The 144179-nt window shown below is 41.1% G+C and overlaps 1 protein-coding gene across 1 annotated transcript; it reads left to right on the top strand.

Annotated features, from left to right (window-relative positions):
• The first annotated feature begins 23731 nt into the window (after positions 1–23731).
• BCAS1 (brain enriched myelin associated protein 1) lies at positions 23732–124544 on the top strand. The gene is made up of 13 exons (XM_050918240.1): positions 23732–23907; positions 32019–32100; positions 32980–33064; positions 53919–54508; positions 65815–65958; positions 66775–66819; positions 76695–76835; positions 81213–81248; positions 81610–81825; positions 96820–96987; positions 108630–108695; positions 116224–116475; positions 123567–124544. Exons 2-13 carry the CDS (start codon positions 32029–32031, stop codon positions 123639–123641), a joined length of 1890 nt encoding a protein of 629 aa, XP_050774197.1. The 5' UTR covers positions 23732–23907; positions 32019–32028; the 3' UTR covers positions 123642–124544.
• Positions 124545–144179: the final 19635 nt, after the last annotated feature.

Here is a 144179-nt window from a genome sequence, read left to right as displayed (position 1 = left end):
TGCCCATGGGAACATGTGGCACTTATGAGGCAGCAGACAACAGCCAGAGAGAGCTTAAGATCATCAGAGAAGAGAAAGAGGTAGAGAACCATCCAGAGGCCAACCCAACAGGGAGGAAGGAGATCTGACACAGAAAGTTTTCAGAGATGGGACAGTGAGAGAGAGAAATGGGGGGAAGAGAGGTCATCCTATGTGTAGTCATCTGTTCAGATTTGTAAAATAGGGAAGATATGATCAGTGAAACTCGAGTCAGAAGGCCAATGTTCCCCAGATGGACAGATATTGAGGGGACACCAATGGAACAGGGAAAATTAAAGCTAAGAGCAACTCAGCCACATGAATAGAGTAATCCACAGGGTTTATAAAGTTCCATTTGTTCAACTTAGCCTGCATTCAGTTTCAGGCTTTTTGTCACAGCTTGCGGGGAAGGGGATGATAGGTGACCCATTACTCCCTTGACCAGGCTACCTGGGTTTCATTCACAATCTGACCCAGAATGCTACACAGACATTATAGAGATATTAACAATCCAACATATATCTATTTAAAAAAATAGAAATAGGCCCAAACTGCATAGCTGGGATCTAGTTCTGTGCTTTCCTGCAAACTGGGGCCAATGCAACTGGGAAGTATGGAAGGACAGTGATTCAATAAGCAAGCAATAAATAAGATGCCAGTAATTTTAAAACAGCTTGTCTTAGATCCCTTCTGTTATTTTTTAATGTTGCACAATGATGACATGGTTAGTGCTGTAGACAAGAATGCTGCTGTTCACCATGCAAGTAACTAGCAGTGGGCATAGTTGCTGTCTGGATAAACAGCATGTGTCAGCCATGCTACACCAGAGGAAATGAGCTGAATAGTAGCTCTATGTGGGACAAGGCAGTGGGGAAAAACTGGGATGAGAGAAGAGGAAAATACGTATATGATTTCAGAATGCTGCATGTTTGACTGACATGTTTACTTCAAAAGTGAAGTGAGATAACAGAAAGTGAGGATTTGCCTCGTGATCCATTTCCAAAGGCAAAGTTCTGAGCTGATTCAGCAAGTCTGGTCATTCTACTTTAAATAATGATTTGTAGAACAGTTTTTCTACACTTATGCTATGCTTCTACTCTCACTTACACTGGCTTTCATGTAAGTGCAGTTATTCCTGACTTATGCTGACATGGGGACAGAATCACGTATCTGTGAAAACTTTTCCAAACTGGAGTGAGACACAGGCCACAAAAGATACATATAATAGCTAAATTGGGAAAGGCATTCCCTGCTCTAACAAATTGAACATCTTTTCTCATGATTAGGTAAATATAGGCCAATATTTGTCCCCACTACGGTGAGAATTTCCCCAGTGAGCTCTACACCAGTGGTTCTCAAACTAGGGCAGCCACTTGTTCAGGGAAAGCCCCTGGAGGGCTGGTTTGTTTATCTGCCCCATCCACAGGTTCGGCAGATTGCAACTGCCACTGGCCATGGTTCACCGCTCCAGGTCAATGGGAGCTGCAGGAAGTGGCGTGGGCTGATGAACATATTGGCTGCCGCTTCCCACAGCCCCCACTGGCCTGGAGTGGCAAACTGCGGCCACTGGGAGCTGCAATTGGCCGAACCTGCGGACACGGCAAGTAAACAAACCAGCCCAGCCTGCCAGAAGCTTTCCCTGAACAAGCAGCATCCCTCGTTTGAGAACCACTGCTCTACACAGCCCCCTTGAAGTCCTCCACATAGGAAGTATAGCTTGGGGAAAGGACCATACTCCAACTATCGTAGCTCACGTAATGTGCCCTTGGGGGATATGGCAGCTGGTCAACTGGTTCTCTTAACTAGGATGTGGAGGAGTGTTGTTAGAATGTGTTAGCTAACGTGGTCTCAAACTTTAATACCATCTACTAAGATGGTTGAGGTGAAGCCCAATGCTTGTACATGTTAACTAACTCCACATCTTAAACTGTAGTCAAGGCAAATCCACAAAGGTGGTTTAGAACCACCTTTCCCCTCCTCACCCCTACTACCCCAGCTGCACCAGTGTAGATCAGAGCAGCCCTCAGGCTGTTCTCGTCAACAGTGGGAGACTAACCCAGTGCTGAGACACCTGAGGATCAGGAAGCTGTAAAAGTGGCCAAAAGCCCCTTTGCTCCCAACCATCCCCTCCTCCTCCAATCCTGAGTCAACTAAAGCTCTAGCAGATCAGAGAATCTGGTTGTTAGTATACTAGTATATTTAAGTTACTCATTTGTTATGTGTAAAAACAGGACTCTATCTGGGTGCTGTTTTCAGAGGGGCAGCCATGTTAGTCTGTGTCAGCAAAAACAATGAGGAGTCCTTGTGGCACCTTAAAGACTAACAAATTTATTTGGGCATAAGCTTTTGTGGGCTATAACCCACTTCATCAGATGCACAGAGTGAAAAAAAAGTAGGCAGGTATAAATATACAGCACATGAAAAGATGGGAGTTGTCTTACCAAATGGGGGGTCAGTGCTAACAAGGCCAGTTCAATCATGGTGGAAGTGACCCATTCCCAACAGTTGACAGGAAGGTGTGAGTATCAACAGAGGGAAAATTATTTTTTGTAGTGACCCAGCCACTCCCAGTCTTTATTCAGGCCTAATTTGATGGTGTCAAGTTTGCAAATTAATTCCAGTTCTGCAATTTCTTGGTGAAGTCTGTTTTTGAATTTTTGTTTTTGAAGAATGGCCACTTTTAAGAAGAGTGTCCAGGGAGATTGAAGTGATAGAATCTTGAACCCTAGAGTCTTAAACCCTTCTGATAAAGAAACTGAACATGCAAAGACAGTTTCACCTAAAGTTGGCTGAGATAGTTACCTTAGGATTCTTTCACCATGGCAACACGGAGCTTGCTTGGTATCTCTACTCTACCCTCCATTGAGTACTCTGATGTGGGGGTCATGGCAGAGGGAAAGAAGGTATAATCACAACATCCTGGCTGGTGGAATGAGACCTTTGAGCTATAGGGAGCCACATGCAGTTTAGAGCAGCAGCTCACATTGGAGATGAAGTCTGGTGGGGAGCCCAGCTTATAGAGGAGAATGGGGACAAGAGGTAGCTGAACAACTCCCAAGAGGCACATCTCAAAAATATTTCCATTTGGAAATACTGCAGTTTTGGGAAATTTTGAATTTATGGGCGTTAATTTTTTTTGATGAAAAATAGAAATTTTCCACAGGAAGCAGACACTTTTCATGAACAACTTTTAATTTTATCAAAGCTCCGATTTTCTACCGAAAAACAGTTTTGGCAAAAAATTTTACCATCCCTATTCTTTACACATAAACCCGTGCTTCCCCCTCCTGACCTCCGCAATATAATCCTAGTAGACAGCTAAATTATCTTTTTATACACACACTATATTTTTCTCCTTTTATTTATTTCTGTAGTAACATTTGTGGGAGACCACTTACGAGAATTATTTGCAAGCTGGCCCCAAACGGTGACTAACATATTTCCAGTTTAAATGGTCGCTAAAAAGTCACATTGTCCAAACAGAAAACTGAAGTGTCACATAGTGACTGCCCCAAAATTGCATTAGATCGTCGCCTGGTTTACATATTGCACAAACAAGCGGTGCGTGTATTCACTTTGCACTGGTGTTTGTTTCCTAGGAAGTAGGCAGCTATAAATAACTCTTGAAAGGACAGTGAGCAAATACAAGACCAATATTCCAGAATATATTAATATACAATAGCCAAACCCACTAATGCCTGTTTACTAAAGGAGTGCGCTGTATTTCCAGCCTAGACTTGACTGGAAACATTCAGCCTTCAATGGAAGTGTTGCCCAATTTTAGACTATTAATGTTTTTCTAAGGAAGTCTCCCTGAGATGTTAATGGTTACCTTCAGGTCATATAGCATCTGTGCCCACACATTGCCTATCCCTGTGTGGTAGCTCTTATTACTCAGCATTGCAACCTCACTTTTCTCTGTAGACCAGAAACCCAACTGTCACTCACATTGACAAGTTTTCAGGGGTAGTGTTTTGTGTGAGAGATTATCCACCATCACCTGTACACAATGTGAATTCAGGATTGCAGTTATTTGGAGGTTTCTCAAACAAATTGGCTGTTTTACTGGAAAGAAAAAAATAAGTGTTACATATCTATTGGCAACATTCAGTGGCTTCTGTCCATCTGAGGTCTCTACAGGGCTGGCGCTACCATTTAGGCGACCTAGGCAATGGCCTAGGGCGCCAGAATTTGGGGGGGGGCTATTTTGCTGGGGGGGCAGCAAGCGGGTCCAGTGGACCTACCGCAGTCATGCCAGCGGATGGTCCGCTGCTGGAAAGGCTCCGGTGGAGCTGCTGCAGTCATTTCAGTGGATAGTGCGCTGGTCTAAAGGCTCCGGCAGACCTACCACAGTCATGCCTGCGGCAGGTCCACCAGAGCCTTTAGACCAGTGGACCGCCCGCCGGCATCACTGCGGCAGCTCCACCAGAGCCTCTCAAGCAGCGGACCGTCCACCGGCATGACTAGGGCATCAGAAACCCTGGCGCCGCTCCTGGGTCTTTAGTCTATGACCTTACTTACAAAAACAAGAAAGGAAAATATTATGTAAGGCATTCAATAAAATCCAAATGACTCCTGTGGAACTATTGTACTGTCTGTCTCTCTCTGCCAGCATGGCCTGATTTTAGGTTTCTTCACATGCAAAGTGTGCGCGTAGTTCGATGATGTTCTTATTTAAATTGGCTACACTTCTGCATGCACAGTAAACGCCTTTTTTTCAAAGCTCACTGAAGTCAATGGGAGCCTTCCATTGACTTCAAAGGACCTAGGATCAGGCCTGAAATGATTCCAACATTTGAACTCAGTGACACTTGTCCCCTGGTACACAAACCCATTTTCTTATCACTAATTACACACCCTCACCCTCTCATTGAAGTCACACTTTAACTATAACTACAGTAACTACTCTGTCCTCTTTAAACCCAGGCCACAGGCTAGAGTATATAGGGCAGTGCAGTATTTTTCTGATAAGCGATAGATAATCATTTTACACAACTGGCAATAATACTAAAGACAATTGGAAGAGGTATCATGAAAAACATACTGCTTTCCTTTTAGAACCTTTTTTGCACTCTGAGCACACCATTCTAATGCAGTGATAAGAAAGCTGTGTGAGTCATCTGTCAGATCCACTATGACATTGTGGTGAGTTAACACTGACATATGAGTCGTATTAAATAATTAACTTCAGCTGAGACCTCCAACATGCACCTTATGACCCCATAGCTGGAACTCCTAGAAAACAAGTTTTAACAGCAATACATTTTTTTATTATTTGTTTTTAAAGGCAGCTTATCATAGAATGAGACTTCTGGTGCACAAAACCAAATCTTATTATTAAAACAACAACAATATAAAAGGGTCAGCTTGTAATCTTGTATACATTGATGTTGTTCTAGTGAAGTCAGTGGAGTAGCACCACTTTACATCAGGTCAGGATCTGGCCCTATATCTGTAGTAAAAATGTACAGCCCAGATTCTCTAGTGCATGATGATTAGTTTGTGCCACTTGGCTGGTGCAAAGGGATCATAGGGCTAGTTTAACTGGGAAGGTGAGACTAGCCAATTCTAGCTTCTATTCCCTAACTCTTCTGTTTAACATAAAACAATTAATAATAATGCACATGCTAGAACTAGAAGCTGACGTGAAGCTGCCTTCAGCCTAAAAAAAAAAAAAAGAGTATTTAATAAGGTGACTATTTCTCCATAGTCTGAAGACAATTAAATAACAAAAATACCACTTTCAATTTGGTTTTTCTATTTGTATCATATTCTATTGTCTCTGTCTCTCTTCCCCATCCCCTACACACACACACATTGTTTTGCAGCTTAGCACTACTGTTCCTAGTTTAAACCAGCTGAGGAGACAAAACTCTTTCCCAAGAGGGCTGGGGATATCCCTGGACTAGTCTGAAAACATACTCAGAAGTCAGCTACAGAGAGTAGAAAGCCAGAGTATCCCATCTCCAATTGCCAAAAAAAAAAAAAAAAAAGGCCCCTTGCTTACTGCAGGCTGCCACAGGTGAGAAAAGGCACAAATATTTTTGTAGTAGGGCAGAGGCTTTCTTGTCTGGCAATAGTTGCAGGACAGGAATGTTAGAAGAAGAGTTGTAGAACACTTGTCCTGAGGCTCAAACACTTGCCTGCTTCTAGGATTCATTACAAACCTTAATTAAGGCCAGGTTAGACGAGTTTCAGGTAAGTGTAGGCCAGGTGTCCACTATACATAGGCCAAGCTTCAAGGTAACATACATAAGCCAATTTTCCAGCTACCCTAGATTGCATTTCTAATAATCCTGGGGCTGAGTTTCAGGCAACCTGGGGCAAAGCTTGACGTTAGCCTGTAGCTAACTGATAGCTTCAGGTGAAAAACTGCAAAACTATGCTTTTGGACTGATTCCAAGAAAAACTCAGTACTTTCGGCTGAATTTCTCTTGAGGTTTTCAGTTCTTTCTAATCTGAATTACATAAACTAACTCTCCAAAAAACTTATACAAAGGTCAACATTCTGAACTGCAAATGAAACTAAACATGTTTTGATGGCTCTATTCAAAAGCCTTTCCTGTAGAGTCAGATGCATGGGCTAAGCATAGTTCGAAAGTCCATTTGCACAGAATAAAGTCAGTTTACTCCACTATTTGCAGTTTAATAGCGCTATAGTTACTAGAACTGAGTGAATAGGTAAGCAAAACAAAAAAAACCTCCACAGATTCATAAGTGACAGAATAGCATTTTCTCAGGATATTATACTGTACTTTTGATGGAAATACTATGGAAGCAAAGGTAGAATGTTAATGTGTTCCTTTGCCTGTCAATATATAGAACGTTCTTACAGTTCAGTTATCAAAGGCGCAATCTGAATTCTCAGAACAACCAAAACATAGGAACATAAGAATTGCTGTAGTGGATCAGACATATGGTTCATCGAGTCCAATGTCCTGTTTCAAATATTGGTCAGTAACAGATTCTTCAGAGGAAGGTTCAAAAAACCTTGCATTAGGTAGACGTGGGATAATGTGTTCCTCACATTGTCTCCTCCTAATCCTTAGCTGAAAATTGTTTTAAACCCCGAAGCCTGAGGTTTAATTGGTTAAAAATTGGTTAACAAGAATATCCAGAGTTACAATAGTTAGTTATCCATATAGATGTCCAGTGCCTATTGGAATATTGCTAAATTATTGGCCTCAATGGAATCATGGTTCAGGCTATGTTTGTGTGATGGGTGCTATCTTGGCCAACTGGGTTTTGAAACAAGGAACCTCCAGAACTAAAAGCACAGTATGAGCTAAAACACCCTAGCTGGGTCCCTAACAGACTGATAACATCACTGGATTGGGCACCCCCTGACCAGTGGGTTACACTTGCCTTAGGGTGTGATTGCAGTTCAGGTAGACATATCTGCACTAGATGTATCCATACTAACATGGCTAAAAATAGCACTGTAGATGCAGCAGTGTGGGCTTTGATGTGGGCTTACACACCTATTGGGGACCCTGGGTATGTACTAGTATTGCTAGCTCATGCTGAAGCCTGTGCCTCTCCATCTACATCTCTATTTTTAGCAGCCAGCATGGGCATATCTACCTAAGCTGCAATCACCTTGGATTGCAATGAAGACATACACTTTGTCAAAACCTGTAACAGTGTACTTAGACTCATTGAAGATGACTGTTGGAAGGGACCTCAGGAGGTCATCTAGTCCAATCCCCTGCTCAAAGCAGGACCAACACCAACTAAATCATCCCAGTCAGGGCTTTGTCAAGCCGGACTTTCAAAATCTCTAAGGATGGAGATTCCACTACCTCTCTAGGTAACCCATTCCAGTGCTTCGTTGCCCTTCTAGTAAAATAGTGTTTCTTAATATCCAAGCTAGACCTTCCACACTGCAACTTGAGGTCATTGCTTCTTGTTCTGTCATCTGCCACCACTGAGAACTGCTGAGCTCCATCCTCTTTGGAACCCCCTTTCAGATAGTTGAAGGCTGCTATCAAATCCCCCCTCACTCTTCTCTTCTGCAGACTAAATAACCCCAGTTCCCTCAGCCTCTCCTCATAAGTCATGTGCCCCAGCTCCCTAATCATTTTGATTGCCCTCTGCTTGACTCTCTCCAATTTGTCCACATCCCTTCTGTAGTGGGGAGGACCAAAACTGGACACAATACTCCAGGTGTGGCCTCACCAATGCCAAATAGAGAGGAATAATCACTTCCCTCTATCTGCTGCCAGTGCTCCTACTCATACAGCCCAATATGCTGTTGGCCTTCTTGGCAACAAAGGCACACTTCTATAATCCAAGAGCTCAGAGCACTTCACAAACATTAGCTATGAAGGAAGTCTCACACCTTACTATAGCCCAGGGATCAGCAACCTTTCAGAAGTGGTGTTTGAGTCTTCATTTATTCATTCTAATTTAAGGTTTCACGTGCTGGTAATACATGTTAACGTTTTTAGAAGGTCTCTTTCTATAAGTCTATAATATGTAACCAAACTATTGTTGTATGTAAACTAAATAAGGATTTTAAAATGTTTAAGAAGCTTCATTTAAAATTAAATTAAAATGCAGAGCCCTCCGGATCGGTGGCCAGGACCAGCGTGAGTACCACTGAACATCAGCTCACGTGCCGCCTTCGGCACATGTGCCATAGGTTGCCTACCCTTGCTATTGCCAGTTACCAATGGAGGCTAGGAGCAGAAAGTATAATAATTGACTTGGCCAGAGTCATACTCTTAAAAGCTAAGAGAAAGCTTTCTCCTTCCAGCCATCTGACCCATTGATTTTGTAGCTAATGAGGCACACATTTTCCCAGTTCCATTTGCAGAATCCTCATAAGTGACAGTTCATAAAGGGGCTGCCAAATGAAAGGCCTCTGTTGATTTATTAGTACATTTACTGTAAGTGCAAACCAATGCAAGAGGTATGGGGAATTGTTATCACAAAAATGGTATTTCTGGCTGAACAGCCCTTGTAGTAATATACAGGGTGTTCCTTCCTCCCACAGAATGTTTGTTTAGCATCTGTGTTGTAGGGCATGGGTCCAGACACAAGGATGAGCAGAAACAACCAAAATTATATGTGTATATACACAGAGTGTGGATGTCATAGTATTCTGTCCAAACAGCACTCTGTCTTGAGTTTATGTGCCTGACGCTTGGGGGAGAGAGTGGGGGGTATGCACACACAATCATTAACCTAGTTGGGGGTGAAAATTTTCAAAAATGGAGAGTACCTTGCTTAAATGCATGTGGAAGGATTATCTCTATTCATGAGATGCTGAATGTTGCCCAAGGTCCCATAGTGAGTCTGGCAGAGTTGTGAAAAGAATGCAGGATTCCTGATAGTCTCCCATTCCAATGCCCTATTCACTGGATCTGAGGGCATGCCCACTGCCTGAGGGCATGTTGTACATTTTCTAGATCTAGGGGATATATTTGACTTTCCAAAGAAGTAGAGAGAGACCTGAGTTCCCAAATTCAGACACATATCAGGGGGTTGAATTCTGAACCCCAAAGTTCAGGCGTGTTCTGGATCACTGGATTAGATACAGCCCCTTATACAGATCAGGGGCAGCACTGAAATTCAAATCTGAATCTGAGTTCAGATACCAGCCTTCCCAAGTGTCAGGGTGTTCAAATCCAGGGTCTTCGTTTAGGTCTGTCTCTACAACACTATTTTTGGTTCAGAAATTCTTACTAGGCCACCAGTGCACATAAAATTAATGATTCAGCACTGCCATCTTCTGACTGGTTGCATAGTGACAATAATTCTGAACTCTCTCATGGTTCACACAAGGTATGACACAGAACAATAATCTGCTTGCCAGAATCTCCTTTGCCATCCCATCTCCCTTCTCTTGCAATCATATTAAAGAAAAACATTTCCACTGGGGTGCTTCAGTCCCCATTTTCACTTTTTAAGTGGTAAGGCTTAAACGTCTTTTAACTCACTCATTTTTTCCAGGATCTTATTCATTTGAGACTTACTCAGCCTGAGACCCAGATAAAACTTTTGATTATAGGCCTTCCAGATAAAACCTATAGAGTTAGCTAACCTTTTTCTACAAGCCCAACAATGACTTTAGTTATAGAAACCTAAGTTGTGTATTTTCACCATTTAATAACAAAGTTGCTCCTCAAATCTCTTTTAAAAATGCTGTTTATTATTTGTAATGAACTAGTACCCATTGTGCTAACCACTGTACAAACAGGACCAAAAAACTGTCTTTGCTCCAAACAGTTTATAATCTAACTATAAAACAAAAGATAGGTGGATGTGACAGACAGGGGAGCACAAAGTAACCGTGTGACCATAGACATTTTGTCAATATAAAACACGACACACCTAGGTGTGACAGGATATATTAGCCTAGTTGGCAGGGAGAAAGATAACATTCACATTATTGCTGGCCCTAAATGGAGGCATTGCTAATGTACAGAGTATTTAGTGAAATGGAGTTGGGTCCAGCTTAAATGAGTTAACTAATACCTTAACGAGGTAGGTGTTCTTGGGAGTTTGGTAGCTAATGTGTTCTTTTCTAGACACTAGAATCTTCCTAGCAGTAGAGAATGTATTTTTTTCTTGCCTATTTGTTAGGGCAACCGTTTTTCATTTGCGGACCCCTAACATTTTTCAAATGGAAGTGCAGACCCATTTGGAAATCTTAGAAAGTCTGCGGACTCCCAGGAGCCTGTGGGTCACAGGTTGAAATCCACTGCGTTAGCGTGAACTTTGGGGGAAGTGGTGGAAGCCCATTACTCAGACATTTAAGTCTAACTGGGTAAATCAGGTAGTTATTACCAGAGGTACCCATAGCAATGATGACTCATTGTGCTGGGTTCTGTACACACACACATGAAAAGAGACATTTCCTGCCCCAAAGAGCTTAGAACAAGACTCTGAGTGTATCAAACAAGATGTTAATAGTGGTAATGAGATTAAACCACACCATGTTAGAATAGTTAGGTGTGATTTACTTCTCTACTGAGGTAGAGAAGTTAGATGACATTTTCAAGGCCACACAGGAAGTTGGTGGCAGAGGTAGATTAGAATTCAAACTCCTCATTTCCAACAGTGGTCCCAGCCCAACACACATTTATACATGGGAGTAGTCTCATTCACTTCAGTGGGAATACTCTCTAATGTTAAAACATAGGCATAAGTTTTTGTACTATTGGGACCATTGTCCTCAGTTTTCCTCCAGACCATGCTGACTGAAATGTGTATTTTAGAATGTCCATCCCTAATCTTGTATTGAAGTTTGCTGGAGTAAGAGTGTATCACTATATCACTGAGGCCATCCCTTAAACAAGAGGTAAAATCTTGGCCCCATTGAACTCTGTGGAGATAGGATTTTACCCAAGCTGTGAATCTGTGGGGTGAGAAGTTTAATTTAAGAGTGGGGGTGCAAAACATGCTTCATTACATTCAGAAAATGGTAATTGTGAAAACTCACCTTCCTCTGAACAAGTAGTTATAAAGACACAAAGAAACTTTTTTTTCCTTTTAAAAATGCTAGTAAGCAGTATTATTGTTTCTAAGCAGTTAAATCTTTGCCTATCCTCAATTTGCTGATATAAGCATTTAAGCTCAGATTGATAGACATGCTCACCAGTGGGTAGAGGGATGTGCTCTCCTAAGCATAAACTTGCTGATTCATTAGCTTTTTCTGGAATAAATGGTGTTTGCAGACCCAGGTATTCAAGCCACTTCCTATTATTGGGAGTGTCTACTGCCAAGGGAGCCTGGATTTGTGTGGATTTCATTACAATATTTAAAACCCTGTTTCACGCTTGTAACCGTTAAGTGACTGTAATAATGCATCTCATTTTCAGTCCAGTGCAGCCAACAAGTGTCTAGAAGGAAGCAGCTGTGACTATGTTACAAAAGTATTTTGCTGTAATTTGGGATGTGTCAATGCTTCAGTTACACCTAATATAATTGCTGGGGTTTAAATTCATTCAGTACTAAAATATTTGGGGGTATCTACAGAACGCGTTCAATCCAAGCCATAACTGAGGTCAGCTGTATAATGTGTTTTTCTACCTCCAGTCTGTACATCTATAATGCACTCAGTTTGGGGCATTCTTGAAGACAGAGTGCACCTAAGAAGGCTAATGTGAGCCTATAACTCCCATGTTCTCTGCTCTTTACCCAATCCACATTCACTTCTATGTGCTAATCGAGGTGTGGGTTACCTAGCTGATTTGGGACCCAGGTTTCACTGACAGCACCTCCCCAGGGCTCTGGATAAGCAGTCACAATCAGCTGGATTGCCGTAGCTGTATGTCTTCAGAGTTGAACTCTTGGGGAAATATATAGCATTGGGATGCATGTCAGTGGTGAGGCCGGACTTTAGGGTCTGGGAGTTATACTACAACAAGCAAAGCTCTGGGGTAGGAGAGAATTTGCTCTTAATCACTCAGCTAGATTTTTAAAGGTATTTAGGCACCTGTGCATGCCTAGGTGTTTTTGAAAATCCCACTAGGCATTTATCTGCATCTCTAGGTACCTACATTTCTTTAAAAATCTGGCCCTCATTTCCTCTGTAGCAGATAACCGTGCTCTTTTCTCCTACCTTTCTCTATTTATATTGTTCTTGGCAGGCAGATAGTCTCTTACTGTATGCATGTACAGTGCCTTGCACAATGAGAGGGAGTACTGACCAATTTCTGTAGGTGCCACTGTCATACAAATGGCTTTGCTGAAATGGGAAAACTCACTCTCCAGCATCCATGTCTTCAGTGGAGGGCGGTGTTGCAGGAGGCCCATGTTACAGTACAGGCAGCACATTATTGGTGTAGATGGTGAGGGAGAAAATGACTGGGGCCCAGATCCTCAAAGATAGTTTGGTGTTGCTCTGCTCGTGTTGTCTGCCTCCTAGTGGAATCTTCGGCCCTAAGCTAGATGCCCAGGCTCCCCATGAGAGCATAGGGAGAGTTAGGTGCGTAAGAAAGAGATCCTTAGATGGCAGCAATCTAAGCTAGCCATAAATGAAAAGCTGAGGAGAGGGGCTTAGGTGCCTAAGCTGCTGACCCTGGTGTGCCCAGCTGACAGGCCAGAGATAGGCATTCCCTCTCTACTGAGGCTCCTTAGCTACAGCCCCCCTCCGGAATTAGTCACCTAATCTAGGTGAGCTGCTGAGGTGCCCATTTCCAAAAGTATTGTGGCCACATTGGCTCACACTAGCCACCCAAATATATACCCTGTGGGTTGGGAGGGTCTATCTGTGCTGGCAGGCACTGGCCCAGCTGCTACATACATATACCCTATCTCCACACTCAGTACTCTCTCCCCCTTGCTGTGTTTGTCTGTGCCCCAGGCTGTCTTTTGTGCAGGTGTTGTGGCCTGTATCCAACCCTCCTGCGGTGGGGTCTGACAAGTATCCGATTCTAGGCATGTTTGGAGCATGCCCACCAGATCATGCTCAGCTGGTAAGATAGCTTTCCCACATCTAGGCTGAGATGCCACTAGAGAGACTCCCACACTTTGGTGTGAGCTAGAGCTCTGAGTTGCTTGTTAGCTGAGGGTGGTGTCAGGGCTTAGGTGGCTCTGCACATACCTATAAACAGAAATGTAGACACTTAAGGGACTTGGGTGCCTTCAGGGTTACATGGCACCTGAGTGCTGGTTCTGAAAATATTAGTGGTGCCTAAATGGTGGACATAAGACCCTAGAGAGACAGATTGGCACCTAAATACCTTTGGGAATTTGGGCTTGAATCTCTGAGGCATATCACCAGCCCATAGGTGGGGCTTGATCAGAATTTCTCTTTACTTCAGCTCTGACTCATGGGTGTATCCAGTTGGTTTTGTGGGAGTGGAAAGTTTTGCTGTCTGTGGAATCAATAAAGAAAAGGCTTTTCACTTGAGAAATTACCACCCTTGATGCTATCTATCCTAAAAGAAAATGGGACTGGAGGCTCTTCCTGTGTTAGTTTAAGTATAAGTATCCAGGATATAATAGTAGAGGGTAGTAGGTAGGATCAAGGACCCTCTTGGGTTGTGAAGCTTTCTGACTTTCAGTGTTGCTGTTTCAACACAATCACCACAAGAAACAGGACCAAACATATGGAAACCTTGGTAATGCCATTTCACTCAGGCTTCAATATCATACATGATAAATTCTGGCTCTTCCAGACAGGTTGCCAAAAGGATAGTGTGTAAAATGAAAAATTAAATTAGCTCCTGTCCAAAACAGAAACTTCAACTGCTCGTTTGTGGCACAGTAACCCAGTAAGTACAGAGAAGATAAGGTTTAGACAACCCAGGTAAAATGAAGGAAAGAGAAAAGCTATGAGGTTCTTAGTTTTCAGAAAATACAACCGGCTGTGCTGCATTAGAAAAGATCCGGTGAATAACATTGCAGCATCAAATCCAGCTGCAGTTCTCCCCTGGACTATATTGATATTCAGTCAGCATTTGAATTGAAACAACTACTGCTATGCTGAAGGAGAGAGATTCAGCTTCAAAGCACAACATTTGACACTTGACTCATCATCTCAGTGCAAAAAGTCATTTCAGTGAATTTCATTTAAAAGCTAAATCTGTAGGCCAGGAGACTGTTTTTGTTTTTGTTTCTACTAGCTTTGCAAAGCTCTAGTTCAACTGTCAGTTTAGGTCAGAAATGAAAATCAGCTTGGTAGCTTTTTTCATCTCTGCCCCAACTGGAAATTGGCCCATATTGCAAATGTATCAGTGCACCATTGAGCACAGCTCTGCATACTGTAGGACAGTGCTTCTCAAAGTGGTGGTCCACGGACCAGTGCGGGTCCAAGCCATCGGCTGCCGGTCTGCGGCGAGTTTCCTCATAAGAGCTTTGAATAAGATAACAACATGTCACTGGTCCCTGGCACATTGGGAAAAAAAATTGCCAGTCCCCCTCATCAGATAGCTTGAGAAGCACTGCTGTAGGACGCAGCAGAAATGCTGCACTGGTAGGTTAGAGCTAAGCTGTGTCAGCGCTGCGTGTGAAGTCTGTGCCAATACTGTTCCTACTGGCAGGTAGAGGTAATAGTAGCCAATGTTATTACCTCACAGCCCTAAATACTAAAATCATTCATAAAATGTATATTAAAAAGCAATTGTATCCCCTACAAAAATGACATTTATGTCAAATATTGGTGAATTTATAGTGAGCTATAGCCATTAGGTGTGCCCTTTTGCTCATTAATTGCAATATAATCTTGGATTAATGTGAGAATATTATGGTTCCTTTTTATGTCACTTTTGTACATTGGCAAGTTTTTTTCCCCTTTTTAATTTTTTTTTTTTTTTAAAGAAAATGTCAGAGGGGAAAATAACTAAATAAAAATATATCTATGATGCATTTAAAACTGCAAAAGGGTAGAGTAAGCCTAGTCAGCTACATGTATCCTGGATTTTATACAGTACTTGTGTCATGTCCCTTGGGATGTGAAAACAACAGTTTCTGGAATTGGGAAGTCTAGCAGAAAACTTTCTCGTCCCAGTTGTAAGTCCTCCCTTATTCCTCCCAACTCACTATTTATGATTATGTCTCAATGTTGGGCCAAATCCTCAGCTGGAACAATTCAGCATAGTTCCATTGACTTCTAAGGGGTGTCAGAAATAGATAAACTAAAATCCCAAATCCTAACAATAGTAGCAAAGTTATCTTCCTGCTTATAAAGCACTTTGTATCCATTAACTGAAAAAATATTCAAGTAATCAGTAATAAAGCTTTCACCTGGCCAGTGCACTACAGCTACAGTTGTCTTGTTTGTGTATACTGTCTTGTACTTTTCATTAGCTTTAACTTACTACACCAATATTTGAAGGGAAAAAATGGTTCCAGCAGCCTTGTCCTTCAGTGACAGTTCTCCACTCTGGTAGAAGAGAGATCCATAAATTAAATAACTATAGTATCATTTGACTGTATTAGCTCACTCTGCAAAGTATTCTGTGATAGTTTGTGCAAACTGCTTTCCTGGAGATTTTCAAAGCCTTTTGTAAGCATGAACTGTTCATCACTAGATCTTTCAGAGGCAGGTAAGTATTATCCCTTTGTGTAAAATGGGGGTAATTTTACAGAAGGGGAAACAAACTGACTTGCCGAAAGCGATGCAAGAAGTTAGTTGAAAAGCCCAGGTTAGAAGTCAGGACCTTGAAGCTGATAGTCTGGTGGTGCCTGTATGCACAGAACTCTCTTAGGTGTTATGTGCTTGTAGGCAGAAGACCCAAGTTGCGGAGTTGAGAAAGTAATGCTGCTCCAATGACACCATACTCCTACATTCTTGTACATCCCATACTATACTTGCACATCCTAAACTTCACAGACCTGGTCTTTTTTCAATGTTTCTTTAGCTTGCGTGCCTATGAGCCATGCATACCAATGCAGTTATGATCTTTATAATCACCCACCCTTCTTGTTAATATTGCTGCTGCATTGCTCAATAGGAACTATTTGCCAAAAAGCTAGGTTCTCAGCAAAGTGCAGATTGATATACTGCAGCCTAGACATTAGTAAGCCATTTTTTCAGAAATTGGGTCTTTCATGTGTCATTCTGAGGGGGATGATGGAAGATGTGAAAAAGAACGCTGTCGTCATGAAGCTTCAAAAGCACTGACACCTGGTGAAAATAATTATTTGGGCTTTGCAGAAGCTGTATTAATGAAGTGAAATGTTTAACATTGTACTGTTATCGTCAGTGCATATTTGGTGGGAACATAAAATGCTCATACAGGAGAATGATTGTGGTTACAAATGCCTGTTCCACCCACTAAACAACTGTACATACAATGACTCCCTGTTTCGGTTCTGACACAGTAACCTATTATCTGTTCTGGAAGCTCCCACGTGAAGAAATAGCTGGTTTATATTTTGTAACGCTCTTTTAAAAACAGAAAAAAACTTTTTCTCCTGGGGCGGAAGAGGAAAACAACCTATTTCCCATTTAACAGGAGAAATGATTAATTCTTACATGAAATTGTAACATCACACTCCAAACTGTCTGTTAAAGAACATTAGCAAATGATTTTTATTTTCAGCCATGTTTCAACTGAAATATCTAGGCCAAATTGTGCTCTTACCCCCAAAGTAAACCTGAAAAGACTTCCTTGAGGTCAGTGAAGTTACTTAGATCAGTGAGATCTAAACAGTTTGGCTCTCGGTTCCCACAGAGAAATAGTGGCAGTATGGCAATAATTACTGATGAATCTGGTTTCCTAGAGCTTCCTATGCTGAAGCAACTATTCTCTGCTTTTCATTACCTATTTAAATGGCAGAATTTAAATAAAATACATCATTAACAATGATTATGGTGTCTATTAAAAAAAAATCAACTGGTTGCTGAAAGCTGAAATTCCTCTGGTTATCATCAGGGATCACTAAGCATAAAAGCTATGGCAACTTTATCCATTGCATTTCATTTGGGTATCTAGAAGACAGTCCCAGGGTGGGTTAAGTACTAAGTAAGGGACGTATGTTCAACTGACAAAATTGTCTGACCCTGGGAGTTCCCAGTCTCACTCTCCTAGCAACAATGTTACAGCTGGGAAAAAGACAGGCCATTGTTTCTTACAATATAATTTGTAGGGGTTTATCAAGTTTAGATGTAAATGTTAGCAAGGATGGTGCCTCTACCACTTCTATTGCAAGACCAGGCAACAGCCCTCAAGGTGAAAGTGTTCTTTTCCCCCCTGATATTCAGTATAAAATTTCCTAGCTTTCTTAATCCTATGGGGCCAAATCCTAATGCCTTTAGTAGGAAAAAGTCTCACAGAGATATTCAAATACCTAGGCATTAAATGTGGCGTAGAAAGACTACATAGAAGTGAGTGGGGACATTGCTGAGTGAGTTCCACTAGCTTTAGCCCACTATGACTAGTGATGCCTCCTTATTCACCCCTTTTTTTCCTTTAGCCCTACACTCCAGTCAGATACTTGTAGATAGTGACACTGGAATCACCTAATATGTAAGTAAAGCTGCTCAGGAATTTTTTGATGATTTTTTAATTGAAATACCAAAACTTTTCTTGGGAATATATGTTTGAATAAACTCTCAGAGAGAAGGTTTCTCACGTCCAGGAGAGAATCCCTGGTCTAAGAGAGTGACCCACCCCCAGAATAGTCAATAGCCCAGTGACCAGGACATTCAACTTAAACCTGGCTCTCCCACATTCCTAGTATGTGCTCTGATCACTGAGTTAGAGAGACATTTTCTGTATAAGTAATTAAATATTCATTGGTCCAGAGAGATTTGCTCCATATCCCTGTGGCTAGAGCACTGACATGGGATGTGGGGGATCCAGATTCAAGTTGAGTGCTCTAACCACAGGGCTATTAATTATTCTGGGGCTGTCTCTTTCATATCTTCTTGTGGAAAAATTCCAAATGGGGTTGGTTTCATTCCAACAGGAAAGAGTACAAATTTTGTAACTTCAACTTTTTGTGAAACAGAATTATTGTCCTCTTGCCGGACTATTTGTAACTATATCAGATTCATCCCAGTTAAGTTACTCTTGAGGAGTTTTGGGAATTTTAACTGGTTTTCTCGAGATGCGCCTAAAGGTGTCAGAAATGCCTACAGATTGCCCCATTCAAGCATCTTGGGTGATAATGCACTTGAACTCAGTGAACCTGGAATTTTTCATTGTGGAAATCTTTTTATTTTGTAATGCCCATTAGTAATTGTGAATTAAACAAGCATCAGTAGGGAGCTGACTCAGACTTCATAGCTGAACTCATGAGTCATGCCACAATAAACTTAGAGATCTATCAAGGGACCAACGAATGTTGATTCTTCTCTCAATTCACGGTCAGTGACTTTGCTTAGAGAAGATGGAAGGCTTTCAGCACCACAGGATCCTGTCCTTTGGGGTCCCTATGCAGATTGGAAAACACAAGGGTTAACTCAACCTTAGCCCTACTGACAGAAGGGGAGAAGGTGAGATGCTCATGACCCCAGCCTATCCCTCTGCCAGTTGGACTGAAGGGAGAAGGACAATTTATAGCCCGTGTTGCACTTTGGTTGAAATAAGCCATTAGTCAATAAGGATTAAACTGAATCACAGCTCCACCTTGTTTTTCTCCACCATTCTCCCCTGGATTCCTTACTTAGCTCCCCCTAGTGTTGGTATGTATGTATTGTTACCTACTTACTCTTGTTCATTCAATCAGCTTTAAATAGAATAGCCTGTTAACAATTCCTACCCCCATACCAAATCAATGGGCCAGCCCTGTTACAGGATCACAGACAATTCAGGCAACAAAATGGGTGCACAAATGGACTAACTTTTTAAACCTCTTTTCAGTTATAAACATTTGGTTTCTGCCTCCGTAAATTTTGGCCCTGAATAAATGAAAATGACTAGGTAGTTGATTAAAGGTCCAGCACCCTTTTACAATGTAACAGGAAGGTTTATGAAGCTGTCAGATGCACAAGTTTGAGCTGCTCTGGGAAGCACCTCCTAGACAAGATATCAATAGCGACAGTCTTATTAAAAATTCCAAATAGAAAATACAGCACTTTTGATTGCTGGGAGATAATTGAAGCTATTGTGCCAGGACAGTACACAGTTTCCTTTCCTCAAGATGGAATTCTCTCTGGCACTTACCTTCCTCCCCCCAGACCCTCTATTGAGGGTAAATAACTGAATAATTAGGAGCATTGTGCAGGAACCACTATCAAAACCAGGATAATAGACTAGATGGGCCATTGGTATGTACTGGATATCAGCTCCTATCTCTTTCAGTGTATGAATATTTAGAATATCTTTGAATTGGATATAAAAGGGACAATAAAAGTGGTACTGAAATATTTCTCAGAAGCAGCTATGGTCTGGCAGTGGGTAATGGTATGTTAAGAGATGTCTGTGAAAAATAAAACCCTTTTAACAAGAATAAGAGTAGATTTTGCTCTCAATTATGCGAGTGGGAATTCCACTAATTTCATAAAGGTTGCTTTGAATTTACAAGAAGTGAATCTGGGCCCTCACCAAGGTAGATTCATCCCTGGTGTAACTTCATTGACTTCAGTGTATATAGGACCTGAGCACCTTGTAGGATTAGGATGATCTAATAGCAAGAGAAAATAAAAGATAAAAGACAGCAAGTCTGAAAAATTGGGATGAGGGTGAAGGGTAATGGATGGCTATATAAGAAAGAGCCCTGAATACCGGGAGTCTCCCTATAAAATTGGGACATCTGGTCACCCTATGTAGGATCAGTTTGTTTGTGAACATGCTGGGAATCTGAGAGAGATCCAAACTCCATCTTCTGCTTCCAAGATGAGATGAATTCGGATTAGTTTGATAAGGGAAGCAGATTTAACCACTGCCTCATGCCGCTGATGTCTGCAGAGAAGCAGAAAATGAACAAGCATTTAGATTAAAATGTTATACGAGTTCCACCCAGATCAAACCAAATCCAGTGACACAGTGAGGAAAAATGCCTGGATAAGTAACGGTGAAAAGAAAATCCTTTGGTAAATAAAGAAAGCAAACAGCCTATAGTGTAAATACCATGGGTTAGAGGCTGAATGCGAAGAATGTCCTGCTTATTGACAAAGAGACAGGGACTGTTTTTGTCTCAGTGTGCTATACATGATGATGCAGATGACAGTCAACATTATTTTTTGGATAACATATAGTGAATTCTGAAAAAGACTGTGGTGTGGAAATCCAGGGTACTTGCTCTGCTTCACCTCAGTGCTTACTCAGACAATCTATTAACTGAGACTTGCCTGAGTCAAGACAGAGTAAAAAGTAGACTTAAAAACTAAGAAAATCATTGCAAGGTAAGATCCTAGATCCGGGTGGGAAAACTACAACCCAGGGGCCGCATCCGGCCCTCCAGACGTTTTAATTCATCCCTCAAGCTCCCGCTGGGGAGAAGGGTCTGGGGCTTGCCCTACTCTGGCGCTCCAGCCAGGGAGAGGGGTCAGGAGCTTGCCCTATTCCTTGCAGCTCCTGGAATAAGTGGCATGTCCCCCCTCTGGCTCCTATGTGTAGGGGCAGCCAGGGGGCTCCAGATTCTGCCCTTGCCCCAAGCGTTGCCCCCGCAGCTCCCATTGGCTGGGAACCATGGCCAATGGAAGCTGCAGGGAAGGCACCTGTGGACAGGGCAGTGCGCAGAACCGCCTAGCTGTGCCTCCGCATAAGAACCGGAGAAGGGACATGCCACTGCTTCTGGGAGCTGCCTGAGGTAAGCGCCACCTAGAGTCTGCACCCCTGACACCTGCCCATGCCCCAACCCCCTGCCCCAGCCCTGATCCCCCTCTGTCCCAGCCTGGAATACCCTTCCACACACTGAACACCTCATTTCTGATCCCACCCCAGAGCCCGCACCCTCTCCTGCACCCCAACTCCCAATTTTGTGAGCATTCATGGCCTGCCATACAATTTCCATACCTGGATGTAGCCTTTAGGCCAAAAGGTTTGCCCACTCCTGTCCTAGATTTTAAATCAGGGAATAAATGTTAGTGTTGCTCAGAAATTTTCTGACAACATTTTTCCATCACACTGCCAATTTGCCAAAAGCAAAACACTTTGTGGAAATGTCAATTTTGATGTGTTTTTTCCCCCATTTTAGAAAAAAAATCATGAACTATTTTAATATCAAAACATTCAGTTTCAACATTTTTGGAACAGAAGTTTTGTTTTTCATTTCAAAACAGCTTTTTTTGTTTAAAAAATTTGTATTATAAAAATGACACATGTCCAAGTGGAGCAAAGCATTTTAATTTTATTGGAAAAAACATTTCATTTTTTTCCCAGAATTGTTTTATGGGAAATGTCAAAATGTTTGTCTTCATTCTGTTTCAGAACAGAGAAAACAAATCCAACTTGTGGCATTTCTCCCAGAACGGACAATATGCTTCCTTCTCAACTTAATAAATGTTAAGTTATACCTAGTGGCTCTTTGATAATATAGGGCAAGTACAGAGAGCCATACAGCACATGCTAATTGAAAATTTTCAGTTATAATCATAGACTTTAAGATCAGAAGGGACCATTATGATGATCTAGTCTGACCTCCTGCACAAAGCAGGCCACAGAATCTCTCCCACCCTCTCCTGTATCAAACCTACGTCTGAACCATTGAAGTCCTCAAATCATGCTTTAAAGACTTCAAGATGCAGAGAATCTTCCAGCAAGTGACCCGTGCCCCACACTGCAGAGTAATGCGAAAACCCCCCAGGATCTCTGGGGGTTCAAGCTTCCCAGCTAGGTTTCATAAGTAGCCAGGTTCCTGGTCTAATGGTCATCCTACTAAAGCCAATGGAGACCAAGTGAAACAAACAGAGATTGACAGGTTATAATGGATGTAACTAGAATTTGGCAGTTGGTTTATACTGTAACTCTGTATTCAATTTACCATTCACTTTTGAATAAGCAGTTTCCAAATTGCTGTCCAGTGAAAACCTTTCTTTTGACACAACAATCAAATTATGCTCTCTATAGGGTTGTAAACCCAGGGTGCACAGTGTTATTTGGGCAAATAGCTTAGTAAGGTTATAAAAAGCTTTAAAAAATTGTTGTTTTTTAATAAAAACAGCACCTGAAGTGACATTAGCTGTGGTGAAATGACAATCCGAATGCTTCATTGTATGGGTTGATCACCAGCAGGGATCAGGATGTGTTCCTATCCACTCCCATAGACCTGGGCCAAGGGTATATTACACAGTTATGTGCGATTTTTACTTGTGTGGTTTTCTGGTGGATGAAGCCTCTGGCATTGACACTCTTGGGGACAGCATACCAGAGAAGTTAAACCAGGGGTCTCTTCTTGTATCAAGAATAATAATAAAAGGGAAATGAGCAAGAAGGGACATGGAAAGAAATGTATGTCATGCATTAGCTTTCTAATTCAGCTGAGTTCTGAAATCGGGTATTGCACAGACACTGCAGTGCTAGAAGCAAGCTGATTAATAGAGTTGAACACTTGAAATTGATAGGTTATCTGTGCCATCCTGACAGAGCTGCAGAGGGAGTGTGAAAGAGAACCTCTGGGAATGCTCCCCCATGATACTCCAGTAATAACTTAAAATAATTTTCACATTGTATGTCACACCACTACTTTTTGAAGAACCATCCAGCTCCTGGTTTTATACTGTTGCTTAAGTGAAGCAACATGGTTTAATACTCTATGTGTGGGGCCAAGAAACTGAAACCTCTGAGTTCTAATCTCAGCTCTGAAATTGTTTTGCTGTGTGTCCTTGTGTGAATCTTTTCACTCCTGGGTGTTCCACTTTCCCCATCTGTAAAACAGGAAATACTTATTTTGTATTGTGGGAGTACCACAGAGCCTCAGTCATGCTCCTGTACTCCATTGTGCTCAGCCCTGTACAAACCCAGAACAAAAAGACAGTCCCTGTCCAAAAGTCTTTGTATGAAAAGGAATACTTACCTAAGAGCATCATCAGGATTAAATAGTTAATATTTCACAACGCTCTAAATTGCTAAATATGATTGCACTTTCCAGATGGAAATTTAAGATCCATCTCATCTACCCTGAACAGAAAAGCAGTGAATAATTTTCACTTGCCCTATTTTGCCAATGTGAGGGAGAATTGTGCTTTTTTAAACAGTGTTCAGCAAACAGTTGTTATTCCCAGAAGGAGAGAGAATTTATTGTTGCTGGGACAGCCCAGTGTAAGAACTCATCAGGGGAAAAAATGAAGCAAATGGATGTAACTGAACAGGTTTGCGTGTCCCTAAAGTCCAGGAACAGAAAATAGTTTGACAGGGCTGGTGGAGTAGCGCACTCCACCCCTCTGTATATTTGCACCTAGTGTTAGTGAACATTCTGACAGCAGATTACTAAAGGCACAAGCCACTCCTGGCAGCTGTTTGCTAAGGGACTGCAGCACCTCCACCTGAACAGCTCCAGGTTGGCTCAGTGGTCGTGGGACTCTTTGACAAGAACCTGTACAAGGTAACTTACACTGTTATGATTTCTCCTGTATCTTGGGCTGTGCTGTTGTTTTCATAGTGTACCATTTTTACCCCAGGATTCAGCCTAGATCTGTCTGTTCTCACGTGAACTTCTGCCAAGTATGCAGCTGCAAAGAAAGCTGTGTGTTGGCTTGTTTATTCTTCAACGTGGCTGTGGCTGGTGTACGTTTTTTTATTTCTGTGTATCAGCATTTTCTACCTGATGCTTAATGCAAATTGACAGAAAGACAAAAGGAAACAGACTTCCCAAGAGAGATTCTTACCAAATTGCATGGGACTATTAAACCCTTCTTCATACTTGTTGATTTGTCATTTCCCTGGTAAGATTTGCCATGAGAGCCTGAGGTGTGACTGTAAATGCCAGTCTTAGCTAGTTTACCGTTCTCGTTTGATTAATGCATGTCTTGCAATGCACTCCTGTTTTGTAAAGATTGAATGTGAAACCTTAAGAACTTTAATTTTGCACTTTCTGAAGTTGTTGTTTGAATTGTTCTAGGGTGGTTCCTGTTTGTTCAGAGTGAGTAACTTCACTCCTCCCTTGTCCCCTCCCATCCCTTCCGTTCCCTGTAAGGTGGATAAACTCTCCTTCCTTAGCTGAAGTTCAAGAGTCCTGTTTCCCTTCCCCCCTTAGAACCCAACTCCTGTCCCAGATATCTTCTGCAAAGGGTGACTGAGAGCTGGATGACTTCTGTGAAGATAGGAGGGGGGTTTCTGAAGCCCCTGCCCCAGCCCTAGTCTTTCCTTGGTTGCATATGACTCAGATCAGCAGAAAAACTTGCTGTTCCTTAGGCACAGAACATAATTAAAAAAGAGAACTGAGCCTGATTGATTGTAAAGAGATTTTAAGCAAAACATATGGGTTGCTTCACTGCTGTATTAACTGAATGCCTGGCTCACTGTGTACTTTCCTGTATTATGGAATGCTATATGATGCAGCTTGCTGTAATAATCTTAGATTGGTCAATAAAGGGCATTTATTTAGAGGGTCAGTTTCAGACTGGTTTCACATAGCATGGGCAAGAGATCACTTTTTATTTATTGCTTTCTCAATCTTTACTTTGCAAAACCACATATACACACAGCAGAACCAAACCTATGATTTTTGGATGGTGGGGGAAGGGAGGGTGATATTCACCCTTACATAGAGAGCCACACAAGGACTGAATTTCTCCCTTGTGGAAAATGCTATGGTTAAAAGAAAAAAAGATATTTCTTTTGGGATTTCTTTTCCTTGTTCCCAGTAGAAGAGGTGAAAAACAGTTCAGAAGAGGAACTGTTTATGAGTTGTGTCTGACTTGGATGTTAATAGCGTGCTTTCCTTTTAAATCCGGTTTGACTACATTCCTATCCTCCAGGTTTGATTGATCCTCCTGCAAGGCTACAGTTGCAACTTGATATAAAAATCTGTATCCTCTTAAAAGAAACCTCCAGTCTGATGGCAAATTTACCTTTATACTCCCTCCACAGTATGGCAAGGACTTTATTCTACAACTTTATTCCCATGATGGTGTGTGTCTCTACAAAAAATCAACAGTCACCCCCACAACAACCTAGGTCTGGGAGAAGTTTGCTAGCAAATCTCATGTGGAACCATGCTTTGCCTGCATGCCTGTATCTAAAAGGTGCAAGCTCTTTGGGGCAGGGACTATCTTTTTGTTCTGTATTTGTACAGTACCTAGCACAACGTGGTCCTAGTCCATGACTGGAGGGTCTTAGGTGCTACCACAGTAGAAATAACTATAATATATAATAAATAGAAAGTGATGCACCTGTAAAATGTGAAATCTGATTGAAGACATGAGGAGAACCCAACTGGGAGCTCTGAGAGAAAAAGTGTCCATAGTTAGAGAACAGCTCTCAGACAGCGACTGACAAGATCAGATTCTGCTTAAAAGAAAACTTACAGATAATCATAGAAGTTAAAGTAAAGTTCATCTGCGGGTTCAGGCATTCAGTTAGTTCAGCACCAAAACCTCGCCTATACTCTGCCTAAAGTCCCTGACTAGTACTGAGCACTTTCAATTCACTTAAATCACTGTGAATTGCAGCTGCTCAGCACCTTTGAAAGTCATGCATTTAGATGACTCTTTTATGTAGGTGTCTAAATGGATTCTGGAGCCTATCTTTAGGCAACCCAAGTTAAAAAACACTGGTCTAAGTAAGTTTGCTGGTGCTGAAAGGAGCTGGCATGACAGCCTTGGAGAGTAAAGTCCGGAGAACAAATATAGCAAAGAATGCAGCCGTGCACACATCCTCCACCCAGCAACCCATCAAATCACCATACCACTGGGCTGGAGAAAGAGGGGTTCCACTTTAATGTCTTTATTTGGGATTGTACTGTGATTTTAGGTAATGTGCTGCAATACCAGACTGGCCCAACTGCTTATTACATGGTGTTCAGCAGACAGGCTCAGCCTATCCTGAGGGAAGCAAGTATTCATAATGCTCCTAATTGCCATTATGAGGTTTTCCCTCTTAGGCACATGTAAACTAGTGTGTGCATTTTCATGCCTAATTTGTGCATTTACTGAAATTGCATGTGCAAATAACTTATTTGCATGCACAAATGGCCGCTTGGACTGCTAACCAGCCAAGTCGGTAGTCAGTCACGGTTTGCACCAATCACCTGTGCACATATTATGCACTCACATTTTGTTAATGGAGCTGGGGGCTCTTTTGCTAACCAGCCTTAAGAATGAGAGGGTCTGCCTTAAACTGAGTTCTGTATCTGTCATCTGAGCTGAAATAGCCTCCTGGGAAGATGTTATCCATTCTGACTAGATGTGTGCAAAAAGATCCTGCCAAACAAGCGCTTTCCTTGGGAAATAGGTTAGGAGAAGAGAAATGGTACCTAAATGGGGCCCTGAGCCTAGTCGCCCTGCACCTGGAGAAATTCAGCTTTGGTTTGAATTGCATAGCTGACTTAACTATTTTGATAATAGACCTAACCAACCTCCTGGAGGCAATTTACCCTGCCAGGTGATGGAAATATTTGGATATCTGAAAAAATACAGCAGCTCTTTGTGAAACCTTAAGTTTGACAAAATGCATGTTGGGGCCGTAGCATCTTCTGAGGCTGGCAACCTAGTTGTATGCTACTGTTTGGCAATCTAGAGTGAAGTCAGTGGGCAGTATGTATGCTTGCAAAGGCTTCAAAGCTGGACAAGTAGGTTTGCTATGATGAACAAAAGTCCTAAAAATGGGAGCTCTGGATGCTGAGCACTTCTGAGAAAAAAAACCCAAAACAACATGGCCATTTCATTTTGAAAATCTGGCTCCAAATGTGGGTGCTGAAAATCTGTCATATCAATCTTTGCTGCAGTGATATCTAAACATAATGGCAAGATTACAGGAGAGAGGCAACCACAAGTCTGTACCAGACTGTTGTGGCAAATGTAAGTGATGCTGGTTTAGCATAGTTATATGCATATGTGTTAACATAATCATTTCTACTGATGCTTAGCGTTGTCTAGAGGTGGCAGTGACCTTTCGCTTGAATATCACTTTTTCTTGAATATCAGCAACATGTATGTTTGGTTGGGAGGATGGGGGCAGGTTAAAGCAATATTGGAGAATCAGAGTCATGTCCTGACTCCAGGCAATGTCATTTTGTACCCAGATAGTAATTGCAAGAGACTCATTACTTAATTTTTTCAGTAACCACATTTCCGTTTAGATTGTAGAGCAGCCATTGGTAATACATAATAATGACCAATTGTTGTGACCTGAGATAAGTCTGAATGGATAATATCACAAACACTCACATGATGGAATTTTCTCTGGCTTTTTGTGTGAGTATTTTCAACATCATCCAAGCCAATAAGGTAACAAGTTAATCCCAGCCTTTTGTCAAAAGCAGCTTTCAAATGAGCTTTTACCTCTTTTGGGTTTCCATGAGATAGACAGCTGTGAATTTCAGTGTGAACGTTATTTTGCTTGCCTGTCACAACGGGGCCCCATTTTGGGTTGGCCCTGAGGCTCTAAAGTAATATACATGATTAATAACAAAAGATGTTTTATTTCAGCTGGAATTATATTTTTTCAATTAAATTTATAAATTTAATTCTATGTAGGAACGTAAACTTCTGAGACCAGATTCTGATCTCAGTAATATACCACTCAGATGCAATTGAAATCATTAGAGTTGTACTGATATCAAACTTATGCAAGTGAGATTACAGTCAGACTCCAGACTCTTGTGAAAATAACTAGATACTATGTTCTTTTTCTTTGAAATGCACGTTACACCTAACATATAGGAGGGAAGTGACACACACAGTTTGCAACTATTGCTTACACTGTATAAATTGTATCGTCTGCTTGTGTGAGCAGGTAAGCCTGGTAACATTGTGCATGGATAACAGAAATAAATTCTTCAGATTCAACTAGACCCTGAATTTCCCCACTAAGATTAAGCAGTAGGATTTTAAACCACTTTTTATCTCCAGATAGCATGCTACTTTGTTGCTAGGCAACAGAACTACCCAACAAGGACAAGGGGCCATTATACATCCATGTGGAAATGTTGGCTGTTTTCCGCAATAAGTCAAAAGTTCTGCTATTAGTTGAAATATCAGCTGAAAAGATAAACCTCTTGTAAAACTTCTCTGCAGTCTGAAGTCAGGGCTCAGTGCTACTCACAAAGGTACTCTTACTGAAGTAAATATATCAGCTATGTTTATGGACTGAAATCAGTGGGATGGATTATTTCAATGTTCACTTCAGCCCAGTATCAGGCCCAGGGCCGTCCTTAGGATTTATGGGGCCCTACGCAGTATTATTAAACTGGTGCCCCTATGCCGGATGGCAGCCCAAGCTCACAGCCTGGTGGGGGAGGGGGAGGAGGGACTTGACAGCAAAGGATAATGAGATGCCCAGCCTGCCTCATGGTGGCGGAGAGTCACAGTTCCCCGCAGAGACTTCCATGCACTCTCCCTCATGCAGAATGGACATGAAGAAAGTACCTAATTAAAAGCACTAAAATTTGGGAATAAAAATGTCAGTCACAGGTTTTTTGATATGCCCTGAAGTTTGTCAGAGATTTATTTGCAAAAACTTCATAGTAAGGGTGAGTCAGCTGTCCTGCTGAATACAACATTACATATAATGGAATACATGATGCAGCTCTTCTCTGTTCTACATTTTCTTCATCAGTATTTCTAAGTTGAATTTATATTTTAAATGTACTCAAATCTTAAGCCAGCATTCCAGATTACTACATATTTAACTCACTGAAACAAAGACATTCTTTTAAATTAATCAGAGAGTGTGTTCATAACAATGTTCATTGCTTTTAGAAAAAGGGAACAGTAATTTACTTTGTGTGATCTCCATAACAAGAGACATGGTTATGAAATTTCACCAACTTTAAAAAAATATGTTTCCAAAGATTTTAGGTATAACAAGGATTTTGTCTTACTAAGGTACTGATTTTGCTGGAGGGTTCTTTTAAAACTAGTTTGTCGGATAGTCAGAAGTAAAGAAAGGGAACTCTTTGTCCAGCTATCTGGAAGGGAAGGACTGTTGTCCCTTTAAGGGCTCTCTTCAGTGAGGAGTGGGGGGAGAGGTGGTGAAGGGATGGACAGAAAGGACAGGAAGACTTGGAAGCACTTTTTTTTTAACTATAGTAATTAAAATGTGTATTTTAGATAAGGGAGGTCTTTTGAAGGATTTATTTAAAAAACTATGTGTGAAGATACACATTTAAGGCTAAAGATGATTGTGCATCTAAAACTCTATGCAAGCATTTTTTAGAAATGTGATTTTATAATCTTCACCAGCTCACTAATGAAATATTTTAAAGCAAATTTTAAACTAAGGTCCTGTAGACTGACATGTTCTGTGTAAATATTACATTAATGCACAACTGTTTTTGTCAGTAAAGTCAGAAACTGACAGTATAAAAATTTATTTTGGCATAAGCTTTCGTGGACATCTGATGAAATGGGTTCTAGTCCACAAAAGCTTATGCCCAAATAATTTGTTAGTCTTTGAGGTGACACAAGGACTCGTCCTTGTTTTTGCTGACACAGACTAACAGGACTACCACTCTGAAACCTGTCAGTATATACCTTGGGGTTGGCAAATGCCTGTTAAATGGCTTTATTACCCCTTGAATGTCTCTTTAACAGTGTCAATGTTGTGCTAATAGGTCTGGCAGGCTGGAGGTTTTTTCACTTTTAACTACTAGATTCCCTCCCAAGGAAGACTCACCAGGCTAGAGCAGTCATCTGTGGGAGCCTGCAGGAAGGGTCAGAACAGGGATAGGAAAACAAGAGGATGGACACTAAGACCCAGTGGTGCCCCAAATTTTCAGGTGCCCTACGCAGCTGCCTATGTTGCCTATGCCTAAGGACGGCCCTGATCAGGCCTTTAACAAAACACAGTAACCAAGGAAGCTCAGCCATAATCTCACCAAATTTAGGAGTTTGCATACAAAAGGAACCAGTTGTGAACTATCCCTGGGGAAAAAACCTTACTTGATGAGGTTTAGCAAAACTACCCTGGTTTTGGCTTCTCTAAGCAGAATTTGGGACCTAACTGTAACCAATTATTTGAACCTCCAGCCTTGGTGGCTTCAGCTACAGTGAGACCTTTTTCTGAACAAGTTCTGCAGAACCAAAGGCTGACCAACAAAGTTTAACAACTCTGGATTTCCTCCCTCTTGAATACTGAATGATGGTCTAATTAAAACACCTAGAAAAATCTCTCCTCAGACATATATCTGTGCAACATGACCAGGGTCATGTGGGAGTAAGTGAGAGCAACATTTGGTTCTTACTGCCTAACTAAAATAATAAACTGGATCCCACATTTTCAAAGAGGGAAACATGGAACTGCCTGCACTGTTTGACAATTTGGGCCTAAGATTGCTTTGTTTACTTCTGTGCGGCACTTAGATACCATCATTTAATAGATGGAATGGGATAAAGTGGAATGAACTACGAAGTTGGCCAATGACTGTAGAACTGAACAGTCCCAAAATACTTGAGTTTCCTGTTTTAAGGTCTGGTCCAGACTCTTTCCTTTTTCTTTATTTAGCATGGGCAGCATATAGGCCCTGACTCCAAGCCCATGAAAGGCAATAGGAACCTTTCTATTGATTTCAGTGGGTTTTGTTTTAGGCCCAATGTGCTAAGCAAGCTGCTCTGAATAGCTTACAGTCTAAAGACCTGGAGAGTTCAGATGATATACTGCAGTCAAAGAGAGACCTCGCTGATTAACTCAAACTTATTGCCTATGCCTAACCCACTCACCTAAGGCCTGACCTAAAGCCCAGTGAAGTCAATAGGAGTCTCTTCATTGACTTCTATAGATGTTGGGTCAGGTCCTTAATGAATTAAACTTATTACCTAACTAAAATACCCCACCTGGACATGACCCCCACATTTGGAGCTGCAAGTGGGTCTACACTGCTCTTGTGCCAGGGGAATTCTCTCCTTGACACGTCTGGTGCCTTTATACTCTCTATATGCCATTAGCAAGGCATGTGAGGCTGTCCGGGAGGAATAGGGGAAGAACATCTCCTGTAGGATTTGCATACTGCACACACCATTCCTCTGGCAAGAGCCAGATTCTCAAAATGCCTAGATGCATGCTTTTTTCCTCTTTTAATAGGCCATTGTGTGAAAGCTGTTGGGATAGTTTCTCCCACCCCCTGGTTGTTTCAGTACTAGTGTACTCTGGTGTTTTGCCTTCTGTCTTAATAGTGAGCAATTCCCTGCATGCCTTATGCCTTCTTTCCAGCTAGCAGACACAGGCTCTGTGCTCTTGTTTCACACATCTTAACAGTTCATATAGTCTTAACAAGCAACCCAGGTGTCGGCTGCAACTAAACTTTGTGAAGAAGCCAGAAATGTATGTGAATCTTCCCCTTTTTTGGTGAGCAGTTGTCAGTAGGGGCAGCTGTATCCAAGTAATGAGTCCTGTAGCATCAAAGAGACAGTGATGTAATAAAGAAGCAACTTTCTGCAAAGCAGATGGGACTTTCTAGGAATTCTAAGGTGCCTGTGAAAACCTGTGGTCAGTTGCCTTCTCTTAATTTCACAGGCATGCATCAGCTTTGTATTAATAAACTGTTTTTCTCCATAGCACAGCAAATATGGGAAATAATTTGACTGTTCAAGAAGAAGCCGAAGACCAAGATAATGTGTGCACAACGGAGAATTATCAGGTAACCAAGAAATCTTCAGTCTAATGTTCCTTGGCTACTGTTACCTTAATAAGAATGGACAAGAATTTGGGTGCCTAACTCCCTTTTCTGCTTTTGAAAATCCCATCATTTTTGTATACAACCTTCCTATATTAAGGGCTGGATTCTGGATTCCCTGTTCTCATGTGTATAGTGTGGGAGGAAAGGCTGCACGGACACCAGAATCTTGAAGTGCAATCTTGTCCCCATTGATGTTAATAGGGAAACCCCTATTGACATCATTGAGACCAGAATTTCACTCCTGTCCCCTTTGATGGGAACAACAAAGCAATACATTCCATTGATTTAAGTGCCTAAATGCCTTAAGATCGGGGCCTTAGGCATGAAAACCCAGATTTCTAAAGATATTTGCTCCACTCAGTTTCTAAGGTTCTAAGTCAATTTGAAAATGGGACGGCTTCGAAGTCACTTAAACGCTTTAAACATTTTTACCAGGTATCTTGTGCTACACTGGTGTGTGCAAATTATGCAAATGTTTATTCTAAGGCAGGGGTCGGCAAGCTTTCAGAAGTGGTGTGCCGAGTCTTCATTTATTCACTCTAATTTAAGGTTTCACGTGCCAGTCATACATTTTAACATTTTTAGAAGGTCTCTTTCTATAAGTCTATAATATATAACTAAACTATAGTTGTATGTAAAGTAAATAAGGTTTTTTAAATGTTTAAGAAGCTTCATTTAAAATTAAATTAAAATGCAGAGCTCCTCAGACCAGTGGCCAGACCTGGGCAGTGCGAGTGCCACTGAAAATCAGCTGGTGTGCTGCCTTCGGCACCCATGCCAGAGGTTGCCTACCCCTGTTCTAAGGCATGCAGCTGAATAATAGATTATTTGATGTTTCAGGTTGTGTCTGAACCTCCTACTGGTGCTAAAAATGGACCTGCCACAATTCAGGTTGCACAGACTGTTTCTTCTGAAAACGACAAAGGTATGTACTGTCACATCCACTCTGCTTTTGCTAGCAGCTAGGAAGATACAAAGTTAAAGCTGATGCAATAAGAAGCAATGTTTAGTGTCAGATGAAAAGATTAACTCATGTGTGAGCTCAGACTTGTGAACCAGCACTTGTGGTTTTCAAAGCTTAGACCTTTCACAAAGATTAGATAGCAAAGAGAGCAGCTAATTCAAATACTATCATTAAGCTGTTTGTTTAATCAGATTAGGTGTTCGCAGCTGCAAATTCCACCTAAACTATAAAGAGCTGTATGGTAGACTGAATATTTAGGACCTGATTAATCATTGTCCTAGGCTAGTACAAAGGGGTTAAGCATGAGTGTAAAGACCTGGCACAGGGACATTCTATGTCTCTGCCTGAGCCCAGGGTGCAGGAGGTGTTCGGGGGTGGACTGAGGATGGACTGGAGTTGGTGTAAGTGGAGAAGACAAGGAAGGAAATGAATTAGGGGTGGGAAGCAGTGTGGTTGGGACATCTTACTTCCCAAGTATTTTGTGCCCCTGCATAGCCCCATAAGAGTCACGGCAGCAAGAGGCACAAGTGAGGGCAGCCCCGAAGGCCCCACCAACCCTTGCAAGCTCTGGAAGAGAGGCCCAAACTGCCTTTTCTCTATGCCAGTGCTTGCACCCAGGCCAGTGAAGGGATGAATCCACCCCTTAGAGATGCTCTGAGATTGCGGGTACATGATGGGAAGATGTGTCACCAAATGGAACGGAAGAGAACATGTAACATGTTGATGGGAGCAAAAGCTTCCTGCAAGCAACAGTCAGCAGCAGCAACAGTGACACCCAGTGTAGAGTTACCAAGTGATTTCATTGTGCTCTTATGCCATGTGGGGAATGCACAGGTCACTGTCATAGAAACTGATCATTAGAAAGGGGAGGCAGGAGAATAAACGGTAGATAGTGTCAGGAGGTTTACTACTCACTGCTGGAGTGCCTCCTAGGGACCCATCAGGGGACTAGCTCTCAACAAGTCTAATGCCTTCTCCTTTGGTTGCTTGCCATACGGTGTGTGTCTCTCACTTTCCAGACTAGATTGCTCCTGCTTCATGGCTTGGCCCTCCTGCTAAGTCACTATAGCTCTCTCTTTCCAAAGTCTCAGTGTCCCCCTGGACAATCAGCAGTCTTCCGTTCTACTGCTTAGAATGTGTCACTTCCCCACTAGCTGGTAGGGGAACTGGTCCTATCCTTCACACCAGGTTCCATCTCAGGGATCCTATGTTGAGCAACCACAATGTATGCACTTTCCCTGGGCTCCATCCTACCTTTCTTCAGCCCCTCACGCTACTATTGGAGCTCTCTCTACTCTCTGTGGCTAGAGAGTCTGCATTCACAGGCAGGATGCCAGGGCTTACATTCTCTAGGACTCCTCCCTCCTCTTCTCTTTCCAACTCCCCTTCTCTCCAGAGTTCCTCCCTACAGTCTTCTCCCACTACCAACTTCCTCTTTGTACTTAGCCCAGCTCAGCTTCTTCAGCCATTAGGCCTTATCAGTCCGGACTCTCCTCGAGGTGCAGCCTATCATGGAGTTAACCGGCCCTTTTTTTCTACTCAGGCCCTTGTGTGGGGTAGACACCCCCACCCCAGCTGGGTTGGAAGAATGGGGATTGCATGGGTTAGAAACATGTTAAGGCATTTGAAGTGCTCCTATCCCACCATTTCTAATAGAATCAGACCTACCGGAAATAAAATGTTTGCCTAATCTGTGTCTCTGTGAATCTCTGCCAAAAGTATTCTTCAGTGGAGGTTGCAGGTGCTCAGGGCTGCTCAAGAATTGGCTCATAACACATTTACAGTCATTGTAACATACACATAAAGATATATTATATATATGTTACAATGACTGTAAATGTATGATGAGCCATTTTTTTATAAATAAAAACTATGCCAATAAAATGCCCTGAATTTAAAAGTTTATTCTAAAATTGCCAGCTGAACTCTAATGGCAGTATCAACATCAGTGTGGCAAAATCATGTAAAACCTTGAAAGTTAGGATGCACTTGATATTGATAAAAGCAGCAAAGAGTCCTGTGGCACCTTATAGACTAACAGAGGTATTGGAACACGAGCTTTCATGGGTGAATATCCACTTTGTTGGATGCATGTGATATTGATAGAGGCCAGTGAAATGAGCTGAAAAAATATGGCAGCCCTGTGACAATATTGACTTGTTTGCTAATGAGTTATACAGGTTGATTATTTTGATCTTCATTCAGAGTGTATGTAAGATCAAGGCAAAGAAATCAGATGGGGGAAGGGCAAAGTTTCATGCCAGATCTTCAGCTAGTATAAATCAACCTAGTTTCAGTGATCTGGATCTTATTCTGCTCAGAATGACTATATTCTGGTCTACCAACATCCACACACATTATTAAAGTTTCAGGATTTAAGACATATTTCTAGATTGCTAACAAGACTGGGATGTAAGGGAGGGCAAGGTGCATGGTATTGCACAGCTACCAAAACATGAGGTTATTAGTATATATAAATGATTTAGGTCTGTAACAAGGCCTATGCTTGACTTAAACATCAAATCAGCCAGAGAACTCTTCTGAGTGCAATCACCAGTGCTTTTTATTTTCGGTGTCAGTTTCCACCACCTTCTATTTACAGTCCACACCAAACCAGCAACCTGGGGGATACACAGCATTTAGCTTCTCCAGTCTTTTCCCCTCTCAACTTCCTTCCTGCAGCCCTATATAGTCCTTGGCTAATGAGGCCTGCAGGTCCTTCCTTTCTAGCAATTAGGCATGGCATACTCAGCCAGCCCCAATTAATGCATCTTAATTGGAGCTGGGCTCAGGGGCCTGGCTCAGGACCTCCTGGCCAGAACCCTATTACAAGGTCCCAAAATAAAGTGGTGTTAAATGAAAGGAAAGTTTAGAAACCATATGACTGTTCCTTAGGGATTTCAGTAAAAAAAACGTAAACATTCTCTTTTATCATCTCCTCTCAACTTTTGGCTAAAATCAAGTACAATCTCACATGTTGGATGAGTTTTTTGTCTGGAACACAAAAGTCAGAGCTCCAGAAGCTAATAAAATTTTTACTTAATTGGAGAAAAATCAGCACACTGATTGCAAAAAAAATCACCTTGCTGACACTAAAATACAAGGGGTGGGAATGTGCAAACTCAGGCTTAGAAGTGAGCTTCCAGAGCCCTGACTTCTTTGTTCCAGACAGAAAACACATCCAATATGCATTTTTATTAATCTATGTCTCTGGCTTGATCTATAACAATTTTAGTGAGTGTCATACTAAGAATGTTGCATATGCTCATATCCTACTGAACATTCATGACTCATTTTCTGATTCCTGATTATGTTCTTGGTTATTCTTGGGATATTGTTTTGACTAGAAAAATTATTAGTTATTTGTGTGTAGAAAAAACTATTAGAACCTCCTTTCTTTTACATTTGTATATTAGTACAAGCAATAAGTTGAGGCAAGATGTTTACAAGTCCTAACACCCTTAACACAGGAGATGTTAGTGGGTAAAAGACCAGTAAACTAGTAAATTGATGTTTTTGATGCTATCTACAGTACAGACACAGAATGTGTTGGGGAAAGTAGTAATAACATGACTGTCCCCCAGACCTGATTAAGACATGGATCTATTTTGCCACGTAGAGGTCACCTAACTATGATCCTGAATTGTGCCACTGACTGGCACTTTAACAGTGTTTTTTATTTACAGAGATCACCCATACACTTAGTTATTAAATAAAGTAAATTCTCCAGGAGAACACAGTTTGTGTCTTTCCTCTGTAACAGGCTGCTCCTGAGCACAACATAAAATGGCAGCAGCTTTCATTAGACGTCTAGAAATTTAAAGGTACAGTACACAGAAGTGAATCATAATTTACATAGCTACGTGTGTGAGAGACCAGGTGGGGGGAGGCAATATATTTTGAGTTGGTCTAATAAAAGATATTACCTCATCCACCTTGTTTCTCTAATATCCTGGAACAGACACAGTTACAACAACATAGTATAGCTACAACTGTGACCATCAGGACTGTAGCATGGTTTGAAAATATGGTTAACCAAGGATTCAGTCACACCTACACTGCAAGACCAAAGCCTGTTTACATAGAATCATGGAATATTAGGGTTGAAAGAGACCTCAGGAGGTTGTCTAGTCCAATCCTCTGCTCAAAGCAAGACCAACACCAACTAAATCATTTTATCTGTGTGTGGGGCCTATCATAATGTAATTCAGCCCCCTGACCTGTTTGACTGTAATAGTCTGCCCTGGATATGAGTTTACTATTTTGTGTATAACTACAGTACATAGGTGGAGCCTTTTTTGTACATAGAACATATGTCAATATCATATATAAATTGTGGGTGTTAGCTCAATACTTGTATGATTAACACTATTTGACTTGGTTCAGCTCACATACAGCTGCCTTTTCCTTCCTGTTTTCCAAACTATGTGTGAGAAAAAGAGAGAGGAGAGAGAGAGAGAGATGCACATGTATATGTTGAGGGATGGGGAGGGAACCCACTGGTCAGTGTGTGCTACCCATATACCTTCATGACCAGTCCACAAAGACTCCTGTCCATGGGGCTCAACAGTAGAGCAAAAGCAGAGCCACCTGCCTTTATGACCTTGTCTCCTACATGTTCTCTGAAGCCTGCAGATTAAGTCAATAGACTTACTCCACAGAGGTTCAAATCCCCAGTGCAAGAATGTCAAAAACTTGGCTGGTTTCCTCTCCCTTATGTGAGTTATAGCCAGGGAGGGGGAAATGGAGCTTTGTTTAGTTACTGATACATGCATGGACTGTTTTCAAAATTGCATATGTGCACCTCTCTTTTGCTAAGAAAGCTAGATCCCCACTGGTGTAAATATGAATTGACTTTGTTTATGGATCTCTCTCTCTCTCACACACACACACATGCACACACCTCCCATTGTTACCAACATGCAGCTTTTCTTCAAATATGTCTGGGTGATGAGCTGGCAGGCAGTTAGTTAAGGTATCAGCCAAAGGTGTGGTGAAATTTATGAAGCACGGAATTGTACTTATAATCAGACGTTATTTTTCCAGAGCAAGGGAAGATTACTCCATGATTTTGAATTTCATGATTTCCCGTATTTTTTTTTATTTTTGATTCTTGGTGAGTTAATATATGAGTGTAGTAATGTGCCTACAAACTCTGTGGGTTTTTTAAAAAATAACCTAATATAAAACTTTTGCTCTGAGCCTGACTGATGTTTTATGTAAGTTTTACATCCCTCCTCCCCCCAAAATTTCATTAAACTTGCAATTTCAACAAAATGGTTATTTTAGTACCAAAAACATGCTTTTTTCTTAGATTTTCAATGTAGGAATATGGTTACACACATGCTCAATCACATCTATACTGCAAGATCAAGACTTATTTAACTGAAGACAACCAGCATGTAACCCAGCCCCCTGACCTGTCTATATTGTTTAGTTTTAATTTTCAGATTAATCACTCAAAGAAAAGGGCCCATTTTCACTTAGAAACAAGACTGATTTTACTGTCTCACTTTTGCTCCATAGAATCAACTACCAGAGGTAATACGTAAATCTTGATGTGCAGGTAGTTTTGCATTTCATCATGTCTCTCTGATACATCTTTAGTGTATATCTATGAGACACAGAGAAAACAAATGACAAATGAAATAGTGACTGTATACTCCTAATTGTCCCTGAAGGCCCAAATCCTGCAATGAATCTCATCTAGATGGATCCCTGAACTGACATAGAGCCCCACTGATGTCAGGGATCTATCTAGAGACCATTGCAAGGCAGTAGCCTAAATGTCTGATGCATTAGAAAAATTAGAAGTATGGTATGATTTAAGGCAGGGATTTTTCAGAGCTGCCTTGATGATCTGGATATTCAGTTCCCATTAATTCTAATAGGAATTGGACATCCAGAATCCTTAGGCAGCTTTGTAAATATCAGCCTGAAAAGAACCCAGCAATACGTGTGTGGTGGTAACGTGCATTTTCTCAAAAAGAAGCCATTTAGGGTCAATTTTACTCACGGTAATGAACAGGAGCGGCGACAGGGTTTTTGGCGACGCAGGTGCAGGGCCGGCTCACCGGTCCCGTGGCTCCAGTGGACCTCCCTGCGGAGCTGCGAGCCCAGGAATGCCTGCGGGAGGTCCACCGGAGCAGTCTGCCGCCCTCCCAAATCCTGACACCCTAGGCGGTCGCCAAATGGAAGTGCCGGCTCTGGTAATGAGAGCTTTCCATCAATTTCAACAGGTGAAGGATCAGACCCTTTGACTTCTAAAGAATCCCAGTAAAGATGAGTAAAGCCACAATTTTCAGAAGTGCTCAGCACCAACAACAGGGAACAGATTTTCAAAAGAGATCAGCATGTTGCAGGGGGGGCATGCTGGGTGCTGCGCTCTTTTGAAAATCTGTCTGTAAAGATCACAGTGGCACCTTATGAGTGCTGAGCACTGTCATAAGTTAGCCCTTATTTAGATGCCTAAATGAGAGCTGATCTTGTTTGAAAGTTTGGCCCCAGTTCTGGGTGCAGAACGTTTGAAAATTTGGCTATGAGCTGTTTTGAAACTTTGACTGCAAGTGCTCAGGAACAGTTGTTCCATGCTGCCAACCACAGCTTTTAAATGTCTCTTTGCTTTCCTTTTGGGAACTGTTTAATTTCTCTTCCCACCTGTTATTTTTGAAGCCTTGTCAAGCATCCTGCTACGTGCTGAGAAAGCCCTGGTTGGTAGCCTTATTGTTTCAATTCATATCTTATACAGATACAGCAGAGTGAATGTTACTAATGTTTCTCCTGCCTGGGACATTACACATATCAGCTATTAAATGTTGTTTCCAGTCTTATCTAGAACTTTATTAGTAAGTGAAAACTACCAGTACGTTATAGCCAATAGAAATATCTGGCCTTTGAATGGTTTTCTAGAACAGTAAGAGAATGTTCAGCTGCATTATGGTGCAGAGCCTCAATTCCATACTGTTTAGCTGTAATAAATCTTAAATAGCCTGTTAACCCTGCTGCATACCACCAGAACTTTTCAATTGCACCCTCACCAACAATTATACATCATCTCTACCAGGTCTAAATCTTTATCTTGTTAATTTCTTACTGTGCTTTCCAACAACATCCTTACCACATGAGAGTTGTTTGTATTTAACAGTATATTTGGTAAATAGGTAGACTTCACACACCCATCTGCTAATATAACAAAAGTAATCCAGATAGTTAAACTACCCCCGTGATATAACCAAAGGGAATAACATTATTTGGAAGGCTCCATTGCCATCTGCTACTCATCAGTGTGGGTGGATCAGTGACTGCCTCCCTAGGTATACTGCTCCGGTAGCTGGAGGCAGAGGTAAAGTTACAGTATAGTTCTATTGGATTGTAAAGCTTTTCTGCATGAACATATTGATCTAGTTTAACAGGGACTGTTGGAAAAACAAAAGGAAAGTAACACAATGGTGCTCAATAAGCAACCTCCCAACAAACATTTCAGGGGAAATTGCAGGTCAGTGGCCTAGATCCAGGCTTCAGCCCAAAGGGCTTGTCTACATCAGAAAGTTGCAGCGCTGGTGAGGGAGTTACAGCGCTGCAACTTTGAAGGTGTACACATCTGCAGGGCACCACCAGCGCTGCAACTCCCTGTTTGCAGCGCTGGCCGTACTCCCGTTTTGTCTCGGGTGTAGAGGATCCAGCGCTGGTGATCCAGCGCTGGTAATCCAATGTAGACACTTACCAGCGCTTTTCTTGACCTCCGTGGAAGGAGGAAGCCTCTGGTAATCAAGCTGGTCTCCTTCCCTGCGGTTTGCTGGGTGGCTCCGGGAACGAGAGAGCAAACCGCGGCGAAGCGGGTCTCCTTTCCCGGTTTGCTCTCTCGTTCCCAGAGCCCAGAGCAAGCAGATCTCCTTCCCTGCGGTTTGCTGGGTGGCTCCGGGAACGCGAGAGCAAACCGCGGCGAAGCGGGTCTCCTTTCCCGGTTTGCTCTCTCGTTCCCGGAGCCCAGAGCAAGCAGATCTCCTTCCCTGCGGTTTGCTGGGTGGCTCCGGGAACGCGAGAGCAAACCGCGGCGAAGCGGGTCTCCTTTCCCGGTTTGCTCTCTCGTTCCCGGAGCCCAGAGCAAGAAGATCTCCTTCCCTGCGGTTTGCTGGGTGGCTCCGGGAACGCGAGAGCAAACCGCGGCGAAGCGGGTCTCCTTTCCCGGTTTGCTCTCTCGTTCCCGGAGCCCAGAGCAAGCAGATCTCCTTCCCTGCGGTTTGCTGGGTGGCTCCGGGAACGAGAGAGCAAACCGCGGCGAAGCTGGTCTCCTTCTCCGGTTTGCTCTCTCGTTCCCCGAACCCCCGAGCAAGCAGGTCTCCTTCCCTGCGGTTTGCAGGGTGGTTCGGGAACGCGAGAGCAAACCGGGAAAGGAGACCAGCTTCGCCGCGGTTTGCTCTCGCGTTCCCCGAACCACCCTGCAAACCGCGGGGAAGGAGACCTGCTTGCTCGGGGGTTCGGGGAACGAGAGAGCAAACCGGAGAAGGAGACCAGCTTCGCCGCGGTTTGCTCTCGCGTTCCCCGAACCTCCCTTGAAGCCGCCCAACAGCGCTGCAGTGTGGCCACATCTAACACCACTTGCAGCGCTGGTTGCTGTAAGTGTGGCCACTCTGCAGCGCTGGCCCTATACAGCTGTACTAATACAGCTGTAACAACCAGCGCTGTAAAATTTTAGATGTAGACATGGCCAAAGTTACACAGCTGTTTTCCAAGTCTAGAGAGCAAAGAGACACTAAACAATTAAGTGATTTGACTCCTGGATGGGGTGATCAAAAGACTGAGCAGCTGTAAAGACCTCTCCCTCATGCAGACTGAGTGAACTGGTTAGTGACTTAAAGAAACAGATTATGCAACCCAGACCCAAGCAGTCTCAGGGGCGTGGGGCAGGGGCAGTCTATGGGAAGTTTAGACTTACCAGGAAGATGATTGGTTCAGTATTTTAAAATCTCTGAAATGCTTTTGTTCTAAATACTTTGTTTTAAGAAGGCTGCCTTGCGACTGTCATTTCTACTGGAGAGAACAGAACTGCATGTTCTGAACCTAATTCAGATCTGCTGAAGTAACCACAGTTCATATACAGGCCACTGCCACCAAGGACTGGTCTGAGATTAGGAGAAACATACAGTTCTTCCTTCCCTTCCCCCATCCAAGAAGTAACAGTTCAAGGCCTGACACCTGAGGGGGTACATTCAATGAGACCAGGAGGGGATCAGAAGTACAATTAGCTTGGTAACTATAACAAATGGCAGTCTTCTCTGCTTGTCCTGTAAAATGCAGCTGCTGAGTGGTCAAATAGTTATAACATTGCAACCCAAAAATGGTTACATATCAAGAGTGCTGCTTGCATATAGTCAGTAAAGAGCACTGCGTTTGGGGTGGGGCAGGATGAAAGCAGCTCATTCGTTAAATTCATGAAAACAAGAAAATTAAATAAAAAACCTCAGGTGTACATTGTAAGGAAGCAAGTTTTGATTTGGCTAGTTAATTCTAAAGTAAGTAACAGTCATGGAGCAAAGTCATCCAGCCACCACCAGCTTGAAACTTTGCCATATAACAGTGATTCCCAAACTTGTTCCACTGCTCGTACAGGGAAAGCGCCTGGCGGGCCAGGCCGGTTTGTTTACCTGCTGTGTCTACAGGTTTGACCGATCCTGGCTCTGAGTAGCCGTGGTTCGCTGCTCCAGGCCAATCGGAGCTGCTGGAAGCGGCGCAGGCCGAGGGACGTGCTGGCCACCACTTCCAGCAGCTCCCATTGGCCTGGAGCAGTGAACTGCGGCCAGTGGGAGCCACAATCGGCCAGACCTGTGAACGAGGCAGGTAAACAAACCAGCCCGGCCCGCCAGGGGCTTTCCCAGCGCAAGTGGTGAAACAAGTTTGGGAAACACTGCCCAATAACATAGATTTCTCAACGAGAATTTAATGCTTTAAAGAAAAAACAATGAGGAGTCTTGTGGCACCTTAAATTTAAGGTACCACAAAGCTCCTCCTTGTTTTTGCTGAAACAGACTAACACGGCTAGCCCTCTGAAATGCTTTAAAGAATATTAGTTTTAAAAAGGAGAAAACAAATTTACTATGCTCATAAGTGAGGCTCTAATACCTTTGAAAATAGATGATCTTTTAGTCAGATCATAACTTCTCTTTGCAAACAATTGGGGTGTGCCATGTAAATACAAACAAAGTGGGTGAGGTAATATCTTTATTGGACCAATTTCTGTTGGTGAGAGAGGCAAGTTTTCAAGCTTACACAGAGCTCTTCTGCAGGTTTATGAAAGCTTGTTCCTCACAACAGAAATTGGTCCAATAAAAGATATTACTTCATCCACCTTATCTCCCTAATACCTTGGGACCAACAACTCTGCATATGTAAATACATACAGCAGTGGGGGACTCTTAAATGTATAGCAATTTTAATACAATAACAATGACATTTTAAATATCTGTGAGAAGAAATTCACACACACTTAGATACACTGAAAATTAATGAAAAGGTGAAAATTTAAAATAGAAAAAATCCTTCTTGTATGACTACATATTTGGAGTCCTTTAAAATGTGTATTATTCACCAGAAACACTGTAGTGACTCATTCAAGGCTATTACAGCCCATCATGCTAGTCAACACTGATGGACTTTTAAAATGTAGAATGTTTTCTGGAGTCCATAATGGCCTCATCGCAGCCTTTAAACTCTGCTCTCTCTCTGATTTTCGGTGGACTCCTAGGAGCCAGATAATGCAACTGCAGTGCTGTAATTACATTTCTAAACAAAATGTCTACATTGTTGTCATGTGCTTGTATCCAAAATAGCCACACAATCCCCATTTCCCTCCCAGACACATTTTGAACTAAATAATCAAACCACATTTTAGACTGACATGCAAAATTTAGTTTAAGAACATAAGGATGTTTTTGAATTGTAGGAAAGTTGTAATATCTGAAACAATGAACTTATTATCCTACCATCATTGGTATGTTTTGCAACCAAGTAAGAGAGACAAGGTGAGCGAGGTAATATCTCTTATTGGACTAACTTCCATTGGTGAGGAAGATAAGCTTTCGAGCTACCCAGAGCTCTTCTTCAAGCCATGTACAAAGACAAAGTCTCTGTGCTGAAGAGGTCACCACCTAAGGGTCCAGTCTCCTAGTGATGGGAGTAGTCATATTGAAGTCAATGGACAAACTGTGCAAACAGGGATGTCTCACTAGAACAAAGAACAGGAGTACTTTTGTCACCTTAGAGACTAACAAATTTATTTGAGCATAAGCTTTCGTGGACTTATGCTCAAATAAACTTGTTAGTCTCTAAGGTGACACAAGTACTCCTGTTCTTTTTGCGGATACAGACTAACACGGCTGCTACTCTGAAACCTGACACTAGAATAAGTGTTTGCAAGACTGGGTTTTAGACTAGATAGATGCCACAGACAAATGTCAGTCAGGAGGGCACATATAGCTCACCAGACCTGAGATGTGTGATTTAAGGTTGAGAGTGGGGTGGGGACTGTTAAAGAAGGATCTAAAGGTGGTAGCTTGAGAGATGGGAAGTGGGAGAGGCAAGTATGGGAATGAGAAATACAGAATGCCTTATTCTCCACTAACAAAAAGGGGCCAAATTAATAGCAGACAGTGGGCCTTAGGTTAAGATTTAACCAAGATTCTGGTCTCAGATACACTGTGTTAAGCCACCATGTGTTTCCAGTTAGAGAACTTGTATAACAATTTATTTTTCCAGCTGACTACTATTGTTTATGACTAGTTATAAAACTCTCAAAGTGGGGTATGTAAGGGAAACTTTAGTGACTGATTCTTCAATGGAGTACTATAAACAGCTCTTACTTCCATCAGTTGAATCTGAATGAACCTTTCCTGGCAAAGGACATGTAAACATTCAGTTTTGCTCTAAAACGCTCCCTACAAAGGATAATTGTCACAGGGTCCACTCAGCACTAGGGTGCCTTTTACTAAAAGCTGTGGAGATTATTTCCTTTCAGTTGTTGTGCCCTCCTCTAGCAGGAGCCCCAGAAGTTGCAGAGATGGTTGGAGAGACTTCTTCATGACTTGGTCCTCCAGCCAGGTCACCAAGCATGTTTTCCCCTCCCAAAGTATCAACATCTCTCAGGGCAAACTGTCCCAGGCAAGCAGTCCACACTCCACTGCCTGGTATGTGTCACTTCCCCAATAGCTAATAGGGGAACCCAGGCCTGCCCTCTATTCCATGTTCAACCTCAGGGCCCTCTGCTCAGCAGCCAAGCTCTGCCCTATCCTATATCTTGCTACTTTTCTCCTGAGATTTTCCAATTCTCCCTCCTCTTGGGGTTTGCTAGTCCAAACTCTGTCCTCCTAGGAAGAGACTGTAGGCTACTTGCCTCTATAGCCCCAGACACAGCTGCTTTCTCCCAGGGAGTGGAGTGGAGTCACACCCAGCAGCTACTTTCAGCTATTGGGTTTTATAGAGGCCCCTCCTGCTCCCATCCATCTGAACATCCATCTCGTGTCATTAATCCCTGCTCCTCCTCCAGGTGCAGCCTGGGCAGTTAACTAGCCAAATTAGCCAACTTAACCCCTCCAGGGCTTCTGGGTAGACACCCCATCAGATACACCATTAAACCCTCCCCCTCTAAAAAGCTACTTCATATGGAGTTCTCTGGCTTTATCTTATTATGCAGTGGCTTGCTCAACAGCCAGCCTTATCTTTTGCCTGTTCAAGAGATACCTTTAGCATTGCTGCTGAAAATAGAGGTTTGTCAAAAATCCCATATGTTGTCTTCAGTTTTTGTCTGCTTATGATGGGGTCTACTTACATTATTTTAGGGCCAGATTCAGTAACTCTTACTCATGTTGCCAAATAAAGGCTTGGCTACACTTGTGAGTTACAGGGCAATAAAGGAGCCCCAGGCACACTAGCTCACTACCCGTCCATACTGGCAAGGCACATAGAGCGCTCTGACTCCACGGCTACAGCGCTCCTGGTACTTCACCTCGGCAAGTGGAATAACATTTGCTGTGCCCCCAATGGAGTGCTTCAGCACCAGTGTGAATGAGGTGCTGCATTACTGAGCTCTGATTGACCTCTGGAAATGTCCCATAATCCCCTTAAGTCAAGCGGCCACTCTTGTCATTGTTTTGAACTCGCTGTAAGAATGCTGTCGGAATGCGGATATGCCCTTTCAAAGCTCCGTTTCTGACAGCTGGATGCTTATTTGCTCCGGGACAAAGGAATGCTACTTGCTTTGGGTTAGTGAGAGAGGTGGGGGGGGAGGTCTGCTGCTGTCTGAACTTACAAGACAGCATGCTGACACGCGCTCATCCTCCCAAAAACCCACTCTCTCTCCCCCCACATACACACAACATACTCCCTGTCACACTCCACTCCACGCCCCGCATTTGAAAAGCATGTTGCAGCCACTTGCATGCTGGAATAGCTATCACAGTGCGCTGCTCTCTTTCGTGTTGCAAGAGCTGCTAATGTGGCCACGCCAGTGCGCTTCCAGCTGAGAGTGTAAACACTCAGCAGCGTTTTCCGTGCTGCGGTCTCCGAAGGCTGGTTGCAGCACTCTGCAACTACAAGTGTGGCCATGCCCTAAGTATTTATAAGAATGCGTATATGCTACACTGACGGCTTGTCTACACTGGCAATTTACAGCGCTGCAACTTTCTCACTCAGGGGTGTGAAAAAACACCCCCCTGAGCGCAGCAAGTTTCAGCGCTCTAAAGTACCAGTGTAAAGCCGTGCTCCCAGTGCTGGTAGCTACACCTCTCATAGAGGTGGGTTTTTTAGAGTGCTTGGAAAGCTCTCTCCCAGCACTCTGCTGTGACTACACAAGCCACGTTAAAGTGTTGCCGCAGCAGCGCTTTAGCATTGCCAGTATAGACTAGCCCTTAGTCCTTCTCAATGAGAACACTGCGGAGCCTGTCCCTTAACATTTCTTCCTTCCCTGGGTTCTGCATCCACATGACTTCATGGGACTATGCAAGAACTGTGATTCGTTACAGGAGTTGCAAAAATATTGTCCAATCCCAGATTTAATGTCCATGTAGAGCAAAAAACATGCCTAAATCCTATTTTCAAACACGACAAGCACTTAGGCGGTCTCATTTTCATGAAAGTCAATGCGTTTGGTTCCCAAGTCATGTAGGTGCTTCTGAAAATATTGCTTAAGACCTAATGTTTGTATCTGAAAGCTCTCTGCACAGAAAATGTAGTTCATCTGGTGCTCGAGGATATGAAGCACTGAACTGACCCTCTCCTGTGGTTATAGGTTGTCTCAAGTGTTTCAAATCAGGCCACTAAATTATGCTGTACCACATTTTATTTAGTCTTGTGTAATGTAGACTTTTTTAGTGAGCACTTCTGTGATTTCCTGTCACATATTTTCCATTCATCTAAAAAATTAAAGACAACCCGAAGCTATTTTCTTCTGTACTTCTCCCCGCTCCTCTTCTCCCTCCCCTGCCTTCAGTAGGAGATAATTCATTTTCCTGTAATTCTGTCTGCAGCAGACAGAAAAACATTGGGGCCAGGATTCTATTCTATCAAGTCCCTAAAGGAGCCCCTTCCTGAAAGGGAGCAGTTCTGATCACACTGCTATTTTTTTAAGGTTTTATCTGGCAGGTGTGATCTGAGTCATACCTGGCTTGGTCGATCGCAGAAATGATACATCAGAACTTAAAAAGTGTGTGTGAGTTTGTTTTAAAAAAAATAAAATAGGTGAAATAAATTCAGAAGAGACAGACTGGTTTTTATTTCTTTCCCTCCTCCCCTCCCCTTTTTTTTCATTTATAACTTTGTTAAAACCCCAGTCTGGGTGGGCAGTGTTGCTAAGAACTGAGATCAGGAACCAGATCCTCAGCTGGTTTAAAAAGGTATCCCCTTAAGTCAAAAAAGGTAGCCCCCCTTATAGAGCTATGCTAATATACACCAGGTGAGGATCTGGCACTATCTTTATAATACACTATAAAATACATGTGCTTAAAGAACACAACACTATGATCAGAGACCTTGATTCTGTTCCTGGCTTTCCCGTTGATGCACTATGTGACTTTGTTGTTGTTGTTATTGTTTTCTTAATGTTCTTTGGTTTCCTCGTCTGTAAAATGGAGAGAATACTGGCCCACTATTGCAAAATGTGGAGTGATCTTTGGATGAAAAGGGTTATGGAAATACAAAATAGTATTACTCTTTTTGTTCTTTATTTTTATTATTTATTATGTATTTATTAGTTAAGCCATCGTTAAAGTACTTTAAAGACTAACACCAGCATAGAAGTGCTAGCTTCTCTTTCAGTGTTCTCAGTAAAAAGGTTAGACTTTACTCATCCTGCGTTGTTCAGGACCTAGAGCGGAAGTTTGAAAATTATCTAAGTCCCGTTGACCTTGATTTAAATGGAACTACTTGTATGCTTAAATTTAGGTGTGTGCTTAAAGTTCGGCACATGCTTAAATGCCTTGCTGAACTGGGGTTTTAAGAGTAACAAAAAACAAACAAACCTAAAAATTTCTTATGGCATTAGGTTCTTTTGTTAAGTACTTGCAACAAGTACAAGATATGTTGCAGGGTGAAATGCAATAAACATCAGTCACTATGTCCAGTGCTGTAGATCACTGTATATTGATTTCAGCCACTAGGTGATAAGGAGTGATTTTACTCAGAGGGAGTGTGCTGAAGAGAATAAGTGTACTTGGAGCACCGGACTGGGGCTAGGGAGACCCATGCTATTCCCAGCTCTTCTACTGGCCTAATGAGTGATCTTAGAGAAGTCACTTCCCCTCTCTGTGTCTGTTTTCTCTTCTGTGAAATAGGGATAATGATACTGACCTCCTTTGTAAAGCACTTTGAGAACTACTGATAAAAAGCACTATATAAGAGCTAGGTATTATTGTTGTCCTGAGACCATACATGCTAGAGAAATACGATGCCAGCAAATGTACCTTGAGAGATCAAGAATGGAGGGCTTGAATGCGAATGGCATTTGAGAGAGAAGAGAACTGCTGGGAGATGCTGAAAGGGAGTTATTGTGCTACTTCGTATCCAATTCAATTCCCTTTGAATTTACTGGGAGCTAAGACAGTCACAAAGAGGATTCAGTGAAAATGGAAACTTCATGCTACATTTGTGAAGATGCTGTCTAATTTTGTGACATATTTTTGCATCTGCAAAATGCAAATGTGCATTGAAATGTGAGGGTAAATGTTGGTATTTATACATTCCACTACCTGATTGCACTCAGAAATGAGGTAATTAATTGGATTTGTTCCCACAGTCAATTTTGCATCCTAACTTCACACTTAATTGCAAAGTAAAGTGCTAGGTTAAGGACCCTTTAAAAAAACAAAACAAAAGCAAACAAAGAAAACCCCTTAGTTTGTATGTGGACATAGTAAGAAAGTAGATCTTCTATGAGTCAGGCTGGGTGTGGAGGGTAATGCTGCTTTCCTTTTCATCTATTCCTATGTGTAAATATAGTTTATTTGACACTTGTTTCTTGGAGACAATGATTATTCCATTGATGTTAGTAACCAGCATAATATAGCTTTACTGTACTCACTGTAATACAGCACCTGAAAGTGCTTTGATAATAAGATAAGGTCCCTCTTCTGAGGAGTTTACATGTCCTGATTAGCATGCATTGCTGATAATAGACTATGAAACCTTTCATGGGTTCTCCGTTCATTTTTTATGGCTATCATGTCCTGTAGAGCTAGTTGGAAGGCAAAATTTCCATTCTTTGGAAAATTAAGACATTTACAAAACATTCATTCAGAATCAGAACAAAAAGCCAAATTCTGGAAATTTCCAATAGAAAAAAAATCTTTTTTTTTATTTGAAACCATTGCAATGTTTCATTTTGATAACATTTAGTCAGTTTATTTAGACTTTGATATTAAAACATTATTTTTAAAATATGTTATATTTAATATTTTAATATAATATACAAGTTGAAACAAAATTAATCAAAATGAGAAAGTAAAAATGAAACATTTTGATATTATTGAAACTAAACAAGAAAGTTGAAATTCAACTGTAAGACTTTTCATTGTGAATATTTTGTTGAAATCAACAGGTTCCCCCAAACCATCTTGATTGCAACAAAACTGCAATTTGTGATGGAAACTATTCTGTCAAAAATTCAACTAGCACTAGTCATGTACTTGCTTTAGTTGGCAATTCATCTAGTCTGTTAACCAAAATTAACTACTATAAATTCATAGTCACTTGTCAAATAAAACTCATTTGTGATCATCTGTTAGTATAGTCCTGGATGACCCAAATGACCAGGGGCTATTAAAGAGTAGAAGATTCAGCTTGGAATGTCTTTGTATTTATGGATTTAAACTAGATTTTTCCTGTTGATTGGTTGGCTGGGGGCAGGAGCAGCGCCAGGGTTTTTGGCGCCCTAGGCAGGGGTCCTTGCACGCTCCTGGTCTTCAGGGCACTTCGGCAGCAGGCCCCAAAGCGACTGAAGGACCCACCGCAGAATTGCCAATGATGACCGAGAGCACGGAAGGACCTCCCGCCGCTGAATTGCTGCCGAGGGTGGCAAAATGCCGCCCTCCCAAATCCTGGTGCCCTACGCCACCGCCTACGTTGCCTAAATGGAAGCGCCGGCCCTGGCTGTAGGAGTAGTATACATGGCTATTCTCAACCTTCCCTTCTAGACATGAAAAACTCCAAGCTTACCCAGTGCAACTGCTCTTCTTTTTGGTGGCACGACCTGCTTTTGCCCAGTGAATGATCAGAATTTAATACAAATTTAATACAAAATCCATGATACTTTCCAGGCCTTTCATTCCTTCCATGGTAATTAGAGACATAAGTATTTTCTTGGTTTTACAAGCTGTGTTCTAAAAAATGAGCATTTAACAAGATTGTCTTCCTATTTTGTGTACTAAAATATTTTTTTTCCTAAAAAGTGCTTGCCTATGACACATAACAGAAACACAGAATCTTTTATGATATAAGCTTCTTTATTTCCAGTGGACTTTTCTTGGTCTTGTTATTAACTTAAAGAAAGAGAGTGTCCATTTACATTTTTGCTCTTTTTTTCTGAGTTGTCTTCCACATTCCTATCTGAGGTCCTGAAATTCCTTCTCAAGTTTTCTCTCTCTAAATTATTAAGTGAAGGCCAGATACTGCAGTCCCTTCTCAGGCAAAACCCCTGAGGAAGTTCAGGATCTACACCAGGCACCTATAAAAATCTCAGTAGGTGCCTATCTGCGTATTTAGGCACCTAAATAGATTTAACAATCTGGCCCTGTAAGCTTAGAGAGAGAGATCAATAGTTAGTAGACCTTAATTGATCAGGTGAATAGCTACTGAATAATTGTATGCAAACTTCTCTTTGCATCATCAATGCTCAAACAGATGCACACTCAATATTGCAGAAGCAATTAGATAATATTGTTTTATTAAAGGCTAACAAAATTGTTGCCAGAATAAGTTATTTTCTTACATAAGCAGTAACAGGAAGGGCCTAAAATGTGAGACAATTTACCCTTTAAAGTACAGAGCTGGAAAAGGAAAAAAATCTATTTATTGACAAACTATAAAACACAAGGTATTGAAACACACCACCCACACCCACATCCACCCGAAGAAGGAGGAGGAAAATACCAGAATGAAAGTGGTAAAAGTAGAGAAACTAAATGAACAGGCCCTTTTGGCATCTGGTAAGAACCTCGCCTTGGTGATGAATCTCATTGTCACACCCCTCCGTTTTCATCGGCTGTTTCCTTCCCTGCTGGCAAGCCTTTCAGCAAATTCAATTTACATTTACTCTGGCATATCAGCTGACTCCTAAAGCTCTGTGTTTTTCTTGTCACTCCAGTTTATAGAAGGTTCTCACCGGCTGCTTGTTGGTAGCCAGTAGTGGAATGGAGACAGCGGTGTCTGCTGTCTAAACTAATTACCCAAAGAGTTAACTTTATGACCAGAGTGTTAATTTGATGTACTTGTTGTGTATGGACCTGCGAACCTTCTCTTCTTGTCAACTGTTTGAAATGGTCCAGCCTCATTACCACTACAAAAGTGATTTTTCCTCCCTTGGAATTCTACTCATAATTAAATTTTCTCATTAGACTGACCCTCCACCTACTAAGGCAACTCCCATCTTTTCATGTACTGTGTATAAATATGCCTACTACTGTACTTTCCACTCCATGCATCTGAGGAAGTGAGTTCTAGTCCACGAAAGCTTATGCCCAAATACATTTATTAGTCTCTAAGGTGCCACAAGGACTCCTTGTTGTTCTGTCTTTATTCTCAGAGGGGTAGCCATGTTAGTCTGGATCTGTAAAAGCAGCAAAGAGTCCTGTGGCACCTTATAGACTAACAGACGTTTTGGAGCATGAGCTTTCGTGGGTGAATACCCACTTCGTCGGATGCATGTAGTGGAAATTTCCAGGGGCAGGTATATATATGCAAGCAAGCAAGCCCCTGGAAATTTCCACTACATGCATCCGACGAAGTGGGTATTCACCCACGAAAGCTTATGCTCCAAAATGTCTGTTAGCCTATAAGGTGCCACAGGACTCATTGCTGTCTTTATTCTGTATCTGTACATCACCTAGCACAATGGGGTATCAATCCACCACTGAGCTCCTAAAAACACTACCACAATGTAAATAATAATATATTCATCTTAGCTACACTGTGCATGCTGCCATAGGTAGGATTTCTCTTGTGCCCTAACAAGAAAAATCTCAGCAGAGCCATCCTGTTGATCTTCAAGGACTATGATGTCTTTAGTGTGCAACGGGAAAGGATCAAAATGAAATATTCTAGGTAGCCATCATCTCAGCCATGTCACTGAACGTGAACTGCTTCATTATGCCACTGCTTCTTAGGTGATACCCGCTAGTACTGTTGCCTTCCAAGCATTTCATCTGAAGTGTACAAAAACTTAAAGGCAAAATGCTAAACAAGGTGAAATTTGAGGATTTTTTTTCACAATTCATTGCCAACTAGACAACAGTCTGTTTTACTGAAAAACTGGTAATTTTGCATGGAGTTTTGGCTAAAAAAATGGGTGCTTTCCCCAAGAATGAGCCCATTTCAAAGCAAAAATTGGCCCATTTTAAGTGAAATTTTTAAAATTTGACATTTGAAATTGGACTTTCAACATCTGAATTTTTTTTAACGTTTCTCTGTTAAAATGGGCATTTTAGCAAATTTTACAGCAAAGCATGTTTTCATGGCACCTAGCACAATGTGATCCTGTTCTGAGTGGGATCTTTGGGCGCTGCCACGATGTAAATAAAGCAAAAATGTAGAGGATGCCCAACTGGCAGAGAGGCTAAGTGACTTGCCCAAGGGATCACATGGGAAGTCTGTGGCAGAATAAGGCATTGAAGTTGGGTCTTCCAAGTTCTAGGCTAGTGTCCTAATCACTGGGCCATTCTTCCTCTCCCATCTCACTGTGCCTCAGTTTCCCATCTGTAAAATGGAGATAGGAATACATTCTACTCCCTCCCCTTGTTAGTCTTTTTTCTAGGTAGGGTATAAGTCTGAGAAAGAAATAATGGGCTTGATCCTGGGCTGGTACTGAGCACCACAACTCCCACTGACTTCAGTGAGAACAGAGAACATCAAAAACTCAGAGAATCAGGCCTCAAAGCTAAGCGGAAGCTCACATTTTGTACCAGAGAACATCACATTTACTTAACACATTGCAGTATATATTGTCTTCACGCAGGCATTGCATTTCAGAATGAGTTTATTAAAGCTCTAGACCACCACGATTAATAGGATAACTTCCCTGCTTTGCTGGATAATTGCTGTTTTATGTTTTTATTTGCAGTGGATGCAAGGACAAGTGTTGAACAGAATAATGTGGCCGTTTCTTCCCAGAAGACAATAGAGATAAGCTCCACTTCTGATGCAAATGGAAAAAATCTTGGGACTGAGGCCAAGAAACCCGTGCCAGCTGCAAAATCTCGTTTTGTCTTTGCTTTTTCACGGCCTGTACCAGGACGTACTGAAGAGCAAGCTACAGACTCATCAGTTGGATCAGCTAAGCTTGATGTCAGTTCAGAGATGCCTGAAGTGAACAAAGCATCAAGTGAGAAAGTAGATAGTCCCGCAACAGCTGTGCTGGAGGAAGGGTCCGATAAAAACCTAAACCAGGCCCCTTCTGCAGCAGAACTTAGTGACACTGAACTAATAGCATTAGCATCACCCGAGACAGAGGATGCAGCCTCATCAAAGACAAAACAAGTGACTTTCTTTGACAGACTCTTCAAACTGGAAAAGGGGAAGGAGAAAGAAAAGATTAAGACACAAGTCGAAACCCAAGAGGAAAGCCAGACTACGGAAATTCCTGAAGCCAGCATCACAGCGGAAGAGGCTGCTGGATTACAGAGCACACCAAACAATGTCCCACAGGGAAAGGCAAGTGTTTGAATGGGAATATCAATTTCTTCCTTAATGAAATCTCTTAGGAATATCAATGGTGCAGGACAGCATCATGTTCTGATGGTTGTGTGAATCAGACAGCAAATATTCTTGCTTTGTAGTGTGACTCCCCTATTTATCAGGGAAATCTAACAATCTCTGGAAGACTCATAAAAGCTGTGGCATCTGTTTCATGACAAAATTGGTAATGTCTGACCTACAGCTTAAGTTCATTTGTATTTTTACCAAAGACCTGGGCAAGACAGCTATATTCATGCTTCATTAGTCTAGATGATGAACACCAGCTGGCTGCAAGTGTAAAAAATGTCCTTGGAGCATAAGTAACTTCCATGCTTCAGGAGCTCAGTGTCTGATATTGAATGGCTTTAGGAAATTCTTTAGGCATATTTCACATGAAGCTTATAAAATACTAACTCACTCATTTATGCACTAGCTACTTATTGCATATCATACATACGAGGTCACAACCTTTAGTGAAGACTAGAATAGCGTAGTAACTCTTTGCACTTTGTATATATATAGTGCTCTTCATCCAAAGAATGATAATTCTTTAGAATGGATAGGAATGAATTTTGGAGACAGGGAAAATGAAGCATTAAGAAGTTAAGTGACTTGCCCAAGGTCATATGCTAGTCAGTAGCAGAGCTGGAATAGACCTTGACTCTCTTGTGTGCGCTTTATAGATAAGATCTCAGCATTTGAGATAAGCAATTGTTTTGTATCTTTAGCAATTGTTCTGACTCTACTGCTGAGTTGCTTTATACTTGTCTCAAATGTGTTGGCTTTTTTTACTCTTCCTGTAGAATAGCGGGTAATAGCAAGAAGAACATGCAGTGGTTTATTATTAATTTTATTGTATTTTTTATTTATGAAGGGCTGTCAGCACTCTGAAGTAGAATTAGTGGAATGTAGGAGGAAATGTAATCAGAGTTCTTTTAATAGGTTAAGAACTTAATAGGTTCTTAAACTTAGTGGGGCAAATCAACATAGCTTCATTGACTTCACAGTAATGCTACTTTACAACAGCTGAGCATCCAGCCCAAACTTTTTCTAAAGGATGAGTTCAGGTTTCATCTGTAAATTTTTACACCATCAAAATTACTAGAGGTTGATTTGGCATATCATGGCACTTCAAAGCATGGCTATGTTGCTCAAAGGGCCAGCCCCTCAACAGGTGTAAAGTGGTGTAACTCCATTGTTAGCTTCAATGTGCTAATTTGCATCAGATGAGAATCTAGCTCAAATATTTTTATAACCTCTGGGGAAAAAGACATTATAAAAACTGGACACCTGTTTACCAGAATCTATGGAGGAAAAGGCAATTTTAAGAGCAATTATTATTTTGATGGCTCTAGCATAAGTCCTCTACTTATACTAATGGTGGAATATCACTAACTGCTGCCTTGAGCAGCATTGACCATATCTCTGAACGAGGTCTGTTTGCCTTCTGAATATATTATTGCAATACTGTTTCTAAAATAGGTCTCTCTTTTTTCTACTCTGAAATCCTCCCCACCCCCTGCCCGAGGTTTTATATCTCAGTTCTGGGGGATCTCAGCCCTAGAATAAATCTATTTATCTTTTCTTTTTTTTTTTTTTTTAAAGGTTTGCCAGTTTGTTTTAAGATAAGAGTGTGAAAGAATAGAAGTTTATTGATAGCAAATGTGTTTTTGTGCCTGTCCTTCAAAAATGGTGCACATCACTGGGTATCTCAGACAGCTAATTTATAACACATGGGGTATAGTGCCTGTGCATATTTGTGTATTTGTGTTCGACGTGGACTCGTGGAATCTAAAATCACTCACTGTTTAAGGCAGAGCTGAATGAATGATCCACAATGAATAATGTATTCAGTACATATTGCCTTTTCTTTCAGTTTGCAAATTATCCAGGGAAAGACTGATATTCTGCCAGTATTCACAAATATTTACAAATTTCTTCAAGATTAAGTCTTGGCCTAAAGCTGATTAGAATTGTTACCTTTACAGTTAAATATAAAATACACAATTCATGCTTTGTTTGTTTCTTTCTTTAGACCAGGCCTAGGCCATTTCACTTTACTAGGAATGGTTTGCTCATAGGCAAAACCCCTGAGAGAAGACACAACTTATACCAGAAATAAAGAATATTTTTAAAGCTATAGCTTATGCCTGTTCCCCAAACAAAATAAGCTATATCAGCAAAACAACGTTGCTGGTATAACTGCATCTACAGCAGGGCTTTTTGCTGGCATAAAAATGTTGTAGGAATCACACCCCTCGCTGATGGGCAGACACTTCTAGTTGGCCTATGATTCTCCTTTTTTATTTTAAGGCTTAAGCAACAACAAAGCACACATTTCAAATTGCACATTTGATTATAAAATGTGCAGTGTACAGTTCATGCTGTGTTGGTTGGTGCAAGCAGTGAAACGTGAAGCATGCATTGCACACTGCAATACATAAACAGAAGTAGCTTTTCACTAAGAATTTGAGTTAAACATTTGCTTGTTGTGAACAAATTCTCACACATGTAAACCTCAAGGATGCGAGCGTTTGTTAAAAGCAAACATCAATGCATCACAAACACGATCAAAGTAAATTTTTCCAACTCAAACAATTAAACACTAGAAATGTTTCTTCTATTCCACAGCTCTAGCTTGGCTACTTGGACATCTGCTGCCCTTACTCATGTTGAATACTACCGTTGACCCCAATCCTGTAAAGACCAATGCAAGTGAAATGAATGGGACTACATGGAGTAGTAAAGTTAAGCACATGCCTAAGTATTTGCAGGATTGGGGCCTTAGTTTGCATATAATGCCTTTGGAATTCAGTGAAACTGCTAGTGGACTAACTCCCTGGGTCTGTAAATACTTTTAACATTAAGTTTGTGAATGGTCCCAATGAAATCAGAAATGTGCATAGATGCTTGTAGGGTAAGGGCCTCAACTGGTACTCAATGTGAGAGTGAAACTTCAGCCTTAGCCTTGAATTTCCTGGCATTTCTTTGTATATTTGAGAGACAGAACACAAAAAGGCAGGAGGTGGGGGAGCCTGAGACCTTTTATGATGAGCCAGGAATGAACATTTTATAGCCAGATTAAAAGAGGTGATAGAAATGCTGTCAAATTTATAATTATCCTTGAGTTGCTGAGCTTTGCTTTAATTCCACCTGATTAAACTAAGGCCTGGCCTCTGTCTTCAAATACACACAAACTATGTTTCCTGTAAAACTGGTCACTTTGCATGTATTATGGCAGAAGGATTAAGATTTAAAATTACACCAAATTTCTCCCAAACAGCAGCTAATTTAACTTGATTGTGTCTGCACAATGTTACACCATGAAAAAGAAACTCAAGTTATTGCTGTTGGCCATTATCGTTTTTGCTGGATTCTGATTTGTGGCCTCTATAAGAGCCTATTCTAGTCAAAACATCACTGAAAGTGAGCACCAACAAATAACTGATAACACTGCTGGTAAGTGAAGGATAGACTCCACAGTTTTAGCTTAGAAGTTGCACAAGCATTCAGTGTTTGACAAACCAGTCTTTATTTTCGTGGTCTACAAAACTACATTCACATTACAGCATAATTAAAACAAGGACAGGATTCATGAATTGATGAAGAATTTACAATTTAAGCCAAAGAAAAGATAAATTATTTGCCTGAAATGTTTCACTGAGCCAGGATTCATACAAACAAAAGTGTTGGCAGGAATACACTCTTTTGATACGTTTTTCTAATGACTGAACTAAGATTATAGTATAAGTCCTTAATTACTCGAAAGCTTGGCTCCTTACAGAAATGCATTTACACAGGAACATTTACCCAGGAACATTTAGCTCCTGATGCTGACTTTTCTCCTATGTTATTTCCAGAGGTTTTTTTCATTAGCATGTGTCTTTGCAGAGCACATTATGGAATGCGCTGACGCAGAGGTTTTTGTGGATATTTCAATATGGCTCTAGAATGTGAGGTTCCATATTTATTATCTCCTCCTGACTTATGCTGTAAAGACCTGATGCTGCATTCCTTACTCCAGCAAAATTCCTGTTAAAGGTAGCGCTGGGCCACAATTAAAGCTCCATATCAAGACCCAGGTTTGGGTCTGAGTTTGCAGCTTGAATGCTGACGGAGGCTAATAGTTTAGGGGAGCTCCTCATACCAAAAGGGTGATTACAGTACAAAAAGGTAACTGTGTGTGAAACTGCCCACTGTCCAGAGAAAAAGGTGTCTCCTGTGAGTGCAATTTGATTATTTGCTCCTATGTGCACCTATTTTGTTGATGCAATTTAGTTGCTTGCATGTGAAAATATGAGCTTACTTATGCCATGTGTGCGTGTCTATTGGGAGGAAAGGGTGATAGCGGATTTAGTTGTGCTTTGTGGCATGTTGGGTTTTGAGGTGGCTCTAGGTAGCATGGTGCCTCACGCTCTTTACATCCTTCACCTCTCTCTACACTGTGTAGTCTGGCTCTCGTAGAGAGTGTTTCAGGTCAGCAATGAGGTGCATTGGAAGGGCTGTAGGAAAGTAGAACACTTACTCCTAGTTGACTAATGATGGTGCTTGGCTGTGTGTGTGTGTGTGTGTGTGTCTCTCTCTCTCTTTCATTTCTATTTGAGTGTGTGTGTGAGAGAGACAGAGAGAGAGAAACTCAGGTTAAAGTCACTAAAGAATTCTCACTGAAGTTCTTTTGCTGATGTCTCCCGTTTCAAGCACTCTGCGGAGGCTAGTTTTGCTTAGCAATGTATATTCTGTATCCTGTTTTTTTTTTTTGGTCTAGTGCCTCACACTTGACTGTCCCTTTCACATCTGAAGTAGAGTTAGTTTTTATCATGTGTCCAGTACCAATATACATGGCATCCTTGGAAGAAACTGGCACAGACTGCATGTGTTTTGCAGGGAACATACTGTTCTTGGAAAGGCTTTGGCCTGTAATTGGCTGCTGTACAAACTATTGTGTCAGGTCCTTGCAAGAAACTTCCAAATAGCCTGTTAAAATGTTCTGAGCCATTGCAATGCATATCTTTCTATGGTAGATTTTGCAAAATGGTGGCTAGAGATTTAAGCAGGTAAAATCCTGTTATTGCTAATGAAACTTGTGTACTTAACTCCTTGCATACAGGTCTAAGAATGTACCCCTCTTTGTGCACACTTCACAGCACCAAAGAAGCTCTCTAGTAAAGTTTTTTAATTGCATTCATGATTTCACATGCTCAGAATTCCTCACCCCTCCTCCCCTAGCCCACCACTTGCCCATACAAATATATGTTCCTTTGTAAATCATATGTAAATAGTTCTTTTAAAATTCTATGATGCAGAGGAAGAAAATCTCAGAAACATGACCCAAAGGAATATTTCTTTGAAAAAGTGGAGACTGATAAAAAAAAAAGCCTAATGGCAGGTTGATAGAAACCTCCTGTGTGCCATTATAACACCAGCTAGTCCTTTCTCTCAAGGTATTTCAGAGATACCACCTATTGAAGATACATTGGCAACTTTTTTTTTCAATTTTGTGCCTCAAAGAAAGTGGGAACATAATCTCCTAATGGCTATTACTACTTCTTGTGTCACTGTTTTCTCTGCCTCTGGTAAATCCATACAGCAGTTTCAAGAAAATATACTGTATTATTATAAGTTGTTATTTGTACTGAAATAACACTTACAGACCACTACCAAGATCAGGGCCCCCTTGTGCTGGGCACTGTAATTATTGAGAGTGTGTGTAAGTACATGCATGTCTGTGTGCAGACAGACAGCCCCTGCTCTGAAGAGCTCCATCTAAACAGACAAGGCAGACAAAGGGAGAAATGTAATATTAATGTCATCCCCACTTTACAGATGAGGAATTATGCTCAGAGAGATTAAAGCCCAGACTTGCAAAGGTATTGAGGTGCCTAAAGATGCAGATAGATGATTAACTCCTTATGACTTCCAACGGGAGTTAGGTGCCTAATCTCCAAAGGTGCTTTTGTATCTACAGCTAGGCACCTATTTGCATTTTTAGGTCCCTAAAAACCTTTGTAAATCTGGCCCTGTGTGATTTGTCAGGAAGCCTATAGCAGAGCTGAGAAACAAACCCTAATTTCCCAAGTCTAGAGCCTACCCTACTACTCAGAGATTTCTGTTGATTGGATTTCCATGAGTGTCCCTTTCTCATCTTGTCCCTCAGTGCTGTGCAAGAGGTGTGGACAGGCCCTGTATCAGCACTTGAACGATGCTGGAATGTTCCAGAATGGTGTTCTGGTATTTCTGATGGGGTGTAATGAAGGGGGAGCACAATGAAGGAGGGCAGGAGGCCCAAAAAAGGGGGATAGGGATGCTGGGTCCCCCTCCCACTGCCAGGTCTGAGCAGCGACCCAGAAGCCATGGCTTCTCATCACGGGCATGCCCAAGGCAGCAGTGTGGGGCGGCTCTGCAATGAGGGATCAGTTGCCTGCATCCTCACCCAATGGGTAGCCCCTGTGGGCGTTCTGGCACTGTGGGCTAGGAGGGGAGGCCAAGGCATGGCCAGGAAGGGAGGTGGCAGCTGCTGGGTCTACACTCAGAGCTGGCCAAGGGGGAGGCTTGGGCAACCCTTCACTGTGTCTTGTGCCTGCCTTCCCTATGGTCAGAACCACAGGCACCCCCTTCTTCCCCCAAGGGTGAGGGAAGGCCCATACTGCTGCACAGGCTGAAGGGTCCTGGCAGAAGTATAGAGCCCTCTCATCCCCCTTTTGCTGCCAGTGAGCACGTCAACTCATAGTGGTGACACAGGGCTTCTTTTTTTAGGACTCAAGCACAGCTCTATATAGCAGTCTTCATGCTAAACATCCTCCCCCCCCCCGAGCAATTAACAGTGGTCTGCTCCACAAGAAGTGGAGGTACAAGGGCACAAGGAACCTTCCTTCCATACCCTCCTTATGCCCCAACTTATGTAGTACATCTAGAGACAAGGCTGAATTCAGTCCCTGTGCTCTCTGAGTGCAAAAAACCCCTTCCTCCCTACTCACAGGGGAGGTGCTTGCCACCCATGGGAGTGGCAGGGAGGAGATGGGGCTGGGTCCCCAATGCTCCCTGTACCAGCCCATCAAGCAGGATTGTAGCACAGGAGGAAGCAGATTCCACCGATGGCTAGTGAGCTCCTGTGCTCACCCTGGGGCAGGCAGCTTGATCTAACTATAAGTAAACGAATCAATATGAGTTCAGATGCATTTGTCTGCACTGTACTGCACTCATCACTGTAGTTACCTAGACACTAAAGTACCTCCTCAAAATGCCAATATTTACAGCCTCGAGAGGAGGCAAACTTAGTTGAGGGAGTGAAAAGGGCAGGATGTCCTAATGCATTTGAAAATGCCCTTCAATTTTAGTTTATTTAGTTCATTAGTGAATATGTCACCAAAGGGTACAGAAATATTTCTCTTTCTGCTGGTTTCTTTCCTTTTTTCATTCTAATAGCTGTGTGGAATAGAGGGTAAAAAACTAGTAACTGATATGATCTTAGGCCCCAAGTCAACAATGCATTGAAACAGTGCTGAATCAGAACATCAGTGAACTGAATACATCTTACATCATTCCCGCATGAAATCTCTTCTCTTGCCATGCTTTAGTAGATTATAATTAGAGACGGTTGAAAATTTTTGAATGTTCAAAATTTGTAAAAATGATTTTGATTTTTTCCAATTATTTTTACAAAAAATATATGGATTGTCAAAAAATTGTAAGTTTGACATTTCCAAGAAAAAAATGATTTTTTTTTGCAAAAGAGTTTCTATTTTTTTTATTATATTTAATAATGAAGCTTTGTTTCTGAGATGTAAGCAAAAATTACAGAAAACTCCACAAACCCATTTAACAGAAAACAACCCACAAGCATTAAAGGCTCCAGGCTCCATATTGGTTATCTGATCTCTGAACAGACTTTGCATGTGTTGTCATTCCTTCAAGCATGACAGACTGGAGTCATTTAAAGCCAATGGGGTGTGCTGTTTGCCATGGAAAAGGAAGAGCAAGAAGAAATGGCAGGGTTAGTAACAGGTCTCTGAGCTGTACTTTGGACCCTGACCTGGCTGCTGGTCTTTCTAGTGTACAGTGTTGGTATTTTCAAGGCAAACCTTATTATTATTATTATTAATTATTAGTATTTAAGAACAGCAAAATCTCTTTCTTTGCATCTCATACTAGTTTGTTTGATGGTGCTACAAGAAAGCAAACTGACAGTGGGAACAACTGCCTGGTGGCCTCCTTACAGCGGGCAGTAAATGAGAGCTTATGAGAAAAGGAGGGTGGTGCATTAATAGAGTCACTAGTAGGCAAGACAGCTATTCAGTTTGGTGAGGAGGCTACTCATGCTGGGAGGGTATAGTGCAGCCCGGGCTGCACGCTTGCTCCCAGCAGAAATACCCATTTCCAAATGAACGGCTACTGACCATCTCCTTTCTATAGTGTGGATAACACCACAGTCTCCCCATATGCCATTCCCCCAAGCAGAAAAGCAGAGTGTGCATCTCAACAAAGACTCAATCCTGTGTCCATTGATGTTGATGGTAATGCTGCCATTGACTTCAATTGTGCAGGATCAAACATTCTATGTAAATCTCATCTCTGCGCTCTATCAGCATCAAGCAAGAACTTAGAACAACAAGAAGCCCAAGGTATGAAAATAACTTCATGTCCAGAACCACCAGAGCTGATTGGGAAATGGAATATATAACTAGCTATGTGACTTTTTTCATGAAGTAACCTGATTTCCAACTACCAGACATTAAGACAGAGAGAACTTAGGACCCAGATTTTCCAAACTCTGCATGTGCAAAAATGCACAGAAGTAAATGCCTACTTTGCAAATGAACAGTCAATGTGACATGGTAATTTACACACTGGGGGATGAGTGAGGATCCTAGTGTCTACATATAAAGACTAAATTGTATGACATATTAAGGAAAAAGGACAAAACAAGCTATATTGTTAAGTGGTTTAAAAAAAAATTCGAAGGATGATTAACTTAATTACCTGAAGGTTCAAAGGCCAGATATTTATCTAGTGTAAATAGGCATGGCTGTGCTGACTTCCACTATATAATTATGATCTATTTAGAAAGGAGGTGCATTTCTCAGTCCTTAATCAGAGACATTTGATACAAGCAAAGTACAGAAAACTATCTGGATTAAATTTATATGGGGCCCAATTTTCAGTGGAACCTCAACCCAACCTCAGCTTGTATGAACACTTCTTTTGCATACCCAATCCAGCAGTCCCATCTGTGTACTTGCATACCTAACTGGTGGGACTTTTGTTTTCTCACTGTGATCTTCTGTTAGAGATACCTGACAGGTGAGGTAATATCTTTTATTGAACCAACTTCTGTTGGTGAGAGAAACAAGCTGTTGAGCTTACACAGAGCTCTTTTTTTGGGTTCTTGAACAATCTTCTATGTCCTGCTGCTCTTCATGTAGGCTTCTGAAATGAAGACAATTGGGCCATCTTCTTCTCTCCCCTTTTGCAGCATGGAAAGGTGCAGAATTGCCCTAGACACATGGAGTAGGTGTGGGGAGGCCCCAAGGAATGAAAGATAACTATGCACCCACTGTGAAGTTGCTTCTTGTCCCTCTGGGAAAAGCTCAGCTCCCTCAAGATAAGTGGATATGGGCAGCCCAAAAGGGGAGGAGTTGAGGAAACAGCCTGTCTCTGTAATGTGTTCCCTTCTCAGGATAGAGTGCAGTTTGAATCATCACTTGTTATTGTTCTGGGCAGAGAAACACAAGCTGAGCACTCCCCCATGCCAGGAATCGTCAGCTGACCAGCTACAGGCATTTCTGGCCCTCAATGCCATCACAGACAGCACTATGGAGAGGCTAGAACAGGGGAGGGAACCTGGCTTATTGTTTGTGGGGTCACAAACTCTAACTCCTAAAAACTTTACTCATGTGATCAGTCCTACTTACTGCAACAAGACTGCTCACATAAGTAGGATTTGCAGGAGCAAGCCCCAAAAATAGATTATTAATGGAGAAAGGGAACCTGAGTATTAATAAAGTGGGGAAAGAAGAATATGCCCAATCATTATTCAAAGAGTCGTTTATATGTAAGACACTGTAAACTGAAATTGAATTCACTCATTTTCATGTGTATAAATCCGTAGAGTTGTGATTAACTCTCTTTAGAGCTAACAATTACAAAGTTATCTACTAGGGGCAGATCCCTAACTGGTCTGCTTTCACTTTGCTAATCACGCTGTTATTTGTTAGTTACAATGAGAACCACTGCATTTGAATTGTCTGCTAACTGAGCCCCTAAAGCCCAGAGCCCAGTCCTGCAAGGTGTTCAGTGTCCACAGATTTCAGTGAAGATGGGGATGGTCAGTACCACTCAAGACGCACTTAGGACATTGCAAGATCAAGACCTAAAGATGTGTGAGGACTCATGCTTTTATGTTATTCCTTTTAGGTCTTCATGTAAAAGATATTTGGGAAGGGAGAGGTGAATTTTTTGCACAGCTCTTTAGATAGTTTATGAGTCATCAGTGGTGCCAAAATTGTAAATTATGAAAACAGTCTAAGGGCCACATTTTCTAAGAGTTCCAGATTTTCAGAAAAGCTTAACATGGATATTGCGCTCTTTTGAAAATCAGGCTGTAAATGTGCTAACAGCAGCTACTAAGCACTTCTGAAAATCTGGCCCTTATTCACTGCCTATATGAGAAGAGCTTCTTTGAAAATAGATTCCCAATTCTGAGTGTGAGCATAGGAAGAACTGTCCTGATTATTCTGTTTGGAAAATCTGGCCCCTCATACATGAGAGACAGCTCTGTGTGGCATAAAAAGCTAGAGTTATTGTTGATGTTTGCTGGTGATTTGAGAGGCTTTTTTAACATTGTTTGTGGTTTCTAGATAAAAGTTATTTCTGGAAATTGCAGTATATTGAGGAGCAGAAGCTTTCTTTGTATGTTGTAATCAGACATTGCGGCTTCAAAGGCCAAAATCTCAGCCATTTGTTACCGTTCACAAGTGCTAAGCCATGTTAATAGAAAAGGGGGGTTGTTTTGGATGCCGCATTCAACTTTACTTGCTATGTGTGTTATATTCTGTAGCTCAGAACAGTGTTCCTCTTGCCAACTGCAAATGCTTGGTACATTAGAAGAGAGGGGCAAAAAGATTTGTATAAATGCGCGATTGTTCTGAATATGTAGGCTGGGTAAGTATGGTTGGAATTGGGGCTGTGACTCTTGAGAGCAACAGGATGCAAATCACAAGTGTTACTTTTACATTCCACTGGAAATTAAACAAGCTGGGTCTGAAGAAACTGTGCTCCTTTTTTAGGACATAGATGATTGCAACCAAAAAGCCGTGCAGCAAGGCTCAGCAGGTGTCAATACTGAGGAGGCAGCAGTAAAACAAGAGAACCCCAAGGCATTTGCCACAATAGACAACAATAATTCTGTCATGAGTTTCTTTAAAACGCTGGTAAGTTTTTGCCTACAGTTTTGCTCTATAGGGAACACCTTAAAAACAAAGACTGCTTATTAAATTCCAATCTATATGCATTTATGAATATCTAATATGTTCATTATCTTGGGTATCAAAGATTAATGTTGTAAAACTGAACTGATGCCTTAGAGAATGCTTAGATTGATAGGGAGAGAAAGAGTCTGTGCCATAGTTACTTAATGGTATTGATTAGGAAAATGTCCTCTACTCTTATAGACTGTTTTAGAATGCAAGTCATTCAGTTCTGTTAAAAATATTTTCTGTGACTTAAAACTTGCTTTGAAAATGTCTAAACATACAAACAAAACAATCATCACTTACTGACAGCACAAATGTAAGTCAAGGAAGAGACAGGAAAACCATTAAGTACAAAGAAGAAGAAGAATTGTTAATGAAGGAGAAAGTTGGGTAATGAAAATACTAAATTAGCAATGCAAAAGGACAGCAAATGCCATAGGACATGATTGGGTTCACCTTTAGGGAATAATACAACCTGTAGGTTTGTCTAATGTATTTTTTATTTTGATTTTTTATCTTTTCAGACTCTGTCTCAAAATTACATCCAGGAAATGAATTCACCTCATATTAATATGCTATATGTCTTTCCCATTTGGAAAGCAAAGTAGACTTTGCTATTTGTAGGTTACATGTGTATTCTTTCCCTTATTGTCATAGATAAGCCTGTTAGGTTCTAACTAACTGATGAAATTTCAGATCTTTCCTACTGAAAGAAGTTGAATTTGGACATATTTCATCCACTATTACAGTATTTTGTTTTCTCAAATATTTAAGGTTTCACCAAGCAAATCAGAAGCCAAAAGTGACTCTGAGGACAAGGTAGGCAGTTTGCTTGATGTTTTTCTCTCTGTCATTACCATTACAGTGTGCTCAGATTGGCTTCAATGCTATCCTTTCTTCTCCTGTGCCTTCCCTTCCTCTGTACATGAGGTTACTGTTTGTTGTATGAAACAAACAGTAACCTTTCAGAAATAAAATAAAAAAGAAGAAAGATGACCATAGACTAGTCTATTTTTTCCATTCCGTTTCAAATACTGTGTTGAATGTACTACTTAATCCACTTCCCGTGTTAGACGTTTGAAGTTGAAATAGTAATATTGTTATACTGGAAGTTATTTAGATTCTCAAACTAGATGAGTTTGGGATTTCTGGATCAAATTCTGGCTCCACTGAATTTAATTGCAAAATTCCCATTAACTACTATAGAGTCAGGATTTCTTCATGATTTTGGTTATACAACTGTGCAAAGCTGCCAGTGAATATAGATATTTTTTTTGAGGCCCTGCATACAGGGTGACATTCTCACCTATTTGTACAGAGGGTCACAGTAGTCCTTCAGCACAGCAGAACTGTAGCTACTCTGTGCAGGGTGTGGCCAGCTGTGGATCAGGTCCATAGGAAGATGACAACACATTCTGCTCTTGCTGGAGCTGGGGGTCTAAACCAGATGCTATTCGTGGGAACATGCCCACAAGCGGTCTGATCGAACTCCCATTTTAGTCAGTGGGAAGACTTCCAGTGATTTCAGTGGGAGCAGACCTGGCACCTTCATTGGTCACAAGTATCTACACTAATAGCATGCTGTAGTTGGAGGGGCTGTACTATTCCTGTAAGTAGCTTAAACCTGCACCCTCCTCCTGGTTTGTGAGGTAAATTCTGTCCCCCTCCACCTCTGTATAATTCCCTCTTTGAATCAAGCATTAGAGGACATGGGGAAGTGAGAGTCAGTTTCTCCATGATGATTTTAAAATAGGATAGAAAGAATGTCCAGACTCTTCTAATGTAATACAGCGTGCAGACTGCAGTCTCTCCTACAGTGACATTGCCTTTCCACTGCCTAGCAGCTCATGAAAATCAGCATAATCTACATAGGCACAGACTTTATTGGAGTTACACTCCTTTATACTAGTTGAAGATATGGCCCATTGTGCCAATTTCTACATCTAGAGTCTTGCTGGTGAAGGTAGAAGAGTTATTCTGGATTTACACTGGTGTAACAGAGCAAAAATTGGCCCATCAAATGGATGAGCTACAGTAATCGTTGTTATTGTAGCTCTGTGAAGCATTATTATGGTAGTAGTCTTATTATTGTGCAGATCTGAAACCTGGCATTGTCCAAAGTGTGTACATCTAATTTGTGAAGATTGCATATGTTCTGGAAGCTGTTTTTAAAAGCACAAATCATTCTAATAGAAACAAGTATGCCTTGAAGGACTGCTCTTGATCCCATTTTGAAATCAGTGTCAAAAATCCTAATGGCTTCATCAGTGGCAGAATTGGACCATCAGAATGTATAATGTAGCCTACAGGAAAACTGTTGACAGTGTGAATTAGACAGGAATTCCCGGTGAACCTGGTAATCAGTTCATATGACTATAATTAAATAACCTCCTATATTATTTTTATTAATTAGATTTTATCAAGTGCATTCAGAGAAATAGCATAAAGAGAATAAAACAGTTTAAAAAGTAGCATTGGACTTCTGTATATTCAGTAACAAAAAATAACTGTTAATGTATTTCTTCTTTTATACCAATTTCCTGCTATTCTTTATGTCCCTTTAATTCTTAACAACCAGCCAAATTTTGACAGTTTGGACATGTAATAGGTCATGCACACAATTACCTAACTTGTCCACACAACTCTGTCAACTGCCTCTAACTACCAGGGATGAAATTTTCAAAGGAGCCAACAGAAGTAACGCACCCCAAATCCAACTGAATTTCAATGAGATTTTGATACCTAGCTGTCTCAGGAGCCTCTTCAAATCCCAGCCTACATAGACAGTTGCATGCCTGACTTTGTGAAAACCAGCCTGATATTTCTGCAACATATGACTGTAGATACAGGCACACTGAAATTTGGAAACAAATATGCTGTTTGGGTTTGGTTTGCTAACACGCCTGTAAAAGTAAACATGTCCGGGTGCCTCTAGCAGGATATGAAAATCAGCCTTTGTGCACAATATACAGAGATTGCTGGGAGTGCTTTCTACAAAGAACACATTTTTACTTCCAATAATCTTTTTTCCAGAATTAACACCGTGACTAAGCATTTAGATTGGCAAGACAAATAAATCCTCACTTCTGGTGAGAAATCACATTTTCACCCAATTTAAGAACAAAATAAAATAAAAAGAAGATGTGTTTGTGTGTTTGTTTTGTTTTGCACTAAATTTTATTTCCCCCTCTCCTCCCATTTCAAAATCAGTTTAGTAGGAAAAGAGCGAGGAACAAATAATGAATTTCTGATAGCGATGAATTCATAATCAATGATTTTGCTCAAAACAGGAATTATGCCACTTTCACCATATTAAAAACTCTGTCAGCAAACAGGAGTACTAAAATTTGACGCTAGTTCTAGTTAGGGCTTGGTCCTCCCCTTAGTTAAATCAATGGGAGTTTTACTATCAACTTCGGTGGGAGCAGGAGCAGGCTTTTCTTCATGAATACAACAGGGAACAGTTTTTATAGTTGCAACCACTTTGTTCACAGAATAAGTTCTCTCTAAGTATGTGTCTTCACTGCAGAGTTAGCCCATACTCTTACCTGCGTGTTGCCCCTAATTCCACTCGTGACCTCACCCAACTTCGGTTGTGCTTTCAACCCAAACTAGCTGGCACAGCTGGTACTACAGGTTAGAGTCCAGGTTCCACTTCATCTCGAACTTGTAACCCACCTACTTTGCAGTGAGGATGCATTTGAGTTCTGATAGTCCTCCAGGGTCTTCCCACAATCCCCCCCCGGACAAACAGATTCTCCCACAATTCACTAGGAAGGAATCATAGAGCATCTCTTCTTACTGCAGCACAAGAACCATGGGATATGCCCCCAGAAGTCTTAGTGACACACAACTGTGTGCAGCACAGTGATGACAAAGTAACTTGGATCATAGAATCATAGAAGATTAGAGTTGAAAGAGACCTCAGGAAGTCATCTAGTCCAACCCTCTGCTCAAAGCAGGACCAACCGCAACTAACTTATCCCAGCCAGGACTTTGTCAAGCTGGGCCTTAAAAACCTCTAAGGATGGGGATTCCATCCCTAGGTAACCCATTCCAGTGCTTCACCACTCTCATAGTGAAATAGTGTTTCCTAATATCCAACCTAGACCTCCCCCGCTGCAACTTGAGACCACTGCTCCTTGTTCTGTCATCTGTCACCACTGAGAACAATCTATCTCCATCCCCTTTGGAACCCCCTTTCAGGTAGTTGAAAGCAGCTATCAAAACCCTCCTCACTGTTCTCTGCTGCAGACTACATAATCCCAGTTCCCTCAACCTCTTCTCATAAATCATGTGTCCCAGCCCCTAATCATTTTTGTTGCCCTCTGCTGGACTCTCTCCAATTTGTCCACATCCCTTCTGTAGTGGGGGGCCCAAAACTGGACGCAGTACTCCAAGTGTGGCCTCACCAGTGCTGAATAGCGGGGAATAATCACTTTCCTCGATCTGCTGGCAGTGCTCCTACTAATGCAGCCCAATATGCTGTTAGCCTTTTTGGCAACAAGGGCACACCGTTGCCTAATATCCAGCCTCTCGTCCATTGTAATCCCCAGGTCCTTTTCTGCAGAACTGCCACTTAGCCAGTTGGTCCGCAGCCTATAGCAGTGTCTGGGATTCTTCCATCCTATGTGCAAGATGCTGCACCTGTCCTTGTTGAGCCTCATCAGATTTCTTTTGGCCCAATCCTCCAATTTGTCTAGGTCACTCTGGAGCCTATCCCTACCCTCCAGTGTATCTACCTCTCCCCCTATCTTAGTGTCATCTGCGAATTTGCTGAGGCTGCAATCCATCCCATCATCTAGATCATTAATTAAGATGTTGAACAAAACTAGCCTCTAGACCAACCCCGGGGCACTCTGGTTGATACTGGCTACCAACTAGACATAGAGCCATTGAACACTACTCATTGAGCCTGATGATCTAGCCAGCTTTCTATCCACCTTATAGTCCATTCATCCAATCCATACTTTTTTAACTTGCTGGCAAGAATATTGTGGGAGATCGTATCAGGAGCTTTGCTAAAGTCAAGGTATAGCATATCCACCGCTTTTCCCATATCCACAGAACCAGTCATCTCATCATAGAAGGCAATCAGGTTGGTCAGGCATGACTTGCCCTTGGTGAATCCATGTTGACTGTTCCTGATCACCTTCCTCTTCTGTTGAGTTGAATCACACTGTCATAGGATTAGCTGTTTTTTTACAAGTTGTTATTGGCCAAAGTTATCCACTTGACTGGAACAAATCTGCCTTCAACTGAACCATCTATTCAACCCTATTCAACCCTTCACAGTATTCCTGGACTTGTCCCATTATATTCAACCATTTAGTAGAGTGATGGGAATATCAAGAGCACTGCAGAACAGAAAAAGGTAAAGAAGAACTGGTCATTGTTAATCTTAATAGCAAACTCAACTATCATATAACAAAAGATCCAAGAAATAGGATGCAACAGTTAGGGGCAACTACACATCAAGGAAAGATCTAGGTGTCAGGATGATATCTAATTCTATGTCAGCTTCAGAGCTTCCTGCAAAATACTTCATATTATCCTGCATGATCCAGTGAACAATAGTGTCTTTCATTTAATTGATGGCACTGTAGGCCAAACAATATTTATTGCTTTGGGACCTGGATCACTCAGTGTTCTTGTGGTTTCTATAAGTCAGTCAACTCTGATTGGTCAAAAGCCTGTGATCAGTTGGTAGTTTTCATTTTGGATTTGATTGGTCTAATCTGGCATGTTCATACTTTTGAATGTGTTAGGCCTGATTTTGACTTCATTTGTGTAAATATAAATATAAATCAGGAGTACCTTGTTTGCAATAAATTAAGTTACAGTGGGATAAGAGATCAGAATTAAGCCCAAGACATTTGCAAATAGCAAAGAAAACAAATGTAGATTTAAATAAATATATTCAATAAAAAAATAAAATGTAAATAAAATAAAACATTTTACCATCCCACCTAAAATGAGATTATCACAATGGTCCCTTCTGGCTTTATAATGTATAAAGAGCATGTATAATACACTGCACGTTTTTACTGAACACCACTTTACTTTCATACATTTATAAAATGGTTGAATTTTCTAAGAGGTGGATAAAGGAGAAATCTTAACTGGTGTTACCTGTGAACTCTATAGAGTATTGGCATTAATGTTATTACATTAATGGGGTTAATTGGGTTCAGGAATAGAATTGGCCAAAAAGTTGTATGTATGTGTTTTTTTTGTCTTTCAGATAATAATTATTAATGCATTAGCTGCTTTCTTAAGCCCTGCAGAACTATTTACAACTGCTCTCTTTAGTTCAGCTACCCCCAACTCGGGAATGATTGCACGGACAAAAGAATGGAATCCTGTTTGTCTGACAACTAAGGGATTGGGGCCATGACTATAAATCAGTTAGGTATACCAGGTAGTCTAATTTCCCAGATGTCTTGGTGAATAATCCAGTCCCACATGCATCCTCTCCATGGACCCGTCAGGATTCGGTATGTGGAAGCGCACACCCCCCTAACTGGTCCAAATGCTTGGAAGGAGCACTGTGGATGTCCACACTTCCACTCAGAAAGTGTCCAAATATGTCTTCATGACCACAGATCAGATGGTACTCCTGATGTGTCTGTAAGGGCAGTGGGCCAAGTCTGGTGCTCAAGATCACTCCGAATGGCCATCAGCTGGTCATTCAGGAAATCCTGAATTTCTAAACATACTAGATTCCACTGCAATGCCTTCCCAGCCTCAGTGATATTCAATGCCATCTCTGTTAGTAACTTCTGGGTCATAGAACTACGGGTGGAAATAACATGTAACTCACCATCTCTAGCCTGTACTTGGGTTAGCTGAGCTCCAGAAATAAGGCTAGTGGCCTTTTCTAGTTGGCCCGATTTCTTATCATGTTCTTGGCTTTTAATAATATTCCAAATGGCTGCTGCGCTATTGGCCCCATCCCATAGGGATCCGATCAGGTCCCTCTTCTTCCAGAGGAAATAACCCAGGCCCTCTGTTGTGCTAATTTAATGGCAGCCCCTAGTGTTGTATTAATCACAGTCCATTGATATCCTAATACATATCTTTTTGGTGTATTTTGGTGTAGTACTATATTACATCTGTTGGTTGTATACCTTTAACTAATCTTAGGTACTTTCAAGAGGCATTGACATTAATAGCCTAGGAGAGGGTGTATTACAGAGTAACAGGGGAGATGGCAGGGGCAACAAAGGGCCTGTGGTACCTGTCATTTTAAATCCAATTAGGGAGAGCAATACATACTGAAGGATTTATCCAGAACACAGGGCGCAGCCTGTAGAACAAACCCCAAAATCCAATTAATATCACAATCCCAAGCATGGGTCCCACAATTTTTTTTTTGCCAGTGTATAATTCTTTGTTTCTTCACCAGGGTCAGTTTTTAATGTCCTTTCTAGTCAGGAATCCCTGGACTTTGGCAATTTTAGTGGAGTGAGTGTTTCTTCTTCTTTCCCGAAACAGTCGTGGTTCAGCATCCTACAGGGAAGAGGTTACCAGCACACTACCCTGCAATGGTTTTGATTCTTCTAGAAAAATTTAAAGGCACAGTAGATCTGTCAATGGACAAGGGAGAGGTTACTAGCACTTCACCTTGTACTTTTTCCCTGCTGTCCAGAAGGCACAGTGGAGCTAGAAGGAGAAATAGGCTAATCATCAGTAGGAGAATTCTCCCGATGTGGAGGGGTCTTTTTGCAGTGAGAATCATGGGTCCAAGCAGTCAGTCTTTGGCACTTCACAGCGGTGTTGGTAGTTAGCAGGACTTTCCAGCGTGGAGCCAGAGCAGTCTTTCATTGGTGGACCTTTACATTGATCCAGTCTCCTGATTCCAAGGAGTGGCAGGGCTGCTAGGGTCTTTGGATAGCGCTTCTTTACCTGTGAGAAAAGAAACCTAACACATTTCATTAGTGCCTGGCAGTGTTTTGCAGATCTCATAGCTGCTTGGGCACATTCAAGCCCCCCTTCCCCTTTTCTTGGTTATTAGCCAAGTCTTAGCTGTGAGCAGTGTCCTTGAATGGAGCCAGTGTCTTATCTTCAGTCTGCTAGCTATTATTTTTTTTCTTTCCAGTTAACTTATTCTGTTCTTTTTTCCTTCTTCCTTTTTGGCTTCTTTTAACCTACAAAGGAAACTTTCACTCTTCACTCATACACCTTTTCCCAACAACGAACACATAAACATTGCCATTATACAGTACATTAGTCTTATTATTTAATGTATGCCACATATACCCTTCCACTAAAATAACTTTATTATAGAGCTTTGGAGCAACAAGCCAGGACAAGCACACCCACTTTGAGGAGTTTATTCAGTACAACCTTTAGTCCAATAGCTTCCCACCATCCCCAGCCCTCTGGCTAGAAATCTGAGGTAACCAGAAGGATCCCATGTACAATATGGGGAGTGGGTTAACCTTTCATGTCCTTGCTCCCAAAAACTGTTGGTATGCAAACTTTAATAACAATTTTTTAATTAAAAGATTTGGCCAATGAAGTTCCTTTTTTTTTTTTCACTTAAGCAAATATGTTAGACTTAGGTATATCACATTTTCCTGATTTATCCAAACACTTTGTATTAAGAATGCTGCTGTTATTTTTCATGCTGTATCTGTTAATCACACCTTTAATCTTAAGGACCTTCTCCCAGACCTTGGGTCATGGTTTACTGGCCATTTCCGTTCAATTGTTAAATGGATTATTTTCTGTCTGTTCTTCCCATGTATTGTTTGAATAGTAATACAATGCGCAAAATGTCTGCATAATGCTGTAACCAAAGGTTCTGCTGTCCGTAAGACAACTCAGTACCTGTCTCTTCAGCTTGATCGTAAATTACGTAACGGGCCTGGCAATCTGGGCTTGCCAGGCCTGAAGGGGGGATTGTGAAAGCTGGCTGATCCCCCTTAATAGATTACAAGCGGCCAGTAGGTGGGAGGGGTGAGTACTGCTCATGGACACAGTAGCCTGAACTTTTTCACTATCTCTTTTCCTCTGCCTCAAAGCAGGAAGATCCTGCTCCAAACCAGTCAGTACTACCCAGATAAGGGGAACATGAAATTTTACACTTACCAATCAAGTATTAACACGCAAGGGTCTTTGTCTGAATGTGTATAAAAGGTTCGTGAAATTTGTGTAAGACAGAGTCTTTTGTATCAAGGTACAGGCTCTCCTTTTTCTGCAGAATAAAGCATTTTCCTTATCCCTGTCAGGCTGTTAATTGGCTCTCAGCTAGACAGACCTGATATTTCGGTAACATATGGTTTGCAAAAACATGCTACTCTCTATTTTTAATGAATAAATTCAAGAATTTTTTTTCATGAAAACCTCCCCTGAAAAACTTAGTCTGAGAGGATTTCCCTGCCACCACCACCACATTCTCTCTCTTCCTCTTCCCTTCCCATATCACCTCTTATTATTTTGCCACTGAGAAAGATTGGGGTGGAGGGATTAAAAACTTGGAAATAAATCACAAATTTGGGCTTGTTTTTTTTCCCTTTTAAAAATAGGAAAATGTCAACAACATCCAAAATACTGAAGAAAGTTTTCAGCTTTGAAAAAAGCCATTTTTTATCTAAGAATTCCAAATGAAAACTTTCATGCAGCTCCACTCAAGAGGTTTTCCCAGACAGGTTAGCTATTTTAACAGACCAGCCTTCCTCAGACAGTCAATGTTTTGTAAGTGGTTTTGCTCTGGAAATTCCAGATGTTTGAAGCCATACTTCTAGCTCTGGTATCATAGAGTAGGATACTCCTGATTCATTCTCAGATTGGAAGATCATTTCCAGAAGCAATGTCCTCTTAAGGGAATATACAATGGAGTGACTTTAAAATGTTTACTTCCTGATTTAAGAATGTTAGTACCTGCCCACTTCCTAATTTTCTCTGATTTTTTTCAACATGGCTGGTAGATATTTGCATAAGTGTTTTACACATTTCCATATATCTCAGAATGTTTTGCACGTGCATTTTACATTAATGCAAGATTAATACATCTTTATTATTTATACATATTATTCAGAAACCTTTTTTATATTATCAGCAGTACATCATTAGAAAAATCCTAAATAATAAAGATAAACCCTGACCCTGCAAAGATTTGCACACTCACTTAATTTTAAGTGCATGAATAATCCATCTGAACTCAAAGGGACTATTCATATGCTCAAAATAAACTACATGCTTTAAGCTTTGTAGAATTGCGGCCTTAGCATAATGATGAATTTGGGGCCAAATTCTGATCTCATTTATACTAGTTTAATCTGGAGTGAAATTAATCTTGGATTTAATTGGTGTAAATTAATTCAGACTTTGGCCCACTGGACTCAGATTAAACATTCACATACAAATTCATCTCTCATTTGTAACTCTGTTCAAATCACCTAAATTCCACTGAAGTAATAGAAGGAGGTTTGCCAAGTGATGACTGTCAAATTTTGCTACTGTTCACCTAAAACAAAGTCCATGGGAACTGAGAGATAACTCTTAAACAAAACATATAACATTCTTTTGGCATGTTATTGTCCAAGTGGATGAAATGAAATGTTTGGCTTTAATACACCACATGTAAGTGTTTTATTATGTATTAATTAATACTTAGTTATATATAATTAATAATGCATTAAAGGAAATGGAGTATGTAATAGACTATGAATGCTGTTGCACAAAAGGAATCCAAAGTGGAAAAGGGCCATGGTGGGCATCCCGCTCAGAAGACAGCAGCAGAATCCCAAGCTAAAGGAGCCAAGAAAAAGAAGTCAGAGAGTCCCAAGTTAGGACACAAAACATTTAGCAAACTCTTTAGGCATAAGGTCTGTATATGATTCTAGCAAAAGTGGAACCCTGAACAGTAACAGATGGCTCTTCTCGCAGGGTGAAGTATTAAAATGATTGGATTTAATATGGTGCAACTGAGATCGGAATCTGGTCAACCCTTAAATAATTTGAAAAATAATTACATGAGCATATACCTAAAACCTATGGGGAAAAAATGTTTTGCCACATGGAAAAACTTCCCTCATATACCATCTGTGAATTCAGGGTTCTGAAAGAATCCCTCTAATCCACTAAAACCTATGTTCTTTTATTATTGTAATAAGTCATTAACACTAACTAAACTTACAATGGCCATAACCAGAATACACAGAAGATTGGTACTGACAAACAATGAATTCTGGGGGGGGAGGGGCAGGGGGAAGATTTCTTTCAATGGGATACTAGCTCTAAGGGCCCAATCCAACTTCCACTGAAGACAATGAAAAAATTCCCATTGACTCAATTGGTCTATTCACATGCTTAAGTAAGGCATGTGCATAAATCCCTTGCTGAACGGGGGCCCATAACCCCAAACATGAATTCAGTAGAGCAGGTTCGAAAATGCGATATTTTTCCTCTGAAATGCTTGAATGTTCATTGTAAAACTGAAATATTTTTGGCTGAAAACTGAATTTTGTTTTTGGTTAAAAATATTTTTCATTTTTCCTAATGAAAACTTGAGAAAAACAGACACTTTCCCTTACAAAATTTCATGTAGCTGAAAATCCAGTTTTTCATAGGAAAAAGGAGGGTTGACAGAGAATTTTCAACCCAGTCGTAGTATTCAGTGTGTTAGATCTTAATTAAAGTTTTTATCTTAACAAGGACGATCAAGATTTATGTTGTGATGCACTGTGGCTGGGAGGCAAAGAACAGTAGCATTATATCCCAAAGAATGTAGAATCAGAAGTCTACACTAAGGGGAGGGGGTCGACCTAAGAGACACAACTTCAGTTACATGAATATCATAGTTGAAGGTGGCGTATCTTAGGTCAATTTACCTGGCTGTGAGGACAGCGGCGAGTTGACCGCTGCTGCTCCCCCGTCGACTCCGCTTCCGCCTCTCACCGCAGTGGAGTTCCGGAGTCGACGGTAGAGTGATCAGGGATCGATTTTATCACATCTACACTAGATGCGATAAATCGATCCACTCAGATGCCCACTTGGAATGTTTTGGGAGTAGGAGACTTTTATAATAAGTAGCTATGTTAAGGGTTAGAGGTGGGGAGGAACCCCTTCAAAACTAAAAAGAACATTTTTTTCTCCATTGTTCACTAAAAGTTCCATGTTCCTTCATTTTTTTCTAGTCTGGAAATGTTCAGTCTCATTAAATCTCATGGAAGGGATGACAGTCTTGCCGCTGCAGTTAAAACTATCGGGCATTGTCTAGACTAGGAAAATAGGTCATGTTTTGAAAACATGACATCTAGCATGTTTTAACTAACACATTTTTAAATAGTGTAGAGTATTTAATGCATTTAAAATAAGTTAGCTGGTCACAGTCTACCCCCTAGACCTCCCACTAGTGTCAAACATGACTAGCTAATATGTTTTTAAAAGGTATTTATAAATGCACACTTTTTATGTTGAATCTCACTCCTCCTTCTGTGGGGATTTTTTTATTGTGTTTTTCAAAGTGTGGGGGTGTTTTGTGTTTAAATATAAAAAAAATTACCACACTATAAAACCAGTGTAAGTAATATTGGGACTACAGCTTGTGACACTCTCCAATGAAAAAGGTAGAAAGTTCAAAGTTGAGGCTAAAACCATACCCCATTAGTTGTGGCAGAGGTCTCAAATCAGGACACTACCTTTTGTGCCACCACAGCAATGTCAGTCCTTTGTGTTGGTTTGCTTCAAAGTCTGAAATTACTGACATTAGTAACTTAACAATGGAGTGCCTCGTGTCTTAATTTCTGGTCCTATGACATGACAAACTGTAATTTAAATATGACACATCCTTTTAGGCAATTAGATAAAGTACTAATATATTTTAAATGATGGCTAATTGGTTTAATGAAATGTAACTGTGAACACTTCATTCTGAGAACACTTGGCTACTCGGAGTTTTTTGCATATAATAGTCTTGTTAGCTTCAGTAATAATCCTGAAGTATCCATCCTAACTGAAAGAGGATAGCAATGGTTGAGATTTTTTTTAAAAATCCATTGTTTCTCAGTGCTGTCACTTCTATGAATACTAACTTCTAGTCAAAATAAGCATATTTAAAAACAAGTTTCAAATGTTGCTTGTGAGCAGTAACTGGAAACATGTTAAGCCTGGTACCCTGGGATTTTGATAGCTTTGATGGGATTCTCCCAGCTGAATCCCTGTGCATCACTAATTTCAGATCCTGAGTGTATGTCGCTTTATGCTCAGATCTAGTTTTTAAATACAACTTGATTGATTTATGAAATTCCATCTGGGGTGGCGAGAAATAGTTAATTAACTTTCAGGCGCTACAGTTGAAGTCAGCTTCCAGCATTCAACCTGGAGTTCTGTAAATTACTATGGATCATTGGAACTAACCACAAAAGGGGAAGTTCATGTCTCCAGCAGAACACTCACACCTGTTCTTTCAAGAAATCTCTCAACAGCATGGCAGGGTGCCTAGAATTAGAGAAGCACAGAGCATTTGCCTATATTCTAGTTTATTGCTTCTCTTCCTTTTACAGAATCCAGAATTTCCTAATATAAGCTTCCCTATAATTTGGAGTGAGCAGCTCAAGGGTCATGATAACTGATTCCATGAAGTTTGGATCTGGTTGCATAAACTGCATGCTGCAAGGCTGCCAGTGTCACAATAAACCCAAAGATCACACTTGTCATGTGAACAAACTCCCAGATCAAAAAGCAAATCCCAGCCAAGACCACTGAGTTTTGCCTGATTTTTTACATAAAATTATAAATTGGCCCTGGTAGGGAACTCTGTAGGGAGGAAGGGTAGGGGCAATGGAATCAACCTCCAACCACCAGTGCTGCCTCTCGGTAGCCACAACACTGGTTTACAGACTGGAAATTCCTAGCCCCTGGGTCCACATAAGTGTGGACCTCCTGGATTCTTCCCTAGGCTGCCCCAATGGTCTGCTCTGTTGATCATATTCAGAGATGCTATATTCCAGGCACACTCCATGGCCTTTAGAGTGCAGAGATGCCCCACTGTGTGACCATTCTCTCTTCACCATCCCCTCCCCCAGCGTAGCTTTACTTCAAAACGCAGGTGCTTTAAAGGTGTGTGCAGACCTTCTGAACTTAAGTAAATGTTATTCTCTAAAGGTCTCAAGAATACAGAACATTTGCCTTCAGTACTGAATTAGGGCATACAGTGCTTTGCAAAACTCTGCAATAAGACCCGATGCTCGAACAATCATCACAACAACAAAAATCAACTGTCACTGTCCTTTGTAATGGGCATAACTCAAATATTACCCAGGCCTCAAAACAGAAATTAAAAACAAATATGACACACCTTATATAGCCCAAAATCCATCCTAGACAATTCTCTACATCAGCCATACATAGTATAATCAGATCCAGCTCCATTTAAAGGCCTGATTAAGCAATTATTGCAGCACTATTTGGAATATCTTATCTGCATTTTGCTACAAAATATAGACCGCAGTATAGCATTTATCACTCAACATTTCTTATCCCAGAAATTAAGACCCAGATTTTCAAAGACACCATTTTGCGAATAGTCCTCATCTGTAAACATAAACCAGGGTTTGTACACGTGCATTGAGGGTTGCATGTGCATATGCAGGCATACACACACACAAATGTGTGCCTTTGAAAAGCTATGTCTACTTTTTTTTTTAATTTGTTATGACTTATACTAGGAAATGAGTTGGAGATTTTTTTTTCTTGAAATTACAAGTCTGTGAAAATAAATGCACCAGAACTGGCCACAAAGCACCTGACATGCAACTACAGTGTTTCTAAAGATATAAATAACTGGGTGGGGAAAGGACACAAAATGCACCAAATAAAGGTGACTGGTGTACTAGTGGATGAGTTTGAGTTTGGTGATTTCCATAAAGTAAGTATGAAAGCCCAACGCCTTTTTGTAGCCAGCTCTACTCCAGTAAGGTAAAGCTGATGTAGTGTGTATCATAGTCTATTAAAGGGCAATTCCTGTAGGTCAGGCAAAAGGTTTATTGCTGGATCTGCTTAAACTACAGCTGCCTTGTTTCTTAAAATGGGTAGGTAGAAGCAGGGGCATCCAATTCAATTTCCATGGCAGCCGGAGTCTGGACTTTTGCACACACAAATATTCATTGAAAAGAAAATGATTAGAGATACAACCAATTCCTAAATTGTGAAGAATGGTATTGTTCAAAACAAATTTGCTTTTGTGTTTTGTTTCCCTTTAGTCCGCAAAAGAGGCCCAACAGACAACTAATACCCAAGTGAGTAGGTTTACTTATAATCATCCATATATGATGCTCTCATTTTTTAACTGTCACTGCCACATCCAGTCTGACACAATGTATGAATGTAACAGTTAACAGTCTTTGCAATGGATGGATTTCTACTTCATTTACATCTTCTTTGCCGTGAGTTCACTGCATTACTTAACTCTGAAGTGTATGGCAATGCAATTTGTATGAGTGATGCTGTACAAGTTGTGTTGCACCATGTTATATTTCTTGGGTAATTGTGGTTTATTGGGTCAAAGCTCTTGTCATGAGTGATGCTTGAGTGTGTTTTGAGTCTGTTTTCCTTACAAAGTTTTAATGATGCTGTAACAATTTTTCTGTATGTCTCTAGGGTGCTGAACAACAGCCTATCACCTCTGTCCATGTAAAATCTGAAAAAAATGCCCCTCCTGCTCAAGAATCACAGCCGACAAAGCAGAATGCAAAAGCCTCTGAACCTGCAGCTCAGCAGCAGGAAACAGCAGCAACTACTGAAGCCCCTAAAGATATGACTAAGGAGAAATCTGCACCTACTTCCACACCATTGAGCAAACTCTTCTGGAAAAAGGTATGTCTAGATTTCAGAATTGTTTCCTCTGCTCTCCACTTCCTCAGTTTTGGGAGATAAAATAACTGGACTCCTGATGAAAGAACCAAAGCCAAGAAGTTAAGCAGAGTCACATTTTTAAACAAGGTTGGTAAGTGTGAATGTCTGTGCAGTTACCACCATTGTGTATGTGCTTTGTGCAGTTGCATGTGCAAATGCCTATTGATGGTTATTTGCACATGTATTTACTTTACTAGTGTGTGGTTATTACTCTTCTGGAAAAGTCCTATATGATTTAATAAAGAGTAATAACTTTCTGTAGAATTTTTGAACTAACCCTATGAATAGGTGATATAAATCTCTATTAAATGATATAGATTGGTTTAAAAATCCTTTAGAGATTATATTATTCCTTAATAAATTCTATAGGTTTTTAGAGTAATTTCCTTAGAAGTCTATTTCTTTTTATAGGAATCACTTGATTTATTTGTTTAACTGTCTGAAAATCTGTCCCTCTCTGGGTCTGTTTCTTCTACTGGGTTTCAAACAAGAATGAACTTGCTTATACGTTTGTGGGTTCAGATTGACCGCTTGGGAGCCCTTAGTTAAAACAATATATTTGATAGAAACTAGCAGGAATTATGAAAATTAAACTGCAATTTCTATGGTTCTTTGTGATACATATACAAAAGGCTGAGCCCTTTCTAATTTTATTTACCAGAGGAACTGCACTAAACTATACTGAATCATAGTATTGTGAGTAACTGCCCTCCTGAGCTACTATTCAGATTTAGATGCCAAAAATGAAATGCATGAGCTTCTTTGTCTATAATTTCTGTGCTGGACAGAGGAATTGGAGACATAATTTGTGTATGCCACTAACACTGAACATTTATGGTGCTTACTAGTTCACAGATGAAGCAAGCATGATTTGCTTGTCTCATTTCACATCCAAGGCAGTTTAAAACAGTTGTCTGGGTATATTATTTTGCTGTGGCATTGGATGAATCAGGTATTTGTAATAAAAGGAATCCTGTAAAGTGAGAAAAGAGATATCTGAGAGCTTTCATGTTGTTATGGAAGCCATATCCACTTTCTGAACATATTTGGCTCAGCTGAGATGCATACTGAGCCTCAAGATGGGATAAGAAGAGAAACAGCTGAAGACAAAGGGACAAATCCATTATGTTGTGAATCCATTGACATCAATGGGAGTTGTACCAGAAATTCACTTCGTCCAAGTTGTCAATTTTTAATAAATAAGTAACCTAGTCTACTGTGTAAGAGGAAAGAAGGGAAATGGAGATCTGTCCCTGAACATTAACTCTCATTGAAGATTTATGGGCCAAAATTCCATTAGGACTAATAAATGAGATTCTGCAAAGCCTCTGCAGTAGGGGAGTCCCACTAAAGTCTTCTCCTGAGGGCTTCAATTGGACTCAAGTAGTGCAGAGGCCTTCTGCACTGTGGTGAGTTCCATCCAGTGTGAATATCAGCTTCCCTCACACACCACAACCCCGCCCAAATATGTCACTCCCAGGCAATTCCCTCCATTTTTTTTCTTTTTTTTAACCTCTGTCAATCTGAAGGGAGACTGAAGGGGTTTAAAGACATCTCAAGATCCTTTCTGGCATGTGGGACATCTTTGAGCCCACAAAAAGGGCTTGACCATCCTACTTAATGTTCCTTGTGGCCCTCAAAATTTGAAACAAAAATAAACACTATTATTGCAAGACAAGAGTCCCCCAGGTGCTCTGGCTCCATCTCCAGCTTTGGGTTTATGATGTTCCTCATCATCCAAATGGTTTTGGGTGATCAGAGTGGAAATTTGCCCCAGTAGTGGACAGGGACTAGAGAGATCTCTGCATATCTCTGTGCAGACCTAACATAGACTGCAGCAGATATGGGTGACCATCAGAACTTTGAGTATAGATGGGCCTTCACCAAATGTCTGACTCTGAAGACCCCTGAACTTTTCAGGTCTTTGAAACCTGGACCCAAATTTTGCTGCATGGGTCCATTTCTGCCTAATTTTGAACTATCCAAACTTCCTGATTCTGCAAACTTTGGCTGGAAGGCTTATGAGAAACAAGATTTGTTGTGAGATTTCTGGTCTTTCCTGCTTCCAGATGGGATAGAAATATCATGAGCTAACAGGAGCCAAATAAAGGGATAATGAAAAATAAGAGAAATTGGGGAAATTGCCCAACTTTTACAAAGCTCAGAACAATTCTGTTTTGAATTTTGTCTGAAAGCCCTGTCTTGTTTTTTATTTAATCCAAACCAGTGTTTGTCTAGCTTTAGAAGTCTCTTGACTTTTCTCAGACAAGTTGAAAAATATTTGCATTGTTAGCTGAACAGGTGTTATTTTTAAATGTTTTATTTTCTCTGTAGGAAACAAGACATATTGTAATTACTTCATAATAAAATTCCTAGCTTGGCTTTAATGATTGAATTAATGCATTGCACCAGTCTACAACTCCCTGTGGGATGTTCATGTTAATTCATGTTCCCTCTCTCGCTCTCATTGTAATGTAGCTGATTTAAAAATATATGAAAATATATCTTTTGTCTCCATTAATGAACTAGTTGTTGTCAAAGAAAGGTTGATTGTCATGGAAGAATTATTTTATCTTATCTCATACATGGCAGGCATTAAATTAGGCTAATTAAAAATATGAACTAGGTTTTCAGCTGGTTTGAATTAATTCTTCATTGATTCCAGTGGAATGATGATAAATTACATCACCTAGGCTTCTGACGCTATATTATGTTAATTTAAAATAATCTTTGGACCCAGTTCTTCTCCCACAGACACTGTTTTACAGTCATTGAAGTTTATCTTGTTTACAGGGGTATAAACCAGTGGGAAATTTAGGCTCTTTGTCTTTTGAAAATCTTACTCTTCTCTCTGTTTGAGAAATGAGTACTGTAGGTCAAATCCGAACCTTACATTGGTGCAAACTCCATAATAACGCCATTGATTGGACCAGGGGGAACTGAATTCAATGGAGTTACGAGAGAAATAAATGGATGTAGTTGAGAACAGAATTTGGCCTTTATATTTGGTTGGTTTTTTAAAAAAATTTTTACCTGTTTGGTTTGAATGATTATCCCTTACCAGCAAAAAATTTGTGTCACTTCTTTAGGTTTTCTTGATAGAGGAAGATATTCTATTTCCTTTAACCAGGAATCTTGGTGACCTAATCAGCTGAGGCCAAAGAAATGCATAACTGCATAAAATGATTAGCCTCATAGGTTAGCCTGAAATTCAAGTTGCTTTGCTTGTCTCTAGAAGGAGCTTTCACTTCAAAATAGAATGAATGAAGTGACTGTCAACAGACTGTAGTGCTAATGCTTTAATTAGAGCTCAGCAAACAGTGCGAAATAATATCTGTGAATGCTTGTTTAACTTTCCAAATTAATTCACTTCTGAATTGGCCCCATTTTCTGATCACTTTCCAGGAATATTCTTACAAATGGCTGAATGTTTGCCAATGTAGCCTAATTTTTAAGCAAATGATGATTATTAATGGACAAGCAAATTTTGCATTTGTAATCACAAGTATTTGCACTGGAAACCTGATTCCAGGACTTGAACGTGTCTAGGCATAGAAATATACCACATGGCCATTTTGAATATAGAATAATTACAAACCAGCTGCAGGCTAAGAAGGATTCGGGGAAATTGGTCAATAAATTATCTCAAATAATGGATACATTTTGGAGGGGAAAATCACAGTTTGAAGCTGTTACAGTTTTGATGTCATAGATGTAGCAGCAAAAGACCTGCCTTTGTTACTTAGATGGGAGGATTTATCTACTGACAGGATAGCTAGCAACCCAGCTGTCCAGCAGGTTTGATAAACATGTACCAAACAGCACCCTTCAGCACTGAGTCATTAGCATGTGATTTGCGGAGCAAATAGTTGCTGAAAGGTGGGTGCCATACAGAAGGAAAATGAATATTTGGTTGGAGAAGGTGGTTATAATGTATTACTCAGGCCTAATCAAGTCCCTGAATGCTTTGTCAACTTCCATTACAGAATGTACTACTGGCAAAGTTGCATGAGAGTAGAGGGTGAGGGTATCATCTGAACTCTGGTCCTTTTATCCTGACTAGAGGGGCCAAAGCAACATAAAGGGGCATTAAAAGGGAAGTTCCCTTATGTAATAACTGGGGAAGACAGGCCCAGCTGATTTCTGAGGAGCCCCTTGGAAGTCCTAATGCAGAAGGCATGCTAGGGATGGGACGGGTAGCAAGAGCTGGGCCATAGCATATAGCACTATAGTGGTTCTAGACAGTGTCACCTCCCGTAAGCAGGCAGAGACAGGCTGCAGTAACTTAAACAGATCCTTTCAAAGTTACACAGGGACCACTCAAAATCAGAAGGGCACAAAAGTGGCTTAAAGCCATTTTACTTCTCCCACTGAGCTATGAGTTCTACCATGTGCCTCTTAAGCGGCAGAGATCAAAATCACACCCAGCTGCATTTTTTTAAATTAAAAAAATTACAAAAGATGAGCTCATTAATTAATACTTATGCATTAAAAGAAAATATAGTTTGGTTTGTTAGCTAGCAAATGCATGGCCCAAGAGAAATAGAGTCTTATGCCGGGTAGAGATTAGACTCAGGTAGGGAGCACCAAGCTGAAGCTGCCATACGAGGATAATACAGAAGACAAGGTATAGGATTTACTTTAAACTTAAGAAAAGCTGCTCAGTAAATGAAACAAAGCCTTAGAGCCAGCTCATTACATCAGGTCCAAAAATAAATGACATTTTCACTTTCACTGCATTTTGTATAGTACTAACATAAAAGAAAACACTGAACTGAAAACTCCTAGGTACTAGTACAACATCAATTACTGAATTGTAGGAAGGCTTGAAAGTCTTGTAAGTCAGAGGAAGAATTCAGAGTTTAGACAATAACTTATATGGATACCACCATTACCACTTTCACTAAGTTTTTATAGGAAAAGGAACAGAGAACAGTATCTTATAGGAAGTAGAACAGTACTTTCCAACTAACAAAGAAGCAAAAAAGCTGTAAAATCCTGTTATAAAACACAACAGAGGCCGAGAAAATGATTATTTTAAATAACAAAAATACAATGGTAGCTCTGTAGTAGTAAGGCTAGTGGGTGGATTTCATTTTATTCCTTCAAACAAGGTATTTGCCTTGAAATGCTATTCCAAGGCTTGGGCTTGCACTCTGCAAAGTCTGTTTTCTCTCTTTTTAAGAAATTTAAGCTCAGCCACATTGGTGCAAATCAGGAGAGACTCTTGACTTTTGTGAAATTAATTCCAATTTACCCCAGTGTCACTGACAGCAGAATTTCAATTTATAAATCCAGAAAGCTCAGTCAATGTAATTTGTGGCTATAGGAATATCACTGTGTATTCAAGATCAATATAGTTGTTCTACCTATAATATATTATTACACAAATTGTAGATTCTGCCTATAAAACTAATCGCAGAGCATAGTGTCATTTTTAATTTTTATTATTGCTTTGTTGAGTAAAGAGGAAGACAGGCCTGTACCCTAGAGGAGAATTTAAGTTAAAGTAAAATCATTCAAGGTTTATTGACTATTCATCTTTGTCAGGCTCTTCCCATTAAACTTCAGCTGCTGTCAAGAGCATCTCTCAAGATCTTTGAGATGGTAAATGGGAACATTTCTTCTGGCCTTCCATCAGAAGCGGATAGTTAAAAGAATGTCAAAAAACCCTTGTAATTTGGAGGGGTTGTTTTGCCTTTGGAAGACTGTGCACAGCACACTCTAAAATTAAGAGGAGTTATATCCATTTTGTAACGTACTGTCAGATTCCAGGAATCTGCAAACAGGGGGGCTCTATGTATTTTGCCACCCCAAGCACGGCAGTCAGGCAGCCTTCGGCGGCAGGCCTGCAGGAGGTCTGCTGGTAACGCAGATTTGGCGGCATGCCTGCGGTCCCGTGCCTTCGGCGCACCCGCCACCCAATTGCTACCAAAGCTGCGGGACCAGCGGACCTCCCGCAGGCATGCCGCCAAAGGCTGCCTGACTGCCGCCCTCACAGCAACTGGCAGGCCGCACCCCGCGGCTTGCCACCCCAGGCACGCACTTGGTGCACTGGTGCCTGGAGGCACCCCATCTGCAAAATGTAAGACAACTCGGCCTCTCTTACCTTATGGGAATTTTGTGGTGCCTTTAAAGTTTCCTTTTATATAATGCCAGGTTTGCATATCCTGCTCTGACTCTTCTTCACAAACTCTGATTTCTAATTTAGTCAGCACTATATGTAAGAACATCCATTAGAGAGACAACCTACTTAAAGATAATCTCTCTTTAGGAAGCCATCCTCATTCCAGCATTTTCAATTGTTGTTTTATAAGTACACTTTGAAAAGGCTACTTGTGGTTTCAACCACCATGAACATTCATTGTTTCACAAAATAGCCTAATAAACCCTTCAGGACCCTTCAGAATGTTCCAGGGCCTAAAAACATACCAGGTATAACGTTCAAAGCCATCATAGTGACAGTTGAACAGTTTGTGTACACTGCACAGCCTTGGCTGGAATTGCTATGCTGGCATAGCCCCCTGGTGGAGATGCACCATAAGCCATCAGAAGTTTGGCTTGCATAGCTACACTACCTATTGACGACGTTAGCTAAGCCAACAAAAACCCTCTTCTCTTGACATAGTTGCATCTACACCGGAGATTTTGCCAGCATAACTATGTCAACTGTATAATTCAAAGCTTAACCAATTGCTTGATTATTGCAGTCTGATATTAAAAATATAACCAAACAGCCAATTTATTGTCTAAGGACAAAGCAGTACAGTACAGGAAAGAGTTAGTATGTCACCAATCCTTCCAGGAAGTAGATTCTTGCAGGGTGTTCAGTTCACTGACACAGAAGGTCTGTTCCCAAAATATTCCTCCAAAACTACTTGTATTTATACCAAATAGTGTTTACAAGTTAGAGCTTTCCATACGTCACTGACTTTTAACCCACCAGTCCATAACCAGTTCTGTTCTTTCATTATCGTTTGTTTTGGACAGTACATCCCTGGTGCCAATGGGTGTTGAGGCACATCCCAAGCCTGTACCAGGACAGAACATTTATGTATCTTGACTTTGACAGGTTTCCTATCTGCCGATGCCAAAAGCTGAATTGTACTATTAAAAGGTATTATAGGATGTATACTTTAGCATAAGTAAGTAAACAGAATACAATTTAGCATGACTTCCCAATACTCTCATTTAATATATACTATATTAATGCCAGGTGCATAATACCTATTAATGTATGTCTGGAGGTGGGGCATATAAGCTATATCTATTGGCTAACAGCTGTGAGGCATAATTTTTTTTTCACACTCCAAGCAAACATAGTTTATGTCAGCAAAACTCTGTAGTGTAAACTAAGTCCCAGTGAAAGATACTTGTGCCCTTCTGAAAATGTTACCTATGAGCAATATTTCAATGAAGATCAGAGTTTGCGGCACATCCTGCATTACTCCAGACAATATGGTTCTATCTTATTAAGAAAAACCTTGTGATGGGCATGGAGTAATGTCTTGTCTATGCTGCCAATAGCATTGGCAGTTCCCACAAAGGAAAAATCTAATCGTTTATAACTCCTGATTTCTGGGGATGTTCTTACTGTGTTTTGTGGGATTGCTGCTTTGCCGCTCCAAATTGAACAATAATCCCAACAGGTTCATATCGTCCATTACTAAAAGAAATCAACTTAACCTTTCTCGGTACTGTATTATAAAAGTTCATAGGGGATAAAATGCCACCCTGTGAATGGACTTTAAATCCTACTTACAATCCAAATCAACGTTTCAGAGCCTCTTTCTAGAGCCTGTTGAGCAACTATAAAAAGACACCATTTGGGATATCCAAAGTCAGGGATCATAGACCAGTGTCCTTTTTGTCTTAATCTTACGCACTTACATTGCCCCCATTATCATTGTGTCTGAATCACTCTCAATATCCCAGTGAAGTAGGGAAGTACTACTAATCCCATTTTACAGATGGGAAACAGAGACATGAGGCTTGTCTACATGGTGTGTTAGTCTACACTGGTGGAGGTGTAAATTCCATTGTACACCTGCGTGTTGCATACTAACTGTCCATGTGGACCCTGCTAGCTTGCACTAAAAGTTCTCTGGTGAGCATTGTCATAGTCCCAATACATCAACATGCACTAGGGAACTTTAAGTTTGAGCCAGCGGGGTTCACACAAACAGTGTGCCACACACTGGTGTACACTAGAATTTACAGCCAATCTGGTGTGGACTAATGCAGTGGTCCTCAACCAGGGATCTGGGGCCCATTGAGGGGCCCCCAAGCACGTTTCAGGGGATCCACCAAGCAGGGCCGACATTAGACTTGCTGTGGCCCAGGGCAGAAAGCCAAAGTCACACCACATGGGGCTGAAGCCTGGGGTTCCAAGCCCCGCCACCGAGGGCTGATGCCAAAGCCTGAGCAACTTAGCTTCACAGGGCCCCCTGTGGCAACAGGCCCCAGGAAATTGCCTGCTTGCAACTCCCTAACACTGGTCCTGCCTTCTACATGCAGATAAACATGGCACAGGTGGGCTGTCGAGTTTTTATAGCATGCTAGCGGGGCCTCAGAAAGAAAAAGGTTGAGAACCCCTGTACTAATACATCATTTCAACAAGCCCTAAGACTCAAATCCTCAAAAGATATTTAGGTGCCTAGCTCCCATTGCAGTTCAACCTCCTATTGTTCCCTGTTCCTCTTTCAACAGAAAACTTAAGTAAAATGATGAGGGGTGTGTGTAAATTACTGTCTGATCTCTGAATCCCTCCTGGGCCTAAGTGACTTGCCCAAGGTCATACACAAGGTCTGTGGCAGAGTATGGAAGGATCTCCAGAGTCCCAGGCAAGTAACCAGTAGCCCATACTTCCTCTTGAGGTTTAGTGGTATGAAGACAATAACTGTTTAAATATTGAATATGTTATTGGGCATTAAGCCCTTATGAGTCAGCAGGGTTTCGAGAAGATAAGTCTTCTATAAAAGATTTTGGTTTCCTATGTCTGGTGCCCTCCACCCACCCATGGATGGAGTCCCTACTACAGAGCCCAATTAGTCATACTTTGCAATGAAAGTAAGAATTTGCTTTGCATGTAAGTGTGTAAGTTTAAAAGCTTTTGCATTCCATTGAAACATCCTGCATGGAGAAACTAAATAAAGCCAAGCTTCGGTATGTCAACCAAGAGGTTGAAATAAAACTGGAACTTAACAGAATCACAGCAGCCATTTGGAAACTATCTTCATAGTTATAGGAGTGACATTTCTTTTGTGATGTCGTGGCAGCAATGGAGTGAATTTTGCTGTTTGTACAGCAGCTCTAGTGTGCGCTTTCAGTTTTTATTTAAAAAGCACAGCCTGAAGGAATTTCATTTTCTGGAGTGAAGTATTTTAAAATAAAATCTGAAAGTTAAATCATCATTAGAGAACGTAAAGCATAATAGAAGCCACAAGAATACGAAAGGTCTGAACCTCAAAGGGCTGAGGGAAAATAAGTAACTCTTAAATACATTTTGTAAGTATAACACACAAAATAGGTCTTAACAGGATGAAGGCAGTCATTTTCCTGTCTCATTCATCATGCTGAAACAACTGGCCAGGCCTGTACTTCAGAAGCTGTAGAGGCTTATCTACAGTATACAAAGCTATAGGAAATAGAGAGAGGGAGAGTGTAGTTTGGTCTACACTCGAAAGTTATATCAGCATAGCTATGTCAGTCAGGGTGTGAAAAAACCACAGCCCTGACCAATGAGGCAATGCAACCATAACCCACAGCATAGACACAGCTATGTTGATGAAAGAGAGTTTCTGTCAATGTAACTAACATCATTCAGGGAGTTGATGTTCCTACACCAACAGAAAAACCTCTTCTGCATCTATACTTCATAGCTATGCTGGCATAGGTATGCCAATATGAATCTCTGTAGCATACACGAACCCTGTGACTCAGGCTGACAAAAACAGTATGACAAAAACACATGCAAGTGTACATCTAATATGTATCAGAGGGGTAGCCGTGTTAGTCTGGATCTGTAAAAGCAGCAAAGAGTTCTGTGGCACCTTATAGACTAACAAACGTATTGGAGCATGAGCTTTCGTGGGTCAATATCCACTTTGTCAGATGTGCATCCGAAAAAGTGGGTATTCACCCACGAAAGCTCATACTCCAATATGTTTGTTAGTCTATAAGGTGCCACAGAACTCTTTGCCGCATCTAATATGTACACACACATCTAGTAACAGCACTCAAAATGGCTCTAGGGATTTCATCTATCAGTGACTGGCTAGATGCAGGGGGTGAAATCCTGACCCAGCTGAAGGGAATGAGAACACTCTCATATTGATTTCAGGAGGGTAAGAATTTCACCCGTGATGATCAATTAGCACAGAAGCTCTGACAATTGCAGTACTGGGTTGTGCAAATTAGGCACACAAATGTACAACCTCTAAAGTGCACACAAAGTTCTGACTGAGAGTAGTGGATCAACGTGTATGTAATATAAAGTATGAATGCGGTAGTAAGGGGTCATTATATAATATCTACATTTGAAAAATAATTCACAGTTCTGACCTGAGTACCAAAGCCAGCACATAGCTAGCATTTAAAAACAACTAGATTTGATGTATATGAGTAAGAATAAAGAAACCCTGATGTGATAACTGTACACAAAGCTTCACCTCAAAGAAACTATTCCACGTCAAGTTAATGGAAATACATTAAAAGCTCTGAAAACTGTAAAGCGGGTTCTAGTGTAAGTGCACAGACATAGGCAATTGTACAGGATTCCTTCCTCATAATAATTATAACCAAATTATTATAAAAATGTCATTCTTAATAGCGGGCTAAGTATTGCAGACAAGGCACCTTATAATTTCTTCAGAAACACTATGGGATGCCTAATTAAAATGTGTATTAGCAACATTGCCCAGGTAAAATGAGAGATTTCATATGCAGTTGTCATCACTGCAAATTAGATGTGTATTTTGTACATGCCTATTTTTTAAAATATCTGGCTCTATAATTGCATTTAAAAAGTAGGTCTGATTTATTTTTAAATTGGAAGTTTTATTTAACTTTCCTAACTCTAAGTTTCCTACTCTTAAATTGTACAGTCTAGTGACCAATGAATAAAAGTACCTCACTACTGTAAGCATCGTGTTGTGAGGCATGGAATATTCAACAAATTAATCCCTCTGAATGGCTGATTATCTCGTAATATTTTCTAACAGACAGCACTTCTGTCTTCCTTCCTTCCCTCCAGTATTTGGCATTTCCTTCCAGGATGCAATTGTTATCACTAGAGAAACTAAACCCCCTGCACAGAAAGCGCTTGAGAGAAAAGTCATTCCGGCTGCAGCTGTAACAGCAGTAACCGTAATAGGATCCCAAATGCTAATCTTTGAAAGATGAACTCCTAGAAGCTAAGTCACTGCCTTACTGAGCCACTCTTCCAGCTCGCAATGAAATGGTGAAATGATTGTGTGTATTCATAAGGCAGATCAAACAGAAATACAGATTAAAATTATTACTAATGATTAACTGTTTCATTAACTTTCATACATTTAAATTCTTTTCACAGAGTAATTTTAAAACATATTTTAGGTGTACACAATCATTTCTATAAGAGGAACATTGCAATTAAATGTAATGCTGGAAAAAGTTACGATTCTGAACATCTAATCTTGATTCCTATCAAAATACTGTTCATTCCAATGAAAAAAGAAAAAAATACCCAGGAAAAGAATAGATCAGACAAACTCATGTCTAGCAATATAGCACAATCTGTTTCAATGCATGCTAGGAAATCTGAGGCTAATTTCTCTGAACTCATATACTGTCCAAGTCTGTCATACTTACATTGGAGGGTGCTGTTAGTGGTATCATTGCAATCAATGGGATTACTTGTGTGGGAAGGTGCTATGCAGTGTGAATCAGGGTGGCAAAATTGGGCCTATGGATACTTAGGGCACAGTTGTGACCGTGGCTATGTACTGAGCAGGGAAGTAAGGAGGTCAATACACACATTCCAATGGCAGCACTGGGATTAGAAGGGCCTTGGTTCAGCCCCTCGAGTGTGCTTTCTGGAACAGTGGAGCAGGGGTGGCAGGGGAAGTTATCTGCAGGTACAGGGCTGGCTCAAGTTACCTTTCTCCTGGAGCTTGGGGAGAACCAGTAACCAGACTGTGACTGCCTGGTCCTGAGGCAGCGTGACTATGCTCTTGGGGGCTTGTAGCAAAGCTGCAGTTGACCTTAATGGGTCTAAGGGATCATAACAAAATCATAAGAAAGGGCGGTGTTGGCAATGGGGATAAACAATTATAGAGCTCCTGTGGGCCCTTCACGTGCGCGGTGCAGAGAGCCTACAGCCACCTGTCATTCATCAGCTGAAGTAACAGTCATGGGGAAGGGAGGGCTGTGCTGTAGAGCCTTTGAGATGGGGTGGGGTGTGAAATAGATTTCTTCCCCTGCAACCCTCCCCGCACCAGTCTCCATGCATTTCACCCACAAAAGGTTGCATTATATCCAGACAATCAGCATTATTTACTGCAGATTATTCATGCGCTCCGCCAACCCCATTTTCAAAAATTCAAATGATGTGCTTTATACCATGGGCACCTGCGTGTGCACGTTACAGCTCCGCTCTGTGCCCAGGACACAGAGGATAGCAGGTGTTACAGCCTATAGCAATAGAGCCATGGCTGTTTAGTTCAAACTGATGCAGTTCATGCTTTTTAGGTCTCCAATTCAATCCCCAGTGTGTAAGCCAAGAGGAGGTCATCATATAGGTACACTCATTAAAAGTAACTATACAGTGTACATAAATATTGCATGCATGTCTATAAATTGTTGTGACACATTTACAGCAGTTGGTTTGTACAATATTTTAAATTATATTCACTTTGTTGGCAATGTAAGCAGCAGGTCATGTCTAAATGTCAACGTCTAGTGTAACTACTTTCATTTTAATTCGGTGTTTAAGGTGCTGAATGCAAAGTAAGATGCATTTATGATGTTATGCATCATTCTGCAATTGGCCGTAAAATGCTGCAAAGGCTGGGTTTGGGACAAATAATTTGGGTTAGTTCCATGCTAATAGTTTGGTCTCTAAGACAGAAAGGAAGGTGCTTCTCTAGATGGTGACTAGTATCAGAGGGGTAGCCGTGTTAGTCTGGATCTGTAAAAGCAGCGAAGAATCCTGTGGCACCTTATAAACTAACAGACGTTTTGGAGCATGAGCTTTCGTGAGTGAATACTCACTTCGTCAGATGGTGACTACGAGTTCCAAATTAATTAACTTTTCTTTAGTGCACAGGAAAAAGTCTTTTTTATTGTCTAGCAGAGCAGACAATAATGAGGGTGCTGAAAGCCACTGAACCAAACTGTAAACCCTGGATATGATGGAAACCCCTTCAAGCCAGGGCATGCAGGAGCACCCCTAGTTCCAGCGCCTATGTACCTGGGCAGTTATAAAAGAGACAACCGTCAGCCAAGGAAATTCACGTTTAGCCTCATGTCCAGGTGGGATCTGAAGCATCCATACATCAATGAGGCACCTATGTTCCTCCTAGTTGTGTTCTCTGTATTGTGCAGTTTTCATTGCTCACTTGAACAGAAGTGTGGCCCTGAGTAGGCTGTGGAATGAGGCATTCAAGTGAATAGACATCATTTTTCATTAATACTTTAGAGCTCATTTGAACCCCAATTCTGCTAAATGCAGAGCACCTCTTGCAAATTGCTGAGCACACGTTAACTTTCATGAATTCCAGTGGAAGCTGAGCACACTCAGGAGGTGTTCTACACCCAGGGCTGGCTCCAGGCACCAGCTAAGGAAGCAGGTGCTTGGGGCAGCCAATTCAAAGGGGCAGCACTCCGTCTGCTATTGGGGCAGCACATCCAGGTCTTCGGTGGGAATTCGGTGGTGGATCCCTCAGGACCCGCCAAAGTGCCACTGAAGAATGGAGCGGCGCAATTGCGGATCAGCTTTTTTGTTGTTTTTTTGTTTTGTTTTCACCACTTGGGGTGGCAGAAAACCTGGAACTGGCCCTGTCTAATCCCCATAGATCAGATACTTGGTAAGACAATGGATCTGATTGTCTATTACCTTGCGTCTCATGTAGTTATTTACACCTGTGCAAAGTGTGTGTGTGTGTGTGAGAGAGAGAGATAGAGAGAGACAGCACTACTGATATGATTGAGTTGAGAATTCTGAGTCTGATGTCTTTCATCCACCCCACATTTCGTTTGCACTGGTGTGAGTGACTAATCCAGGTGAAAGCCAGTGAAGAATCAGACCCACTATTGTTTTCACAAGTTATTTAATCTTATTCCCATTTTTGTTTACAACCCCATGGGCCAGATCCTCCTCTCACTCATGCCCATTTTATAGAGGTATAACTGACTTTTGTGAAATTACTCCTGATTTATACCAACATAAGTGTTCACATTCTTTGTTGAGTAAATTTTTGTTTTAAATTTTGAGAAAAGGTGAATATTGTACTTGGGAATTTAAGAAAGCACTTTTTTCAGGAAAGTTCTCAAACACGTCTGACAAAGTTTGTCCTTAAATCCCACTAATTTAAACATTTTCTTGAATAGGTATGGACTTAAGCACATGCTTCAGTGCTTTCCTGACTGGGGGCCCTAAATAGAGTGACTAGATAGCAAGTGTTAAAAATTTGGACAGTGGGTTAGGGGGGTAATAGGTGCCTATATTAGAAAAAAAACCCAAAATCAGGACTGTCCATATAAAATTGGGACATCTGGTCACCCTGGCCCTAAAGGATGTAATACAATTCATAGAATAATTGTACCTGATGTTCATTCTTTCTGTATAGAATTCCTGCATTTCTAATTTGGGACATCATTGTTACATTATAACAGTATTTTTAAAAGTACTGATTCAAAGAGTATGACAGATGAATGATTTTCTGCCTTCTTGATATTTGTCAAAAATAACCCTAGACTGCACCAGAAGACACAGAGGTTGTAATCAATGCAAAAGTGGAGGCATCTTTAGAAGCAGTGGCTCCTGACAAAGATGAGACTAAAAGCCCAGAAACCACAGAAGTAAAACTTAGAAGAGAAGACAATAAAAACCCCAAAACAAACCTGAGGAAGTTTTTTAAACTGGTAAGCAAAGTCTTTGAACAAAAGGATCTGAAGGAGCCTTGTTCAAAACTTGTGGATGGTAACTTTTTAAACAATTCTCATAATGAGTTTACAATTCTGTTTGCGTACAGCAATAAAAGCTACATATGTAAGTAATGGAGACAATCTTTATAACTGACCAGAGGCACGTGAAAGCTTTTGCAATACTCTGAAAACATTTGTGTGCTTACTTTGCATGTGAAATTACTATTACTGCACATAAGATATCATCATTTATATTTCTGTAGAGCCCAAAATGTGCTAGGTGCTGTAAAAGTGTCACTTGTGTTTATTTTGTGTTACATATCTCCCTCTAGTGGCTACTCCATGAACATTTATGGGTCTGCTAGAACTAATAGCTCCTAAGTAGCAGAGATAGAGCCTGATCCAAAACCCATTGAAGTCAATGGGAGTCTTTTAACTAATTTCAGTGGGCTTTGAATCAGGCAGCTAGTTCTTCAGGTCAGAGATAGAGGGTTATGCTTAGGTCTCAGGCTCAAACCCCATTGTCAGCCCCACTAGGGTTAGCGACCTAGATACAGCCCCTTACTTCACCAGTCTAAAAAGACAAAATCAAAATATAACCCGCAACTGCTGACAAAGTGGGTGGAAATGGGAACAACATACAAGGAAGTGATCAAGGTAATAAGTGGCATGTATCTTCTTATTTCCATGGACATAAACCACTATCATGGTGAATGCACATGCAAATGACAGTGTAATAATCTAACCAGCAATTGTACACTCATTCACTGCAGTTGAGGTCACTTCTTCAAATGATCCTAAAGAAGCAGAAAAGAAAACAGTCCTAGTATAGAACTAACCTGCTGCTCTGATTAAAACACTATCACATCTGGGACTTTTAATAGCATTTTATTTGTTTTGGCAAGGTGGTTCAGATGCTGTTTTATTGGTTAAGTAGTTACCTGATATGGAGTAAGAGCTGTATAAAACTTAGCTTTTATCTGACATCATATAATGGCTCAGCCTGTCAGAATGGCATGTTTTGAAATATGTGCATGCGTAATTGTGGAAACTGTATGCAGAAATTAGGTGGATACACAGTTTTTGGGATCTGAGCCATTATCTGGATCACCCTACATTCTTTTAACAAGTTAAGTATGCATTTGGCTGGACCACTGCACGTCTTATTTGAAAATACCATTGCCAGAAGTGAATTCACAAATGTTTTTCAGCACATGTGGACTCTTGGGTCTGCTCCAGTTGCTGAAAGCAGCTAGAAAGCTGCTTTAACCAATTCCCTGAGGATTTATAAGGGATATCCAGGGAGCATAGTGCTGAAAGAGCAACTTTGCACAATCTCCTGGTCCTAGACCCCTGTGCACTGGGTATTCCTGGAAGAAAGAAGCTGGTTTGTGCATCCTTATACTTCTGAGATCACCAGCTTCCAGAAAGGTAGATCTGAAGATTTGGGAGAAATGTTTACAGTAGCAGCTACAAGTACCAATACAGGATCAGAGCCCCATTGTGCTAGGAGCTATGCAGACATGTAATTAAAAACAGTACTAGCCCCAAAGAACTCACCATTTTGGTTGTGACATGATGAAACATGTGGCTGAGACAAACAGGAGAGGAGTGGAGATGAAGACAGTAAAGAGAACAAGTTCTCATACTGTTGTCCGTTAGGTCTGATTGGTTAACCAATGCTTGGGGCTTTGCGGGTTGTTTCCATTAGGAGGCGAAATTGATGATGGAGTCAGGAATTGCTTGAGTGCAGTCTTGTTTGTGTACAAAGAATGTAGACGAAGTCCTGTTTCCCTGAACACAGCAGGCTTGCACTGCCAAGCCTCTTTCCAGTGAGCACTCTGCCCCAAAGCGCTCTCCCTCTCTCTGCTTCTTCCTAAGGCCATCCTAAAAGTGCTTTTCTGGCTGTCTCCTGGCTTTTGTGCTAGCTTTCTGCTTCTTTTCTGACACACACGACATACTCAGTACTACAATCCAATCAAACTCCCTGTTTCCACTATCACTCACTGAACAAAGGGGGATTTAATTGCTTCCCCATGTAGACTGAATGGAAGGCATCCAGCACACCATGCAGATTAGCAATACAATTAGGATCTAGTTTAAAGAACAGGAGTACTTGTGGCACCTTAGAGTCTAACAAATTTATTTGAGCATAAGCTTTTGTGGACTACAGACCCACTTCATCGGATGCATGTAGTGGAAAATACAGTAGGAAGATATATATACACAGAGAACATGAAACAACGGGTGTTACCATACAAACTATAAGGAGAGTGATCCATTCAGGTGAGCTATTATCCGCAGGAGAGAAAAAGAACTGTTTGTAGTGGTAATGAAAATGGCCCATTTCCAGTAATTGACAAAAAGATGTAAGGAACTGAGGGGAGAGGTGGGGAGATAAGCATGGGGAAATAGTTTTACTTTGTGTAATGGCCCATCCACTCCCAGTCTTTATTCAAGCTAGTTTGATAGTGTCCAATTTGCAAATTAATTCCAATTCAGCAGTCTCTCCATGAAGTCTGTTTTTGACTTTTTTTGTTGTAATATTGCAACTTTTAGGTCTGTAATCAAGTGGCCAGGGAGAGTGAAGTGTTCGCAGACTGGTTTTTGAATGTTATAATTCTTGACGTCTGATTTGTGTCCATTTATTCTTTTACATAGAGACTGTCCGGTTTGGCCAATATATATATATCTTCCTACTGTATTTTCCACTGCATGCGTCCGATGAAGTGGGCTGTAGCCCACGAAAACTTATGCTCAAATAAATTTGTTAGTCTCTAAGATGCCACAGGTACACCTGTTCTTCTTGCGGATACAGACTAACACGGCTGCTACTCTGAGATCTAGTTTAAGATATTCTAAAGTATCTAAAGGAGTTAGGCACCCAACAGCCATTTAATTTCAAAGAGAACTGGGCACTTAACTCACTGGGGATTTTTTTTTTTTAATCCCAGCTCCAGCCCCAAATCTTTGTTTGCATATGGACATTTGGTAATTGCACATAAAAATGTGTCACTCAATTGATCATGTAAGCTTGTAAATGAATGCCTACCTAACTCATTAGAAAAGCAAGCCCTATAAGTCAGCAGCCATGATTCAATTCTGAGATAACCATAACTTCAAAACATCTCTCCTACTGAAAAATAAAAAAAGTAGCACTGGTTAAATATAAAGCTCTGTTCCGTGCACATCTTAAGTCACTATGGCAAAACAAACAAGACTCTGTTAAAAAGCACTAGATGTAACACTGCTCTAATCAGAGCAAGGAGTTGGTCTTGGCTCAGCTTCTCTGTTTTCTGCTTCTTTAAAAGAGGAAGAAGCTGATATATTATCCTCATTGTTAAGGAATAAAAACAAGGAACTACAAAGACGACAAATATCCCCTCCATGCTGGAAATAGAACTGTACTAATTGCATAACTGAACCTACAGCATTTTGAACTGTTTATTGTTGATTTAGTCCATTTTGGTGTATCCAATCATTCCCAAACAGACCCTGATTTCCTCTGTTGTTCTTGAAGTATGTACCAAATAATTTCACTGAATGATTTTCACTTTATTGGCTACTATCCATCTGGTTGCCTAGAATACTATTGTTGCTCTTCTCTGGACCCTCTCCAATTTCTCCACATCTTTCTTGAAATGCGGTGCCCAGAACTGGACACAATACTCCAGTTGAGGCCTACTCAGCGCAGAGTAGAGCGGAAGAATGACTTCTCGTGTCTTGTTTACAACACACCTGTTAATGCATCCCAGAATCACGTTTGCTTTTTTTGCAACGGTATCACACTGTTGACTCATATTTAGCTTGTAGTCCACTATGACCCCTAGATCTCTTTCTGCCATACTCCTTCCTAGACAGTCTCTTCCCATTCTGTATGTGTGAAAACTGATTGTTCCTTCCTAAGTGGAGCACTTTGCATTTGTCTTTATTGAACTTCATCCGGTTTACCTCAGACCATTTCTCCAATTTGTCCAGATCATTTTGAATTTTGACCCTGTTCTCCAAAGCAGTTGCAATCCCTCCCAGTATGGTATCGTCTGCAGATTTAATAAGCCTACTTTCTATGCCAACATCTAAGACGTTGATGAAGATATTGAACAGAGCCGGTCCCAAAACAGACCCCTGTGGAACCCACTTGTTATACCTTTCCAGCAGGATTGGGAGCCATTAATAACTACTGTCCGAGTACGGTTATCCAGCCAGTTATGCACGCACCTTATAGAAACCCCATCTAAGTTGTATTTGCCTAGTTTATTGATAAGGATATCATGCGAAACCGTATCAACTGCCTTACTAAAGTCTAGGTATACCACATCCACCGCTTCTCCCTTATCCACAAGGCTCGTTATCCTATAAAAGAAAGCTATCAGATTGGTTTGACACGATTTGTTCTTTACAAATCCATGCTGGCTATCCCCTATCACCTTACCACCTTCCAAGTGTTTGCAGATGATGAACAACAAACTTTCCTAACATTTTTCGACTAATAATCACATGCTTAAATATGTAGGAAGTGTTTAGGATTCCCCAGCTATTGTCTAGAGCTGGGTAATTATAGCTTCATGTCTCTCCACCTCATCCTGCTCCCCTTGCATGATCTTCCACTCCAGGGGGCCACATGGAGGGAGAAGTTCCTGTGCTCCAGTTGTGCTTGGTACTGTACAGACATATGAGATGTGTGTGGTGGGGAATCTCTTTGAACAGAACAGCTGGGTATTATGGGGACCTGTGCTAGTAGCTGTAATTTCCACTCAAAGGCTATTTGATTTCATCTGTATGTCTCCCTGGGAAGGACACTATGGGATGTCTGACTGAACAATCAGGCCCACGGTGCTTGGAGTGTACCTTTCCACTTTTCACTGCTGCCTATATGCCTCCTACATTTGGGTGATGAGTTTAATCCTTAGCACCTGCTACCTAAAGCTCCAAAGCTAAAGCAATGACTTATGTGTTTAGATCTGTTTTATAAAACTCTCGCCTACAAAATAGGAGAAAACCCAACCTGTGCCAAAATGTGCTTCCTGATACTACACCTAAAGAGTCATAACATGTGACACTGTGGCAAGGAGGCTACTGGAGTTGTGAAAAATGACTAAAAGAAATACCCTCAGCTGTACAAGATGCGCCACACGCTCGAGACAGGCCACCAACTCATCTGACACTTCCTTAGGAAAATCTCCTGTTCCCTTGTCATGGGTAGAACAGGCAATAAATCCTTAAGAGATAGTATCTTAAAAAATATTTATTCAAGGTCTCTGATACTTAAATGACTATTACAAGGGGAGTTTGTATCTGGAATGGAATGTTACAGGGCCTCATGGTTGCATGGCCACAAGTTTCTTGGCTGGGTAGTGGTTTATCTCTAGCTTAGCTGTGGTTGTTACGTTCCTGTAGGCAATAGATGTATCATTACAATTATTGAAGCTGTTGAAGTAGAAACTTTCTTATTTTTAAATTGATTACCTGGGTTTCTGTTTTTCCCCTTCGCTCGTGGAAGGGGATCCAAAAGGCTCTTGCTTCCCCAATTGCCACAAATATACGAGATTTTGTCTATGTTGTGTTTCATTTGACACCTTCAGGTTAACTTGATGAGTCAGAAAAGTAAAGGGTTCCCTCACCTCTATTTCCTGAGGTAGGTGAACAAGGGAACAGTCAATAAAAATGAAAAGCAGCAATATTAAGCATTATTCAAAAGGAAATATTCTCTCTCTATATATTATATAAATGAATGAATAATTTACCAGTAGAACTCTCTGCTACAAGATATCATCAGGGCCACGCGTTCAGCATGATTCAAAACCAGCGCATATATTTATATGGATAATGAGAACATCCACAATAAATAAGAACATCCACAATTATATTATCCCACAAAACAAAAAGAGATATTAATCTTGAAGTTTAAGAGAAGAATGGTCTTCTATTTAAGACTATGGACTAGGATTCAGTATATCTAGGTTCATTTCTGGCTCTGCCACAGATTTCCTCTCTGACTTTAGACAACTTACTTAATCTCTCTGTACCATGGTTCCCTATTTGTAAAATGGGGATATTATCATCCCCAACTGGTGGAGTGCTGCAAGGATTGTTTGTAAGGTATTCAGATATTATGGTGACAGGGGTTCTATACAGCCCTAGATAGATACAAACGACCAAGCACTAGCCTATGGTGGGTTATTCCATAACTGGAAACTTTACAGGGATTCTAACACCTTCCTCTGTCAGTAAAGTATGTTCCAGATGGAGGAGTGATTTACCAGTTGCTCTTCCTCCATTAAAAGGGAGCAGATGTGGAGAATTATTACTTTTGAAAGAAAAATCAAAGATGCTGGATTCAATTAACTAATCCCCCTGCACCCTGAGAAGGATTCTTAGCAAGGGAGTGGACAGTCAGTATTGTCACCATAGACTTCCAGGATTGTATGAAACCTGTTGGGAGAAGCTACTGCAAGGGATCAGTACATGCCATGCACCATAGGCATGACCCCTTTCCAGTTTCTGCAATCCACTTTTGGGCAGTGTGGGCCTTCCCATCAGCATGGAGGTAGCAGTCACTTCCCATAACAATAATCTCTCTGGCAGACTTTTCACACAAGGGGGTCCTGAGCCTGTAGCAATTTGGCAACTTGAGGACAAAAACCAATGGCCATCCAAAGATTATTCAAAATGAACCATTTATATGCAAGAATGGTGGAATTTGTCTTTTTTTCATTGGAGGCAAAAATCTGCTTTTGAGATGTTATGAGCCTACAGCAGTTTTAGTGTTGCTTCTAGCATTTTGGTTGAGCAGAAGAGCTCTCTCCTTAATGGAACACAAGAGACAACCTTAGAGCCTTAGGTTATTTGACGAAGATTTATATAGTTTATCTTTGATTACTAGTGACAGAAGGAGGTCCCTATTTTTTCATAACTCATAGATTAGATTTCCACAGAGGAAATAGAACAAGTTATTATTTCCTGTGTGCCTACTGAGAAATGCCTTGGACCACATGTTCTGTCATCTATGGTCCACAGGATATTAGACACTGAAAATATTCTTACGGCCCCTCAGTTGAGCAAGGAGAGGAGAGATTTGTCCAATATAGTGAGGGCAGAGGTTGATCAAGGCTAACCAAGGCCTGAGTAGAACAAAACTTTTTGGACTACCTGGGTGGACTGTTCCTCTTTCTCCTAGACTAGATTCTTCCTGTCCGGTTCCTGCTCTGGATGAAGTCCTGTCTTTCTTCTATTACTGAGTTCTTGATTATTCTTTTATACAAGAGAGTATAGGAAAACATCTCTGGTCCACCTGCTGTTCTGCTTTTGACCGAGACAGGTTCCCCTGCAATCATATGATTCCAATCCCAAGGAATCCATTCTTCCTTAATTCACCGTGAGTGAGAAGAGTACTAATAACAGTCAAGGGGCAGAGTGGGGAGTGGGGGAACGTGGTGCTACTCTACTCAAACCAAGTGTTGCCAAGAGCATAACCCTTACTTACAAGTCAATAGTAGTTGGGCTTTTCTGCTAAAATTATGAGCATCAGTATGTCTAACATTCTGGACATTTAGAACTATAAGGGCTAGAAATGTGTGTGGAGTTTTTTTAAATGAAATACTGTCGGAGTAATTCATAATGTCATAGATAATAAAAAAGCTGAAAATGGCTGGCAACTTAAAAACTGGACAGTAGGAGACTGCAGTGATGATTGAACCTGATGATATTCTGAACAAAAAGAGCTCTCAGCCATGCTTGTTGCTGTTTCCATTGCTTCACACTGACTCAACAGACATTCTAGCCTTCAGAATGATGTTTGAGGTTGTGTGTGCTAATTGTGTTGTATTGTGCTGGGAGACTTGTATGGATTTGTGTGGGTGGTGGATGAGAGGTGTGTGCTGCTGTGAGGGACTATACGTGTTTGAGGTTATTGTGTTGCTGTGTGGTTGGTTGTGATGGTGTGTCCCCCAGAGGGGTTGTGCTGGCAGATTTATGTTGGTTTGTATGAGTGGCAATTGGGCCCCCAGCTGTACAATCTCCCTCATACAACCAATGAAATTGTTGCCTGCAGATTAGCTATAGAGAAAGGGTGGTGTTCGGTTGAGTTACCTCTGATATCATAATGGTCTTGGAATCTTAGCATGGCACAGCTGTACACCATACCTGTACATCACACGGATGTAATTTGTGAAATATAAACGTATGAGAACTAAACATTGGACAGTAACAGACCATGAAACCCAGTTATGATTAAATCTGGTGATATTCTGAGCGAAAAGTGCTTCTCAGTCATGCTTGTAGCTGCTTTCCTCATTCCACACTAACTCACACATTTTAACCTTCAGAGTGACTCAGAGAGAGACAATCCTATAACCTCGTTATGTAGAGTAAATACAACACCACCTACTGGAGTCAGTGGGGAAGGGCTGGTAGGACACACCACCAAGTACTGACTCACTCCAACCTCTTATAACAATATTAAACATAAAGGAATGTCAGCATTATTTTGCTCAAACTGTAGGCCACATCTGTAATCAAGCATGGATCCAAAATCCTGACCTGCCACTCAGGCTGAATTGATCAAAACAAGTATGTATCATATGCCATGAATATCTACAGATATTATGAGGAAACTTTTGAACAGTATAAAATTTCTCTCCTTTCTCTGACCACAATGAGTGGAGCGATAAACCTGAGGTCAATGGAAAAACTGGGATTGAGTTCTTTTCTATGTGGGGGAAATTGACTGGCATACCTCAATGACTATTAGCCAGGTTGGGCAGGGAAGGTGTCCATAGCCTCTGCTAAAAGCTGGGAATGGGTGACGGGATGGAGCACTTGATGATTACCTGTTCTGTTCATTCCCTCTGGGGCACCTGGCATTGGCCACTGTTGGAAGACAAGGTACTGGGCTAGATGGACTTTTGATCTGATCCAGTATGGCAGTTATGATGTTCTTATGTTCTTACCTATTCCAGAAAAACTATTCTGCTATAGCTATTCTGGTATAATTTAGATATTCTGGAATAACTCCTTCATGTGGACATTATTCTGAAATAAAAAAGTGATTTTATTCCAGAATTATTCATCTGCATCAGAAGCAAAGTAATTATTCTGGAATAAAGTCACATTTTGTTTCAGAATGGAGTGCTCATGTAGGGAGTTATTCCAGAATAACTATGCCAGTCAATTTCCCAGTGTAGTCAGGTCCTTAGTAACAACTTCCTCTTAAGTATAGATATAGGTATTTTACACTGACCCAATTCTAACTAACAGTCATTACTCACAAAAGCGTAGCCTGTATTTAGCAAAGCTGTTCCCTGTCCCCACCCTGTCTGCTATCTTGTCATGTTGACCCACCTTCCTTGTCATGGAAACACTTTCAGAAGCCCATGAATAGCAACCCTAAATTGATTAAAGTGGGACACAAGAAAAGAACAGTTCTTTAGGGTGAAGTCTTCAGGTAAAACTTCCATTGAAACAAATGGGAATTTTCTCTGGGTAAGGATTGTAGGATTTTGCACAGTGGTGGGCAACCTGTGGTCTACAGCCCATGCCGCTTCCCGCAGCTCTCATTGGCCAGGATCAGCGAACCACAGCCACTGGGAGCTGCGGGCAGCCGTGCCTGCAGATAGTCAGTGTAAACAAACTGTCTTGCAGCCCGCCAGTGGATTACCCTGACAGGCTGTGTGTGGCTGCGGGTTGTCCACCACTGATTTAGCCCATGGTTAACTATGCTCCACTGATAATTAGTCGTTTGAGTTATGAGAGATTACTGAAGGTTTGTTAAAGTTATTCTCCTTTCCTATGTATAAAAGGCAGTAGAGTGACTCCTATTTTGGTAAACTTACTTATTGTTAAAATTCATCTTAAACATATATGAATAAGAGTCACTGAAATAGAAATGCAAACTCGATCTTATCGCTATACAATCGTCATACACCATAGACTAGGGTACTAACTTTGATGTAACAAAGATCACACATTGCTTCCTCTCTCCCATTTCTTCAACCTCTCCCACAGATAGTAACCATCATTAATATAACTAGATAACTGATCAACCAAGACAAGACCTGTTCCTAAGAGAATAATTGTTTCTCCAAATTTGGTTACTCATAATAAACCCCTTTAAAAGCTTTAGCTTTTGAACAAACTCCTATTTAGTATTGATTTTCAACAGCTAGAGAGAAAAAAAAAGAATCATACACCAAAAAGAGATCTCTGCTACGAGATTGCACTCAGGATTGAGCTGATAATGTTGTATTGCAAGTGATAAATCTACAAGCTGCAGAAAACCACAAATCCACTTAGTCTATCTTTAGAGCAAAAGTCACATCCTTTCATTGTTTTCATTGCACTTATGCAATGAAAAATGAAATTCAAGCTTGGGAACTTTGAAATACTGGTGTTCACTTTATACACCATGGCTAAGCAATGCATAACAGAATACCATATTATATTATTGGAAACAGAACCCAATCAGACCCTTTGACATATTTTTACATTGTTCTAGTAATTTTTTAAATATTAATTTCAATCTAAAACCTAACCCAAATTTTAATGAATCCTTTTGTCATAGCCATCCGTAAAACTAATTATATATCTTATAAAAATATGGGTATGTCGGATCATTCTTTTAAAATGTAATTCAGAGTCAAGGTTTACTTTGAACACGTCAACTGTGCTACAGCCTTGGGGTCTACTTTGATTATTCTGGCCAAGAAGAGCTGAGGCCAAGAAAGGTTGTTGCCTATAAGCACACGCTTCTTTGAGAGTTAAGGCATAAAACAGAATACGTAATTTGGGGTGGGAAATGTAGAGCAATGGTGAAAATGTGCAGATCTCAACAGGTTTTAATTGTCAGCCACAGCTTTAAGCACATATGTAGAAATAAAGTACAAGTACAACCTCTCAAGAGGATAATCCTATAAAGGTGAATTGTCTTAGAGCTGTAAGCCAGAATCACATCCCTAGTTAACTTTGATGGCAGGGATGATAGCACCATCCATCACACTTATCATACTGCACAATCATGAATCCAGTGAGACGCTGTTCATATTGTACAGCCCTCAACAGGAAAATTGCCTTCCAAAAGACTACAGAGCTGCATTGAAATACATATGCAAAAATTTATCTTGGAGATACAGCCATGGAAGGGGATCCATTTCAATCGTGTTTGCAGATACTTTGAGATGTGATGGTTTGGTTTTGCATTTACGATGTTAGGAATGATGTGCTTAAATTAAGCCTTTAGAGCAGTGGTTCCCAAACTTGTTCTGCTGCTTGTGCAGGGAAAGCCCCTGATGGGCCGGGCCGGTTTGTGTACCTGCCGCGTCCGCAGGTTCGGCCAATCGCAGCTCCCACTGGCTGCGGTTCGCTGCTCCAGACCAATAGGAGCTGCTGGAAACAGCGGCTGGTACATCCCTCGGCCTGTGCTGCTTCCAGCAGCTCCCATTGGCCCGGAGCAGCGAACCGCGGCCAGTGGGAGCCATGATCAGCCGGACATGCAGACATGGCAGGTACACAAACAGGCCCAGCCTGCCAGGGGCCTTCCCTGCACAAGCGGCGGAACACGTTTGGGAACCACTGCTTTAGACTTTTGAGTTAATATTGAATCGATGCTTAAAGCTTGGAAGACCTATATTCCTTTGTCATTTTAGTCAGTCAAAAATGATGGAGGGGCTACCAGTTCAGAAGAGGTAAATGGGCCAGACCCCAGTCACCAAGTAAGTGTTTGGATTTATTCATCTCTTGGTGATGGGTTTCACTGTAGCTTATTTCCCACTTATGTATCTGATTGGCTTTTTAGTACAAAAAATCACTGATTGTAAAAAGATGGTGGTATGTCCATGGAATCTCTTCCATTCATTGTTGCTTAATAAGGATGAATGAAGGTTAAAAAAAAATTCTACATGTTTTTTATTTTCATAATCAAATAATTAGTAAAATGAACCAATTTTTATAACCTATTTTCCTTTACAGCCTTTATGCTATTTGTTTACTTAGGTTATTTTCTAGTGCTTCACATGCACTATTGGAGAGATTATTATTTTCCAACAAACACTATGGAAGAAGAATTAAATTTAAATTAAAACTTTCACTAAAATTTAACAAAAATTAGGAAAAAATTTCTTTGTTTTGTTTTTCTTTAAACAAAACCTAAAGAGTGAGCCAAAAGTGTCTGATCGTGTCCCTTTATATTCCTTATTGTGCCAAGATTTCTTTATAAAATAGTGCTTCACATGCACTATTGGAGAGATTATTATTTTCCAACACACACTATGGAAGAAGAATTAAATTTAAATTAAAACTTTCACTAAAATTTAACAAAAATTAGGAAAATATTTCTTTGTTTTGTTTTTCTTTAAACAAAACCTAAAGCGTGAGCCAAAACTGTCCAATCGTGTCCCTTTATATTCCTTATTGTGCCAAGATTTCTTTATAAAATCACTGACTTTTCTAGTAGAAACTCAAAAGCTGTCATCTTTACTATGAGCCAGATCCTCAGCTGGGGTAAATCAGCAGACCTCCATTTAAGTCACTAGAGCTAAATCAACTGACACTAGCTAAGGATCTGGCCATGTATGGACTGTTATGGTTTTCTGTAACTCAGTTGCAAAATTAAAGCTGTGATGAAACTTGACCTATCAGACCTTCTTTCTTCATTCTCATTTTTATCATCAGGAAAGTGTTTTTCTGCTGTGTAACATCCACTGATAGTTTAAGCTAATCTTAGCTGATTATTCTCTTATAGAGATCACAGAAGATACAAGGTCTGATTCTCAAACCTATACTCTTATAAGCTAACAATTTTTTAGTTTAAGCTAATCTTAGCTGATTATTCTCTTATAGAGATCACAGAAGATACAAGGTCTGATTCTCAAACCTTTACTCTTATAAACTAACAATTCTTTACTTACAATGAGGCTTCTCAGATGACTACCGTCCTGGACTCATATTCTGTACTTCTTTCTTTTTCTTTTTTTTTTTTTTTAAATTGTCAGTTGCTACCAATTACCTACCATATTTCTAGAAAAAACATGTATGCATTGGGCCTGATTCTCCTCTCACTTACACGGAGGAGAATCAGTCCATTGTTCACTTTATTTTAATATTTTTGCCTGTTTTTAACTGGTTATGCTGTTGTATCAAACACTTGCCTTAATTTATCTTTTCTAGTTTTTCTTGGAATGCTCTGATTCCATTTCTCTCTTCATTACTGACATGTTGTATGGGAAATAACTTCATTAGGGGACAGATCCAGAGCTCGATGAAGTCATCAGGAATCTTCTTACTGACTTAAAAATCTTTGAATCAAGCCTTAGTAAAACATGACAGGAAAAATACTGTCCTGTTAATCTTTTTTATTACTTTTTTCTGTGGGAGTAAATTAACTCCAAAAGAAGTAATGCAGTTTGTCAGATGAAGATCAACCTTTAAAATGAGAAACATTAACATGGTTCATTATTCATAGGTTTCAGTTTGTATTTCCTGATGTCACTCCCATCAATATTAAATGTGTCAATTTCCTGCCTTTCAAGATTAACATGAAACACCTCAAAGAGATTATCTGATTTTTTTCTGCTTGGTCTGAAAAAAAATATTACCGATATTGTTTAAAGTGCTTTTTCTGAGTAACATCAAAGGCCAAAATCTGCTTGCTACATTTATCAGAACACTCCTGTTGAAGGCAGTTTGGATTTGGCCTGAAAAACTACAATAAACTATCAGGAACTCACATGGATAAACATGATAGACCAGAATCTGCCCTAACTTTACAACCTGTATGATCCCATTGATTTCATAGGGTGTTAATCAGGCCTAGACTCTGTCCTCACATCTTGGACCTTAGGCCTAGTCTGCACTTAAAACTTAGGTCAACATAGCCATGGTGCTCATGTGCGTGAAAAAATCCAACCATTGACTGCTCTAGCAATGCTGACCTATGTTGATGCCGCTGGGTCAATGGAAAAATGCTTCTTTTAACCTATCTACCATCACTCAGGGAGGTGGAATTCCTACAATGACGGAAGCAATTATACCACCATATACCCGTAGGGTGGACATGGCCTCAGACACATCCCATGTTGTAGCACAAGAACCTTTGTACTTTGATTATTTCTAGTTGTTCATGCAGGTCTGCCAATCCACTAAATAATGACATTAAGAGGGACAAGTATCTTGTCAAACAAAGCAGGAGGCGAGCAAATGAGTGCTTCTTGTTTGACATTGAAATTAGTCAGAATAAGGATAGACAGAATTAAATTTGTTTTTATGCAGCACTTTTCCTTGCATTCCTTGCACCCTCAGAAACCCCATTTCTAAGTTTTGGGTGCCCACGGAACACATAAAAACCAGCTTTTTTACCCGATATGCAATTATTTACAAGATACAGTGTAGTGTCTGTGTAGATAAATCCAGCAGTTCCTGAAGAACTCTGAGTTTGCCTTAAGAATATTCTTTTTTCCTATGAGACACAGCTGGCCTCAGCATGGTGTATAGTGCTGTTGCTCAAACTGCATTATCAACTCGATTATAGCTCTAAATTTGATGGATTGGCTTATTGTGCCACAGCAGAATGAGGGAATTCCAGAGAAATGATATAGGTTTGATTTTATGTAAAGGTTGAGAAATCAATATATGAGCAAGCAATACATACACATACTACCTACCCAAAAGAAAAGGAATAAGGGTTCACGGTTGAAAATAAAGACAATATAACTGAGGCCATGTCTGTAAGGACAGCACTGCAGCAGCACAGCTATACCAATACAGGTGTGCTGCTGCAGCATGTCTGGTGAAGATTCGATGCTCTTTGTTGACAGGAGAGAGCTCTCCCGTCAGCATCATAGAACCACCTCCGCCAGCAGCAGAAGCTGTGTTGTGACATAGCGCTGCACACATGAGCAGTTATGTCTTTATAACTTATGTTGCTGGGGGGGAGGTTTCACACCAATGACATAAATTATGCCAACATAGGCTATAGTGTAGATGGCTTGGTCTACACTACGCGTTTAAACCGATTTTAGCAGCATTCAACTGATTTAACGTTGTACCCGTCCACACTACGAGGCCCTTTATATCGATATAAAGGGCTCTTTAAATCGGTTTCTGTACTCCTCGCCGACAAGAGGAGTAGTGCTAAAATCGGTATTACCATATCGGATTAGGGTTAGTGTGGCCACAAATCAACGGTATTGGCCTCCAGGCAGTATCCCACAGTGCACCACTGTGACCGCTCTGGACAGCAATCTGAACTCAGATGCAGTGGCCAGGTAAACAGGAAAAGCCCCGCAAAATTTTGATTTTCATTTCCTGTTTGGCCAGCGTGGAGCTCTGATCAGCACGGGTGGTAATGCAGTCCCAAATCCAAAAAGAGCTCCAGCATGGACCGTACGGGAGATACTGGATCTGATCGCTGTATGGGGAAACAAATCTGTTCTATCAAAGCTCCGTGACAGAAGACGAAATGCCAAAGCGTTTGAAAAAAAAATCTACAGGCTACGCAGTGCTGCGTGACAAGCGTAACGGGAAGCCAGAGACTCAAATGGATGCTCATGGAGGGAGGGAGGGGGTACTGAGGACTCCAGCTATCCCACAGTCCACAGCAGTCTCCGAAAAGTATTTGCATTCTTGGCTGAGCTCCTAATGCCTGTAGGTTCAAACACATTGTCCGGTGTGGTTCAGGGAATAGCTCGTCAATTTACTCCCCCCCCGCCCCACGTGAAAGAAAAGGGAAAGAAATCGTTTCTTGACTTCTTTCAATGTCACCCTATGTCTACTGAATGCTGCTGGTAGACGCGATGCTGCAGCAGTGAAGAGCAGTATCCACTCCGCTCCCTTGCCTGGTGGCAGATGGTGCAGTAGGACTGGTAGCCGTCCTTGTTATCAACCCGTGAGTGCTCCTGGCTGGCTTCAGGTGAGGCTGGCCGGGGGCGCCTGGGTGAAAATAGGAATGATTCCCAGTCATTCCCAGTAGATGGTACAGAACGGCTGGTAACCCTCCTCATCATAGCAACTGGGGGCTGAGCTCCGTCAGCCCCCTCCCTTTCATGTGTAAAGGAAAGATTCTGTCCTGCCTGGACTGTCATAGCAGCAGCATGCTGGGCTCCTCTCCCCCGCACTGCTTAATGTCCTGCCTGGACTGTCATAGTGGCGGGAGGCTGCCTCCCCCTCATTTTATCTCACTAACAAGTCACTGTTTCTTATTCCTGCATTCTTTATAACTTCATGACACAAATGGGGGGGACACTGCCATGGTAGCCCAGGAAGGTTGGGGGAGGAGGGAAGCAACAGGTGGGGTTGTTGCAGGGGCACCCCCCTTGAATGGCATGCAGCTCATCATTTCTGCGGGATCTGGCTCGGAGCAGCTGTACTCTCTGATACACTGCTTCTCTAGCACACTTGCCCCATATTCTAGGCAGGACTGACTCTATATTTAGAAACCATAAAGGAGGAATTGACTCGGGGAGTCATTCCCATTTTTGCCTTTGCGCCCCAGGCCGACCTCAGCCAGGGGCACCCATGATAGCAGCAGACAGTACAGAAGGACAGATAACCGTCATCTCATTGCCAATTTACACTGGCAGCAGACGGTACAGAACGACTGATAACCGTCTCTGCTATCATGCAAAAGCAAATGAATGCTGCTGTGTAGCCCAGAGTATCGCCTCTGTCAGCAGCACCCAGTACACATACGGTGACTGTAAAAAAAAAAAAAAAAAAAGCTGAACAGGCTCCACGGTTGTCATGCTATGGCATCTGCCAGGGCAATCCAGGGAAAAAGGGCGTGAAATGATTGTCTGCCATTGCTTTCCCAGAGGTAGGAATGACTGACGACATTTACCCAGAACCACCCGCGACAATGATTTTTGCCCCATCAGCCACTGGGCTCTCAACCCAGAATTCTAAGGGGCGGGGGAGACTGCGGGAACTATGGGATAGCTACGGAATAGCTACCCACAGTGCAATGCTCCGGAAATCGACACTAGCCTCGGACCATGGACGCACACCGCTGAATTAATGTGCTTAGTGTGGCCGCATGCACTCGACTTTATACAATCTGTTTTATAAAACCAGTTTATGTAAAATCGGAATAATCCCATAGTGTAGACGTACCCGAGGTAGCCTTAGTCAAGGAATTAAGTTGTTCAATCTTAAACAGCAGGAGAATTGGCATGGATATAGAATCAAAGTTTCTCTGACCTGAAAGATTTTGGTGTGAGCTGTACATATATAGTAAGAATGTAGAGAAACTGGAATGGATCCAGAGGCGAGTAATAAAGATGATCAAAGGGATGGATTGCAAGCCATATGAGCAAAGGTTGAACTGGGTATGTTTAGTTTGGAGATTAAGGGAGGACAAATACTTGGAAGGCTGCCTTAAAAATGGAGAAAAGTTCTCTCTTGCCACAGAGGGCAGGACAAGAGGCAATGGGTTCAAACTACACCATAGCAGATTTAGGCTCTGTCTACACTACAGACCTTACAGTGGCATAGTTGTACCACTGCATCTGTGCTGCTGTAAGGTGTCCCATGTAGACGCTCTCTGCTGGAGGGAGGGAGCTCTCCTGTCAGCTTAATTAAACCACTCCCAATGAGCAATGGTAGCTATGTCAGTGGGAGAGCATCTCCCACCAACAGCGCTCTCCAGACAGGCACTTTTGTCGGTGAGACTTATTTCGGTCGGGGGGGCAGGGTGTTTTTTTCTCCACATCACCGACCGACAAAAGTTTTATTGACAAAAATGCTAGTGTGGACATAGCCTTAGATTAAATCTCAGAAAAAGCTTCCTAACTATAAGAACAGTAGGATAATGAAACCGACTGCCTAAGGGGGTTGTCGAAGCTCCTTCACTGGAGGTTTTCAAAAGAAAGCTCAATAGCCATCTGTCTTGGATAGTTTAGGCACAACAAATCCTGCAGTCTTGGCAGGGAGTTAGACTAGATGACCCTTGTGGTCCCTTCGAACCCTATGATTCTATGAAGAAAAGGAAAGAGGGACTTATGTGAAATAGACCAGTTGTAGTATTGCCAACCCTAGGAATTCAAAAATCATAAATCAGGCCCCCAAAATTATGTGATCAGCTTAAAAATCATGAGAGTTTTTTTTAATAATAGATTTTGGGTTCTTTTTCTTTGTCTCCTGGTTTTTGAGCCTTTAGAGTTTATACTTTGAAGTTTCTCTGTAACCATGATAACTAAAGACTTACTTTGTTTTTAATGAAAGCTCATATTCTCTTGTAATCACATGATTCCAGGATGTGGAGCTTTAAGAAAATCAACCACTACTATGAGACTCACAATAAAATCAGAAGAGTTGGCAATACTGCAACTTGTTAAACCATGAGAGCATCTCCAGGCTGCAAGGGCCAAATTTGCAGATGGCCTAAATATGTCTAATTTGTATGCTCCACTACCATGATTCTTTTTAACTAAATAGATGTCAATATAGTTTTGACAAGTCTTATATGATGCAAAAAGAAATTCCCATTTGCAAGCAACTGTTTTAGCACAAATGTAACCTGTAGTTGCAGTAATCTGCAACCACATAAACTGACAGAATCATCACGTTATTTTATTTGTTCTTCAGATCTGAATCTTGATTTGTGAACTTTGACCCTCTCCAGTTGTCTTCTCAGTTTGAGTTCTTGCCTTCACTCTATTTGTCTGCTCTGTAATGTTGTTTGTTGTTTTAAGGAATTCACAGTGTCTCTTTTTGCAATTCCATGCAGCATTTTCTACAGCACTGGACTTCCATGGCCAAATCATGGCTTGTTAATCACTTGGTGGAGTATTGTAATTTTATAGATGGAATATTTTTACCTCTGCTTCAGGCGCCCTGCTACCTGTCTTTGTTGCTCCTTCCCTTGCACTTTTGAGCTTCTATAGTGACTTTGCAGCTTGGGATGCGGAGACCGTTATATCTTTGCAGCTGTGACAGCATGCATGTAATTCTCTAGATCTATAAATATACAGTCTTTTCTTTTTTTAAATCACATGCTGCTGCCTGCTAAAGAAGCTTCACCGTAGAAATATATAAAAATAAAGGCTATGCAGAAAGGGCCTGATCCTCAGTCTTTACTCGCATAAGTGATTCAGTCTCACTGGGGCTACTGTCCTAAGTAAAGGCTGCTGAATCAGGCCCGAGCTCTGTACATTGGAGGTGGCCTTTGATTTTTACTATATTTATGAACCTCCTGCCAAAATGTTTATATTTTCCACTAAAAATAACCATTGTTTGAAACTGCTTTAGACATCAGGCTCCACAGAGAGGCCAGGCGCCCCAACGGAAAGTGAACCTGTGGGCCAGAAGAGCAAGGAGAGTTCAAAAGACAAAACGTCTACAACAGAGCTGAGCAAACAGGAAACTCAAGATCAGCAAGACTCCAGAGAACAGCAAACCACAACCACCGCCTCAATCCAGAATGGAGGAGACACTGCAAAGGACTCCCCCCTCAAGAAAATAGAGAAGAGACAGTCATTTGGAGGCTTTTTTAAGGGCTTAGTATGTTAAATTAATTTTTGCTTTTAAATCGGGATTCAGCTGATTTAAATGACAACCCTGCAAGCTGCCTCTTGTGAGCAGATCCCTGCACTGGTACATGCTATTAACTTCAATGGGGTGGCACTGGAGTCCACTTAGATGGAGCAGCTTTCAGGATCAGGGCCTTACGGCAGCACATTTTCAGCCAGAGGCAGGGGAAAATGGGAACGCAGCTGCCAATCAACATTTAAGCAGATGGAAAATATCTTGGGAACATGTGTGTGGATTTTTCTTTGCTACTTTATTGTGTGGCATTTCACACCCCTGAAATTTAGATTTTTTGGGAAAATTATGTTGACTGAACATCTGAACTCTCATGAGCTTGGGGGATGCTTGCACATCTAGTGCTTGTTCGGGGTATAAAATGGGTATGGCTCCTTCTGCTTCCCTTCTCTCATTCATCTAGTGAGGCCGTGGTAAGCAAGGTTGTTGTTGTTGTGTTGGTCCCAGGATATGAGAGACACAAGGTGGGTGAGGTAATATCTTTTATTAAATCCCCCAAAGAAAAACAATGTGGGTAAAACCAGACAACCACTAAGCTCTCAAATAACTGACACAGAAAAAAATGATAAGACAGAAATACCCTAACACCTGCAGGTGAATGCTTTTTACAAAACCATCACTCTCCATATCTGACCTCTCAGTCCTCATCCTCGAAGAAAAGTTGCACTACACCTTCAAAAGATAGGTGTGGGAGCTAAAATTCATAACCTTGCTAGACATTAAAAATCATGAACGGAGACACTGATTTTCTGTCTCATTACAACAATCTGCAATCTACTAATCCTCCTTTGTCCTAGGACTGCAGAGGTGTTCATTGCCCACTTCATTGTGAATAGTCTCTTGCAACATGTGTTAACTCCTTATGCTTAACAATCTGTCCCACCTTGTATTTAGCTGGGAGCCTCTGATTACATTTCCCAGACCTGAAGAAGAGCTCCCTGTAGCTCAAAAATGTGTCTCTTTCAGCAGCAAACGTTGGCCCAATAAAAGATATTACCTCACCGGCACTGTCTCTCTCACGGCGAGCAATGCAAAAGCTAGTTCACAGATAGCCACTTGCCTCTGTTAAGAAGCCTTCTCTCTAAACAACCAGTGCCAGGAACAGAGGACTCAAGCATTTTCTAGTAGCTTTTCATAAAATCAATTGGCAGGAAGCAACTTGTTCTGCTCTCCCTACCACAACAGACAGACTGAGTACAATGTGCTGTGGGATCACTCCTGACTTCAGACCCTCATCCAAGGCTAGCCACATCTTTTTACATCCCAAATGGACATTGCCAAGAATACCCACTGCTGGGAAGAACACAAAACGATGAGGTCACTTTAGCTGTAATGAATCTGGTTGTGATAGGTTAATTTTAAACCTTTTTTCCCCCCCGGCTCTGCTCATAAGGTGGCTAGGAAAGAAAATAAAACAGAGCCAACCACCACTGCCTAGAAGAGGAAAAAGCAAGTAGAACAGAATTTAAATTGACACTGATTTGAAAACTAGCCCTTTTCGAACATTACATTGTAAAGTTAAGCTGTTGTTCAGAACAATATGACTCAGTTTGTGGCAGATGTTTTTCCACATCATAAGGAGTGTTTGATTTACATTCATTTCACAGAATTGTGATCTATCCTACACTGTGCTAGTTTCATTACAAAAAATTTGTATATTGGCCAGGGAAGGAGACCGAAAGAAACTTAACTCTTTCTGCACGATCTCTTCATAATAATGAAGCCACTTACATATATGTTAAACAGGGGGAAAAAAATGGTATCATTTAGAGGCCTTGAGTGAAATCCTGGCCGCCTTAAACTCTGGGGGTATTTTGCCATTGAAATCAGTGGAGCCAGGATTTCACCCCAGATGTTCAGGTATGCTAAGTATAACAATTTCCATTGACTTCCATTCATCTGCAGCCAGTGATTAATTCATGCTGGGGCTTGCCATGGTTGAGCCCCAGCACCTCTAGGCTTGGCAGTTCATAGGCCCAGCACCACTGTGCTCGCCACATCAGTTATGAAAGTAAAAAATTGCTTGAGCTGCAGCACCTCTTTCATTACAAATTAAGCCCTGTCTGCAGCTCCCACTGAAGTCAAGGGTAGATCTTGTTGCTCAGCTTTCTCTGGGAGAAGCAGGACCTTGTTTATAACTACTGTTTGTATCTTGTACAAACTGGTCCCAGTTATTAGATATGTGCTTCCGAGTGTGTGTGTACTTTCCCACCCACCCAAATCTGTGTGCAAGTCTCCAATATGCACAAGTATATAAATGTGTGTGTATGCACCACATGACTGACAAGCATACAGTGTGTTCACATGTCTGGAAAACTCAGCTCGTATTATGTATATTTGAAACCAATCCCACTTTGGCCAACAGCAGGATTTGAACCTGAGACCTTCTGGTGTAAAACCGTGCGCTTCTATTGCTTGATCTAAAGCAGTGCTTCTCAAAGCCGGTCCACTGCATGTTCAGGGAAAGCCCCTGGTGGTCTGGGCTGGTTTGTTTACCTGCCGCGTCCGCAGGTTTGGCCGATCACGGCTCCCACTGCGGCTCCCAGTGGGGGTTGCGGGAAGTGGCACGGGATGAGGGAAGTGCTGTCCGCCCTTCCCGCAGCCCCCATTGGCCTGGAGCAGTGAACCGCGGCCAGTGGGAGCCGCGATTGGCCGAACCTGCAGACCCAGCAGGTAAACAAACTGGCCCAGACTGCCAGGGGCTTTCCCTCCACAAACGGCAGCCCGACTTTGAGAAGCACTGATCTAAAGGATTTAGCTGGCAGCTGTAGTCGATTTGTTAACCTCTTATGTGAACTGAGGAGAAGGAGTCCTCACATGGGTTACAAGTTGACCAGGCAAATATTTACTACCTCTATTGTTTCTAGAGATAATGGAGAATTGCATGGTTTGAATTCTGCAGAAATTAAATACTGTGTCCTTTCTCAGTCAAAATTCTCACTGAAGTCAATGAGTGAAAAAGAGCTTCTGTATTTGTAGACAATAATTCTTTATTTTGTACTGTGTCATTCATACAAGGTGCATCCAGAAACTTTTCATACAGCTAGGCCATATCTACACTAGCACTTACATCAGCAAAACTTTTGTCGCTCATGAGTGTAAAAAAACTCACCTTCCTAAGCGACAAATTTTGCTGGCATAAGCACTCATGTGCACGGCCTTGTGTCAGTGGGAGACGCTGTCCCACCGACATAGCTACCACCTTGAGCTGGTTTTATTATGTTGACAGGAGAGGTCTCTCCCATTGGCATAACATGGCTACATGAGCGCTCTTCCTGCAGCACAGCTGTATTGGTACAGTTGTGCTGCTGTAAGCTTGTAAGTGGAGACATGGCCTTAAATAGCGATAGCATTAGAATAATTGCAAAGAGATTAGGAGGCAAACAAGAGAATCTGTTTTTATATGAAAGTCAGTGGGGCAGGAAGATTTCTCAGACACAGAGTAGAGAAGGCTTTTGCACCAAGAGAGATGAGATTGTGTGCAGAAAAAGAGGGATACTGCTACAAGCAAGTAAAGTGAAGGGAGAATAAAAAGAAAAGAGAGTCTGAGATATTTTTCTTTGCTACTTGGTATTTCTCTTGCCTGATAATATTTTGGCCATGCAATGCATCATTTTCTGTTGCATTAACAGAGCCTTAAAATACTCTGGTATCTTTCCTCTTTCGTGAGCAGAATAACTCCTTCTATATGTATGTATATAGTGGAAAGGTTTTAGATTTATAGTTTATCTGGCCAGTTGGCTAGCTCTTCAACTGGGAAAGACAATCCACTACCAGATCTTGCTGCACAGAGGAGAGGATGTTTTGACCTCTCCAGTCAGGAAGAATATTCAGTGTTTAAAACAGAAGTGTTCCCCAGTTGAAATATTTGACAGCATAATACCACTCCTTCAGACATTTATGACTCAATTTTTTACCCATATCTAAGGATGTCAATCCCCAATCCTTCCAAAGACCAACACTTTACAATATAACAATGATAGTTCTGAGGAGACCCAACCAAAAAAAGTGGCAAAGTCCACACCACAAATTGTAATGGTTAAACTCAGTGTTAGACTATACATAAACCACTCATAGTATCGTCCATTCAAAGCATCAGTCCAGAAATCTGGCAACAGTTTCTCTGATAAAGTGCTGAGCTCTGGACTGATAAAATGGGGATAGAAGATATTTTAGCAGAAGTGGAGGTTCTCTAGACCTTACTTGTCTCTATTGTGCATTTTCATGGCAAAGTCCACTGGATTGTCCCCTGAATTCTGGCCAGCTGTTTTAAAAAACGCTCTGCCCTGAAAGTATTGATTCTTCTGGAAAAGGATACAGTATAAAGGGAACGGAATGTGCAGGGATGCACTAGATTAGAAAGTTGAGAACAGGCATCTGTTCCTAGCTACTAGTGGAACAGATTATGCTATTAGACAAAATTACAGCACCGATAGCACAGGTCTGTCAGAGAACAAGGGTCACTGACTATCTGAATTTCATTGAAAAAAGCTACACAATTCTGTGTCTGTTACATAAGCAAAAGAGGAATTCACAACATAAACTGCAAAGGAATTTAGGGTAGAGTGAGAATCAGGAAAATGTACATTTACTAAAGCTTGGGATTAATAGCCTGATTTTTGGAAATAGGACAACTCAAAATAAAATAAATGGAACCTGTAGGTATTCCACACATGAAAACATTCTCAGAAACTATCTGAATCAGTCTCTTCAGTACAGTGTGCGCAGAGGCAATGCTTTTGTTGAGTGCGCTCTGAATCAGAACTGCCATTCTATCATTACAGTCCTGATCTCACACTTAGATACAATCCAAATTAAATGTGTTACAGGGTAGCCCTCAAAGAGGCTGCCCAGGAATAACTGAGAGCAGAGTTTGGACTGATGGGAACCATGCCCATGTATCTGAGGCAGATCTGGAACTTGCTTATTACAACAGAGGTATCAACACTTTGTTTCATAGACACAAGAGCCTTGAAAATTCTAGATAAGAAGAATCACAGGCCAGCGTCCTTTCCAGCTTCCAGTTTTATTTAGCAAGCCACTTTGAAAATGGGTGCAGCGATCAGGATGTACTATAGGTGAACATTAATAAATGATGCTATTTGGCAAGTGTGCTAAGTCAGTCAAAATAAGTTCACTTCTCGCCTGCAGTATTTATAGGAAACAGGGCAAACAATAGTATCTTATTTCTCAAGTTAATGTACTCATGTATTGCACAGACAGTTACAGCTGACAGACTTCAAGCTAATCATCTAACATTGGGAAATCTTTTAATTGATGTTCAGACTCTTTTTACTGGCTCAATTTGGAATGACTAGCTTGTTTTGTGTTGATTGATAATTATGGTCAACTACCAATGTTGATGCATTTAAAAAGACAGCTTGTGCTGCCTGCAGGGCATAACCAGTTAGAAGCCATCTAGTTCTAGACACAGTGGTTCAAATTCAACTTTGGTGTAAGCGGGGGCAACTCAGTTACAATCACTGGAGTTGCACCTGCCTGCATCTGGGTCAATACAGATTGCACAGGATAGAACAGTGCCCTCTTTGGCCAACTGAGGTGATGGTGGTGATTCTTAAGGGTGGAGAGGTGTTATACTGCAATTTTTTAGAACAAGAAAAATAAAATGGCCAGCAGGTCAATAACATGTCAAAGTATCTGCTGTTGCTTCACGAGCAAGGGGGAGGATTCCCTAACCATGCTAGCTTGGCTAGTTTTCGTTTCTCCCACTTCTCTGTGAAACTGTATGTCCCAGAGTGCAATTCTCCATGCATTATTGGTGCCACCCTGTGTGCACGTCCTCTTCAGGCAATAGACCCACTGCTGAAGTTGTGAGTGATAGATGTCTAGATTTTCCAATAACATACTAAATACACACAGTTTGACAGAATGGTAGGTATGGCTGTGTAAGCCTAGCTAACACATAGCACTGGTCTACTGCAGGAAATCTTTTAACTGGTTTTAAATATGGTTTACTAAACTAAATTTTAAAATGGATTAGCTGTGTAGTTTAGACATGGGTTTGGATTTAGACTGTTTAAGAAGCCTGTCCTTCAGAATTATTCAACTGATTTTTGCATATTTCTATTTATTGTGCTGGTTTCAAGATGACTAAAAATGGGCCAGGGCACCCCAAATCACCTAAAACTGGCTTTACAGTATGGTTTAATTGCTTGGAAAATTTCACCTAATGTAAGAAAGAGCCATGTCTGTGTTGTGAATAGAGCTGATGCAACTCAACCATGGTTGTTATAATCGGGACAGAGAAGTGTCATGAACAGTTACCAGAACAGTTGGGTTTGTAGTGTAGACAGGGCATTACAAATGCAATATCATTATGGCATTTTCAAATATCTATATACGTAAATGTTCCTTTAAACTGGGAGCAGAACTCCTAAGCCTTTTTGAAGAGCTCTAGTATGGGTGCAGTCAGGGCTGCCCAGAGGATTCAGGGGGCCTGGGGCAAAGCAGGGGAACTGCGGCACTTGTACTCACCCAGCGGCAGTCCGGGTCTTTGGTAGCATTTCGGTGGCAAGGGGCCCTCCAGTCACTCCCTGTCTTCGGCAGCACTGAAGGGCCCCCCACCGCCAAAATGCCGCCGAAGACCCGGACAGCCGCTGGGCCAGGGCTCACAGGGCCCCAGCGGGGCCTGGGGCAAATTGCACCACTTGCCCCCACCCCTCTGCGCGGCCCTGGATGCAGTAACCAGTTTAGACAATGATATTTTACTGAGAACTATTCTAGTACCACAATAATATAGCATGGTTGGTTAGTGCAATTCTCTGAAAACAATAACCAGAGAGAATGAGCAACAGCTATGTTGAGGTATAGTTGTGGCTTGCACCATTTTACTCCCATTGTGGGGAGTATGCAGATGTGGCTCCAGCTCTCAGTAGTATTTAAAACTGATTAAAGGAGGAGAATTGAGGAGAGAAGAGAAGTAACATCAATGGAAATGTCTGTTTGCAAAGAACTAAAACATAATTGCAGATGTAATTGTTCTTTGGCATTGTTCAATTATTTTTACATTTCTATATATTCTTCCTCAGGGGCCGAAACGGATGTCTGATGCTGAAGTGCAAACAGATCCAGTGTCTATTCTACCTGCTGGAAAATCCAAGTAATGAATATGCTTGGCTGCTGAAGAATCAGCCACTCTCTCTGAGCTCCCTTGCAGTAAAGATGTCTCATTATTTTCCTTTATATGGCCGTCATCAAAAGAGGGCCATGCTGAAGGCTAAAGGCAACGTTTGTGTACATTTGAGGTGTATCATTTACAGAATTTGTTCATTAGACGTTAGTAAGTAACTGTAAAGGTCACTGAGAAACATTCTGTAATATTATAATTAAAGGGAGGTCATGTGAATGATTTTTAAGTCTATGGGGGTGAGAGAAAGTATAGGTGAGGTCAGCAAGTGGCAGTGAAAAAGATGAATAGCAGAGTAAATGCATGTGATGAAAGGAATGCAGTTTTTGTGGCAAAGCAGTAAACAAAGAATTCTCAGCTACAGATCTTTAAAGCAGTCATGAAAAAAATCATATTTTGATAAAATTTATATTTAAAAGTAAATACCAACCAATCCTTATGTAGTTTGTCATTATGCTGTAATTAGCAAGGTCTGCAGTATAATAGAATCAGTGGTTTTAAGATTATGCTTCAGATTGGTCTGCATATTATTAATGTAAATTAAAAGGCTAAAATGCAAAGACTTGAAATGATTTAAAGCACAGGTTCTTTGGCTTGGTGAGGTAGAATAACAAATACAAATACTTAAACTATTCATAAAGCACAAGGGGGCGCTAGTATCTCCACTATACTACTAATTCAGAGGATGTCTCTACAATCTTATGTTAATTTTTTTCAGATTTAGAAAAAATAAAAACCTTAGTTGTTTTGTCAGTTACTCATCTCCATTCATATTTGTAATTAATCCTAATAAAAAGCAACCCTAAGACTGACCTGGATTCTCTCTGCTTTACCAAACTCTTGTAATAATCAAGGTTAATAAATTTTACAAATGATTTCAGATTTCTGTGGTTAATTAAACCCTTATACTAACTCAAACAGGGAACTGTGGGACTGACATTTTAATGCATAGTAGCATCTGAATTATAGATTATTAAATCATACATAAATCAATATATAACCAAACGTGTTTCCTTAAAAAAAAAATCATTTGCATCTTTAGTCCTTAACTGAAGATCCTTATACAGGGACTCAGGTTGTCCCTGTTCTTTGATCATTGATATGGAAGCAAGGATAAATTACACATCCACACCATGCTTGGCAGTGGAATAAATATGTCATACTCCCTCAGTGCAAGAATCGATTAGAACTGAATTCAGATTTCAAACTTCAGTCCTTTCCAGATATCATCATTGTAGGCAGATGGATTCTATAGCATCTGCAGAACTATATTCCTGATTAGTATTATGAAAGAAGAGGTGAAGAGATCTGTCTGTCTCATTAGGATCCTTTGTAGGTAGAAAATAATGCTTCAGTAGGCCTCTCAAACCCATAGTCTTACAACTGATTACCAAAACTAGCGCCAGCATCAGAAAGCTACAATGGTCTTTTAATAATTACAGCACTGTCTGTTCTTCTCCCAATCACAATGGGCCTTTAATCTGACTTCATGTATAGTGATATAAATCAAGAGTAATTGTAGAAAACCACTATATGCGTCGTGGGCCTGATCCACAACATATTGGTTTTACACCTATGTTATTCCATTGACTGCATTGAGTTAATTCTCATTTACACTGGTGCAAATGACAGGAGAATCAGTCCTGTTATATCCAGCTTGATCAGATTTAAGTTAACGTCCCATTTTCTCACTGTTCCACTTCACACAGGAAAATTTAATGTGGCACGAAACCAGCAATAAGCCTGCTACTTTCACTGATGCAAGGCATGTTGATACCAGCATAGCTGCAGCCACAATAGAGGTTGTAGCAGAATAACTCTTTCAGTTACAAAAAAAAACAAAACAAAACAAAAAGGTCACTCTCCTAAGCTGACTTGTTATAAAGCTAAAAAGTCTGTATGAAGGCCAAGAAGAGAAATTTATCTCTACAATGGAATCAGAGAAGTGACTGACACACAGAGCAGTATGAATAATGTTTGTTTGTTTTTTGTTCACTGACATTTTTAGGGGGGGAAAAACATTTCAGGTCTTTGGGGGGGGTACAGGGTGGCACAAATAAAAAGTGTAAAAAAAAATTTGAACATTTTTATTTCAACAAAATCTAAACATTTTATTTCCATCTCAACCTTTTTAAAGTCAAATTTAAGGAAATTTTGAAACCAGTCACATTGAAACAATTTTTCAGTTCAAAAAAGTCGAGAGCGATTGCAGATGACCTTCATGCCACTGAGTGGCTAATACTGACGAAATAGTGGTTAGCGTCAGCAGGGCCCCGTTACACAGGAACTACCCCTTTCATTTGATTCCTCTCTGATAACAGGAAGATTACAAACTCTGAAGAAGCAGCGTCAGCCTTCTCATAAAGCAGCACAACATGCAGCCCTAAGAGGGAAAAAAAGGTCGTAGGGGACGAATCCACCATTCAGTTGAGCTTTCTCGATCCCAGTGCCATGTTACTAAATTTAAATATTTTTTAGATGGTAGATGTTCACATAAAGTAAAGATTGAGAGCTTACTTGGGAGGCAGGGCTTTGTTAAAGCCACAGCCAAAGACAAAGGGAAAGGTTGCTAATGTTTCTTGGTTCCCAAATCAAAATACTGCGTTGAGCCCCAGTTGTCAAGAAATCACATGAAGAACTGTACTGAATCAGCTCTATCTTTATATTTAAGCTTTTGAATAGCAAATCACACTACATCAGAATGTTGCAAAATATCCAGTGATCTTAAAGTAGAATTTTTAAAGAAATAAAAATTTAAAGCCAAAACTGCTGTCTGGGGAATAAGTAAACTTCCTAGGAAATGAGTTTAAATAAATAGCTGCCATTCGCATAAGAAATGCCTCCCTGCAACTGACAGTGATTTATGGCCTGCCCTCCATAAAAGAGCTCATTCAACAGTTAAGTTGGTCTGCGCTCCACAGCCATGTGTTCTGCCCGTTACAGGATTAGTTTTCTTTCAGCCAGGCTATGCACTGGAAATGCAGAAAAACAATTAGATTTTTCAACCTGCAAACAAATTCTCTCTTTGGAAAAACTGGCCAGGTGCCCAACTTTGTTAAATGAGAAGAGGCCAATAGTTGATATTTTCAAGCCTGGAATTGTCCTGAGCTGACTCAGTAGCACAACTTGAGCAAACCAATGTAATTTCCAGTGTCAAACAGTCTGATGTGGATTTTATGCAGAAATAGAAGCGGAATTTTAAAAACAGCTAAAATATGGAATTTGATTTTAATGTTTTCTTTCTATACTAAGTATTGCCTAGAGACCTGTAAAAAACAGAGCCCCATTCTTCCCCGCAGCTGTCTGGCTGCCTGCATCTAATGGTTGTCTTTTGCCTTCTATTTAGACAAGTCTTTGGGACAGAAAGCATCCTTTTTGCTGTGTGTTTGTACAGCACCTAGCACAATGGGGTCCTGGTCCATGACTGGATCTCGCAGGTGCTACAGGAATACAAATCAACAATTGTGCTAAGCACTGTACAGACACAGACGAGCTCCTTGCCAAAGAGCCTAGGCCCAGATCCACAAATGGCTCTTAACTTCCATTAAAATCAATACTTTTGTAGATCTGGGCCATACAATCTAAACAGGCAAAGGGTGGGGAAAATTAAGTGTCATTATCCCTCTTTTATGGATGGGAAACTGAGGCACAACAAATTTCAGACTGAGGGCTTTTGAAAAATCTGACCCTAAGTGACTTGCCTAGAGTCCCTCAAGGAATCTGCAGCTGGGAACTGAACTTGGTTTAAATGGGTCCTAGTTCAGTGCCGTTCCTGCAAGATCCTTTTCTGATTGAATTATTAATGCTACTGATATTACATTTTTTTCCTCTGGCTTTCCCTACATGTGGGTCAAGAAGAGGAAGACTGGTTTGTGAGATCAAGATAAAGTTCTGTAGATGCTTATATTTTAAAAAATGCATGTTGTCCAGGATGCTACTGAAGTGAAATCAAAAAGAAATAAAAACTATTCAGTACATTAAATAAAGTAGATTAATTATGGAAGCTTTGTGGCATAGATATTATTCTTATAACATTCTTATCTGATAGGAAAAAAAGCTTTAATAAACAAGCAAACTGAACTTCATTCAAATGTAGAATTGCTCATGGTGTGTGCCTATACAGGTGGTGGCTCTGCTGAAGATTTACACCTTATTGTATATTTAACATTTTCATATTAGGGCATGTCTTCACTAGCAACAGCAGCAGTGCTTTAATATGGCTGTGTAGTCGCAGCACCAGCATCGGGAGAGAGCTCTCTCAGCACTATTAAAAAACCACTTCTACAAGGAGCGTAGCTATCGGCACTGGTGCCCTGTCTACACTGGTGCATTACAGTGCTGAAACTTGCAGCACTCAGGGCTCTGAGTGAGAAAGTTGCAGCGCTGTAAAGTGCCAGTGCAGACAAACCCTTAATAACCACATCGGGCCTGGTTCTGGTCTCACTTAGGCTTAGGGTGACCAGATGTCCTGATTTTATAGAGACAGTCCTGATTTTTGGTTCTTTTTCTTATATAGGCTATTACCCTCCACCTCCGTCCCAATTTTTCACATTTGCTGTCTGGTCATCCTACTTAGGCTGAGCCTACACTACAGACCTTACAGCTATACCTCTGCAGCTGTAGGATCTCCCATGTAGCCACTCTGCCAATAGGAGAGAGCTCGCTGATCAGTATAATTAAACCACCCCCAACAAGCGGTGGTAGCTATAGCACTGTCCACACTGGCGCTTCTGTCACTGAAACTTATGTCGGTCAGCCCTATATGTCTACACCAGTGGTCTCCAAAGTGGCGTGCGCGCACCCCAGGGGGTGCGCAAGAGGATCCTTCAGGGTGTGTGGCAGGAGAAGCGCCACCGGAGCAGTGCTGCTTCAGAAGTTTGGGCAGCGTTTTTTTTTGCTTCGGCAGTTCGAGTGGGAGTCCAAGCGGCTTTATTTATTTATTGCTTGGGGCAGCAAAAATAGTAGAGTTGGCCCTGCAGTGTGGCACAGGGTGCATGCTCAAAAAATTTTTACTGATAAAGGTGCATGATTAAAAAAGTTTGGAGACCACTGGTCTACACTACTGCGGTAAGTCGACCTACACTACGCAACTCCAGGTACGTGAACAATGTAGCTGGAGTCAACGTACATTAGGTTGAGTTACTGCGGGGTCTACACTGCGGGAGGTCGATGGAAGAAACTCTCCCGTCAACTTACCTTACTCGTTGGGGTAGAGGACCGGGTTCGACTGGCATGCGATCTGCTGCCGATTTGGCGGGTCTTCACTAGACCCACTAAATCGACTGCCGGTAGATTGATCTCAGAGCGTCAATCCTGGCTGTAGTATAGACATAGCCTGACAAAAGTTTTACCAACAAAAGTGCTAGTGTAAATATAGCCTTACATTGCACTTAATCAAAAGCATCCTTATGTGAGTCAGATCCGAATCCTATCAGATCAGAATCTTACCCATTGTGTGCAATGGCTTCTTTGCTTTAAGAGATTAGGAGCCAGATTCAGCTCTGAGATCCCAATCTTGCTCTGCAAGTGGGTAACAAAGCACCGGCCAGCATGTGCAGATGAATTTCAAATTGCAATGTGAGTAAGAACACAAGTTTTTATGGTTAAGTTACTGTCTGTTATGCCTATAGCAGTTCACAAGATTCATTTCAGCTGATTTACGCGACAAAATCCATTGTTTAATATAACAAAAATAGTACATCCTTTGTGAAGTGATAAGCAGAAAGTGCTACTAGCATCTGCAGAGGGATTTGGCCATGTTTTGGGGGTTACATGTGGAACTGCTCTAACTTCCATATGTGCACTTGAGAATATCAGTGAAGAGCCTGGAATGGCTACAGACTCCACCTCTTCTGGATAAACACCCTAGGTCTTTACTGGCAGTTTGAGCAGTTTAGCCATTCTGACAGCACAAAAACAGGAAATTCTGCATCAGCCCTGACTAAGGCTGAAGATCCCTCAGCATAAAGCGTGCATTATTATTTGTTGTTTTTTAAAAAAGCCACACCAATGAAAAGCCTTGGAGAATAAGTCTCTTATCAAGACTCCTTAATTTTACTTAATCATTTCCTATTAAATCTGTTGCCTAGTAAACCATTAAAAAGAATCCAAGCTACATGAAAGGAAGCATTAACCATTTGTGTTTAAATCAGTAAAGAACAAAGTCCAAACTTCTTCCTTATCTCACCGCACTGTGTACAGGTAATGCAGCACTGGAGGTATTTGAGATTATCCACTCTTATCTAAGGATTTTTTTTTTTAAACATGCAGAATTTCCTGAAAGAAGAGAAAAGCACTTTCTGATTATTGCAGTCTGTTGACTGCATGTGTCTTTAGTACAGCAGGGCAGAAAGCAGAACTCTGATGTAAACAAAGCCCAGACCTTTGACAAGTTCAGATCAAGATTTGAACATTGAAGATCCACCTCAATTAAAGCACTTAGAGAATTTTTAAATAAATTTTAACCCTAATGAATTCTTCATTACAAATAGGGGCAAGGGGATGAATTTGTAAAATTCTCACTAAATGTAATTTAAATTTTTCTCACAGAAAATTTATTTTTGTCAATTTTTTCCAACCAGCTATAGGGCCAGATCCTCAGTTGGTGTAAGTTAACATCAGTGACTTCACAGAAGCACATTCATTTGTACCAGCTGATGATTTGGCCCCTACTAGTTATAGGCCTCAGTCCAAACTTGGGATGAAGAATAAATAGAAAATTATAATTCAGTGACATTAACTGTGGATGATCCCTGCTTGTAGTGGAGTGATGCTTTCTGTATCCATGATATAGTATGTCCAGCCTAAACAACTGACAGTTATAAAAAAAGAGGAATGATGTCTTGAGTGTGCCAGAAGGAAAGCTCTGCTGGCTACTTAACATGACGGGTTCTGCTTGCAATGCAAAGTTACTCTATGAATTGGCCCTTCTTTGGATCTGTGTTATAGGGTGCACAGAGCCCATGCTGTCACAGATATTAAAGGATTAACAGCTCCTCAGCTGGGGTTGATTGGTAGCCCTGCAAAAGCTGGAGAGATAAAAAGGCTGCAGGGCAGAAGGGAGAGATGGCTACCAAGGAGCCCACTGAGAGCAGGGGTCTTCATCAGTGGACAAGTGGGAAGCTGCCCAGATAGTCGGACCTCCAAAAGAAGAGGATCACAGAATGCGAGTATGGGAAACAGCCTACAAGAGACACATAGTAGGAAGCAATAAGGGATGGGAGAAACTGATTCCAAGTAGGATCCCTAGACTGGAACCCTAGGTTCCTCTACCAGCGCTAGTCTCTCCCCCCTCAGGGCAGTAAAGGCTGAAGAACAAAGGGATCTGAACCCTCAAAAGCCAGACACTACTGACCCTTCTCTACTGGTCTCCTGACCCACAAGACTATTTACTGCCCTGAGAGGGGGTAGACTATTAAACATCTGGCTGGAATCATAGTGAGGTATTACCAGATGTGAGTCTAAATGGAGATTGGGCAAACAAAGGGGAAACTGAAGCAGACTTGTCCTAACACCCTGAACCAAGTTGGGGTGGACACCATTGGCTGAAGAAACCCCAACAGACAGTCCATAAGACACACTAATAGTATATATAGGCTTCCTTTTGGAAACGCATGCTGAACAGACAATTAAAATAATGATACCTGTGCTGCCTAGAAATCATAGTTGCCCATAGGCTTATGCTGCAACCTTATTTAGACTAAATAGTCTTTTAACTATCAGGCAATATCTCTGGGGCCAAATCCTACAAATAGTTGATTAGAACATTGGACATATCAATAATGCTGTGTTGCTTGGCCATCTGCGTCCATCTGACCATACAGAAGTTTACATAGTGAGTAAAAATATAAGATAGCAGTGAGTAATATCTGTGGTATCTTCTCTGAATGTTGACACACCCAGCCAAATTCTGCTTTGTTACACCGCTGTAAGTCTAGAGAAACCACAAAGACTTCACCTGTGTTACTTCAGATTTACACCACAGTAATGAGATCAGCATCTGTCCTACCGTGTTCAGACATGGAATTCATAGGAACATCTCTCTCTGCAGTTTTGGCTAGTTAACTTTATTTAGGCTAATAAGGAAGAAGAAAGGAATTGCGAATAGGAAAATTTGCATGTAAAATGAAACCTGTCTCAGAAGCAAATTTTTAAACACATCTATTTGCATTGTTGGAAAAAATGTGTGGTTACCACATCACCTGCCTCCACCCACTGTAGTTACATAACTCTGTGTGGAAGATAGCTAGAAACACACACGTCTGCTCACCGAAGGTGAAATTCTCCCACCCTACTTTGGCTCTGGAAGGCCCAGTTCAAACCAGACCTGCCCTGGTTCTACTGTATCTCATGCAGTGAGGGTGTCCACAAGGGTGGGACACTGTAGGAGCTCTCTCCAAGAGCATGAGGAGTGGTATTATTGAGAGCAGTCTGGAGGAGTGGTGGGGATTTTGCCAGCAGGTCAGTGGCCTGCATGACCGCTGGCCTCAACCTACACCTGGATATGTTTATGGGGTTGGGAGGTAGTGGATGGCATGTAGCAGACCATAATCATTACTACAGTGCAGCAGCCATATTAGCAGCTGCAGCCTATTGGTGCAGATGTCCTGCAACCTGTCTTTATCCCTACATTACTTTTCTCCTTCCCAAAACCCTTTCACTCAGGCTTTCTGCAGGGGACTATAACTTCCCTGTGAGCAAACAGACTTCTGTATATTCTACAATATTTCTTTTGAATATCAGATAATAAACAGACAGGCACTTGCTTCCACCACCCAGCAAGAGATATCAAATCATCTATGAATATACAATGCTTTGCTGATGAGAACCATGCAAATATCTAGGTAAATGAATAGATAGCTTAGATTAAATACAGCTAGTCAAACAACATGATTTCCTCAGGCTACACCAGCTAACAAGAAGACCCTAGCTATACTTAAGCTACTTTTAACTGCACACATACAAACAACAGAATAAAGACCTTGTCTGCACTAGGTAGTTGCATTGGTTTAACTAAACTAGGTTTAAAATTGATCTAGGCAAACCAGTGCAAATCCCTAGAGTAGACACCTAAGTTAAATCTGAGAAAGATTTAAAATTATTTAATTGAGTAATGGAGGCCTTAGAAGAAATGTACTCACTCTTTGTATGTATTTATTTATTGACCTAAATATGCTAGAGGTTGAATAGACACAGAAAATACAAGGTCCCTGACTTAAAAGGGTTTTCAATTTAAATTGGCATTGTGTAGGCATAGAAAGAACATAAGACATTGAACATCAAAGGTACGCAAGGTTCTTTGCAGACATCCTAGCATACAATTTAAGCTTGAGGGATAGGATGCAACAAAACGCAGATAACCAAGTGCTCACGTGTTAGCATTTAACAGAAATAGCAGAACCCGGTTACTATTTTGAAAGTCCCTTCTTTCTTTTACATTTAATTGTACCTGGAATCTCCAAGTCCTGCTTTAAAATTATCACACAGTCTCCTGCTGTGAAATATCAGTACAATGGAAGCTTTCACTGAGACGGTTCACTGGTATGGAGATAGAGAAACAGGCATAGTTCTACAGACTGATTTGAAATTGAGCTCAATATCAATAGCTCAAAGTTGGGTGCCTAAAATTAGGCCTTATCTAAACTAGAAAGTTATAGCACTTTAACTGTGTCATTATTGTCGGCTAGTGTGGATGCAGTTACATCAGTATTGAGGTGCTTCGTATTAGTAAACTATTCTTGTAGGGAAATAAGAAATAACTATAGCAATATAAGGCACTTTCATGCTGGTATAATGACATACACACAGAAGCTTCTAAACTAAAAACCACATCCCTCACTGAAACAGTGATACCAGTAAAACTTTCAACTGTATACCACGCCTTAGCCTCTCCTAAATCTGTATTTAGGCACTAAAAGGGGGGGGGGGGCTGATTTTTCAGAAGAGCTGAGCACCTGCAGTTCCCCTTAGGGCCAAAAGAAGTGGCAAGCTGTCATTGCCTCTGAAAAGCAGGGCACTTTTATTTAGGTGCCAAAATATGGATTTAGGAGCCTAATTTTAGGCTCTTATGTTGGAATAATTTATCTAGGTCAATATTAATTTAAAGGTAAACAACAATGCTAAAATGTAACTTGACTCAGGAATACACGAGAGAGCACACAGCACATATTGCTTCTCCCTGTAAATTCCTGTGTTTGATGCTCAAAAGACATTTCAGAACTACTCTATGGCATCACACGGACAGCATTAACACACACGGTTGCATTGGACATATTGATATCTTTGAAGTTAGAGCAATAAATTCTGGAGTGTCTTTGTCAGAAAGTAGCAGAGAATTTACAAAGGGGTAATGTTTTTTTAAAGAGGACGTTAAGCTTTCGATGGTGAATGTTCTCTTCAATTTTTTTTTTTAAAGTGGTGCCTTTTAGCACAGATTTCCACCCTTGCCTCATTGTTTATATTAGCACTGAGGTTCTCCTTTAACAACAAACACATTAGATGCTGCACACTTCCTTTTAAATGTATGGCATTCCTAATGTGAATGACTTTAAAGGGAGTGACAAAAGGGGCCCGAGAAAGAGATGTTGGGCCTGTCTGTTTGAAGCATGTCATTCGGAGTGGTGTGGAAGGGGTTAAGGAAAGTCTCAATGGATTCAAAAGTCTTAATTCTTTCACCGACATGTGACAATCATTATGGCTGACTCAAAGTGAGGGGATATAAAATGGACACTGAAGTACTTAAAGCATATGCTTTTGTCAAGGTGCCATATGGTAAGAGAGAGTTTATTTTACTTTAGCCCTGAATTAAGTGTTCATCCTCGTGTCTCCTGCAATGGCGGTTAGCTTAGAGACGCTATGGATTTGTTTCAGCTACCAATGGAAGAAGTGAATATACTTTCCTCCATTTCCATCAAGTTTCTGCTTTGTTTTTCCATATTTAGGGGGAAAAAAATCTTAATCACTCTCAGCAGGACAAGCATTGGCATTTACCATTCCTAGTCAATTACACAGGCTAGTTGCTTTTTACTGCTTGGAAATGAGCACCACTACAATTACAACTGACCACTGACAGAACTACTTGTAAATATTTCTATTCTAGGATAGAAACAGTTCTTCAAGTTTTGCATACGATATTCCTTAAGCTTTTTTTGTTCACAGATGTCTCTTTACATGCATACAATCTACCAAGATTTTCCGAGCAGACTCTGATTTTGGGTGCATAAATTTTGGAGTGCCTAATCTGAGAAATCTTAAAAGGGAGCCAGTTTTCAGAAAATCTTGAAAATCAGGCACCTTTAATGTTCCTTAAATTGAGCATCCAGGAACTGGGATATCCAAAATCAGTAGTCACTTGCAACTATTTTACTCACTCTGGATCCAATCCTAGCTCAGCACTCATTTTGCCAGATTAGCAGAATGCAGGGTAGGGTCCTATATACTTTGGAAAAATACACTATGGACCCAATATTTATTTTAATTACACTGCAGTAATTCCAGTGATGACTTAACCTAGTAGAGCTCTGATGGAGTTATTCCAGATGTATACAGGTGTAACTAAGATCAAAGTCTAGCCTTGTATTATCAGAGCTGGTGTATTGATACTTCCTTCTACCCCACAATTTGAGTTGTTTTGCTCCTCCCATTACACTTGTCATGCTCACTTGTTTGGGGGGAGAAATACAAGCCATAAACTAATATTAATGAGTGGGGTTTTTCAGGAGTGCCTAAGGAAGTTAAGCATCCAACTCTCATTAAAAGTCTGTGGGAACTGGGCATGTAAATCTCTTAGACAATTCTGAAAGTCTCACTGAACAGCCTTAAATTAATTCTTGTAACCAATGGTATTAATTCATAATTAACATACACACTGGACCGCTCCAGATTTTCTAAATCAGTTCTTTAGATATTACTGCATAGCCAGCAAGAAAATTCTCTACTGGGCTACAATGAAAGATCGGATTTGGCACGGTAAGGTAATATCTGCTTCCACAAATGATTTTCCCATTTAGATAATGATGCTATTCCATTCAGTGCAAATAACTGAAGCAAGTGATAAAAGTAGTACAGTTTCTTTTAACTGAAGTCAAAACATTGTGATTTGGGAGTTGGTTGGTTGACTGGTTTATAAAAAAAAAAAAAGCCTCTGGAACCCACTGGAAGAGGGGAATTTGTGGTCCAGCCAGATTGTAGCATGTTTATTTTCATGGAGTGAGATTTCATAAGGCACTTCTTAGTGCAAAAACCCCAGCCAAGCTGGAGGGGGCAACTAGCGCAGCTTTAAGATATCCTTGTGCCCTGCTAATCCTGGGCTGTCTAGAAGGCCCCTGGCATAATTTAGAAAGTCCTGGGATTCTATCTAAATTACAACGGCTTCCCAGGCAACGTCTACACTACAGCATAAAATCAAAATTATTAAAACTGGTTTTATAAAACTGGTTTTATAAAATCGATTTTATGCGTCCACACTAGGGCACATTAATTCGGTGGTGTGCATCCATGGTCCTAGGCTACCATCGATTTCTGGAGCGGTGCACTCTGGGTAGCTCAGTAAAAGAATGAGACCAATAACTTCGATTTCCGTCCACACTAACCCTAAATAGATATAGTAATATCGATTTTAGGGTTACTCCTCTCATTGGGGAGGAGTACAGAAATCAATTTTAAGAGCCCTTAAAATCGATTTAAAGTGCCTTGTAGTGTGGACAGGTACAGCGTTAAATCGATTTAACGCTGTAGTGTGGACCAGGCCCCAGGCCTGCCCTATGAGCTGCAGCCGTGACCCTGATAAATGCTACACCCAGGCTTGTGATGGTGTCCTCCACAGTACCTGCACCAGGAAATCCTTCCTCACTCCAGTGTTAGGTTTTTAGGGACTTCTTGTGTTACTCCACAGGCTTTTACCTGTTACAAAGGGGCCAGAGCAGATATAAGGACCTTGTCCATAATTTGCACCCTAATCCTATGATCTTTCAACTCCATTTACTTTAGTGAAACACTGTTCAATGTCAAATCAAGTCCTTGGTGCTGTTCAGAATGACCTGCCAGGAACATATAAAATGATTTCTATATATGTTTCATCTGTGTATGTATAAGCAGATTCTCTTGGCATATATCATAATCCAGCCCTATTTCCAAAGGACAGTTCTGATAACAACGGACTCCCAGGAACAATATTTCAGGCACATCTAAGTTATGACTCAAATGAAGTGAGTGTTCTGGTTACATGCATCCAGTTAGCCACAGCTTAGTCAAAATAGCTTTTTTCCATCTCAAATTTTTCCCTATTGCTTTTTATAGAAATTCAACTTTTCAATATTAAAACTAATCTTGAGATGTTTATAGTTTAATATCCGGCCTGTGAGAGGCTTATGCATGAGCCAAATAATAAACATGATTTGAAGTCTAGGATTGTTGTGTTCTGTAGCTCAGGCAAGGCTGGTTGTTAAAGGGAGGTGCTGATGGAGAGAGATGGACTGCAAACAAACAACTGCAGAGCCATATGGGCTGACTACTCCCAGTAGTAAATTATTAAAGATGGAGCTGATAAAAGCAACACTAATATTGAAAATAATGTTATTGTGTGTGTTTATATTAAAACCACAATCCTTTTTATGAATAGACAGTGGGAAAAGCTAGATAGAAACATGCATTTTATACAGAAAGAGCCAGTCTCTTTAGGGTCAAAAAGCAGATCAAAATTTTAAGCTCTTTAGAGCAAGAATGGTCTCTTAACTCCATATTTGTATAGGTGCCTAGCATAATGGGGCCTGGTTCCTTGATCTAGGCCTTAGAGTGCTGCTGCAATATAAATGACTAAATAAATGTAATAAGTACTAGCCAACACAATTCCAGAATCTTTGACTCTGCTCAAGGTTTTGACGCTATTCTTTCAAACACGTTACAATTATTTAGAAGGTATGGATTGGTTCTCACCTCAGTTAAATTGACATTAATGGCGTTACAGCTGCATAAAATAGGTGTACGTGAGATTGGAATCTGGCCTCACATACAGCTTCTACAATATCACAACACGGTAATTATCCAGAACCTGTGTCAGAAATGCAGTTCAGTGTCTTTGAGTCACAACAAGTGGTAAAGCAGAAAGATGAAATGACAACTGCAGAGATGTATAGTCTGTCTGCTTATTTTCCAGTGAATAATTGAAATACCATCCAGTTTCATAAAGGTTGTACCAGATCATAGGATCTCCCCCCACCACCCCGCAAAGGCAAGACTACAACTTTCCTGAGTAGCTTCCTCATGCTGCAGTTGAACTCCATTTTTAGGGTACGTCTACACTACAGGATAAATTCGAATGAGCTTAAACCGATTTTATAAAACAGATATTATAAAGTCGATGGTGCGCGTCCACACTAGGCACATTAATTCGGTGGTGTGCATCCATGGTCTGAGGCAAGCGTCGATTTCTGGAGCGGTGCACTGTGGGTAGCTACTGTAAAAGAATGAGGCCAATAATGTCGATTTGCATCCACACTAAGCCCTCGTCCAGACTAACCCGCGGCATCGGCGGGTTAAAATCGATTGCTCGGGGATCGATATATCGCGTCTAGTCTGGACGCGGTGTATTGATCCCCGAGCGCGCTTACATCGATTCCGGAACTCCATCAATCCGAACGGAGTTCCGGAATCGACGCGGAGAGCCGCGGACATCGATGCCGCGCCGTCCAGACTGGTGAGTACCTCGATTTTAGAAATTCGACTTCAGCTACGTTATTCTCGTAGCTGAAGTTGCGTATCTAAAATCGATTTTAATTCCTAGTCTGGACGTGGCCTAACCCTAAATCGATATAGTAATATCGATTTTAGCGTTACTCCTCTCGCTTTGTAGGAGTACAGAAATCGATTTAAAGAGCCCTTTAAATCGATATAAAGAGCAGTGTAGTGTGGACGGGTGCAGCATTAAATCGATTTAACGCTGTTAAAATTGGTTTGACAGCGTAGTGTGGACCAGGCCTTAGTCATTAGATGATGATTTGAAGTCGCAGCCCAGTTCTCCCACTTTACTGCTAACTTCCCCAAGGTCTTTGCCTCCCTTATAAAGGCTTTATGCCTTAGACATGGTCTCTAAACTAAAGCAGAAATAAAAACACTATTTGTGTTTTCTATTATAGAACATGAGAGTTTTCCCAGATTTTTTAAAAATTATTATTTTCAGCACTGATACGTCTTGTTTTTTCTGCTTTTTGCCCCAGTAGATTATTGGAGTTGTTCTGCAGTATTAGCTCAGTTTGTTCCTAACTTTTACTGAGGTTGTGAAGACCCTGAAGGGTATTGCATTCTATACATTCTGTCAAGTATCAGAGGGGTAGCCGTGTTAGTCTGGATCTGTAAAAGCAGCAAAGAATCCTGTGGCACCTTATAGACTAACAGACGTTTTGGAGCATGAGCTTTCGTGGGTGAATACCCACTTCTTCAGATGCATGTTTCTTATACCTTTATATTACAGAGTATTATAGATGATCTCCCAAGTTTAGTAAACCATGTTATGAACTTACCATCAGCACAGTGACACCACTTTGAGCAATAAAACCTCACAAAGGTGTCTGCTGTTCTAACAGGGCTAAGGCAAACTGTGCTATCCAGAGAGACCTGTCTTTTTGAAACAGATTTTCCATGAACTGCTTTTGTCAGTGCATGTGTGTATGCATACTCTCATCCACACAACCCCCAGTTTCTAGGGTCTCATGGATTAAGTTCTCTAAAGTATACATGATCTCATTGTTTCCAGGCCTGTTTTCCTGTGGCACTGTTGTGCACAACTGCTTTTCTTAGCTGTAAATACAGATATTAAATACTGAATAATCCCAATTCTTTCTCTCTTCCAAAATGGAATGATTAAAACAAAGCCACAAAGCTTCTGTGTTAAATGTTTTCTGAGACAGGAAAAATAATGACTTAAAACAGGTTTCAATTCTATTTTTCCCCGAGACAGAAGTTGTTTCCACGTCCTGGCTTGTTATTGTGTTCATACCAGCAATACAGTACTCAGCATGTACTGTACATTATTAATTGTTGGCAGGCTTTGTTGTTCGTCCTGCTATCTGAGCAATTTATGGGCCATGCCCATTGTATTAACACAGTTTCCTTCTACTGTTGCTTAATTTCACTTCCCTCTTGTTCTTATTGCCTTTCCCCACCCACGCTATCATTCCAAATGTCTTCCCCCAGTAGCCAGTAGAGGGCAGTTGGATTTAGTTTCTTAAGAGCTGGAGTCACTAAAACTATTTAGACAATTGCACTGCAATCTTTTTACCTGGTGATTCTTTCTTGTAGAAACTGAGGCTCAGAAAGTAGGTGAACCAAAAAGAATAAATAAAAGCTTTATATCTAGATCAGCAGGATAGAGAGAAGGTGGCTTCAGGTCCCTCAGCATCAGATGTGATATCACTGCATGAGAAGACAATGGAAGACACCATTTTGGTAAACTCTGTGCTTTCTAGTTTCTAAGAATCTTCTTCTCACAGAGAGAGGCAGATGAGGGGCTGCTGCACTGATGCATTCAGACCCTCACACATTTTCATAATGAGCAAGACTAGCCCCTGTATTATTTCACACAGGTTCTGTACAAGAACAACACTTCCACAGCCCCAACAAAATGGTGGCACATCCTAAGAACTGTGGATGATATGGAGCAGCAGCATATTTCCACTCCTATTTATCCCTCTTTTTGTCATCTTTGCTTTCCTTTGGTAGAAGGTACAGTTCAACCTCTCTCTTGTCTCTGGTCATCACTGCACCATGTACTTGTTGATGGTTGTGCCCACTTCCCCTGTGTGAAGGGAGATAGTATTCATATTAGATAAATATCAATATTTTCTCCTCAGAGTGATCTCTGTTCAGCAAAGCACTTGAGTATGTGCATATTCAGGTGAGCCCTTAAGCACATGCTTAATTCTGAACATGTGCTGAAGTCCCATTGACTTAAAATTAAGCAAGTGCTCCCCTGAATAGGAATGCTTTTCTGAACCAGGGCCTACCAAGTTGGAGAGGAGCGGACAGATAAACGGAGACATTGACAACGAGGGGCAGGGGAAGACACTACAGAAGGGGACAAAATAGTACGGCAGCTGTCTCCTCCCATTCTCTAAACATCACTTCCACAATCTGTACAATTGTGAAATCATTAAAAATTGCCACAATATTCATGTCAAAGTTTGTGTTTGCGTAAAAGAGACTTCAGCTAAAGTGAGCAGTACAGAAATGACAGGAACTATATGAAACAAGGAAAATGTACTTTTTTTCCCCCCCCTTCAAAAAAGCCAGTTAACTTTTGTCAACCCCCTGGCTCCTTCTGTTGCATTACACCACCGCCACCACCAAAAAAAAAAAAAGTGGGTCTAAAGAACTAGTGTTACTATATCATGCTGCATGGAAACAGGTTTGTGATTAACTTTTTTCTCCCCCTCTTCTTGTCTTTCTGGCCCATTTGTGTATATGTAACGTTTAAATAAACAAAATTTTAATAATAAAAAATAGGAGAAGGTTGCACTCAAAACAAGAGATGGGGTGAGAGATCGACTGCTGTTTGCAGTGAGCAGGAAACTCAGCTGCAGTGAGCTCATTTACTTACCTGTGTGCTTCACCACATTGCTTTGAAAAATTGTGACATATACTTATCATATCCTTCCTGGAAAACAGCTCACATTCTTCTGTATAAGACCTGAGAAATATCTGTTACTGAAAAAACTTTTCTACCTACCAATGGCTTCTAAAGAAGAAAGCAATGCTATTAGCTGTAACTAATTGACACTATTAATGCATGCTTGGTGCAAAATGAATAGGGTCGACGACTCTAAAGATTGTAAGCAATTAAGCAAAGACCTACACAGTGTGATTTTTTTTCGGAACTACATGTCAGAGGTACAGACCATTGCATGACCAGTTTCTGTTTGCAGTTATTTGTGATTGCATGTGTAAATCAGGTAAGTGTGTAGATGGCCAGTGAGATGTATAACTAGCTATTTGTATGCATGGCTAACCAATTTCCAGGTGCAATTGTAGCAACTGCATGTGTAAATTAGGAACACAATTGTACATGTTTGCCTGCATGTTACAACAATCAGACCTTAGCCAGTACTTCAATGACTAGTGAAAAAAAGGCCTTGTCTACATCAGGAAAGTTAAAGATCCATAATTTACCATCCATGTAGTTCCCTGGGTTGTAGCAACAGTGAAAGCAGTAGTCTTGACAGAAAACAGGTGTTTTAACCACTCTCTGATGTCCATACTTTCCCAGAGCGTATTCAGTCCCTGCTCGAGCAAGAAGTGACAAATGTGCCTCAATGTGCCAATGTTTTCTCTATTATTCTGCAAATGTATTTGGGTTTTAAAAACACAACTGGGACAACCAGTGTAAAAAATGTTTTTACCAGTGGAATCCCTTTGTCATAAAGAAATATTTATCTTCATACTTTAGTTGTAAGCTGTTTCAGGTGGGGACTGTCTTTTTATTCTGTATTTGGACAGCACCTAGCACAATGGGGTATAGATCTATGACAGACTCCTAGGCACTATGGCAGTATTTCCCAAACTGGGGTCGCCGCTTATGTAGGAAAAGCCCCTGGTGGCCGGGCTGGTTTGTGTACATGCCTCGTCCACAGGTCCAGCTGATCGCAGCTCCCACTGGCCGCGGTTCGCTGCTCCAGGCCAATGGGAGCTGCTGTAAGCTGTGCAGGCCGAGGAACGTACTGACCGCCACTTCCAGCAGCTCCCATTGGCCTAGAGCAGTGAACCGCAGCCAGTGGGAGCCATAATCAGCCAGACCTGCGGACTCAGCGGGTATACAAACCGGCCTGGCCCGCCAGGGGCTCTCTCCGCACTAGCGGCATCTCAAGTTTGGGAAACACTGCACTATGGTAATGCAAATATTTAATTGAGAAGGGGAGGGAGCTTATTTATGTATAATAAACCCAAACGTTTCTCAGTCAACCCTTACTCACGAAAGGCAAATGCCCAAGCACTTGCATGAAATTAAACTTCTAAATAAAGATGGGTCTGAGAGCTATCTGTAAGAGTCTGGACCCCAGTCATGTCACCCTCCAAAATTCCAGATGTGCAGATTCAGTCTTCTGGTTAGGTCCCTACAGAGAGTGACAGAGTCCTGGATCCAGTTCCAAAGCCTGGGTGGGATGTGTGGGATTGGGACCCATACTTTAGCTTCAGAGACAGATGTTATCTGCTGCATAAGCCCACGTTCCATTATGCAGAGGCAGTTACCACTAAATAAAGGATTCTCTCTTCTGAGTGTTTTGGGCTTCCAGTTCTAGGAGATAGGTATATCTCAATAATTCCCATTTTAAAAAGGTGGGGGAGGGATAGCTCAGTGGTTTGAACATTGGCCTGCTAAACCCAGAGTTGTGAGTTCAATCCTTGAGGGGGCCACTTAGGGATCTGGGGCAAAAATCAGTACTTGGTCCTGCTAGTGAAGGCAGGGGGCTGGACTTGATGACCTTTCAAGGTCCCTTCCAGTTCTAGGAGATTGGTATATCTCCTATTATTAATTAATTAGGTGGGATCCACTGTTCAAGTTCAACATTTTGTTGGGTTGGTGAGTATTTCAGGATACTGGCACTGACCTGGTAGAATACAGTATGCTGGGGTCTCAAGAGTGATACTGATAGATGTATCAATACAGGCCTGTTGTCCAGAGAAATGAGAGCAGTCCCACGATCTTTAATCACATGGCTGGCAGGGCTGGGTGAAGTAATCAGGGTCTAAACAGGTACTTATGTGAAATGGAAAAAGAAAGCAAACATGGTGCTGGGCCTTTGTGCTTATAATTTCATTTTTAAGCCTTGAGAAGTTTGATCAGACTCCAAAGCTGCATCTGTAGCTAACTGTCTATTGGAATCACATATCATAATAGATAACAAAGTGTAAATGGCTCGGGCAATCCTGTCACATTTCCACTCGAGCAGCACTTCTGTCAGTGCAGTTCGTGTACATAGGTCATGGTCGCAGCAAGGAGGAGGTGGCAGAGAACGGGGAGTGTTGAACAAAGTCTAAGGCCACAGCTCTCTAACGTAGCTGCTCTAAGCTGAGAGGAGAGAGGTCTCCCATTGGCTTTAACTACTCCAGCCCCTGCAAGTGGCAGTAGCTACATCAGCAGGAGTGTCGCTCAGGTGGGTGATGTATTCATCCGCTTGAGGGACATAAATTATGCAGACATAAGCTGTAGGATAGACATAGCCTCTGCTAGCAGGAATTAAACGCCTCCATCAAACAATGCAAAGAAGGAGAGCCCTCGCCTTGATCGATTAGAGAGCATAGAGGACAGTCGAGACTAACTCAATCATCCACTTTCCAAACAGACTATCCAGGCAGGCACTGGCCCTCCGGATTGTGCTTACACACATGCCCGCTGACAAAGTGACAAGAGGTTTCATTGACTCATGGAGTATGTCTATACTTTAGTCATAGCCAGGGTAAGGCCACTTTTCATCAGACAGAGCCAAATTCATCTCTACCATAACAGAATGCACTATGCTAGCGATGA

This window comes from Gopherus flavomarginatus, chromosome 11 (assembly GCF_025201925.1).
Source record: "Gopherus flavomarginatus isolate rGopFla2 chromosome 11, rGopFla2.mat.asm, whole genome shotgun sequence".
Classification (NCBI taxonomy): domain Eukaryota; kingdom Metazoa; phylum Chordata; order Testudines; family Testudinidae; genus Gopherus; species Gopherus flavomarginatus.
The sequence above is the reverse complement of the archived record's forward strand: the minus strand, read 5'-3'. Positions and strand labels throughout refer to the sequence as shown.

Excerpts from the sequence above, each read along its gene's own strand:
- BCAS1 (XM_050918240.1), top strand. The coding sequence starts at position 32,029 with ATGGGAAATAATTTGACTGTTCAAGAAGAAGCCGAAGACCAAGATAAT. Across the intron at positions 32,101-32,979 it reads GCACAACGGAGAATTATCAG|GTTGTGTCTGAACCTCCTAC; the intron begins GTAACCAAGAAA and ends TTGATGTTTCAG. Across the intron at positions 33,065-53,918 it reads TTCTTCTGAAAACGACAAAG|TGGATGCAAGGACAAGTGTT; the intron begins GTATGTACTGTC and ends TTTTATTTGCAG.